Source organism: Chroicocephalus ridibundus, chromosome 4 (genome assembly GCF_963924245.1).
Source record: "Chroicocephalus ridibundus chromosome 4, bChrRid1.1, whole genome shotgun sequence".
Taxonomy (NCBI): Eukaryota; Metazoa; Chordata; class Aves; order Charadriiformes; family Laridae; genus Chroicocephalus; species Chroicocephalus ridibundus.
Window position 1 is genome coordinate 48,679,143 of NC_086287.1, and position 109,101 is coordinate 48,788,243.

At 40.8% G+C, this 109,101-nt stretch overlaps 2 protein-coding genes across 5 annotated transcripts; both read right to left on the reverse strand.

The window, feature by feature from the left end:
* Positions 1-9,005: 9,005 nt before the first annotated feature.
* On the reverse strand, positions 9,006-86,595 carry EXT2 (exostosin glycosyltransferase 2). Its single transcript, XM_063332818.1, has 14 exons — positions 86,458-86,595; positions 83,184-83,743; positions 82,934-83,023; positions 77,745-77,861; positions 73,810-74,005; positions 71,389-71,528; positions 70,414-70,507; positions 50,471-50,602; positions 39,801-39,990; positions 27,164-27,330; positions 19,903-20,046; positions 19,236-19,364; positions 17,956-18,038; positions 9,006-11,711 (listed from the first exon to the last, which is right to left on the reverse strand). Exons 2-14 carry the CDS (start codon positions 83,717-83,719, stop codon positions 11,573-11,575), a joined length of 2,157 nt encoding a protein of 718 aa, XP_063188888.1. The 5' UTR covers positions 83,720-83,743; positions 86,458-86,595; the 3' UTR covers positions 9,006-11,572.
* A 9,646-nt stretch (positions 86,596-96,241) lies between these two features.
* On the reverse strand, positions 96,242-107,980 carry LOC134514407 (1-aminocyclopropane-1-carboxylate synthase-like protein 1). 4 transcript variants are annotated; one of them, XM_063332216.1, is made up of 13 exons: positions 107,927-107,980; positions 105,164-105,234; positions 104,547-104,616; positions 103,328-103,394; positions 102,774-102,871; positions 102,112-102,189; positions 100,511-100,611; positions 99,717-99,806; positions 98,613-98,658; positions 98,322-98,463; positions 97,574-97,716; positions 97,052-97,205; positions 96,242-96,828 (listed from the first exon to the last, which is right to left on the reverse strand). In XM_063332216.1, exons 1-13 carry the CDS (start codon positions 107,936-107,938, stop codon positions 96,530-96,532), a joined length of 1,371 nt encoding a protein of 456 aa, XP_063188286.1. In that variant the 5' UTR covers positions 107,939-107,980; the 3' UTR covers positions 96,242-96,529. The 4 variants fall into 4 exon arrangements, with proteins under 4 accessions (XP_063188286.1, XP_063188287.1, XP_063188288.1 ...); XM_063332217.1 differs by lacking the exon at positions 107,927-107,980 and adding an exon at positions 107,067-107,879; XM_063332218.1 differs by lacking the exon at positions 107,927-107,980 and adding an exon at positions 106,406-107,015.
* Between the last annotated feature and the right edge of the window lie 1,121 nt (positions 107,981-109,101).

Genomic DNA, 109,101 nt, shown 5'->3' on the forward strand with positions numbered 1-109,101 from the left:
TTGCAAGGTTAAATCTTTTACAAGATTTTTCAATGACCTTGTAGTGCTAGGAATAATTTTGGAACACTCTTTTGCCCCACTGAATTATCACCGAGGAGAAGCTGATGGCCAGCTGAGCACTATCACCCCCACAGGGTGGCTACGCCGTTCAGCTTCCGCTGGGGCAGCCGTCTCCGAGATTCACCAAGGAACTACGGGATTTTACTCCCATAAAAAAATGTGCGTCACCCTGCCCTCCCTCCTCATGCTCAGTGTTAGGAGATCTTGTAGTTCGAGGTCCAGGAGTATTTAGTGGTATTGGAAAAGGCTCCAAATAAGCTACAACCAAATGTCAGGTTTCAGGTTAACAAGGTACGCAAGGACTTCTATAGTGCTTAGACTGCCATACACTACGTAAATGATAGGGCCTTGCTAGATCAAGTGTAATATATATTTATTGGAATAAGAAAAGACCAGCAGTACTGTCTCTCCTCAGAAATGCTGAGACATGCCTTGGTAAACCCAGGGAACCAGCACGCAGTTAACCACGCCGAGTGTACGACCAGGGCCTCTCCCCACACGAGCAGCCAGGATGTATGTCCCAGCTCAGCAATGGGGCACCAGGGCCTAGGTGCTAAAAGTGATGCCGATGACCGAACCTGACAGGATCACGCTGACCGGTCAGGGTTGTACCTGGACGCCTCTGAGAGTCCTGGGCCACCCAGGGACCGGTGGCAGGAGGCGATGTCTCCAGCAGATTTCAGGCAGGCAGCTGGGCTCAGTGCCGAGAGCATTTTCCAAGGTGCAGCGGGGAGCGTGATGCTCGCCCCAGTCAGCAGGCAGTCCTGCGAAGGGCCGCTGCCCAAACAGCCCATTAACATCACTGACGAGGCAAATTATCAGCAGGCAGAGCGGGGGAGCGGGCGCTGGGGCGGGTGGGCACACAGGGACAGGTCCCACCAGGCTTGCAGGTACCGAAGGCGGCTCCAACGGAGGGCCACAGCCATTCAAGAGGTTAGCTGCATTCCCTACTGAAGTTAAAGGGTAGCTCTTCCTCATGGACTTCCACGGGGCCAGGATTTCACCCGAGCTGTTTAAGAGCCCAGAGGATTAAGCGCCGTATCCCTTGTCTTGTTAGAGAGAGAGGAGAGTCTCCTGGCAGCAGACTTGGCATTTATAGAGGCTTGGCCCCCGCTTTCTCTCACCTTAAAATCCATGTGCAAAGCACATGTTGGACTCCATCAATCTATTTTAAATGACACCACACGTGCCCAGCCCTGAGCCTGCCCGAAAGCATCACGAGGCCAGGGCAGGGATGCTGTTCCCAGGAGCCCCTCTGCCACAGGGCATCCTTCCCGCTTGCTGGGCTCTGCCTCGCCTCTCCGGGTGCTGCCCCCGCACCGGCACGGCCCCTCGTGCCCACATCGGTGGGTTGCGCTGGAAGGCGGTCCCCCCAGAAGCCTCCGAATGCAGCTATTCAGGCAGTTTTTAAGCTATGTGCATCTGTATTTACAAACACTTTTTTTTAATTAATTTAAAAGTTTTTTTAAAACTAGCTGTTAAATTAACAAGAAAAACTGTATAAATATATATATATACTTTTATATATACATATGTATCTTAATCTAGCCAACCTGCGGCTACCGCATTTCTTAAGGGTCACAGGGTCAGTGCTGTTCTTGCAATCTCAAGTTACCACGATGATGCCTTTTAAAATAATTATTATTATTATTACTATTTTAATACCTTTAAACTCTATTTATGACTTTCTTCTCTATTTATTTCTTATTTAGCATTTTACTCCTGCCCATACATTGAGTTGCGACTCCCTGTCCTGGGCTTGCCTTTGAAGCTGCAAGCTTTGTCCCTGGCCACCAGCAGAATGTCTCCCAAGCCCCAGCCACCCCGACACCCGCCGTGGCCGCGGTGGCTTCCTCTGTGGGTGCAGCACCCGGCTAGCTGGGCTCGCTCAGCTGCCCTCTCCGGCCTCACAGAGGTATCAAAATGTTTCTCCTGAGCAGTCCTGGCCGCGGCTGCGCAGCAGGTACCCTGCAAGGTGGCTGCCCTCCGTTGCCCACAGTTAGAAACACCGGAAACCTCACACAGCTTTGAGATTAGGAGGACGTAAATAGTGAGAGCAGCACAGGTCCCTAGCACCTGCTTAAAAGCGGCTGGGTACCACTCACTGCCGAGTACTTGGAGGCACTTCTAGTGCTTTGGTAGCAACTGCAAACCAGTGCAGAACCAGGCTTGGGGCTTGCTGGGCCCCTTGGGGTCCAAACTCCAAGGGCTGCTGTGCCTGAACAAGCTCAAGGAGAGGAGCGAGATGGGGGCTAAGTCAGCCCCCCAGCGCATCGCCCACCGCCCGCCCGCACTCCCAGCGGCCTCTCCAGCCAGCGGCCAGGCTCCTGCTGCCTGACGTGCCGCACAGGTCAGCTCCCACCACCTGGGGAGAGCCCACGGGGAAGAGGACCGAGACAGCCAGGGGAAGGAGAACCAGCCTCCCTCTCCTCTAGAGCCCACGGCAGCATGTGAGGGAGCGCGCATCCCTCCAGCCGGAGCACACCTGGCGCGAGCCGTGAGCGCAGGCAGGGCGTTAGGGGAAGGCCACGCGTGGTGACAGCGCGTCACAGGTGAGGTCGCAGAGCTGCGGCACGCGTGGCTTTCCCTGCCCCGCCAGCCCTGGGGACGCGGGGCCAAGCCGGGCCGGGTGTACCCGGTGGGCTGCCCGAGCAGGGCTGCCGGCTGGGTTTCTCCGTCAGCAGAGGTGTTTCGGGAAGGGGAGGCGCGTTTCCCTGTTTCCCAGAGCACACCCAGACCGGGCAGCACGTTGTAAAACACTCTCCAAACAAACAAAGGCAAAAAGGTAGTTTCCTGGAAAAGGTTTGAAAAATAATCAAGCAGAGGCAGAGCCCCGCGTTTATTTTGCTGCTCTGACTGACATGGCAAAAAGCAAACAGACCGAAGGAGAAATTAAACCCAAATGGGAAAGGGGGACGGAATCGGATGGAAAGTCATTCAGCCCTTTGCAGCTTCCCAAGGGGAGCTGGGAGGAGGTGACGGAGCAGCCTTGCACCCCCTTAACTCTTTGCTGGTAACACGGTTCCCCACGCCCCCACATAGCTAGGTAGGTAGGTAGAGCTAGGACTTTTATACTACTGATTTTGAAGGACAGTTTTCAATGTATAATAATATATCAGTTTAGGTGTGCAGTGTTTGAAAGAGAGACTGGGAGAAAGAAAGAAAGAAAGAAAACAAACCTCAATCAATATTATTGTTTTTCTTGTTGTAAAATATTGTAACCTTGTATAAACGCAACTTTTTTTTTTTTCTTTAGCTTAAGGGCCTGGGGTAGAACATACTAAAAAAAAAAAAAAGTTTTAAAAAAGTTCAGGAAAAAAAAGAATAAAAAAAAAATCATTAAAAATGTTGCCATGTGAGGTTTGTGCCATGCAATGTTATTGCCTATGCAGCCATGTATTACCAGTTCATTACAGTGGAATATTAAAAAAGAACAAATGGTCTTGCAGCTTGGTTCTTTTTAACTTGGTTTTTTTTTTTTTTTTGAAGTAAATTATTGCACTTGCAGCTTTTTTTTTTTGCCCCCCCCCCTTTTTTTTTTTTCTTTTTTTTGGGAGGTGGAGGGGCTGGAATTTCTGGGTGCCGCTTTTTATTTTTCCAGTTTTTGAAAGGGATGGCATCGCTGGGAAGGACCCCGCTTCCCAGGCGCCCTGGCCGAGGGGGCACAAACACTGTTGTTGTTGTTTTGGTTTGGTTTGCAATAAACTCCTTCTCTTCTCTCAACTGCAATCTGGCTGGTTTGTTCCTGACTCATGACAGATGAAATGTGATCAGAGGGGCCTCCAAAATCTCACGTTAATTGAAGTTGGCAAAAAATACTAACAGTGCCCTTTTGAACTGCTGACACAGTGCAGAACGGATTAGCCGGGGGTAGATTAACAACAGGTGGCAGCTCACGGGCCGCTGCCTCTCCCCGTACAAAGAGACGGTTAACAGCCAGCAGCCGGGCGCGGGAGCATCCTGCCAGCCAGCTCCCGGCTGAGGAGAGCCCTTCAGCATCACCACTAGCCAGCACAGAGGGTACCGTGGCCCCGGGGAAGAGGAGAGGATGGTCTCCCTTGCTTACCGCTCAGGAGCTGCTGCTTCTGGCAGAGCTTAAGCCAAAAACTGGTCTCCCAGCCCTTCCCCAGCAGTCCCTAAGGAGGCAGCAGGTAATCCATCACGGCTGACACATGGAGAAGTGAGTGACTTGGCAACAAGATGCCGCGGAGCCTCAGCCACCCGGCTCCCCGTGCTACAGCAACCACCTCTTTTACACCGCACAGTCACGCTCAGAGCACCACAGCACGAGGTCTCCTGACATCCAAAGAGAAGACACCTGGGGTTGGCAGTCTACAGCTCCCCCTAAAAAATCCCTCCTTTCTCCCCCATTCCCACAGGTCCTGTCACACTCCCTCCCCTCCCAGCTCCGCTTTGGCAGAAGCCTCCAAGCCTCACCCACCCTCTCCTCTGCCGCGGCTCTGCCGGGCTCCCCAGAGGTGCCTGCGCTGGGCTGTGGGGCAGACCAAGCTCTCTGGGCTTCGCTTCTCCCCACACCAAGGGGAGGGGGCTTGTCTCCATCCCACGGGTTCCCAGGGGGTCTTACCCCACCCCAACATGGGGAAAAATGGTTTCCGGGAGGGCACTTTCACTCCACGAATGAACTCAGCTGGGACGCCGTTTCCTTCAGACTCCACGGACCCACCAGCACAGGCACCAGTAGGAGCCCAAGCTCCAGATGCTGGGTGAACTGGAAAGTGCCCTTCACGCTCAGGCAGAGCTGAGAAGGTGCCCAGCAGCTGTCAACAACCCACCAAGACCCACAGAGCCCCTCTGGCCTTTCCATCAGTTGCCTGGGAGCGTCAGCTCGGTTCAGATGGAGCATGGCTGTTTTCCATCTCGCAAAGAAACGGATAACGCAGGTGCTGTTGCAAGCTTATCCGTTCCTCTCATTTGTAGGAGAAAAATTCCTTCCCTCCCTGAGCACTCAAAGCCAGATTTTCCAGATGTTGGCAGAGTTCAGACTGTTGAGAGCCTGAAGCCAGTTTCAGTAACATCCTGGTTGTATGGGTTTACATCACAAATCGCTCCTGGCCCGAATGTTGCCAAAGCGCTAAAAAGTCTCTTTAAACTCCAGATAGTGACAGGACCCAGATTAGAAATGAACATTCTTTTCTTGAAGTTGCACTTTCCTAACTGGCATTACAGGAGTTGCTTAAAGCACATGGAAAAATTCCTCTCCAGGAGATGTGGCTACAGCACCTAGGTTAACGCGTTCCTTCTCTGCTGGAGAATACGACTTTGAGGCAGGGCAAAGTTCGGGCAGTTTTAATGAAAAACAATTTTTTCTTCCTGTAAACTAAACAGATTTGCCTTTTTTCTTCCTCTTTTTAAAAGCCAGTTATTAACCTTTAAGCAGATGGATGTACGATAATCTTCTCGTTGGCAAGGAAGGTAACAGCCGTGCAAGGTGCACCTACTTACAGCCAGCTGGAGCCCACATGTAAAGGTGTTGCATTTAATCTGAGACAAACAAGTGTTTATTATTTGTGAAAGGATCTTCCACTTTCTCTTGCTTTTCAGTTCGTAACTTACTCACAGGGCAGAGACAGATGCTCCGAGTTAGCAATCTGCTCCTTTTGCTGTGGCCTTGCTGAATTCCTGGATCTCATTTTACGGTCCTTTCTGCTTCCAACCTTTTCCCTTGCCTGTTTGTATGAAGCGTGGCAAAGAGGATATTGTTTCCCTCGGTCCTCAGCTGAAGGCACCCAGCACTAACTGTGCCTAGACCTGGCCCCCCCTTTGGAAAGAAAGGTTTCACAAAAGAAGGACCTGTAAGTTTTCAAATGGAGAGACCAGCCGGTGAGAAGCAGGTTTTTTGTGAGTTTATGGCTATACGGACAGGGAGAAGGGAACGTAGAGCCTTTCGCCTGAAAACCTCAGGTGTCTTTCCAAGGGACTATGCGCTTATCTACTGGACGAGCATTAGATGTTCAGACGGGGCAGGTGGATACCCGTAAGTGGCACTTTTCAGTCAGTCCCAAGCTTTGGCTTTTAGTTTTACAGGTTCCCATTGCTGCACAGAATGGGGGTGAGGGGTAGAAGAGACAAGCTTCATCCTTAAAAGCACAGGGTGCAACAGCAACTACATCTCATAATCACACAGGAAAAACCTCCTAGCCCAAGTTCTTCACGCCTCTGTTGGTCAAATGGTCCAGCTTTCACCTTTTTCCAGTCTCTCGCCACCTAAAATTTAGGTTAAAAACCCAACAGATGCAACTAAATAATTAAACTGGTATTTTCTTTTTCTTATGACTCTGTAGAAATAGTCACAACATGGGTTATTTCTATTTATAGACACCTAGTTCTCCCCTTGCCCATCTTACCTGTTGTCTTCCCCCTGCATACGGTCTGGCACTGAGCACTGATTCAAGTTCATAGACCTAACGAAATCACGGCCAAGTCGCATTGATCTCAGTCCAGAGTCACTGCAGAGTTGTCACGCTTATCTGGAGCAGGAGCACTTCCTATTTATGCAAGTAAACTGGCATTTAGAATGAGTAAAGGAAATTTGAAGGAGAATTACTGGATCCTTTTCCAGACAAATGAAGACGGCAAACAGGCAAACCTTGCAGGGACAACCTTTGAGCCGCACTGTTTTCAGTCGGGAAACTCCCTGCGTGCTGCTAACTCCATGCCACTCCACTTAATTGCCTCAATTGTCGCTGTTATCCTGTAATGGGAAACATAACTCGCTTTCAAAGCAACCACAAGAAGCTGCAGACAGGGGAATCCTGAAGATCAGCAGAGGTGGGACTGCATTACAGCCATTTCCATCAGGCTGAAATTACACAGAGTGCACCAGGAATGTCTCTAAATGGCTTCAAGCCAGGCCAGGCTGACGCACGCTGACACTGAAAGTCAAGGCTAACGGCTCTCTACTTTGGTATTGAGCTACCCAAAACTACAAAAAAACCCAACGGTTCAGACAAAATGTGGCCGTTCTGCTAAAACACGGGCTTGGGATGCTGGTGTTCAATCTGGTTTTCCCCACACAACTCCTAAGGCTTCGGCTATATCGCAGCTTCTCTCCTTACTGCTTATCTGCAGGAACAGGTAAGAAGCTGATCTTACCCAAGCGGAAGGACCGCGAAGCTCAATTTATTGTGCTCAGATACAGCAGTGGCCAGCATCATAGAAAGAACTCACACAGCCCTACATGCTCTCCCAACAGCATGAGATACAACCGAAGGATTCACGGAGCAACAGTAAAGCTGAAGCGTTCTAGCCGATTTTTCTGCTAAGCAAACGCCATCTCTCTCTACAAACTGATGTTAGCAAGAGGTCTGAAGTGACTACTTCGTTACGGGACAACTTTCAGATCCTACAGAAAGATGGAAAGAATACTGTGTTCCGAGTTTTCTGGCAGTTTGAGAGAAATTATTTCTTTCAGCCTAAAAATAAGAAAAAAACCAAGACAATATACGTGGAACATTTGCCTAGTATTTGCTCTGCTCCTCCCAACTCTTTGGGACCAGATTGAAGTTAGCAACTGCACCCGCTCACTTTCTAGCACAATCTAACACGACTTTGCAGGATGTTTTGGGTTTTTTTCTTGGATTAAGTACTATCCACGATTGCAAGAAATACCTGCAGTTTCCACTTCAGCTTACAAAAGAACATGCTTTGCAGCAGTCCTAGTAAAATATTAAACATGCGAGTCTTTAAGAAGAATGATGAAAAAAAATAACCATACTCACTCCCTCTGGATCTCTGGCTAGGGCATTCAAATTCCATTTTCTCATCAGTACCACCAATTTTAGTTTTTCTTTCCTGTGTTGTGCTGTAGCCTGTTACGACAGCAGCTTCCTTGTGAAAGGTCAGGACAGATTTATGCAGTACTAACTAACCTGATTCTGAGACCTCTCCTGATCAAAAGGTGCTCTACCCGTGAGAAGTACCCAGGGTACCAGCCTTTCATTATGGAGGGCATTCATGGCAAATTTTGAAGGTGTTTTAACATTAAAATCGCCTACTTAAATTCATTTTCATGTCTTTCAATACAGCATTTTTCCAGAGTGCTCACCATTCACCGGTACAACCTAAAAGCAAAATGAGTCAGAAGCACTGAGCACCTCTGAAATCCCACCTTGCAATTATTTTGATATCTGCACCTCCAAGGCCCTTGAGTTTAAAAGGCCCTTGAATTGATAATTGGCAGGGATAAAATAAAGCATATTTGAACCGCACCAGTGGAAGCACAGTGGATGGCAGGAGGTTCAAGACCAGGAGCTGGAGATGGCAGGAGAGAGTAATTCAGAACATCAGGGCTTGATCTGGCACATCCTGTAATGAGACAGTGGAGCCGTGAGGAAGAAAAGAGTCAACACATTGTAGGGAGAGTTGATGATGCTAAAAATGTATCCTTAAGACTCGCTATGAGTGGCAAGGAAAGCACTGCGGTCTATCACACCCCTTGCCATACACAAGTAGCAAGGTGCGCCATGCTCTGCGGGGACCACGCTGCAGTGCTGCTGGAAACAGAGAGCTGCCACCACGCTGACGTCCACCATCCCAACGGCTCAGCCAAAGCTCTTTTCTCGAAAGCACGGTTCTTCAACATTTGCTGTCTCTCTTCACGGAGAAAGGATCTGTTCCCTGTTTCTCCAAGATTAAATGCTACTGTCAAATCTTGGCAGAAAATTAGAGTAACAACTACTCTCTCCAAAAAGGTGACTGGGATGAATTCGCGCAGAGCAAACTTCTACTTCAAAGACAACCATCCAACTCCAGTTTCGGGAAAGACAAAACACTGACAGATCTTTCTAGAGTACACTCTGGATACTTAACGTTTAACACAGATTTATGTAGCAAAATAACCTGTCACTGCAATTCTCCCTTCTAAATGCATCCAGGTTTTCCTTGTGCAGCTCCAGAAGTGAAATACAACATACGCTCCTTGGATTTACTTTTTTAATATACCAACATTAACCCTTTTTTGAGAACATACATATACAATGAAAAGTTAACAATGATCTTAATTTAAAGACTGACAATAAACCCATTCCAAATCAGACATACAGGTACATCTTACCTTTACAGATTTTGCATCAAGAATATCACAATTATAAATGTAGAGGGGAAGTAGGCCTCTTTTTTTTTTAATAGTCAGTTTCCCAATTTTCTCCGTGGCACAAACTAGAGACAAATTACCATCTAAGTAAGATGGCCCTATAAAAGCAACTGTAAGAGGACAAACCATGATTGATAGGGGTCAGTGGGCATTTTGTAGAAAGGGAACTCACTCAGATGCTTTGGGATGCAGGCACAAGGACCTGTTGCCTTTTTACTGACCTGAGACTATAGACCAGTTTCGGAGTGCTGCTTAGGCTGTCTCCACCTAAAAATATTCCACCAACTATTTCAAATCTTCCATGTCTTTTAAGACTCTGCAAAAAGTATATTTTTTACTGGCTTACTGAGAAAGAACTAAGAAATCACAGCAGCTTCACAACTCTGTGTAAGGAAGACGTTGAAGTCAGGTAAACTGCTAAGGCCTGCCAAGCTGAGATCAGCCCCAAAGAACAGTCAAAACTGAAGTGACTACTGCTCTGTCACGGCTACCCTTTTAAAGCAAACTTCTCGAGGGAAATACGCTGGTATCTCCTGATGCTCAAGCACCAGGACATAAATCAACAAGAAGATTCAGAAAGAAAGTGCACGTGAATGAACTGAGAGGCTGCAAAGGAGAAATAGCGAGTGACAAACCTTCCTTTATCTTGCGATACCCACTGTGCAGACAGCAGTTGTCACTGCAACAGCTATCCTCCTATACCCCCTCCCACAGCAAGTCAGGAATGAAACAAAGACTGCAGCGAAAAACATTTACTAGTAATTAAACGTTCCCAGAGAATCGGACGATACAGTTTACAGGCACATCCCAGGGGAGTTATGAAGTGAAGCATCCCCTCAGAGCTATTGTTCCAATATGATTTTCATTCACAGCACATCCACTGCATTGGGCAATAAGATAAGTCTTAGTGGGGGTGAGACAAATAGGAGCAGATGTTTCCTGTTTCTAGCCTGACTTTCATTTGCTTTCTGTCATTGCTGCCTATCCAGCTTAGGAGAGGGGGTGAACCGTGATGCCTAACACTTGTCCTATTGTTTGGGGTTTGGCAAAATCTGAGGAATAACGTTGCTCACAATGTAACAGAAAAAGCAGCCCATCAAGTAGGATGTCTCGGTAACTGGCAGCAATGGAGGTTTCAAAAGACGCTGAAATCATCCTTACCTGGTAACAAACATTTTGTCAGTGGAGCTGGAACAGAGATTCCTTTCTCAGCCCGATTTGAGACCATCTTTAATATCAAAGGGCAAGAAGTAATAGTCCAGGCAATTTTATTTCTAATTTTGCTGCATTTAGTTTTCTATTCCAGGTTAATTTCAGTATTGAGAAACAATTCCAATGCTCTTAAGAAACGTAAAGCCTCTCCAAAAGCCTACCTAAGCTGTATGTTTCAGGGGCAACCTGCGGCAATAGGTTCCTTAGTTAAACTACAAGCAAAGATCCAGCAGATTTTTCCAACAATGGTAACTTACAGGAGTTTGCTTGCTGAAGAGGATTCATATGTGAAAACCTTACTTCATAGCTCTTGTCCTGTGTGTGCCTGCAATATAAAACTATAACCTGACCGCTGTTTTGATAATGAAAATAAAAATACAGCAAGACTGAAAGATACATCTTCTATGCGTAACACAAGCAGTTTTGACAGAGTCACTGTCTTTTGCATGGATGCGGCAGAAAACCTGAGATTTATGCAGAAGAGGTGTAGGAATTCGAGTTCTGTCCTGCAGCTCTCTGCTTTGAAGGAGACCATCCTCCCAGCTGCTGTGTGTCTCAATTTGCATCAAAATAATTTAAGTAACAAAATGTTTTGCCCTTTACACCACATGACAACACGCAGATTTTTGTTGCTGATGTTGTAGAAAAATAAACATTTGTCTCATTATGCAGAAAAAAAAATATATAATTTGTTACACAGTTACTTAGAGAAACATTAAGCTCAAACGACAGAGGCCCACCAACCGCACAGGCAATAAGCTCCTCCCAAAACAGAGCAGCTATACGTTGCAGACAGTTGCTTTGAATGGATGGATGCTTACAAATCAGAGAACTGAAGCACATTCGATAGAAGAGGTCAGTCATGCCAATCAGACCACAGGGAGCGAGATTCTGTTTTATTCTTTCAAGTGTATAGCCTCCTTTGGAGAAAAGTCTGTGTTTGACACTTCTGGGAGGACCCATGAACAGATTCAATCCTCCGTGAGCAACAGAGAAGCAGTTGTTCAGCTTTCCATTACATCTTTGCGCAATGTAAGGGGAAGATAACATACCAGAATAAAACATTAATTCCCATCTGCCTCAGATGTAACCCACTCTCCAGCGATTTTTTTTCTTCAGGGCCTCATATTCCTGATAGCACCTTTCTGGCCGTCTTTTTCATCACTCAGGTTTGTCTCACAGCTGCCTTTACAAGCTGCCGATATTGGGAAAGCTCTTCAGTTTCTCAGGAAAGTCATCTTTGTACAGGACAGGGTCAGCACGGTGCTCCACCACTTTCAGAGGCATGGTCCCAAAGACTGAGGCAAACTTATTGATGCATTCAGATCTGGTGAAAGGGAAAGCAGTGCAATTAAGAACCCCAACAACTGGGCTGGCTACCAGCTCCCACACCAACGTAACCGGTAGACACCTTCCCTCTTGCACTCGGAAGTATTTCAGCCACGCTAGTTACTAGTAAATAAAAAGAGAGCCTCACTGCAGAGAAAACTGAAAAGAAGCTGGTGTTCCTTGATTTATCCATTTAATCACAGAGATGAGCAAGGGGATGCTGGCAGCAGCACATGTGCACATGGAGGTCAAAGCTTCCCTTCTCCCTCCCCCTAGAATTCCAGTCATTCTTAAAGCAATGTACATGCTGTAAACCAGAACAGATTAACTGCCAACATGTCTCTTAAAGGGCCACTGTTGGGTCAATTTGGCTCATAACGAAGGTTTTGCAAAAACCAAGCCTTTGTGAAAATGGGAGTTCTAAAGAAAAAAAAAAAAAGTCTGGGTTTTTTCAGGCTTCTTCAGAAGCTCCATCTTTTCCCACAAAAATAAACATGCCTCCGTGTACAGACAGCACTGACTGTATTCTAACTTAAAAGTGAAGCTGAATAAAAACTATAAAATTAAACCAACTAGTTTATTTTCCTTGTCTACATACAGAGATATTGAGCTGTAAGGCATCACATCAGCACAAAAAAGATCGGAGCATTGACGACTTTCAGTTTTAATAATCTCAGGTGTCAGTAATGCTGTGGAAGGGACCAGCCGTGTGCTTCAAAAGCCAAGCAAACAGATGTTTAACCTTACATCGCTCCTTTAACTCTTTCACTGAAAGGCACAGTACCTGTGGAAGCAAGGCAGGGAAAACTTGTCTCATCTCACCTCTGCCAGCACTCAGCTAACATTAGCTGTGTACTTCGTAAAACAGCTTTTAAGAACTTTAGACACCAAGAATCATAACAACAGTCCCCAACGCACAACTTAACAGAGACAGCTACAAGAAAACGGGTCACATTTCTTTTGCCGTTCAAGAGGGAAAACAAAAAAGACGTGAGTGCTCTGACTCAGCTACAGAGGCTGACGTGCTGCAGGCGGTCCCAGAGCAGGTCTCTGACTTCCCAACAACTGCACCCTCTCCCGACCCCTTCGAAGGGTTAGGGGGTCACGACGGCTCCAGGATAATTTTCCTCAGCAGACCCGGTCAATCACACCAACCGAGTGTGACAGTTTTGTGATGGGGACTGCTCAACACTGCCCCGAACACTCTTTTGAAGTAGATGGGACAGCATGACTGGTTTTCAAAATTAATTCCTCAGTCTCTGAGCCATCCCATGGCTCCCTCCCTAACTAGAGTAAATGACTGCAAAACACAAAGCCTAGGCTGTTAAAGTGCTACATCTCTACATAGCTCTTTCAAGCTGTAACAGTCATATTTCAGGCCATTTTCTGTCCTGAGGAAAGTGTCAGAAAACTACTTCATAAAGGTGATACTCAAATAAAATATTCAATGCAGGTAAATGCAGATATTTCACTTTCTGCTACCTTCTTATCCTCTCATACTTCTTCCTGCCTCCAGATTCAAATCTTTGGACTAGAAAACAAATGAAAAGGAATTCAGAGTGTAAGAGGAAACTGTGTGCAGCGGGAAGCAACCTCTGGAGCTGGCACGAGTACCATTTGCTCCAGGGTGGCACAGATCTGAAACAGCATCAGCCAGGACTGAAGCAGAGAGACTCAAGTAGCTGTTCAATGTCTGTAATAACAAGGTGAACCATCCAGAGGGTGAGCTTTGGGCCCTGGGCACAGAAAGGCTACAGCAACAGGCAGAGCAGGAGCTGAGCGTTTTCTCCAGGAACACTAAGCAGCTTCTCTTGCCTCCAGGAGATGCCCAACATGAGACACCTTAAAGTCACGTGATTCTCAAATAATCTGTTACCCCTGAGAAACATGGCTAACTATAATCCAAGTTGCATGTACTGGAGAAGCCTTGTTGCAGGAAAAGCACAGACTTCACAGGCGAGGAGGTGGATGCACTGGGATACGCGCATGTGAAGTTTGCACAGCTGCTAGCCCTCACTGGTTTCTGGAATACAAGAATACTTCTAGTCTACTGGTTCAAATGACTGAAAGACATTGTAATGTAACAGCTGCTTGGTGGCCGGTGTGAAATGAATTAGTTATCTCAGGCTGCTGCCTGGTAGGCAGGTGTCTACATCAGATCAGCAATTGTCACAACCAGAACTAAGCGGCACCCTCAGAGCACAAGACAAAACTAAACGGATAGTGGAGACAAAATTGACCTCTTCCCTCCAGGGGTCATACTGCCAAATCAAAGATGAGGCCTTATGAGAAAATACCAAGACGGAATCCTTCTACAGACAAACTTATTCTGGTGGCAAGACCATTCAAACATACTGGTACGGTATCTTCAAGCACCAAGAAACCACTTCATTGTTAAAGAAATGAAAAAACGAAAAATGGAATCATTCTGTCCGAATGACAAAAGTTAGTCCTCAGGAAATATCAAATTCAAGGATCAGAAACAGGCTTTTTGAGATGAAAGAAATGTCACACACAAGCCACAAAATGTGTTAGAAGGAAAGTTGCCTCTTTCCAAAAATTTCATCTCCTGCACTGAACTAAATCACTTGAATTCCAAGGCCTTTGCCACTTTGGGACAATATAAATCAGAAAGGATATCTAGAACATTAAACATTCAAAGCTATGTAGCCAAGAGAATGTAACATGTCATCTTAACATGGAGGGAAGTTGTTTTTCTTGGCTGTGTCTATAGTTTTGCAGATTTGTACTAACAGAGGCATGTTTGCGTTCAAGACCTATTCATTTTTTTCCTTGCTCTGCTGACAACATCAGTTGTGCTCAACAAGGAATTAAGATGGTATGAACTGGGAAACTGAGAGCCTCATTACCCCTGGCAGTCTGGGTGAACTTCATGTCTGTTAAGGTCTCTCTTAATCAGTTTCTTCTCCCTTGTAACCCAAATATTTTTCTGCAGGGGAACTCTGCACCTGCAGCCTTTGGCCAACTGTTACCTGGTCAATTTGCCTCTTAAGGGAATGGCTTCCTATTTTGACTCTAACAAATATTTACAGGTCCTAAATAAGATACTGCTGTTAATGTTGCTGCAGAAGCAGCTCAGCCCTTTGTTGTATTTACTGTACAGGCAGATGCCCCCCTAGGCTGCATTTTACAGAGTTCTCCATTTTTGAGAGCCAGATGCAGAGATGCTAAAGGCAGAAAACTTGTTGCTACTTAAACAGCACCTGTAAATGCAGGATTATGAGATCCTCCTACAGCTTCTTCTGTGACCCAACGTAAAGACTAACCTAGGGCAAGAAGGGGATTTCTTGGTTCAAAGCTTTCTTTAGTTAATGTATTTTAATGATGGAGCTTGATTACCCTGGGGACTAAAGTCTTTATTTATCTTGGAGAAATTACACAGCAGGAAGAATAGCCGTGTTGGCTTTCCCATGATTTGCTGTAAATATCCTTCAGTATTGATCAAAAAAAACCCCTTAATAAGAGACAGAGTTCAACTGTACCACCGTTCCTTTGTCTCTGCTGAGAGGGTCAAAAGGCCCAAGAGAACTGGTTAGTTACGTGTCTCTCCTGGACAGATCTCCACAACTGACTTCTCAAACCTTTTACACTTATAAAACAATCATCAGGCAGTTGCTGGGCATCTGTCTGCTATTTCTGAACCAGAAACCTAACACTAAATGTTGTGCATGCCCATGACAACCCTGATAAACTGTTTGTTTCACAAACAGTAGGTTGATCCCTGGATATCCAGGCAAGCAATTATCTCGGAATACCTGCTTGCTATTTCTGAATGCTGAAAAAACAAGGAGTCAGGCACTTTGGGAAGTTGCTAGTGAAGCTGATAATGGATTTTTGCCTTATAGCCCAGGTATTGTTCTCGGTACCCAACACTGTAAAGTTATCTGTACAAAGTTGTTATTTTTTAATACAACAAGGATTCCCTGATGAACACACTTTTTCCATTCAGCTTCTCTCCTGACCCTGAAAAATAGCTACTGTGTGTATACATATATATATATATATAAAAAAAAACATCATAGGAGCCATAAGAGCCTTAGTCATTGCTAAATTAGGAAAATTTGCTCTAGGAGTTGCTATCACTTATCATTCACTTAAAATGAACAGCTAGCTTAGAAGATTCAAAAAAAGAAACCCTTTCAGATTTTCAAATAACTCCCTTATATTGAAGGTAGATAATAAAAACGCAGGGCAAGAAGGTATTGGGTGCAGCACGCATGATCTTCAAAATGAAGCCTGAATACACCCAAACTGTATATCCCCCCCAGATTTTCTCCTGCACCCAGACCCTATGCCAGCGCATATTCCTTTGGCTGAGCAAATAAAAGTATGTGGATTTGCCGTCAAACATTTCCCACAACCCAGTTATCTCCACTGCTGGAAACTACAGAGAAGCAAAGCAACAGTTTAAAGATGTTCTCAATAAACTGTCAATGATACTTTACTCTGAGGATACAAGAATTGCTATAGACATAGAAGCATGACCTTTACCCTGCATCACAATGCACTTCGGAGCAAAAAGCACTTTTTCATCTTCTGTTTTTATAGTGTTTACCTTAATGAGAAGCTAGTTCATGACCAAAATTCCTATGTGCTGTTGTAATGCTACTAGTATGATCACAGGAAAGCTCAACCATCTTCAGGTAGTCCATCCTGTAAGCCCGTGCAAAATTTCTAGACGCAGGACAACCTCTCGTGCTTCTCCTTCAGCTAACATTTAAAATCTACACCCTTTCTTAAATCTAAACCCTTTCTTAAGAAGTTTTTTGCAGAGTAATTTTTACCATCTTCATGGGGATGTTTTACATCTGACTTGCATACTCCTTTTTTTAATCCAGCTGCGTTATACATCCAGTCTAAATACTTTGTCACTAACCTTGATGGTTATGCTCTTCAATGCCTAGTGTGATGCTTGGTTAATAATCAATCAGCCAAACTATGTATGTGTTTGTGTGTGTTGTGTAATGTGTGTTTACGCATCAGACACATGTTTGCACTCTTGTAAATAAGCCCCCAGCCTACTAGCCAGTTTTGGATTAGTTCACTGCACATATTATAATACATAGATATCCTTTACATTACTAAAGGCCAGTAAATGTATACAACACTTTAAATTTGCTGAGTACTGCAGAAAAGAGAAAAAACCTCATTGTTAAGACGATAACCATGGTAATTGGTAAGATAACCGTGATATGTCTCTCAGTGCACATCTGAAATGGCCTATTTTAAACGCAGGTCATATTTTTTTATTTTGTCACCTTTTCTGTTGGTGTCTTCCAGCACTATGGCTACCCCCGCTTACAACATCAGTTCTATGCTTGCAAATGATTTTTCCCAGAGTTTGCAGGAGAGATGCAATAGCCCAAGAAGCCTAAGGTGAAATGCCTTTGTCAGTCCTAGATTTCAGCTTAATTCTGCCTAATAACTAGTATGTACTTTATTGTCAGATATCCCTTTTCAAATATGGGTGTTGAACAGCTTTGTAAAATAGGGGAAAGTTTCTTTACTTTTACACATTCAGAAGCCAAGGCAGAGGGAAGTTTAGTGTCTTGTAAAACCCTGGGAAGCCACTTTACTGTAAAGCAGAGAATGCAACTCTTATGCTTAACAACTTTCAGTATCTCAGTCTAAACATTCACTGCCTTTCCAAATACATACTTAATTTCAAAATTAAATTCTCACAAAAATATAATAATGCTGCTACTGTTAAAAAATGTGACATGTGCATGATTAAAAAAATGTGCAGGCAAATGCCCTTCATTAGTGGAAGGAATGTGCTTCATGATCTGGAGGAAAGACAATCTTAGAAACATCAATTCAAATAACATAATTAATAATTTATATCCTTGTTGCTCCTTGATAAGCTAGCAACTGTCTGGTTTTAAAAAAAATAATATCTCATATTCATTACAGTTGGTGTTCCATAGTAAAACAGAAATGTGGTATTACTGAAAGTACTGCCAACAGCCTTCATATGTGTGTCCTATAGGCTTTACAGCAAAGCTGCTAAAAAACGTGCCCTTTCTTGTAGCGCTTTTCAGTGTCACATCATCCATTGTAGGAATGACTTATGTTGATCAAATCCATGCGACATTCTTTCAAAATTAGTAATTTACAGAAATACAATCAGTGAGCATTTTTGATCCTAATTTAATGAGACACAGGATAAAATTAGAGGGATCAGAACAAGGCAATGAGAAGAGTAAAGGGTGGTCACTCACCTTTCCACCATGTGTGTCTGGTCCAGTGATAACCCATCAATTGCCGTGCATTCTGGACATTTGAACTTCTTTCGTGGGGTCACCTGCAGAAAGGCATGCCAGATATCATGAAATATCAACAGAAGGGACATTAATCTCCTTGCACAGAGAGCAGCGCAATACCTCTGAACACGCCTGCAGTGTAAGCCGAGCTGTCTCAAAAAGGGGGGGGTTAAAAAAAAAAAAAAAAAAAAAAAGCCACTCCATTCCTCCATTCAGCTCCATCTGGCCCGGCTGACTGCAAAATTCACAGGGGCCCAATAAAAACGGCTTGGAGGGGTTTTTCCTTCTGTAACTGAAAAGAAGTGGCGATGACAAGCTCCTTAATTCCTGTTTAATGACTGTTTTCTCACTGCCAAGGTCCCTGTATAAACACCATTTGTTCTTGCAGCCATAACAGCGATGAAATATAGCTTCCCATACTTCACCGTAACGTTAATCCAACAGCCGCTCTTTTGCTCACTCCAGTTAATAGCTGACTGGCAAACTCTGCAAGACTCTCCGAATTGCAGAGAGGTGCCAAATTACTCTGCTGTGCCCTCATACAGCTCAAGAACTTTTTCAGCAAAAACACACACTTTATCTTCTAAAGACTTTTCTAGGAAACGCAGCCACCCGTCCCAGTAAATGATGATGGACAGATGGGAAAATGGACCCTGCTAATTGAAGTAACGCCTGGTGGCCTCTAAATCTCATTCCAAGTTGACACACTTTGAAATGAATGTACAGAGTGAATGTCCAGACCTGAAAACGTGTCGAAACATGTCAGGAAATTAATTCAGGGATAAAAAGTTCATTTAAAGCTGATCTTGCAATTAACATTCTTGCAATTAACATTCCTATAAATCAGCTGTTGCTAGGCCATGACAGAGTGAGCTGTGGACAGTTGGCAATTTCTTTCCTCTAGTGATCTCAAATAGTTAAAATATATGTATGTGGGCGTGTATATACACACACACATACATATAGCTATCATTTAAATTACCTTTTTCATACCTCATCTAGATAGCTAAAATAACCACCAGAAACAACCGGTAAAAAACAATTCTCTGTTCCCAGTTAGCAAAGAAGTTTTACTAAAAGAGCTTTTCTACCATGGAAGGAGAACAAGACACCATACCAGGGGTAAATGAGAGAAAAAGGAAGATGAAGTAATATATTGAAGACTACTAAATAAATTTATATAAGTACATACATCATGTTTTTAAGCTTTGTAAAGCTAAACTGCAGAAAAGTCCCACCTTAATGACTGATTTGCCAGTGACATTTGCCACTAGAAAATTCATGGCAATATCTTCACAGTTCATATGAGCATCCACCCAGTTCTTGATGTCTCCAGGCATTTTGTAGGTGTAAAGATAGTTGAAGTACTGCAGGATAGAGGGAAAGCAAGAGAATATAATTTTAAATACAGATGCAGTAACTATAATACTCTAAATATTTCAGTCACTGAACAGCAGGCAGCTAATGATGGATTATGGGCAAACTGTGATACCACCTTCAGCCAAGGACTACTTTAGCAGATAGAAAATAATTTTTGGTTGCTTAATTGCATAATTACTCCTTTCCTGACCAGCACAGAAACTTCTTTACAATCGGTTTTCTTTTCTTATCTGCTGGCTACAAAGCTACGTTCACTGTAAAATTTGCTGTGTAGTTACAAGTCCTGCGAACTGGCAAGAGTTCCTCTCTAACTTCACGATGATTTTACTTTACAGGCAGAGACAAATCGGTTGTTTCCGCAGCAACTGAAAAAGAAAGAGGCTTAGGGAAAGTCTGCAATCGGTTCTCTGCTTGTTGTAGAAAACACAGTCATCGCACCACAAAACACTCACAGAACAATGACAGAAATACATACAGCTCTTTAAAAAAGGTTCATGTTGTAGTATACTACACGTTGGATATTACCTTGTGATAAAACGCTGCCCCAGTGAGCACCATGGAGACTTCATTGGTCCATTCTGATTCATACTTCCATTTGTTCATTTCGTGGTCCCAAAGATGCAGGCGGCCTGGATATCCAACCAACCGATCAGGGAACTCACGCCAAACCTGAGGAGGAAACGACGTGACACCATGCTAACCAGGCCTGCACAGCAAGCGAACACAAATGTGCGGATGCAACACATCTGCTTTGGGAGGGTTGAGTTACAGTGGTGCAAAGACCACTTCAATTCTTCTACTAAGTGCCAATTCTAGAAAACAGAAACTGCCTGGAAACACAAAAAATCCCAAGCTTGCCTGGACCCTACAACTCAGGGGAGCCATACCCCAGAGCAAAAGGCCACCAAAGCAATACTGACTTCCTTGTTGTAGAGAAATACAACCGACCATTCAAAAAGATTTTAACACTAACTAAACCCAAATATGATTAAAATGGAACTTTTGATGTTAACTTTGGTAGATATGGCTACAACCTAACTACTTTCACAGCTGGCTTTGGATCTAACCAACCTGCTTCCTTTGATAGGAACAGGCTTAAAACAGGTTTATATTTTAATATTTCTGGTATTCTTTAGTGGGTGCTTGGATGGATCTACTGCTACATGGAAGGCCTCTTTGCCCTTGACTTGTTCCAGACAGCTGGATACAATCAAGATACCATCCTTGTCACTCCATCCATTATTTTGTAGCTGACTACAGGATCAAACACAGTAGACAAGAACAAGGAGAAGGGCATCATTAACGCAACCCCAGTTCTCCACACTGCTGGCCACGTTAAATAATGGACAACTTTTTGCATAGGAAAAAAGGGAGAAAGGATTATAATTATTTAGAAGAGTCTGAACGCTACTTGCTTGCAAAATGCACAGTACGTCTTCTTGCTGATCAATAATGAGGTTAGTGTTTATCTGCATTATTTGCAGACAAATTACTCAATATGTGTCCTTTAATCCAAATAACTGCTAGGTTTGTTGGAAGAATACCGAGTCTTGACTATCCAACACACAGTATTAGGTCACAAGTGTTTCTGTTTCAGGTTGGTAGTAAGAAAATAAACAAACACATACTAAATTTCATTGTGCATCCAAGATCAACAACAACAACAACAAAATATCTCATAAATCCCCAATAGTCACTTCACTAGCAAGCCTCCTTTCTCTGTACAAAAAGCAAGTTGAATTTCCAGTAAAGAAAGTGTTATCAGGAATCCCACCACGCTGCAAACCTCACCTCATCAGCAGTTAATTTTGGGTACTTTTTACGTGTCAGCATGTTTCAGTTGGGAGGCCTGGACTATAAGGACTCTATGCAAGTATTTTGTCAAAGTAAATATGATAAAACAATCAGCTTTAAGTTACTGCTTCTGCATCTATATTTCTGTGATTTTGCATTACTATATACCTTTTAATCTATACATCTCAACACATTTTATTGCTGTCAGTTAATATAGCTTCAGAATCCCATGATGAGAGCAGTTATTTCAAACATACAGATGAGGAAACCTGCCAAAAATCATACAGGAAACAAGAATGGGAACCAGATCTTCTGACTCTCCCCCTGACTTGCACTTTCTCCAGAAATCAATCTTTCTAGACAGTTCTAGGTCACAAGTACTGGGATAATATTTAGACAGGACAACACTCTAACACAGAAGGCTCCTGAAAGCAGAGATGATTTGGAACTCAAGGAAGAGAATTCACAGGACGTTGTTACAAGTTGGTGCCATCAGGTAATTAAAAAAATACATGTTTTTGGCAGGCAAGCCAGTGAGAGCTTGAGATATCTATTTTGACATGATGTCAAAAACATTAATAAAGAACAAAGCCCCAAAAGTATGGCCACTCCCTCTTCCAAAATTTTATTCCTCACTCTCTAGGACTCAACAAATCAGTGATTGAATTTTAATATTTTTTTAAACCTGACCATTAAAAGGCTCGTCTCCCAGCTATCGGAAGGCAGCACCACACAAGCTACTGAGGTTCAACAAAGGATTTGACAGAACACTACAGATCTGCACCGTATTGGGCTAAGAATTCTTGTAGAGGGAACGGCATGCATATTAAAGGCAACTGAAAAAAAGATTAAACTCAGCTACTGCTTCCCAAGGGACTTCAGTGCCTTCACAACACATAACCGTAGATTCACATCCGTTCTAGTTTTTGCCCTTGGTGTCATCTTCATCTTTTATGTCCAGATGACATAAAATAAAAGCCAACTATAATGCCTGTTACTCACACAGATTTCTTTGTATCACTGTAAAGCTCAATCCTACCCCAACTCTGGCCTCTGAAATTTGTCAGTTTGATGCATTGAAAAAATAACTTGGTTGAATTAAAAAACAGAGATTTCTTTTGAAAGTAATGCTATCAATGTCAGTGGAAAAGCTTGGCTTTTTCATAATGTTCATCACTAGCCCATTCAATGGTAATTCCTGGAAAGGCTCCAAATAGCTACATCCAGCTCATTGCCCAAATCCATACATATGTTCTGTGCCAAAATTAATATATAAAGCTACTGCTTATAAGGAAGCTTTCAGAATAAAATTAGTGGTAATGATTCTTATACTACACTCTATTTTGCACTACTGTCCATTTTCTTGTTCGATGGTTGCCTGTAATTTATTAGTCTGTTAGGAATACATTCCATTTTAGCCAGTGATCTTATTAGCTTTCTCAGACTAAAGAAAGATAGTCTGATTTAATACTGGTAAGGGACACATCCAAGGAAACATATATTGCCAAGTGAAGAGGAGGTATGCTTCTTTGCGGACAACACTATTCCAATGACTGTGCTAGACAACCCTGAAGATAAGTATTTTTGGACAAAGCATCTCCCAGATGAGAAGTCAAATAGAAGTTCTGACTTGGTAGTTTTACTAAAAGCTTTGTAAAAGACACGAAAAGAAAATTATAGTCATTTCGTTTCCAAGTTGAGTTCCCTTAGTGACACAAACAGCCTAGCTAGAACCCCTCCAGTCCCACCTCTCCACAGCTCTCTCTGCCTCTTCGCCGCAACTATTCTGTGCAGTCCCGTTGTACCATCAGAACAGCTGCCACAGCTCATTCTCCGTGGAGCCAGAGGGCAGAGAAGCATTTCCTTTTCCAGAACATACTCCAACATTTATGCATTAGATTTATTAGACTACATTAAGTCACACGCAACTTCAGGAACTGGCGAATTACAACTAGAATTTTTTAAAATTTAATAAACAGAAAAATAATCAGCATTTCCAAAGCTACCAACGTTGCAAGAATGAAATACTGACTGTTCTCCGCATATGAAAGAAAACCCAATCAATCAGTATTCCTTCTCTCCTCCCAGAGCCCCACTACTCTTAATTCTCCCCCAGTCCTCAAAGGGATGGCTTGTGATATTATTAGAAAGCAAAGCAAACTGTAAACACAAAGCCCATTAAAAGATAAGCGATGCTTCACATGCACACAATTTGCAAAATAACTTCAATTTGAAGAATAGCTTTGAATGTGGCCAGCAGTTACCCATAGATAAGTCTTTTGGTAAGCAGAGTTATATTATTCCTTATATAAAGGAATGCTGAAAAATACATTTTTAACAGGCAAAATGGGTATGGAAGAATTCTTCTAAAGAAGGCATTCAAACTTTATGAAGATTTTAGCCTAGTGAAATATGCAATTCATCAGCGTTGATTTTTTTTAAAGAATGCCAGAGACATGAAGCACTGAAAAACAGCTCTGAGACAGAATAAAATCATCTACTAGCAGAAGGCAAGAAGCTTCCAACAGAAAAAACCACCACACTTAGCAATACACCGAACAATATTTTCTATGAACAAAAATTCCAGACTCAGAGCAATAATCTCAATTTACATTATTTCTATTATTGCTGTAATAAAAATACTTTAGTCTTCGTAAGGACAAAGTGCTGCATAAGTGTGTAATAAGAAATCTTCATAAACTTCATGCTTGGAAACTGTTATCCCCAGTTTTCAGGGTGACAGAAATGCTAAGCCATCTGCCCCAAGGCCAGCTGAGACGCAGAGGTGGGAACACTACAACGCGTGCTTTCAGTCTCGCATTCAAACACCAAATACTTCAGCTAACGGTTCTGCTTTAATTTTTTAAGATTATGATAATCTAAACGCTCACTCCTTTTTTTGTGTCTCTCTGATACTCCCCCTCTGTGAACAACAAAGACGGGTAAGTGGGGGAAAAATTGTCTAGCCCTAATAGTTATTTTTCCAGTGCCCCAAGTCACACTCGTGATTTCGTCATGTAACTTAACAGAAATACTTTTTTCAAAGTCAGAATGTCATGAGTATTCTTCTGCTACCTTAATACAGCAGCACACAGGGACTATTTTTCTGCTTGCTCCAATAGATTTACGCAATGTCATAAATCACTGTACCATAACAGTTCACTTTTAACAAGTAAAAAATGTCTGACACTTTGAGTGTTACTATAATTTTTTATGGCTGAAAGTGTACAGAGATCAAAGTTTTCTGTTTTTTCTAGGCTTGCTCTATACATTCAGACAAGTCTGTGACAGAGGGGGTTTTGCCACATGTTTAAATGTAAAGTCTCAAGGATGTCAGGAGGAGAAAAGAAAATTACCGAACGTCACGTTTCCAGCCCTCCTTATTACCAAAGCAGAAGCAGACATACTTTTAAAAGAAAACTTTCTAGTAACATTATATGCTGCTACTGTTCCCTCCGGATTCCCCTGCAAATGAGTCAGGAGCTTGAGAGATACTTTTCTGGTAACGCACATAAACAGATAAATAAATTATCACAGGCTGAGGACAATTTAAACATCTGGGAGCCAGCTCATGCCTGTCAAGCAAGTCATAGACACTCAGGGACAGGAAAGATCAATCTTCAGCCCCTGATTTCTGTGCCAGAGAGTAGGAACTACATCACCCACCCTCTGCATGAGGAAAATTGTGTATTTATAAAATAATCCGCTGTGCTTCTGTATTCAAAGACATTTCTATTCATTTATTTTACAGGGGGAAATAAAAAGCAAGCTCAAAATATAAGGATTCAAACTACCCAGAGGTTTGTCTCAACTAGAAAGAAATAAGGCGTTTTAATTTTAAATAAGGCATTTTAATGCTCAATAAGGTATTTTAATTTTCCATCGATGTGGCTGTGTAGTAAGCCGAATTCCCAGAATCAAAAAGGAATAGGTTTTATAATAAAATGCAAAAAACTGCAAAAGCAATAGCTTTTAGTCTGTTTTAGTCTGCCAGACTAAACAATCTTGTGTCCAAACAGTTACATTCACACGCTGCATATGAGGACTGTTACTCAGATAGTCCCTGCAACCACTGCATATGGTCTACAGAAGGCCAATAAATTAGCCAGCACAATCCAACAGCCAGACCTGAGGATGAAGAGTTGTAAGTCCCAACTGCCACCTAATCACACTGACTTCAGGGGAATTCACATCAACTTTTCTTTGCCTCATTTTTTTTTTTTTTTCACGAGGATAACCCTTTCCTGCCTAAGCGGCCAGACTGAATATATGTGAAGTTACACATATCCTCCATTGAGGATGTTTAAATTAACGCTTGAGACACACGAGCACCAGAGTTCTACTTCTCACAACTTCTGGCTGACACAGCTGAATTTCAGCTGCAGATTGAATCTCTGCTTCGAAGCTCTCCAAGCCAGCTCTGCCAGTAGCAGAGATTCATTTGGAACTACTTACGGTTTCACTTAGGGTTTTGGAAAACTTATTTTTATTTACTTTTGAGACAGCTCGATGAAAATGAAGATCAAACTGCAAATGGAGCCAGGATTTATACAGCAGGCACGTTATGGATTTACAATCTTTCATCCCATCAGTTCACCCTCAAAACAAGTAGTCATAGCACCAACAGAGACAAAAGTAAGTCAGCTTGCAGAACTGCCAACACTTGATTGCTCTGCTGTTGCAGTGCTTAAAACATTCAGCGTAGACAACGAAGTATAGAAAAGGCACATGTGGCCAAAAAACCCCCTTCCTTCAGTTGTCTTCTCTTCATTCCATCTTTCACACTTCATGTACTAAACCGTTACTCTTAACCTGGCAAGGGAAGTATTTCCTTTCTGGAGACACACATGATAGATTAAACCTCTGTCTCCACTACTTAACATCTTTGTTATTACATCAGCATACCTCCACTACCACAAGTCACTTCTTGAGTCCAAAAGCTCGTTACTTGCTAACACTCTCTTTCACTTGAGAGGGAGTAAGAGCCATATTTTACCACATACATATTCACATCAAAGAAATACTCCCAACTTCTCTTAAAAAATACCTTCTCGTGTTAACAACTACACTTAAAATTGTTAAAAATGAGACAACTATCACATTTAGTTTGCTTTATACCCTTTAGAAAAGCAGTTTTCATCTTTCACTCAATTTGGGTAATAGTTTCATGTTCTAGCTCTCATTTATGAAGCCCAGTGTTGTTTTGCTCTTGATATTGCAGGTACAAGTGTGACTAAATGACTCAAACCTTTCCTAAAATATGGTATTACATTTTCTAATATTTCTGATTTGTTTACAAACATAGCACGTTTGTCCTACATACACACATATAACAGTAATGTCAGATTATTCACTGTGTCATATACTCAAATACAAACAGAAGACAAAAATTAACTCATTCAAACCAAAGTTTTGGAAGGAAGACAGTGTTGCTTTAAGTATACTTTTTAACAAACAACTCAAATTCTTTTTGTTGATACCCTCATTACAAGAGCAGCTGTTGAAGCTTTGCCATTTCAAGCATGTGATACATGCATCCCCTCCTTGACATTCTTCAGTTCCTCTTTTCATTTCACTCCACCTTACTTCAGCATGTCCTCAAGAGGCCTCCTCTGTTCTCAACACTTAATCTCTGAAACTTGTCTTGTCCATCAAGACACATTAACTTGGATAACACCTCTGATTTGGCTGAAAACTGTTTGAAACTGCTAAGAAGAATGCAATTCACAGTCTCCAGACTGCTTCCATTACACCAATTACACAACATTTTCTGGAGTCTCTTGGCTTTACTCTGCCAGTTACCGAAAATTTTCTGTTAGCTGGCAGTTTTTTCCATAAAGTAATGACTTATCTGTAAAAATATTTCAGTCAGTGTTGAACTATTACAGTAAAGAGAGAGGCAGCAATCTGAATCAGCAGATTGTGCACCGATTCCTCCACTTTATATATGTATGCAATGTTGAAGTGGACAGGAAAAAACCAATTCTCTTACCTCATAGCCAAACTGGAGTTCATCTGAGGTTAGCATAATGATATCATCATCAATAGCCAACACTGCTTCTGTTTCAATCTCATCATAGGGGAAGAAGCGGTTACTAAGTTTGTTTTCCGCAGTCCTAACGACTTTCAGGGGAACACGAATCTTTGGCCAGAGGGAATCTAGAGAGAAAAAGTAAAAGAAATGGAATTCAATATTATACTTCTCAACAAGCCTGCACATCTGTCTTAGCTTCTCTTCACGCTTGTTTCTTCACATCTTAAACAAAAGCTTCTTAATGGCCAATGGGCCCCTGACTTTCATTTAGGCAAACATGTAGGCATATGAAGGCAAGAGGCAGAAGTTCAGCTCCATTCCCCTCTTCTGCTCTCTAGAGAGAGCTTCACAGACAGCTATATATGGGGGGCAGCTTGCCCAGAAGAGCAGTCTGCAATAATCACGTAACAACAGTCAGCAATACTATGTATTGGTTTAGGCCATACAGCAAGAAATGATATTTTATTCAACTGCAACTATTCAAAAGAATTTGAAGCAGCAGCATACCATTAATGACTGCAAGTCTAGGGTCATAAAGAATTTGAAAAAGAATTTTAGATCTATCAAGTGCTGAAAAAACTAAATTTTATTATATCAATTAAAAATATAGATACTCTAAAACATTAATCGCTATTGACAGTTAAGGAGTAGATTCTGTGTATGAGTAATTTCTTTCATCCTCAAAATCCTAAGTGACAGTAATAAATCAAGCTACATAAATTCAAACGCATCTTAACTTGTGCCCTACAGCATCCTTACAAGTAGAATAGAGCACACAATCATGAAAATTCACAAGTTAAATGATACTTTAACTAGTAACAAAAGAAGGTGTAGATATAAAACAAGATCCAATTCACTCTACAATGAGATTAGATTTCCATTTCTTGCCATCTATTTAAAATGTAGCACCTTAAATGTCACATTAACAGTTTCTGCAGGCTTTTGCATATATTCAAAAATTTTCAAAATCCTACTCTATTCCTACAAAAGTATAACTGCAGGCATAGGGCACCAAGGTAAAAGAAACACAACTAAGGACTGAATACTAAACATTAATTCTAAATGCACATGTTTAAGCACATACATTTCCTAGCACAACGCTTAACAGTAGACATTATTACAGTACAACGTGTCCCAAAAGCATGAATTCATCAAAAAGCAGTTTAATTACCAGTGGAATTTGCAAGTGACACAAAGCCTGGAGACATGAAAAATACCGAGGACGATAAGGTTACTGAGAGCACTCTGGACTGCTTAGTAAACCAGGTGCATTTCAAGAAAAATCAGACTGACACAACTCAACGCACAGTTAAACACTAGGGCCAAGGCAACTTTCTCCCTAAAAACAGCTGCTGAAAAGGATTAAGGGGGCAGAGTGGACCTTAGTTCTCAGCATGCTGCTGGGGCAAAATGAATTAATGTCACTCTTGCGTTATGTGGATGGGTAAGTAGTAAGAAATGTGGTGCGGGGAGTGGAGGGCAATTCTCGCTGTATGCAGACAATCGGACAGATGCTAAAATACTGTTTGATTCTGGTGTTTGTATTTTTCAAAGCATGTTAAAACACTGGCAATCATGTAGGAAAGAACCACTTGAGTTATTTGAGGGCAGGAGAAAATGCCTTATGGTGGATCTTGGAGATCAATCTGTTTAGCTTGTTAAAAGAAGGAATGAAAAGTGGATTTGATAAACATGTCCAAGTATCTACACAGGAAGAAAAATGCCACGTATCTTCAACCAACTAAAGAAAGACATAACAAATAACAATGACTGGAATCTGAAGCCAGGCAAATTCAAAGTATAAATAAGGCAGACATTTTTAATAGTAACAGTGGTTAACCTCTGGAGGAAGTTAACAAGGACAGCAGCCAATTCTGTGCATCATGTCTTTGACCAAGACTGTGTATTATTGTAGAAGATGCCCTCAACTTCAATAGAAGTCACTGGATTGAAAAGAAAGGTGACATGGTGACTCATGACTTACAGGTCAACCCACAGGATCTTACCATCCCTCTGCCTCAACCACCATGAAAACTTGCTCCCAGGAACGAGTGTCCACATCCTCACTGCCACTACGCCTCTCAGATTTAACAACTCACACACCACTCCTAAATAAAACACAGAGGTGCACACTGCTTAAAGACACTGGAGTCCAAACACTACTTAAAGACACTAGGAGCGCAAACACTACTTCACTGGGAAAACAAAGCTGTCTTTCCAAACCACACCAAGAGTCTTCAAAAGTCAGTTTTTCTTGGAGCTGTATTTGAGAAAGAAGGATTGGCATGCGTGGGTGGCCAAAAGAAAGCAGAAGAAATAGCTGGTATTTACTGGCAACATTTGTATTTCGTTTCCTACCTCTAGGTTTTTACTGTGAGATTGAAAAAGTGACCGTAAAAATCTAACTTTATCTGTGTAGTCTTACAGACCATGGCCTATATTTGACATGTATGCTGGGTGTCTTGTCCAGTTTTACTCACCACTTCTCCTCTAGAAGGCAAGAGACATCACCCCAAACACCGATGCACACTTCAGTGGCTTATAATATTGATCAGTAGCCCATCTAAAGGATTCAACCATGCTACTGATGGGCTCCAATGAAGTCACAGTCAGGCAGCAGCTGGGGAGATACAGCAAGTGCCTTGGGGCCACAACAAAAATGTTCAAGAGCCATGGATTCCAATTCCGGTGCAATGAGCTCATTTTATTCTCAGCATTGTAAGGTCTTTGAAATCCCCTGCTTGAACCATAATCTGAAACAACGATTCCAGTAAGACACCACTGAAATTTCAAGATTTTCAACTTACTAGTCACCCTAACCTCAGAAGGCAGTAACACTGAATGACTGGAACCACTTATTGCACATCAGTACTTTCAAGTCAACTCACTGCTTTCTTACTGGTTTACCATACATCATGGAAGTATCCATATTTATAAGACAGCTACAGGTATCTCACAAAGACATATATCATGGCCTCATGAAGATTGTAGACTGTTTAACATTTGCAAGCTACTTAAATACCCTAGGCTAATTGCCTATAATTATCCAATTATAATCCCAATATCGGTATCAAATTATTTTAAGCAGCCTGCTAGATCCCCAAAAGACTCCACCATCACAAGTGTTCCAGTAGCAATCAGAATTGTCATAGGTATGTATGCATTTGTAAATTTGTATTTATAAGTACCAAAGTTTACATTTTATACATGTAAAGTTCTCTCTTATTCACACTTTTCTTCCTTTCATGTCTGCTACGCAAAAAAAAAAAAAAAAAAAAGATAACCAAATTGCAACAAAGATCTTATTTCAGTGCAGAAACACACTGAAACAAAAATTGAAACTGAAAAGTCACTAGGATTTAAAAATAATACTTCAGAAAAGTAAGCAAGCATGGACACTTTAAACTTCTAGCTCTTTAGAACATCAGCTGCTTGATGGCTTAATAACAGACATGCCACTTGCTTAAAAATATGGTAACAGAAGAAAAGTAATGAAAAGTGTATGAAAAATTAAGGTGTAATCTAATTATAATCAGCATGCATCTCAGATGTGAGTAAATCCTGTTAAATCCACATGATTTACTAAAGTGTTGGAAAGTCTCTCAAAATGACCAATTCTCAAAAAGAGATATGTTACTGTAAAAAATCTGTCCTTTGAGAAACATAATACATAGTTTCTGAATTTGGACTTAAATTAATGAACAGAAAAGATTACCATTTTGGAGAAACTTTGAATGAGACATTAGCGTACCAGTTACTCTGCAGCATGCAAAATGAAAGAAAGCATAAGACTGCCTGCTGCCTAGAGGCTGATCTGATCCTGAAGGTTGCTCATCTACAGCCTCAGATGGAAGCGCATGGGAGATGTCATGACACAGTGACACATGGGCAACCACTTTGGCAGCCTGGGCAAAAATGACTATCGCAAATGACAGCTCCACTCAGAGACCCAAGTATTCAAAACTAGCCCTACCGCAGGAACTCCAAAAGAAATAGACAGTCAATAAAAAAAAAAGACAACAGCTACTTCAGAAGTCAAAGTTTTTGAATCCATCAGGAAGGTTAAAACTGTCTATATTTATCTTAAAAGACCACAGAAAAAGAGTACTTGTACTTTTCTTTTTTATACATAGGAAGAATGTGGCTTAGAGGAGTCAGAGGCAGGGTCTGCCACTTCTGTAATACCATGCTCTGAATTTTCAGATGCTCTTTGGAAATTTATGAAAAACCTCAACACTAGCAAAACATACATGGGGGAAATTCTCAGTTTAGTAGACTTTATTACAACCAAGATAAAAGCACATGCTTTATTCTTACAGTAAGAGGGCACTGCATCATTTAACGGAGTATGACAAGGATAAAAGAAGCCCAAGACAAGAAGGCAGATGAAGTCCTACAAGACAGCATAAGAACTTTGATGTATACAAAAGTGAAAATGGGTGTTTGGCCTAGGAATTATTCTTACTTCTTTTAAAACCAGTGAGGACTTCTTGTGATGCAGCAGAAGACAGAGGTAAAATATGAAAATAAAGCGCTCTGGAGCCTACAGAAGGGAGCCTACAGAAGTCTATGTATATATGGAGTCTGAAGGGAATGACAGGAGCCTCCTACTGCACATCATACTGAAATAATTAGGAGAGAAGAGTGTTTGAATAACACTCACACTTGCTCTTTGGCAACAAGACTTAGGGCGTTCTTGGCACTTTGGGCTATTTAGGACTACTGATGCACTGATTGCAGGAGCTGCCCACAGAAAACAGCATGTGGTCTTCTAAACACAAAATCAGCACTTTCCCAATTTTTCCAAATGCAGCTTCCACTTCTAATGGGCTTGCAATCTCTCACAACCACATACACGGCTGTATTTCTGGTCAACCCACAATCACACCGTTAAGTCCTGAATGTCCCCATCTCACAGCAAATTTTTCAAGCATGATTTCAAGATTATTTCTGCAAATTGCAGGATCAAAAAAGTCCCAGAATTACATTGCCATTTAAAACATTCGTATGCAGAAGCGCAGCAAAAACTCCCATCCTCTCACATCCCATGTGTTTCTCAGCTACAGCTCCCAGTGAATTACATGAAAGACATAAAGAAGAGAAGGGAGGACAATCATGAGAGGCAACTTCATTATAACCTAAAGGAATACCCTCTCTCATCAAAATACCCTTTCTCTTTCACACCTCCTTAGGCTTGCCATCAGATGTTTGTAACAAAAATGTAAGTAACTTAAGCTTGCAAAATGCTTATGTATAAAAATGAATTCTCAGTCTGAAATCCAGCCCTGTTTCTCAGCTCTAAATGAACTGTTACATCATACATAAAAGAGGGATCACTGAAGAGAGTAATATTTCTGTGGAGTGTACAACCTCTTTTCAAAGAGAAATGGCACCGTCATGTTAAACAGCATCACTCTCTGTATCCTTGCTTCTCAGAAACTGGGAAGTTAACGGCATCTGAAGGAGTCATTTAGCAGCAGATGCGTTATTATCTATCTAGCCAGCAGACAGAAGCGTTTTATATAGGAAGTTATTTGCTCTAATTATTAATCATCCATTTCCAGTTTCTACATTCAACCTAGGGAAAGTGAGAGTCAATACAGCTGCTGTACAGAGCTAGCCAGTATTCTTGGGACACCCATTCTAAGTAGTATCAAGTTCAAAAATAGCAAGTGATACTTCAATGCAGATGGTTTGTTCCATTTGCAATTGGAAGCAGCAGGTGAGGATAATGAGGAGCTGGAACTACAGTGTACGCTTGATGGCAAAAACTGAATGCTTGCCAGTATTAAGAGCAATATGACAAATTAAAATAAGATTCACTTATTGGCTAAAATAATGTCATTTTGATGACTCAAAGACGCTCATGTAAACATGCTCTTCCTCATTTACTTCCTCAGTAACAACAGCTAGGAATATCTCATGACCCCACAACCTGGCATCAGACTATTAATTCATATTAAGCTCAGGCTTCCCACAACTTCCATGAAGCCCACTTGGAATTGTAAAAATGAAAAACCTGAAGTTGTGCAAGGTAGACTAAAATCAATAGCAACTGGCAGAAAACACCTCTAAACACTCTCCTCTGTACCTGCAGTTGCGCAGGATCCCATACACCACACTCAACTCTCATACCTGATCTTTTATAAAATCTTTTACTTGATGCTATTCTAATTGGTCTACAGTAGTCCATGAACACGGATGATGAAAGCCTAACAAGTACTTTTTCAGTCTCAAAGACCAAATGGCAGAACTTAGCTGGAATCTGAGATTTCACAAAACTGTCAGGAACAACAACATCAAATATGTTACATTTGTTTATTACCAGAATTCCTTCAATAATGGCTGAATGAAAAAGCCATTTCAACTGCTTCAACTTAGAACTATCTGTTCAAAACAGGTGCTTCTACTTACATTACGATTTTCATATTGGTCTACAGTAATGCACAGAATTCCTCTTATATATAACAAAATAGAATATTGGTTTCCAAGACATTATTCAGGGCCCAGTTTTGTGAAACTGAGTTTGTTACACTAAATTTCTAGACTTTCTTGGGAAATAACATTGCAAAATGTTCGTAAGATGATTTATGGAAGAATAAAACCATTATTAATTAGTTCTATAGCTAATCAAGGAAAATGGCACTAAGTCCATAGCCAAGAAGCCAAATTAATTCAAAACCTAAAGAGAAGTTTAAAAACCCCCACATTCCTACCAGTGCTGACTATTAAAAGCTATTATTTTTTTATTATTATAAATAGCTATTATAAAAGCTATTATTTTCTTAAAGTTAACACTTTCTTAAGATACAGTAATCCATTGGAAACGCAGATTCCTATCCCCAGTTTTTTATATGAATATGTCCATTAATGGTATCAAATTGAAATAGAAGGATGATTATTGCAGTAATACCCCTAAGCCTTACAGTTTGTATCTTATGCCAAGTTTATCAGCAGCTTAGCTCCAGGAACCGCTACTAATACAACTACACAGAGAGTACACATTCCTTAAAATATATTTTCCATTTTTATAAAATTGAACCTAAAAAGGAATCAAGCTACCACACACAATTTGTAGGTTGTTGTGTATTTACTACCAGTAATGCATTTATACACTTTTATACCATTTATGTGGTAGACAAAATGATTTCTTCCATTGTCTGAAACAAACGTGACGAAGCATCGGTGGAAATTTCAATCACAGACTATTTTCTTGAATTTCAGAACTAGCAATTTAGATAAATACAAATGAAAGGGCAAAAGTATTTGGCTGGTGGAGAAAATGAAAAAACATCCTGTCTACACAAATATTCTCAGCAGCAAACACTTGGACCACAATGTTTATTTTAACGGATGCAGAGTGAGTGAGAAAAAAAACAACTCATTTTCCTATAATACTTCAAAGCTTTTGATCTTTTTATTATTATAAATGCAGTCATGGGCCTGCTGACATCTCTGCTAGGTTTACAGGCTTCTTGTATACCCTGTATGGCTGAGAATATAGGCAAAACTCAGCCAAAGACACAGAGAAGAGATCACATCCTCTAAATCCAGAGAGCACTTAAGATCAGAAAAATAAAGCTTTAAGGTTCCAGATTAAAATTATGTGGTATTTTCTCCCTGCTGTTTCACATGTAAAATCCAACATTTTTACCATAAGCACTCTGAAACCTTCAAAACATTTGCAGAAGACATCCGTGTTGCTCATATATTCATCTGTTGCAGTTGTATTTTTTTCATAAGACACTGCTCATATTTTGAGTTCAAAAGCAAAAGAGTAGATCCTTGGTTTCTAGTCTCACCTAAAGCACAGCGTTCCTACTTTGGCCCACAGATTCAGCAATGACTTCAAAAAACACAGTGAAGCTTCCGTGCCTTTACACATACCTATGTCGATGATAGCTCTCAAATAGAAGGTATGGGAAGGCAGTGTGTTCAACTAAGTGAAATAAAGGCCAAAGCACGGGACCTTCTTGAGTCTCTTCCTTGCCCTGAAATTGAATTACTTAATGATGGTGAAGACTTCACAGAGGTGTACCCCAGTTTCTAAAGCTGTAAAATGGGAATAACCAGCTAACCTACTGGCTATATAGCCAGGATACATACATATTTGTATATGTTTTGAAGGTACTCAGATTAAATTAAACCTATAAAAAGCAGCTTCCTTTATTATTTATATTTTAATATATTCATATTTTACTTTGATTTCAAAGTAGACACTAACTTTCTCATTAGAAATCTCGACATCTACCTAATGATAATGCCATGAATAATGCTACTTAGGTAACAGTTTTAAACTCAAAGCATTTTATCTAAGACAATATTGTTGTATTCATTTTATAGGCATGGAAACTGAGTGACAGTAAGAGATGTGTTGCTCCCTTTCAGCAGGCAGAAGTTGTGTCTGGTCAGTGTCCCAGCTACAACAACTATTGGCCCAAGAAAAATAATTGAAACATTGGGGCTTTTAGTGCTCATTAATTTTTGTTTATTTCTCAAGAACCTTGTGAGACAGCCTACGTGTCCTTCACCATGTTCAGGTGCCAGTACGGCAAAACAAGTAGGAACTCAGAGCACACAGTTAAGTGACTAAAGATCACTCATTTAAGCTTGTACTAGTCACCTTGTGCTTCCTTCATACTCAGTGGAGGAAAAAAGGGTTACTTTGGAGGCATGATTTAGTTCACTCTAAAATAAATCCCTAATGCAGGCTGAATGGAGGTGCTTGTTTCTTTTCACTGATTCTAAAGGAAACACAGGGTGATGAGCCCAGACTTGCACACGTAGCTCTCAAACGCTTTAAGTTACAAGAGTGGTCCTTGCAAACTCATAGGACAAAGGGAAAAAACAGTTTTTAAACGGCTACTGATTTCTAGCCCATATACATGTAGCTACTTTTTCCTCCAACTTCATACTTTCGTATGTTATTTGGGTGAAAGCTTTCCAGTCAGGTGTTCAATTAACCAGCTGCCCTCCTAGCTGCTTACTTTATTTATTATCAGCCAAAGTGACAAAAAAATTTGTCAGTCATATCAGAGCTGCATCTGCCCCCAACAGGCCTAGATTTGCAAGGCGTTTGTTTTCCATGCGCTTTACACACCCCGCATACCTGTCACCATTCCACAGTGCAGCAGCCGAGATCAGCTACAGCCTCTTACCTGCACTGAGGGATGCTCAGCAGCACTGGTGGCAGAGTGACCACAATTCAGTCTTGTCAACTGTCTGACAAAAGTCACCATTAATTCATTTTCAGATCTTGCTGACAAATACATCTTTTCACTCAAGTTTTACTAAATGCTGAGAACAAACAGAAAAGGGTTTTTATCTTATGGAATGTCACATTTGTTGAGGGGTTCAGCATCTTAAATTTTGTACAATACTTAGAATAGAATATTTCCTTTTTATTCTGTTTTCCTCAAGTCCTGTGTTTCATTACATAAAGGCATTATTACAAGTACATAAGCATTCATTTAAAAGAAACCCAAAAACCAACATTAATTTTAGAATTTGCATGTAGTTCAAAACGTGCCATTCCTAGGAACAGATTTGCTCTATTTCTAATCCATATTGCTTCGATAACAATGTCATTTTCTATTATAATGCTTCCCCGGTGTTGACAGAGGAAAGAAAGAAAAGAGCAGCCACGTGTCATATTTGTGTGGCACTACGCCAGCTACATCTCAGGAGATCTAAATCCAATTCTCAATTTACCACACATAATCACTAAGGAAGACAATTCAGATGTCCTTCACCCAGCCCTCACACTTACACATGCAAAACAAAACAAACACAGAAAGGGTTGCAGCGAACAAAGCCAAGATTTGCTTCTGTACTGAAACGTGTCCCTTTCATGGGAAGGACCAGGGAATAGAGCACTTGATGCTCTAGGAGGTTAAGCACCTCAGCTTTACTATAACCAATTAAAAGCAAATAGCCATAAAAGTGCAGATACTACTGTAGGGTAATAAACCAGACTTTATCAGTGACAGTGGTGCACATTACAAACTTCAAACTCATTCCTTGCTCTAATCCATCAGAAACTTCCTGGCTTTAACAGGCTATAAACAGCAGAGGCTTTGAAGTCCAAGGATTAGGATCACTAATAGACAGACTGAACAAGAGACTGGCTGAAGAGCCAAGTGGAATGCCCTGCGTGGATCTGGAATAAAACAAGTTAATTTAATCAAACTGACCTCTCTCTAGCCATAGGCCAAGAGATTACAATGATTATAACAGTAATAAAGGGACATGGGACACTAGAAACAAATAGTTATTTGCTTCAGTGCAATGCTTAGGCTAATGTAAGGGCAAAACTGCCTTGCTTTCAACTGTGCTCTCAAATCCACAATTTTAAGCTCTACAGGCAAAGGATTTTTTGTTTTGTTTTGAAACTAGTTTATGGCTTACTGGTAATTGAAGCAGGAAAAAATTAAGCAGACTTTAATTTTCAAGAATTTCTGAATGCAAGATTATTAGAGTGATTTAGCAAAAAAGATCATTCTAATGATTTATTTGCTCTCAGACTCACTCAAGGGAAATAAGGAAACAATCCATTTGTGTCAAATCCACCCGCAATCGGTGCACCCATAACTGAATATAACACTAAGTATTTTTGCTTTTAGAAAAAAAACTTCTTACTGTAAAAATTCCAGTTATCATCAATTTATATGTAACACTTCTCACTCTAAAGGACTGCAAAATATTTAACAAACCACTAAACTTGAGGTGTTTAGCACAGCAGTATTACAAAACACTTTTTAAAGCAAACAATGAAGCTACTCTGCTTTAAGCTGGAGCAAGTTGCCAAAATGGCAAATGAGCCAAGTGAATGGTAGCAATAGCTTGGCTCTGAGAAGCTTTTAGAAGATGGTAAACCAAGACAAGTGGTCAAGGATCAATTTTTACATTGTCTCTCGCTGCTGTGCAGAATAGCTACCTTGGAAGAAGGGAAAAGAGCAGCGGCTGAAGCCTCTGCAAAGAGAATTGCAAAGCAAGGAGTCCTAACAACACGCATCATTTGCTGAAGAAGACAGAAGAATCCACAAGGTTCTGTATCACGAATTATAGCGGTTTTTTGAACATATATTCCAGAAGGCAACATTTTTTCTCCCACAAAATTACCACTTCTTCAGATAAGAATGACAGATTCATATGTACACAGCATATAGGAAACAAACTCATTTACAGCTACTATGTCTACAATATTTAATCAAGAATGAGAAGAGGAGGCTTTAATTGCCCAAAACAATGCTCAGGATTTTAGTATTAGTTTTTGGAACTTGGAAGCAGCTCATCCTAGGAAGCAATGAGCATGGAAACAAAATGAGCAGTGCTGGAGCCACTGTCTGGCACTGCAGAGGGTTACCACAGGCCAAGCCTAGCTACCTTCCTTTACGTGGGGCAATGCCATCACCATTTACTCCATGGTGATTCTGTAAAGGAATTCACCAATGCCAGGACCTATGATTCCAGCTGAGGACCTGGGAGAAGAGTAAGAGCAGCATGGTCTTGTGAGGCAGACAGCCCGGATCTAGGAAAAAAGGGAGCCAGTGGGAGACAGAGCAGCCACGGCACATGTAGTGGCGTTACATGGAAGGAGACAGAGAAACATGGGATTAGGATCTTGGGTTTGGAAACACAGGCAGTAAGCTGTGAGGACTGGGCAGCCTGAGACTGAGGTCCTAGCATGAGGGGATACTCTACAGCAGCATGCCAGGCCAGCAGATACCCATGCCAGCAAAGCACACCTCAGATACTCAAAATTAAACAAATTAATTCAGAGCTTTACAGCACTCAGTTTACGCTGGAGTTATTAATATACTTTTGAAACCAAATCGTCTTCCAAAAATCTACACGCTTAAATAATCTGGGAAAAGGTCTGTGAATGTGCCCTCATTTTACAATAACCATGAATTAAAAAAATTTAAAATATCATGTAGACTTCACCAGATTTATTCATAAAGACTAAAAAGGTGACACAGTATCATATGTGCTGGAAACAGAAACATTTAAACAAAGGCACGTATGTCTCATCTTCTTAGGATAGCTGTAGCATTTTCACAAGATATTCTGGTGGCGTGGGAACTGCCTTCAGACACCCAAAGTGTCCCAAGTTTTCCTTTCATAAATCTAACTATTAGCCTATTTTATACCTCCAAGCATTCAAACAATTTTGCTGCTTTGAACCGCATTTGCCCTAGAAAACAGCCTAGCAGAAGTAGTATTCACTATGATGTGACACTGTCTACAGAGAAATAAAACCAAGCATTGACAAATCAAAGGTGGGTGTCTCCTTACCACTCCCCGAAATAAAGTTAAGGACAGAAATGCTTCTATAACTATTGCATCTGTTACCTTTGATTCAGAAGATTCAAAAGCACAACCACTGGTATGCTTTTTTCTTTGGATCTACTTTGGCTTTTCTCATTTCACTCTCAAAAACATTGCCACAAAAAAAAAATATCCAAATTTATTATTTTGAAAGTAACCATGAAATAATTTTTGAAGACATATTAATGAAGTAGAAGAGAGGCCATTCAGTAACAGGTACAAGTAGGCACGCTACCCCCAGTTTTCACCTGCCACGGGGTCTTACCTTCTGGTGGATTCTTATTCTGGTTGTTCCAGACAACTAACAATTTAGATAGACTAGGCACTTTAGACACCTCCGTGATGACTCGGAACAGGCTCTCCACCCGGTCATAGGTCAGAACTATGGCTGTGAAACCTTGGGACTGAGGTGGGATCAGCGGAAGGAAGAGCGGGTTGCTCACACTGCTCCATTTCTGTGAAGGAAAACAAGAGAACAGGAAAACAATTTAATTAACATGAATTATCACAGTAGGGATTAATTATTACAGTAGGGAGTAATTCACGTAGGCAGGACCTAACCATCGGATTTGGAATTTGCTCAGATCAGGCAGGTTGACTTTCCAATTCTGGCAAAAGTGGACTTCAGCCATTTCTCGAAACTTTTATTCCAATCTCTTTCTTAATTCAGTTTTCATTTTTGCCTAGCTGTAACATTGCAAACAAGAGGGGTTTTACATCAAAAATAAAGTGGAAGAGGCAGATAGATTTGTAGAAAACAAAAACCACAGTGAATTTTGAAGCCAGCTAGCATGACTCGTGTCTTATTTACTAATCATTATTTCAAGACATTTATATTTATAGTCAGGACTCAATAAACAAAGATAAACCTAATCAGCACTACAATTTCAGAAGCGAGAGAGAGTTAACAACAACAAAACCAACGCAACAAAAACATAAAGCTGGCATAAAATGTGTACTCAAGCAAAAAAGGCAAAAGCAGGCACTAAGGAATAATGTACTAGCTTTCACAAAACTGTGTTTGTTCAATGGTGAAAAAACCCACCTATTGCATTTAAAAAAAAAAAAAGGCATGAGATGCAAAGATGAATTTCAGAGAGTTAATTACCCCTCGTGAATTTTAACTAGGGCATCCCTTTTAAGACTTTAAAGGTCTTACTTCAATACAAACTTCAATACAATGCCAGCATAAGGAAGTCAGCTCAGCTGGCAAAAGACGAGACAGACAACTAAATTCTCACTGAATGTGCCAACCTCCTTCGGAGCCGACAACGTGGGGGAGGAAGCAGTGAAGGGACCATTTGACAGGAATGAAAGCGCCGGCATTTCAGTCTCAACTTTTCCATTCCAGCTGACGTTCCAAGCAGGGGTTGGACAGAGAAGCAAAGGGAAAAACAAGACCTTTTGGGATGAGGTGAAAAGGGGAGTTGGGAAAGCAGAAACTGAGTGATGCTGTTTTGCAGGAAAGTCTTGAATCCTAGCCTGTAAAAACTATGAACACTCATAAGAGGTTAGTAACTGCCAGCAGTTTACAAAAATACTGTGAGAATCTCCAGCTAAACTCATACCATAAGCCTGCTTGTATCAGGAGGAAAGCAAGTTTGACAGACTCAAAGTTATCAGCTCATATTTGCAGGAAATAAAAGTTTGCAATTTTCTGTTTCCTTATTTAGTCTTTGGGTTACTTTATACATCCAACAATTACCATCCTCATGTTTAGTGGTTAGACACCTCTGGAATAACTTCAAGGATGAGAAGAATAGAGAGCCTATTTACTAAAAGAGATCATAACATTTTGGCCATTTTGGCAAAGAGGAAAAAAAATATGATCTGAATATGATTTCCTTCTCTGAACCCATCAACACTGAAGGGGGGATAAATATGTGAGGTGAAAAAGAGAAACTTAAAGTTAAGCCCAGCATTGGCACACAGTTTAATCCAGAATGGTCTAAGGGTATGTTCCAGGCAAGGATCTGTTAGCGGGACACCCTTTCGCAAACTTCCTAAAATAGCTGGCAAGAAGGACTAGTCTTCAGCTACACGTACTTTATCAAGTCTGGTACAAGTAGCATTCAGCATAAACTGTTTGTGAGGTTCCTAATGGAAAGCATGAAATTCTAGTTTTTACCCAAGAGGAGTAATAGGATAATGTAGAAATAACATCATAATGTGGAACTTCGGTTCATAAAAGGGACATGGCTACTTGTGACAGCAGAGGACTACACTCAGTAATTCAGAAAATATATATCCATTACAGATCTGTGCAGAAACAAATCTGCTTTCAGACTATTACCTTTTCTAAAATTAAAGCTTTTATACAAACTTTTGCTAATTTTACTAGAAGACTGGTGGCAGATGGGGACAGCCCTCTGATTTTCCCCCAGCTTCAATAATTCCTACAGCAAATCACAATCTAAATGTTACCAGAGCATAATCCATCTCATTAAAGCTTTACAGACTTGTTTCCACACAACCCCCACCCCGAGACTGCTATTACCTAAACGACCCTTGTAATGTTGAGCAGCTTCTTAAAACCACTTTCAGAAACCTCCTTTCATTAGTACTTGAACCAGAGGTTTAACACCATACTCAGCAGAGTGCCAAGAAAATCTTACGCTTCTGCCCTACAAGAAGAAATAACAGGTAATGTACGGACAATGCTGTATTTACTGCTTATGGGTGAGCATTGCCACCCAAAGCAATGGCTCCCACTTGAAGTTTATCTAGCAACTTTTTCTCTGTGGACACAGAGTTTCCGAACAAATTACTTGCTGTAATATCCTTGAAAAATGATTATTCCTTTTCTACCATCTAAGACTATTTTAAGTACTTACAGAAAAAAATATTAATGCACATGTGCAAGCACGTGCACACATGTCTGAGAAATTATGATGCTTTCTCTTAAAAACTTGAGGTTTAGGTACATTACTTAAATTCCAACTTTTACTACTTTCAGAAAGGCATGAAAATTCTCCCGTGCCGATTATAACATAGGAAAAATAAGGCAACTTTTGAGGTGTTTTTGCTCCTGCATCTACGAAAGGATGATGGAAGGAGGGAAAAGCCTGTAGACACACACTAATGGATGGGAGAACCAAGCCTCTCATTTGAGAAAAACATTTCAAAAAGGCAATTAAGCATCTCTCAAGTGCCATTAAGAGCCAACCCCCTGCTGCCTGCCTGAAGAGTGTGTCTACAGTCTGAGACCTATTGACCCCACTTTCTGCAGGAAATCAGGCAAATTCAAGCCTCCATGATTTGCTAAAGTCTTCCAGATTTCTGCTTGGGAAAAGCAAACCATGCAGGCAATTAATTCAACAGCAACCTAATTAAATCTCCATTATGGCAACAAAGCATGAAATGGATAATGACATAGGGATGGGTTCTCCCAGTCACTGCTCAAGAAACCGAGTGGTGAAGGAACATTTGCTCCAGTCCCATCTTTATTAACATTCTTGACAGAAATTCACAGGAACTTTCACTCTCAGAGAGAAGGGCAACAGCAACATCGGACTGATCATCCATCACCGTTCTTTGACAATGGGCTGACACTCACCTATGGATAAGACAACCCTTCACTCTTGCCCTCCCAGCTAATATCATTAGAGGAGCCAGGAGAATTGCTTTAAGATTAATAGGTTATTTGCTGTGAATCGTTTTTATGGGCAAAAAAAGTATCAAGTTCAAATGCCAGTTTTCTAAGAGTAATCTCATGTCACTTAAGTTTCACAGTCTCAGTTGTCCGACAACTCTTTGCAGTTCACATGAAAAGCCAAAGTAGTGGGGCCTGAATGGCAGTGAGAACTTAAGAATGGGCTGAAGCTGAGGAGAGAGGGGAATTCAGGAATGGGTACAGGGAAGGATTAAGACTGCAGCAGCTGTCCTGTGCATGCTTTCCACAAGTGGGCATGTGTAATAATGCATTAGAAATAAGGCACCTTCCTTTACTATAGATATATTAAATATTGCTCTCCCTCTTGGTCATTAAAAACAACCTGATTCTATTTTAGGAAAAGCTAATACATTAAGGACAAGGTATCAAGGGATTTCCATTCTCATTATGTGGGAAGCTCAAGGTTGGACTCAATGTGGAGTCTTCAAGTTCAAGTTAGCAGAGGAGTTTTAAACAGACTGTTCTTAGCAGGATACAGGAGTGAGATAGGTAGGAGCTTCAGGACATTAAAGAACACAACTGGACCGAGAACTGGCCAATCTTTATAAATGCTACAGAGCCTCAAATGTATTGGCAATATACCAGACATAACTAAGACAGGGTTCTACCCCAAAATTTCTTATTTGGGTGTACCACTGAGAGAGACTTGAAAAAAGACACAGCAGACACATCACAAACTGCATCACAGAACGGTCTCTAGGAAGACAAGGCTGTGTGAGATGTCCCATATTTTAGAGGAGAGTCGAGTACTTCCCAGCTATCATTTAGTGGGAAAACTCAGCAACAACACTTCAGAAGAATAAAATTTCACTGCTCCCATGAACAAGACAGTGGGTTTTCCTCCCTGTATATTTTAAACAACTGGACTCAGTGGTTGTTGTAACCAATATATTAGTGAAATGACACAGTTTGAACAACAACTCACTGTCTTTTAAAAGCACACAGGTAAGGACAACAGCATGTTGAACTTAAACAGTAGCTACGCAGTCCTATACATCTGAGCAAAGCAGGGATATATATCCCCTGCTTCTGCGGGTAAGGCTTTTTCAGCTGGGTTGTTCTGAATATCAATCTAACCCAATGTGGTTTCAATTATGAATTACCAGACCAAAAAAAGCCTTGATTTATTCTATTTTGCTCCAATTATTCATGATAAGTTTCTATCGAATACTTTGAGAAAGTATTTCATCATGTTTCCCATCCTCAAGTGGTCATAGGGCAAAGCCAAAGGAATTAACCCTCTCTGCTTCTCCAGAGCCAACCACAGCGCTTACACTCTGCAGAATCACAAGCCAAGCTGCAGTGGCCACCGTTTCATGTTTTGATGAAGATTATAAACCCCCCTCAAAAACATTTTAGCCACAAGACGCACAGGAGTTTCTACCTATTCCTTCTGGAGTGATGAAATCTGATACTGTCATGAATCATGAATTTTGATTGCCAAAATACATCATGTAACTATAACGCTAAGTTATTCAGCATGGGGTTTTTTGCTTACCTGCTTAAATCTAATCAGCTGCCTGAGCCCTTCTGACAGAATCTATTGGCTGAACACGTTCTTTGATATCAAAACTCAGCTTCAGCCTCTTGTCTTCAACTCCTTAATTTCAATAATGTGTCAAAGAAATATTTCCAGTGAGGAAAATTATCAAGAACTGAGTTCGTATTTACACTTGCCATAATACTTATCCTTTTTGGAATCCTTCCATCAATTTTATTGCCATTCTTTTGTAAGAATAAGAATATTATAGCGTTATAACCTTAATAAGAGTATTCAAACAATTTGAAAGAGAACCAGGAAAAGGATTTGTGTTTTTCTTTTTTTTCCCTGGTGTAAGTCAACGTAGCAGCTCCTGACGCCCAAAAAACGGGGTATGACATAATCTAAATTGGGAAAATGGAACTTAACATACCTTTCATGCTCCCAAAGTTAGAAAAGCCAGGGAGTACTGAAAAGATGACTTGTGCAATCCAAAGCAAAGTCCCTTTTTTTTTTTTTTTAACGTTAATGACTCTTATCGCATAAAATAAAGCTGCATAGTCATGAAGACCCAGGGGGCACCAGGCAGTGCAATAAACTAGGTAAGAACAACAACGAGACCCTCGCCTTTGGCCAGAAAAATCGTACAGTTTCTTTGGGTGTGTCTCAAAACCAGCTTTGCTAAAGTTAAAAACATGTCTCTCACTTGTATGTTTATGTGTCTACTTCTAAGCTAAAGACAAAGCAAAAAGCTCTTACAGAAAATAAAACCCGAGAGTATTAAATGGTTAGGTCTAGTTTTAAGAATTTAGAATGTCATTCAAGTGAAAGATATGATATCCAGTTTCCGATTCTGTCAACCAAATCCAAAAATTTGTTGTTCATGCCTCAAAGGATATAATTAAGAATGGAAACAAACCTACACACTAGATACTAGCCACACAACATAGGATAACTGTGAGGTTATCTATCACAGTGTAAGAAGAGAATCCTAATCTCTGGGCAGGTATGTTATATGTTAAATCATGTTTCACACACACAATACTATCAATATTTACCAATATACGTGGTATACTCAACTTGGCCATAACACCAACACTGCAAAAACATATAGATAAACTGAAATTTATTTAGTATAAGAAAGAATATCTATCTGCTAACATGGTAAATAAAGCAAAATTTCACCCCACTGATTCCAACAATCACACAAGGTAGCAGGAAATACAGCAGGAAGAGAAACTAATATTGTTCAATGGAAAAAATACCAGATGTGCATTGCCCAAAAAAGTGCTAGTTTGTTCTCATTTACAGGTAAATGAAAAAGCATATGTTAGTATTCGCTAAATGCTTTGAAGATAAGGAATGGTACTAGGATGGCAGTAGAGCTGTAACAGTGGCATCATCTGGAGACTGAGGGCTGTAAAATACTAGCCAAAGAACTTAGAAATAGTTTAATTATTTAAAAAGCGTCAAGTGCCTGGTAATTGGCAGAAGCCCACAAAGTATTCTGTAAATGAACATCCTACTTAGGCTTTGCTAAATTAATAGCACTTTTTGCACTACGTTAATTTGGCTATTTTAGTTTAAACCAAACTATGATGCTGTTTTCTGCCTCACTAGGGAAATGAAATCTGGTATGTTTATTGTTCAACATAGTGATATTCTCAAGTGATTATTAAACTATGGTCTGTATCATCCCAGGTCAAAGCTCAAAAGCAGCCCCTGAGAAAAAAAAAACTCTAATGTTTTATAGGTCTACGTTATAAAAATGCTTGAAAGAATTCCAACAAAAGCAACTAAAGAAATCTGGGAAAACCCTGTCTTACTCATTGTTCAGAAATCCATATATGTTAGCAAGGTATGAGGCAAAGTAAGAGGAGAATTTAAATAATCTACAAAGAAGCACAAGTGAGAAAATAATTTAGCTCTATTAGAGCATAACAAAATACTTAACTGAAGATAACGGATTACATCTCAAACCCAGGTCATTAGTTCTAGTCCAGCCCAAACCGGTAACCATCAGAATGCACACTGTAAGAAGTGGTCATTTTCTGGCTTACTTGAAGGTAACTGATTGTTCCTGCCTAATGCATAATGGCTGGGCCAAGAAATACAAAAGGCATTAAACTCCCATGCTTGCAGCAAAAGACTGAGACATAAAGGACTCGTGTGGCCCAGGAATGAATTTCAGGCCCCCAAAACACCATTTGCCCCTCTTCATTAAAAGGAGGAAATAGCTTGTAGTGCATTTTTATTGAAAGTACTACTCCATAACATATTAGCATGTTATATGCTACTAATCTTCCACTTCCTCAACAGGATAGTGGACAAGTAGGAAAATAATCCACTTTATAACCTATTTTTTTTCTTCAGAACAGGCCAACACTTGTCAGTCAACCCATACAAACACATAAAACTCTTGGATTGCTTCCTCAATGTAATGTACTAAGTATGGAATTAACTGTGTATGCATTTATTTTCTGTGTACGTTATACTCCCTCCTGCTGGAAAAACACCCTCCTGCCCTGCTGCCATATCCACACTGTGGTGAAGATACTCAGGCAACAGTCTCACTAATATTTTGAGCCAATATAAGCCAAACTAATGCCAAAAAAGCTGCCTTCCAGCCACCCAGTCCCTCCCTCACCCCCCACCCCTTTTCCCTTTTTTTTTTTTTTTCTTTTGCTGGCTGAGTTTTACATCATGAAAATTATTTCAGTTAAGTCACCACAAGTGAACGAGAAAATTCAAAAAGAAGGTAGCAAATAGAGAGAGAAATCGTTGTCCAGCTGTAGAAGGGTGAAGGACTGCCTCTTTTGGCAACAGTACCTGCTCGTAACGCTTTAAAGCGTTTGGGAAACTGCAGACTCAACACAAGGTGGGCTGGTGTTTTCTTTGTGTTGAGATGAGAAATATATGGGGAATGGGAATCAAGCTTATATATATATGCAGATCTAGCCACGAGCACGCCTCACTGATTTTAAATGCGTGCATATCACTTTCATGCTGACTGTCCAAGATAACAGCCATCCCCTCAGATACAGAAACGGAAGAGCACTGCATTTAGTCCTTACTGACCTCAACACCACATGGAACAACAAGCAGAGCTAGAGAAACTGGAAGCCAAGCCAGCCGAGTCTGAAGGCAGAATACACGTGGCAAGTTCTGGAAGCCAGTAATCACCCAGTTACTCATACATTTCACTGTGGTATTAATGTTATCTCGCAGGTGCTTCATTTTAACAGTTACCAATATCATGGCCCTGGGGCGAACCCAAAATATTTTTCTTTAAATGCTTAAGTCTTGGAGTTTATTTAGAGAAGAATATGGCAATTTTCTCGTAAACGAGGAAGACATTCAAGTCATCTTTAGTTATTTTGTCTTCTTATCAGAGTTAGGGTATACAGTTGCCATCTTCCGCTACCTCAAATGTACATATGTACCTGCTTTCCAACTATGTTGTTTCATCCAGGCTTACTAGAAGTAGAAATTGTAACAGTGCTATGAGTGGACATTAGGCATGAGCTTAGACGAGAAACAGCCTCAAGTGGATCATTAATCCCCTGACAAGCAGACACCAACTGTGGAATTATGACTAGCACAATTATTTTTTATAAAATTACAATAACTATTTTTAAATTTATTTACTTATTAAATTTACTAGCAGATACTGTATATATCATCACCTTCTAAGTTGTCTGAAGTTAGAAATTAGCTGACTCCTGAAAAATATGCTCCCCTATAGACCGCAACCGTAATATGCTCTCACCTCAAGAAGATAAAATATATTCAAGAAAAAAAAAAAAAAAAAAAGGTATCTCAAAGAAATTGGGGAAGGCTCCAGTTATTTGCTTTGAATGAAAGAACAAAGGTCAAAACCAAACAGTATTAGCTGGCTTGGGAAAAAAAAAAAAAAGGAAGAAAAAAAAGAGCCTTGTGGAGGGCAATGTTCATACATGCTCAGAGTAGCTATCAAAATTCCCAGTTAAAGATATCACAGGATTGTGTACTGCTGTTCTACAAATTTAACTGCTCTTGAACAATTCCTGATCTGAATTCTATTTTCTTTAACTGACCCTCTGAGAAAGGGTCACAAGCACTCTATGGAGCTTACACAGCCCATAAAGGAATTTTTAATGACATTGCTGTTTCATATTGAAGCAAGAAATGAATTCATGCACATATTAAGCGATTTTCATAGACTAGGATAAACATCTAATTCTTTCAACTGAGACATAAAACCACCAAGGAACTGACCATTCGTGGCATGAGAGCGGCACGATATGAGGTGTTAACTCCAACATCCTGGACAGATTCCAGCCTGTCTAATTGCAGTCAGCCTTCTAAATTTTCTTGGCAATTGCACATCGATACAATATTCCTGCCTACTCCTTGTATTGCCCTAGCACGGTGGTGGTGTTACTTGTTCCCCTCAGTTTCAGAGTTCTGTTCTGTATGTTGCCATGCCTGTGGTCATAAACCTACTGCTTAAGAACCTCTAGGTTGAAGGACTAATACAAATACTTCTTCCAAGTAGACATACATAGATGAAAAAAACCACAAGAAGAGCCTGCTTGTGCTGAGAGGAAGATTAGCTTCCCAGAAATGGATAGGTTTCCAGTATAGGTGAGAACCCAGGAGATGTTTTTGTGTCCTCTTTTGAATACTGAGTAATCCTAAAGCCATTTTCTTCATTTTACTAGGTGTTTCAAGTTGCTTGTTTTGCTAGCATAATCTAAAGGTGTTAAGATGTTCTGATCCCCTTCTTGCAGAGTATGTACTTACTTCTTGTGCAGCTTAATTTCTTCTTTAAATATTGACAAGTGCCATGTTTTCTCTCTAGGCAATGACAAGAGTAGATTACTAATGCCTTTTGCTAAGCAGTGGAAAAATCATTTTCAGCAACCCAGCAATGAGCTTTTAACTCTTTGTCAGCAACCGTTCCCACTCTATCAGCCTGAAGAGCTTGAAGTAAAACACACTGAAGTAAAACTCCTGAGTGCTCCTATGAAGAGAAACGCTCTCTAAACCTTCATAAAGTGAGACAGTTAACAAGTTTGGTTTTATTAGTAAAACAAAACTATTTTTTATATTTTGACACAGAGAAAATTAACTGATTATGGGTGAAAATCATCCGCAGGCTTTTATATAGTAAAAAAATCAGAACCAGCTGCTTGGTGCAGAAGGTTAATTAATACTCCAGTTTTCTTCTTAACAGAGGTGGGTTCAACCGGTGAAACTTTTTTTTTCTTAAAGAAAAAAATACCACAGCAAAACTTTGATCATCAGTTTCTGTATAAGAGAAATTATGTAGAAATAACATGGAGAAAATTGTAGGCATAGGAATAATTAGCTATTTCATCAGAATTACATGAAAGAGCCTTGCAGATTGTTTAAGATCTTCAGTATTTCCACCAACTATTTCCACTGCAGTTATTCATTTTTAAGAGCACTAAACTCATGCTAAATTAAACAGAAATAAAGAAGTATGTGTGAATGCATGCATGAAAAATAAATAAATATATAAACAAGCAAGCAATTTAGCGCATGCAATTCAAAAGTTAAAAGTTCGCATTTCACCGCCAGGAAATAAAATGAACTGCTAGTTATTTTGCCAGTTGTCATAAAAATATATTAGCTTCATCTGTGCAAGCTACCAACACAACACATACACACACATATACACAAAATTATTACCAAGTTTCATCGCACATACCTTTTATACAAGAAAAAAACCAAACCCACAATTTGTTTTCTGAATCAATCAAACGAATTTACTTACCACAGCTGGAGGATCATTCCATTCTTCATAAGAAATCGCAGCATATGGGTAAATTCTATCATTGATTATCTGAAGAGTAGCAAGAGCAATTGCTTTCATCGACCGAAAATATGCTTCCCAAAACCACCTTGCCTGTAAAGAGAATAAAGTTCATTTTCACATTGCATAGATCCAGTGCTTAATAATCAAGTGTGATTTTGCCATGCACAATCTGTTCCATGCAGCCTACAAGTCAGGTGGAAATTAAATTAGGAGGCATGTTTATTGTAGCTAGGAAATCTCCACAGAGCCTGAAGGCTTCAAACTCAACGCCACCCCCCCAAAAAAACAGGATTTACAGTCAATAAAAAGAAGCAGCAGCATTACTTTGCAAGTAATTAAAGATAATGAGAATACTAGAAGGAATCAGTTACTTTCACACGTTTATCATACGTTTTCCTCTTGAAAAAAGTCAAAAGCAGTTTGACTATAGAACAGAAGAAACTGCTCAGTTTTTCCAAGGCAGAAAAATCCATAGTGCAGCTAAATAGCCAAAGAAAAGCACACAGCCTAAAAGGTGGAACTTAAAAGTCACCTTTTAACATCAATATTAGAGACAGCTGATCAGCTAGAGAACTTCAGTCCTCATTAACCCTAGTCTTCCAAAAACTAAATACTGTTTACACAAGTAAATAATTAAGATTTTTACATAAAAGTACATGCACATGCCTGTTTGTTACAATCATTAACCTAGGCTAATTTACAACATGGGCAGTGTAAAACCGCTGAAATGAAGCACGTGATTTTCTTATACACAAACACACTGAATTTCACAGATGAGTTGTTTTCAATCTGAGGTGCTGTATGGCAAATTTTCATCTTGTCCCACTTTCTATGTAAGACAGTAATGCTGGAAGTAAAGCAGCGTTTTGGGAATGAAAATGCTGACTTATCTGATTCTCTGTTAGACACATAAACATACTTTTTACATGCCTAGAACCATCAAATGATCTGGCAGGACCCCATCCAACCCACAAGGAAACACGCTTTGCCAATAAATGTAGTTCAAGTGTTTTGGCCCAAGAGATGTGAATTTTTTCAACCTAATTTTTCTTCAGGAAACTCCAGCACCTTAAAGTGTCCAGAAGGTAATTTAATTTGCAGTCTCCCTGTACTTCAGTATCAACTATGTGAGCATGCGTTTGCATCTAGGTTGTAGAACAATTAAAACAAAAGACATTTTTTCAATAATTGGAAGCTTAAGGAGCTTTCAGAGCCAGAACACAACAACTGAAGACAACATATGAATTTGGGCAAGTGCTATTTTACTCTTGCTATAGGTTCCTTAAATAGCTCTACAGACGGGCTGGTTTTAATCACATGCTATGAGAATATTTAATAATATTATTTAGAATATTAAGCTACTGAAGGAATACCAAGCTTTTGGAGGTACAGACTTTAAGGTGAACCAAAAATAACTCTCATTTAGCTGTTGTTAAGTTGCCAGCGTGTCTCACTCTGCAGGTCATTACTTTTTTATAGAAGACAGAGAGCGATTCCTACATGTACGCTTTGTGCTGGAGCATTCCTAGGCTAAATGACAGCAAACAGCAAACACAGTTTACCAGTAGGGAAAATGCAAATCTACAAGCAAACTTGCACATATTCATGCATATACGACCCTGTACTTTACCATAAGTGTAAGCTACAGGATTCTGAACTAAAGACCTACTGCTGAAACACTGGCCCTAAAACTCTATTCTGTGGGTAGTTTGTAAAACAGGTTCTTCAGAATAGTTCTGTTAAATATTTAAGATGAAAAAAAATCCATGCTACAATTAAGAAAGTGAACTAGGAAACAGACAAGTGCTCTCTGGGGCACTACTTTTATTGTGAGAAAACATTAACAACCATAAGCCTTACTACTTCAGAGTATTTCAAAATTTTATTAAGGAGACTGATGAGTATGTCCAAAAATTACACTTCTCTGGAGCCTGTCGCCCAGAGAGTGCAAAGCAATTTCACTCTAGAACGGAATCACTTCCCTCTCTTTATTTCCCTCCCTGGTAGGACTTCACAGATGGGTAACAGGCTGATTACTAAGAACATAGAACAAAATGCATATGATGTCCAACTGAAAAAGCAGAAAAGTTACATAAACAGGTAAGAATAAATAACGTCTGCCTTCCTAAAATACCAAAAAGGCATTAAATAAAGCAAACGCCACATGCTAAGCAAAGACTTAAGTATTTCTTTCCCTCTGCCCCATTTCTTAAGAAAAACGTATTATCCAGAACTCAGCAGCAATTGGTTTAAAAAGAAAACCAGAAGTAGATTAAGAATTAAAATTGACCAGAACAATGAACCTCTCTACTAAAATATCCTAAATGAACAAAAGTAACAACACAGATTTCAAATTTCATTTTCACATCAGACAACAGCTTAGAACCACCACTATAAGCAGCACTAAGTAGAGAGAAATTATTGTATGTAGCCTTTTAACCTTATAAAGCAGTAAAGTAGCTATTAATTGTGTAAAATACACACAAGACTGTGTATTTCATTTTTATTAAGCTACAGCGTTCCTACTGTTCTAACTCTATGATTGTTTATTAATACTGTAATATCTATGACTATCTAGCTTTTTGACAATCAAAGCTGTTTTTCCTCCTTCGGCAAAACTAGGATGGATCTGATCTAGTTTCTCTTTGCTGAAAGAATGTTTGCAATGTCAGGCAAGACTACACCTTTACACCAAAAGCAAAACTGGAAAAGAGGGCAGAGGGAATGTACTTTTTACACACTAATATTTATGTAATTAATTTTTTGTAAAGCGCTAGAAAATGTTCCCACAGTTGGCTGTAATTTTTTGGAGTTGTATTTCTTTAAGGCAGAACTCAAAACCTTCTAAGGGGATTCGAAGTCTCCAAACAGATGTTTCAGGGTCTCATTACTTCCTCCCCACCTTGTTTGCTTTTATAAAGCAGAACTGATTAACATGGCTTGCCAGTGTCTGCTCTCAGCATGCTAAGTTACTGAACGTTTCGGGAAAGTTTTCTATTGGGAAGATGTATGTCAATCCCATTTGAAATATATTTTCTGCTCTACCTGCTGTGGTTGAAAAGCTTATGTTGGAATGTAACAAATACCTAGGGGGGATAAAAATCCCATGAACATGTTTTGGGATACAGGGGAGAAAAACAACAGCAACAACAAAACAAAAAAAAAAAAAAGAGAGAGAGAAATCTGTTCCTCACTCACTCCTACGCCAACTTTCCTATAATCTATAATCATAGATTTTGTCTTCCACATAGCATCAATTATACGTAGTCTACAACTATGATATGGTCAGGCTACCATTCTTTTCAACTTGAACCAAAATTAACTTCTAGTACTCTACGAGTCTGCTTGATGAGGTTTGAGAATTTTCTAAGGAAACACGCTATGTGGACCACAGACTTGTAAAGAAAGCTAACCTTGTATACACCTAAATATTGCTTAGGTCATGGGCAATCTAAATTGTAAATAGAGATCAAACGTGTACTTTGTGCAACTGCCAAAACAACACAGATGAACGCATGTTAACTTATGGGATCTTGTTTTGGAGGTATAGCTTACCAGGAATTGTAAACAGGTACTTAAGAAAAACAGCTTGTCTTGCCCTTCTAAATTTCTAGATAAATAGAAAATCTAGCGTAGATCCAAGAGGAAAGACAGAAAAGCATCACTTTCTATAATAGTTTTACCAAGGTGTGGAAGAGTGAAATTTAGAGTACTGAATGACTTGACTGAGAATGAGAAATACATTATATTATTGGGTTACCCAATGGGTTGGAAGTGACTAGAATCTTTTATAATACAATAGATTCCCCATGAAATTAATTCCCCTGAATTCAATTTCGGCAGAAAATTTTACAAAGCCAAGACAGCTTCACCATGGAAGCCAAAGACTGAAGGAATGAATTGGAATCCAAATTCTCCCCTCTCTCCAAGCGGTGGGCTCTGCAGACCAAGGTCACACACATGGGCATGTCAGTAAGTATTTATAAGTTGTTTCCCTTCCTTCCTCTCCACCCCACTTTCAACTGCTGCATCCTCATTGAATCGGCCATGAAAACCCACCACATTCTGTAAAGGCTAAAATTGCTTAATACAATGTAGAGATATTAATTTATCTCTACAAATACATATGCACACTTTGAGGAACACTAGCAATCAGCAATCTCTCTAAAACAGAAGAAAAAGTTTAGAAACTTTGTATAGTTTTATTCCTCAAAACTATAGATGGTATGGGAAATTTTGTGTTCCTTCAACCAAGTAAGCAAGCATCCAAACCAAAATTTCAATTCCACTTGTTTTCAGTTCCAGGATTTTGTTCAGGTGGACTATAAAAAAACTGAACTGATAATATTCAGCACATACTGGTACAGGCAAGAGCTTGGGACGGAAGCATTTGCAGTTATTTTTATAGGAGACAACAGGCAGCAGCATGCAGCAATAGGGTAGCCTACTCACAGAAAGTAACATTTATTTAGGTAAGGTGTTATTTTCCTTAGAAATAAACACACTTGGGGGCCTAGCATCTCTTTATAAGCTCTTTACAAGCCAGCATAGCATCAGGTTACAAAGTCCATTCATATAATGTTTATAAGTTCTAGTGTTTATGCCACTAATGGTGCTCCAGTGAAGACTGCAAGACAGATCAATGTAAATCTTTTGATTAGTTTGTGAAAAGAAAAACACTGGGCATGAGGCAAGGAAAGGAATATCTGTAACATTTAGATCAAGCAGAAAAACAGACCATGAAAGGAGCTTTCTAGCCTCCTGCCTTTTCACAGCCCATGGCTTGGTGGGAATTGGTAAAGTTAGCAAAAGGGGGAAAACCAAGATTCGCAAAAGAGCAGTAAAAGTTAACTGCCCATAAACCACCACTTCTCTCAGCTTTTAGGTCAGGCACCACGATGTTGTAAGATTTCAGCCCACTGCAGGAGTTCAGTGTTTGCAAAATGCCTTGAAAAGGTTTACAATGCCTTGCAATATAACTATTTTCACACTGGCTGGGGTGACTCAAATGCTTTCCCTTCTTGATGGCTCTTGGTGTTCCTGGTTTTTACTCCCTGACCAGCTGGGTTAGGGAAGTCTGGCCGAAGAAAAGAGCACGGCCTAGCTGCTGCAGCAGCACTGGCCTGGAAGCTTGGTCATCTTACTTTTAATGCTCATTCTGTTACTTATGTACGGACAAATGCTTGACATTCATTTGCTTTCTTGCTGCTACTTCACCTCGCAGTAGCATGTGTAACATTCACCTCGCAGAGATGTTGTGAGACTTAACCATTTCAGACCTTTCAAATTTTGGGGTGGATAGAAGAACAAAGAAAATATTTAACTTTATGCTCTCTAATTATTTGTAAAACGAAACCTTAAACTAATAAAACTAATATTTAGCTAACCAATGCTACTGAAGCAACTGACTGTGGTCAGTTTGCTAAAACGTGTACCTTCAGCAGAGATATAAAAGATATTACAAGAAATACCTACAGCTCTGCAGTGTATTTATATCTCTGGGCACGGAAGTTCATCCACTAAGACCTTCAGGCTCTTAAGTTACATGTGATACTGCAGTATAATGAAATGTTTTTTAAGTTAACTGAGACCTAACAAGTTATTGCCCATTAAGCATGGTACTATAATTGGTCACAGGCAACCCCCCCGCCATAACCTCTTTCCATTTTGCAGTAGGATTAGATAGGCTACTGAGGTTCAAGATAAACAAAATTCTTATATATTTGCCCCATACTAAAGATGCAAATGAGGAGAGCTGATGATATACAATAATCAGATAGCAAACGAGCTCTCAAGCTCCCTCTTCCCCCCACAAGGTAAAATGGGACTGAAGAGAGAGGAACAAGCATTTTGTAAAAAGTTTCCCAAGACAAATTTTGGGTTTAGACTGAGGACCCTACAACCCCAAATTCCTACATTTTTCTGCCTATGAATTGTAATCTTCCCCCTCTTTCTGGACTGCCTTACTGTTTCTACATCTGCTTCCTTATTCCAACAACTTCCTTGCTGATCACACGTTATCACTTTTAGTATGCAGTTCTTCAGCAAAGATAATACCAGCTGGGCCAGCTAAAACCAGTGCAACCTTTGCATCTTTACACAGGCTTAAGAGAAGCCCTCAGAAAACATTATACAATGGAGAATTAGACAGTAATTTGTTGTTGCTAGAAAGTGGTAAGAATTTGGGTTAAAAAAAGTGCTTATTTGGTTTAGGACTCTTAGCAATATCACACAATCAAGTTCAATGCACCTAAAGCTGGCTGGCTCAATCTTCTCTCTGTAATCGGTGGGGGAAAAAATAGAGTCATTCAGAGCAGGAGAGGACAGAGTTAGTGGCCAGCTGTGGGCCATAATCCTTCTTCACCTTAAAGTCGTATGTTCAAAAATGGTCTGAGGGCCCTCTCGTTTTCCCAGAGAGGTACAAAGATTTGAAATGAGAACAAACAAGAATGTAGGATATATTTTTAAGAAAGAATTCATATGTTTCAGGCTATGTAAAAACATAAGAGCCATGCTTTGAAAAGTTGTCTCACTTTTGGGGTGCCAGTACAATTACCTAAAAAGGGAGGTAACAGCAATTATAGACAGACATTTTGTGGTGCTGGTTTTTATTGCAATTCAGTCTCAAAAAATATCTCTTCAAAAGTAAAGCAGAAGGTGGATTTAATCACCTGGCTCAATATATTCTCCACTGTAGTAATTTCAGCCATGAAACAAGCATGTTTGCCTACTTCAGATACAATGGAGAGTGAAAACTAAATCTTTCCACTATACAATTTTTTTTTTTTTTTTTCCCTTTTTGAAGCTGCCGATTCATAAGGGGACAGAGGTCAGAGTTCAAAATGCTAGTCCCACTCTTCAGACACCAGCCGCTTGGGAGTAACTCACTTCTGCTGGCTCTCAGTTTTACTGCTGTATACTACTTGACAAATGCTGACTCATAAGAGGTAAGGATAAAGGAAAATGTTAGTGCAAGCTCAGATATTAATCTTAGGCTTCTTGCAGTGCCAGTCTTCCTCAGATTCTCCTCTTTTGGTGCTTTGAAAAGAATCAGTTATATCAATTATAGTAATCCATATGTACACCACCACATACTATGCATATATGAGAATGGTTTTTTGAAACATATTTGTTAAAGTTAACATTTTGAGTCTTGCTTCCGTACTTTCAGATAACTTGTGGGGGTTTTGGTTTTGTATTTGTTTGGGGTGGGGTTTTTGTTTTTGATTTTTGTTTTGTGGGTTTTTTGTTTGTTTTAAAGTTTTCACCTTCTGTTATGAACAAGACCTTGTTCTGCTTAAAATCTGGCTCAAATATATGACACAGAAGCAGCTATTTTTAACAGAATAGTTCTCATTCTCTCTCATTAAATGGTAACATTTTATATGGTTTTGAAATCCTGCAATATCTTGACCCCCTAAAATACAGATTTCCACTATTTCTTGTCCTAGTGATAGTAACGTAGTTCTAAAAATAACAACACAAGATGAATAGATAAAAATACCACTTTGCACTGGTGTTCTCTCCTCCCTCCATACACTTCTGCACCTCAAACTTGCCTCTTTGATTAATGAGTATGTCAGCTTCACAACTCTGTTGCGGAAGGCAACATTGCACCAGCCAGGAAACCTGACTTACTGCCCTGCCACCCTACAAATCCACTGCCAAAATACATTTCAGTTATGGAGCCAACAAGTAGATACCAGCACTATGCGCAGCACGGAACCATCACCCTGTTCTCAGCTGTGGCTGGGAATACTGTCACAAAGCACAGAGACAGAGACAGGAAAGAAAGTAAAAGCATGAAGGGAAAAAAAAAAGGCAAAAAAAAAAGCAAAGTTTCATGAAGCACTTAGAGTTTTAAAAATATGTAATCTAAAAATGATTAGCATTTACTGAATTCCCTTTGCTCCCTAATAGCTTTCAGTTGGTCTGTCTATTTACAGGCAAATGACATGTCTTGACACCACAGAAATAACAGAGCTGTAAGAGAGTAATATAGATCCTTCCAGTCATATCTACATAATCATAATTGATAATGGTGTAAAGACACAAAAAGTAGCCCACTCTCTTCCTTCCAGTTTCCAGGGCTCCCTAATTACTACAATTTCACCAGGCTATTACTGGGAAGGGGCAGGCACACCTAACCTGAGGAGTAGTCACAATTACTTGGATCTGTATTATCCTTTTTATGATAAATTTGTCCTTTGCACACTCTCTGTTAACATGAAACCAGACCTACAGCAAGCTAGACTTACGCTATCATTGATTCAACAGCAGTCTAGAAAATAACAGAAAACAAATATGTGTATGTAATTGCAGGGAACATTCAACTACTGTATGACCACAAGTTGGGGGGTGGAGGGGACGTTTTAGCCACATTTCTTGACAAATGACAGACAGCTCCTGAAACCAAAAGCAATAGGTTTCTAGTCCCAGGGGTATTGCCTTCAAATATGTCTATGTTCTCAGGGTAGATCGGTTTTCCCTGCTGCAGGCATCCCGCTGAGAGGTGAGGTCCCAAGCAAAACACTGGAATCTGACTGCAAGCCTTTGAGGTGGCAGGAGCCAAGGGAGGTTCAAAGACAAGGCTGGCTGGTGGGCAGCACCTCTGAGTACTGCAGAGGTTAGAGGTTAGTAAAGCAGGAGCCACTGGCCAATAAAACAGTGTTTGGAGAGCCCACTCTACAGATAAATTGGGGATCTGTTTACACCTTTCCCAGCTTTCTGAGTTACACAGACTGATGCTTCCCACTGTGATCTTGTCCTATGTCCACTAGCATCTCCCCGCCTCGGCAGCTGCCCTGCTCTCTGCTGGTTGGCTTTATAACATGGCTAAAGGATGCTTGGAAACTTTTAATCAGCATCCAGCATCAAAAATAAATAAATAAAAGCACAATTGCTTTTATTTGTGTCAACTGCTGCAACAAGATCTGTCTTGTTTGAGATTTCCCATGACTCCTGTACTAATGCTGGGAGAATAGAAGCTTAAATTCCCTTGATTAGAGAAGTTAAACACAAAGCAAGCCTAGTGCCAATCACACACATGAAAGGACAGCTTTTTGAAGCAAGAAAAAAAAAATCTAGGTAGGGTTACCACCATACTATAGCGGTCAAAAATCAGCACATACCTCAATTTCAGAACTTAAGCTCTATACCGGGAAAAACTTGGCCTTTTGATGAAGATATATTGTGCTCAATTTCCTGTACGCCATATAGTTCTATTTTATACAAGAACAAACTTAGACATACTCCCATACACACAGTTCTCAACACTGGACAACTTTAACCACAGACATTATTGCCAGCATTGCTTGAATACAGATATATCTTACTGACTTCTCTAAGGGTAAAAGCTGAAGGACTGGCAGTCACTGGGATTTTTTTTCCATATCTATGGGAAAAATTCAGTGTAGGACATGGTGCTGCTTTTTGCTTCTGCACCTTAAAAACAACTGATGTTAGCTCAAGCTATGTAGTACCTCATCCTTCATGACTCAAACCGTGCATGGCTGTATGGCTGTCTGATGAAATAGATAAACTGATTAATAATTGCTGGTTGTGATAATACTACGTGATGGTCACACTGCAAAGGAACAGGGCTGAAAATAATTTTACTTGGATACCATAATTGATAGACATCAACAAGAGTTACTTCTTTCTTCTTGGCAAACATCTGAAATAGCATGGTAAAGAGAAATATTCTTTACACACAAAGCCAAATTTTGTACAAAAGGAGAAGCAATCTCAAAGATAAACACTGAAGCTTATTACAGAAGTCCTTGCTACCCTGAAAAAAGATGGGAAGTACACCACTAACCAGGGTTTGCATATTTATTCTGTATTAAACCTTTGCTTCACCTCAACAATAAAAACCGTGAAGGAGTTGTTTTCCCTCTCCCCTCAATACATATATAACATATCCTCTGCAGTAGACGGAACTCACATCTCAGGAGATTCCCTGAAGCACCGGCTACTAAACACAGGTAGCAAAAGATTAGAAACAGAACAAGTGGTGAGAGGAAGACCACAGAGCCTGGGCTTGGTGCTGCTAAATGCTTGCTGAAGCATTTCAGACAAGTGGTTAATGGGTGTTGCATTCATGCTTGGACTTCACGTAATTACCAGATTCAAGATCAGGAAAGTTCTTCTCAGTGCTCAACAGGCACTATTGATATTTTTCGCTTTTGTTTGCTACAGTGTTGGGAAGCATTTTATACTAGACTGTGCCGTGCGGGCGATCCAAGATGAAGTATTCTGTGGATCCCCTGGAACCAGAATTCCACTACGACCTGAGTCCAGCTGCAGGAGACTGTCTGTCTTAAGCTTAACCATAATCTAAGAACTTCTATCCATGATTCCCTACTCCACTATTAGTATCCTGGAATATGCACACCCTCTATAATCCTCCCTCTCCAGAGCATCTGTACAGATTTAAGCCACCAGGATAGAATATGTATTCAAAGACAACTAATGCCAGGTGCCATTTTCATTTCTAAAGAGCATTCAAAATTGTCTGCTAATGCAAAAAGAAAAAAGATTAAAATAAATAAATAAATAAATAAGGAAATGAAGGAGCCAGCCCCCAGATACAAGTTACACCATTTTCAAGCCAAAGGGCATTACAGTATATTCCTAACACAGCCCACTTTTCCATTTGTAACAAAGATCCATAATTTTCCTATATACAGGCATCTAAGAAACTGTTAAGGTATCTTCACAATTTACAGACAAAGATTAAAGGAAAAGCCACCTAAAGATTATCTGCCAGCAGATTGTTGCTATAGAACACATAAAACCTTTATAACTTAAAAGCCAAATGTTCCTGTGTTGTAAAACACATTTGATTTAGTCATTAAAACAGGATCCAGGACTTCTAAATTCCATTACTAATATTATGATTTGAGCTTGTACAAGTTAGTTATGCCTCTATCCACTTATCAGTAAAATGAATACAAGACCAAGGTGTATTTACTACTACTATTTAATATACTCACATGCAAATTACTACAACAATGCAATGTATTTTTACTATATAGGTAAGTGCTAAAGTTGTAACAATTTCAATAATGAAAGGGTAAGTGGAGCAAGTGAACTTGATAAAGAAATGTGATATGGTACAGACTAAGCAGCAGCAGAGGGAGAGCACAGAGTAACAAAGAGTGAGTGAAACACTAAGAAAGATGCTTAATCACCCATTTGTCTGCAGCTAACTGCTTCACGTGCATGACAGAAAGTATTTTCAAATATTATTTCTAAAAGAAGTACATGCCTTTCCAATTTTTGGATCATCTGGGTTTATCTGTAGTCTACCCAACCTGTGTACAGCAATCTGCAAAGGATAAGTACCAAAAGTCCACTTTGCAACAACATACACACTCTTAAAATACAGACTCTTAAAATCTAATCTTAAAAAACAAAAAATAACATTGTCTTAAAATAGCATAATTTCCCTCTTACAGTTGAAGTTTAGCCTTGTGTTGTTTAGAGGCTGAAAACCTAGATAAAAAGGCAGTGCAACAGCATCCTATAAAAATTATTCATTGAGGTGCTGATTGCTCTCAAATTTCTGAGCTCTTTCTCAGAGACGCCATCAAGACCACTCTGTAATACAACAAGCATGAAAGCCGTTTTCTTCATTCTGGAAAGCAACAAGGCAGGACAGACAACAGGAAAAAAAAAACTAGGATAAGGATATTCTCTGCAGCAAATGAAGAGGGGAGGGGGAAGCAATGAAAGTCTCATATATAAATGCCAAGGATTCTACAACTCCCCTGGTGATCCTGGCAGTAAGCCAGGAAAAAGTTTTCTCTTTCCTTTGCTGTTTGCAGCAACAAATCTTTCCTCTGGGGGAGGGGTGAGAGGGCTGGAACTAACTTCACTGCATCTGATAAGATGGCAAATTGTCCAGGCCTGACATTTATGGGGCACCCGGAGCTCCACTGAAGCACTCTGGGAGGATCAAAGCAGGGTTAGCCTCTCCAATCCCACTCCTTAAAACGCTACAAATGGCAGACAGATGAAAGTTCGTTTAAATTTGATAATGATGGGTCCATAGAACTCCGAGACAGAAGCTGTCCCCTGTCAGGGAAAGAACTGAAGCTGGAAGTTGAATATTCTCATTAAAAGGACTTGTAAAAATCAAACTATGCTCAAAGAGCTTCCAGTGTCCAGATACTGAAATGAAATTCTGTTTAATTGGCTAACAAGAACTAAATCCCATCTCTTTTATGTGAGCTGCACCACCCACAGGAAAACTCCACCACCCATTTGCTTTAACTCTATCCAGGACCATTTCACTGTAAGAATGGGATATTTCACACGCCGGCAGTGATTGCCTGGAGCCAGCAGAAAGGCTCATATAGCTGTCAGCAAGCTGATAAGAGTAGAAATTACTCTACAGAGCCCTCTTTAAAGAAGAGCCAAAGAAGCACATTAAATGAAAGGGAGGAGGGGTCAGAAAAGCCAGCCACTCATGTTGTTTCAACGTGGCGGCACTAAAACAAGTCATTGATTTATGCATGTGTCTTCAGCTCTGTTTGACCTGGAGTCTGAACTTTTCTTCAGGTCAGGGCTGAGACACATGGGATGTGCACTAGAAAAACCACAATAGGTAGTCCAGGTATTCCGACTGTAGGAACATACACTGCAAACTCCATGTTTTCTATTCCAGATTTTTTAAACTGAATTTGCATTCCTTTTTAGCTGTTAATCATTCACACGGTCTGAAAAGACAAGAGGTTGTGATTATCCAAAACATTAATTAATAAAAATCAAGAATGTTGCATGGTCACTAGGTGAGTGAGTATTTTGTGGGGCTTCAGGAAAGTGAATTATTCATTCATACCAGAAGGAAATTATACATCACAGTCAATATTCTCTCACTGAACTTTTTGGCAGCCAGTGAAGTTAAAATGCATTTAAAAAAACACTGATGATCTGACAAGGTTATTCCACAAGGCATTATAATACCAAGGTCTCCTGCAAACCTGAGTCCTGAAGTTGCATCACTGCGACCGCACCGCATCTGACCAAATGGCATTCTGCTCCTGTATTCTGTCTCTGACAACGGTCTGCAGCAGGTACCTCCCCCAGACGGACACAGCAAACATAAGCCACCACTTCCTCACAACTCAGGAACTTCCTAAGCCAGAGGGTATACCTTTGCATTCATCTCTGACAGATTCTCCTTCTCTGGATTTCTTCATTCACCCTTTATGTCAATAAAAACCCTTCACCCACACAAGATGCTGAAGCAATGAGTCCCACAGACTACCTACTAGTTCTGGGAAAAGACCATCTTTTTTATTTTTTTTTACCAGATTCCAATAATACGAGTTCTAGGGAACACCAAATGAAGTTGTATCAAACAATGTACAACCATATCCATTCACTTTCTTCATGACCTTATTTTATAGTTCTGCATTATATTCTTGCTCCTCATCCCCAGTAATTCATCTTCAAGATGAATAGTTCATGTTTAATCACACTTCTCTTGAAACCTTTGATCACCCTTGTTCTATTCTATCCTTTTTAAGAGGGGAGAACCATAACTATGAACTGTATTCAGGGTGCAGACATACAACAGATTCATGCAGTGACATAGTACTTCCCATTTTGTTCTCTACCTCTTTTCTAAAAATTCTTTACGTTATTTTTTTTGACCACAACTGACCATGAATCTTCTATTTTCATATAACTCTTTATTACAGCTCTAAAAACTCTTCTCCAAGAGACTACAGCCAGCTGACAGGCCAACACTGCCTATGGAAGGCTGTTTTTCCTTTCACATAACCCCTTTCTTTAATCTATAGTGAATTTTGTTTGTCACTTTATCATTTGATCATGCTATACCTGAATTTCTTTGGCCTAAGATGTGCCAGTTCCAAACAAAACCTTTCCCAAAGCAGAATCATTCATAAGGGACAGTTGCAAGGGTTTTTTCTATTACTGTTAGCTTGATCTGCAAGTTTTTCCTTAAAGGCCGTGCTCTTCTGGAGTGCTCATCTTCTACACAGCTACCTAATTTTATGGAATTTCTTATCTCCAAGATCTCCACCTCTCGAAGTTTGGCTGAAACTAGACAATAACAGAAACCAAAGGAGAAAACAGCATGCACATTGTATGTGATCATAGCCTTGATTCCCTAGGAAACCGGGATGAAAAGAATTCCTGCTCTCAAGAACACTAGCTCTTCATTATTGTACCATTAGACCTCACAAAGTCACCCAGTCTTCCAGACTAGATATTAATTCCAAATTTTTATTTCTGGGAGGTGGGGCATGTTACAAAGTCAAAAAGGAACACACAAAGCCTTCTTTTGAAAATAAACTCCTTACCTAAAATCCGTTCAGTGAGAAAGACTGCCTAAATAAACAGAGGAATAACTCTTCTATTCCCTTTACAGAATACTTTCATATTCTGATCCTATGCCTTAAAAAGCCTGTGTTAAAAGACTTCCAAATTGTTGATATTTATTGAGGAAAAACATTTACAAAATGTCTGTAAAGTCAGATAGACAGATTCACCTCACAAAAAGAAAGGAAAAAGGGCACAGAGGCTCAAATGTAACTTGTGGAAAACTTTCATACAAGTTAAAGACATTTATGTATCAACTACAGTGGTGAAATATGTTTCTAGAGATTAACAGGCTTTCAACCAAAACACTAGAAAAACTCTCTTGGGAGGGAAACTATACAAGGCATGAGATAAGCAGATAGCAGCAAAATTTTGGTTTGCCTTTTTTCTTTAGCTATTTTATTCTTCTTCAGGAGCAAGGGAAAATTTCAAATTCCATTCTCTGTCATACGTGTCTATTACACTGACTTCTATTTCTTGTCCCTCCACTTCTACAACTTTGCTGTTACCTGGCTGCTGGTTTGTGGTGCGGAGAAAACGAAACCATAAAAACGCAGCATCAGGTCTGCTGGATCACTAGCTGTGCAGCGGAGCTGCTTATCGACTTGCCTCTGGGCACTTCTGCCAGGGTTTCAGACTCCATATGGAACTATTTCCATATGAGAGGGGGATGGTGCAAGGAAGCTTCAAAGAAAATGAGAATGACAACATTACTGTAGAAAACAGACAAGACAGCAACCCCAGAGATGCATGTTTCACCCAGACTGCTATTAATTTTAGCAGCTCAACTGGCAGAGGCTCTTTTTGATGGTCAATACGTTGGAGTTTATAAGAGCTATCAAATGCTAGTCTCCAGTTCTCATTGGCATGGGCGATACATAGAGTATTGAAAATACGTAACAATTTTTCACAACAGTGTAGGTTAGGCTATGAGCACAGAAACTATTCCCTTTTGTAAGGAAAGACAGGAAAACTGAACCAGGAATTGTTGAGGGCAAAAAGTTTTGCAAGTTTAAATAATAAAAGCGTAAGTTAATAGGGCTAATCTCCAGAGATCTCAGCACAAACAGGTATAATGCAGGACAGTAGAAATCAATTCTGATTTCCCACACTCCAGCTCTGCTCAAACCAATAAACCTCTTTCCTGGTTTATACCATGTACTGTCTGACAAAACAATTCAGCAAAACAAAGTTGTATTATAAGAAATCACAGCCCGGGTCATCCCAGCCGTAGGATCCTAACAAATGAAAACGCCAAAGCTAAAGCACCTGTATTTTATTCTTGTCATGACAGTATTGTGTGATGTTCATGATCAGTGTACAAACTGTAAGAAAATATTTTCAAATGTGGGTTTTTACGTATTTTAAATGTAATGACTTGTATTCAAGAGCCTTCCTCTCTTCTCCAGCAGATGTATGGCTAGAAGTACTTCCAGAAACAAAGCAAAAATTAAGCATAGAGAAAAGTTTATTCATTAAAAGCAGACAATCTATTTCAACTTGAAAAAAATTATATATACACATATAAGTGCATGTGTGCATATATATATATATATAAAAAAACCTTGATGCATGATTTCCAGAGAATCAACTGCAATAAAATACTGCAAAAAAAATACAAATCAACAAAGAAAACTGATAAGCTAACATTTACAATAAAATCTGCTTTAATTATGAGATTTTCGAGCTAAGGATAAGAATTATGTCGTAATCAAGACAATGAAACCAAAGTAGTCGGACAACGAGGCTCCAATCCTATAAAGGTTATCAGACCCAGAAAGTCCAATAGGTATGATGAATGCATGCTTCATCCTACTAAAAATCAGGAGAAAGTTAGATCAAGGATTTGCTCCGTTTGGCTGAAAAGGGGATGATCTCAACCATACTTATGTCAGAACACGTCAACTAGTTTCTTAATTTACTGAAAAAGTACGTTAATTGGCAGGTACTGGCAAAGCATGTTTCACAAGTCTTTATCAAAAACATATTGTCTCCCCTAGTGGAATTTTATGTCCCACAAAAACAGTTTTTGAAATAAAACCTAAACACATCCTAACTGCAAAGGAAACAGTGAGATGTTGTAAAACGACTTTCATACCAATTTTAATAAAAGCTCTTTGCAAAGATCACTTTTTTCTCATTTTAACATCAGTTGTGGACCAATCCTTTTGTAACCGTATATCAAACCCCAAGTGTTTGACAATGTAAAAACAGGAACGAACATGATCATTGTGATCAAACTATCTTTGTTTCCATCTCAATAAGAGCAATGCTCAGTGAAAACTAGAACGGAATGGAAAAAAACCAAATATACCACAAGACCAATTTCAGTCAGTCCTATTCCACTTGACAAAAAACAAGCATCAAAATATTGCATATCAAGTGTTATCAGCCCTTGAAGTTGAAGCAGCAAAAGAAAGTGGTTTAAATATTATTGAGAAATATGGGTTACTTGCAAACCAAATATTTTGAAGCTTTTGTTGCCCTTCCATGGCTAAGCAGAACAAACAACTGCTACAGATCACATCTGAAAACATGCATAAATCACTCCAGTTCATTTGCAGATTCATTCTATAAATGGATATTAGTTGAGTTTCATTTTAATAGCTCCTTGCCCAAGAAACAAAATAGAGCACTTATGACAAATTTACTTTGCTTCTGACTAATCTTAGCACTGGCCTTTTCAAAAGGTTCGTTTCAACTTCAAATTCTGCCTTCTATCATCACCTTTGCTTTATTTTGTGAATCTTTATTCATTAATTCCTGTACATTGTTAAAGTGAAGATGCTGAAAAAAACTGGGAAGACATTTTGGCTAGCCAAAAAGTCCTAAGATACTTTCCCAAGCCATTTAAATCAAAAGATGGTAAGCAAAGTGTGCAACTGCTCCCTACTGATGAAGGGGAAGGAAACAAAAATCTGTAGCACAGGTGGAATGTTACTGCATACTTATCGATGAGGCAAAAGCAGTCAGGTTACCGGTAGACCACACAATATCAGTCACCAACTATTTTTTCACCATATCAGATAGCTAGAACATAGAACCATGTATCAACAAGGGAATTTCACAGATGCTTATGTTGGGACTTCACCTTGTAAATAAGGCTGACAGGACACATGATGTATGGAGATAACATGTTTAAGTACACTCAATATGCAGACAGAAATAAATTCACAAAGACAAGAGAAAGACAGACCTTGTAATTTCATTCTGTTACTCCTACTACCAAAACGCACAACTATATCCTCAACAAAAGCATCAAGATGCGAGGAAGCTTTAGAAAAAACATACTTCCCACCTTCAGTCAGCAGAATCACAGTTTACATCACGTTCAGTGATACTTTGGACTCAATGACAATGACTACTGCAAACCATCTATAATCCAACAAAATTCATTCCAGACACAGACTAGAATTGCATTCTGGATATTAAAATATATTCTATTTTAACTTAATTTTACGGAGTTATAGATAACATAGATAACTTATAGATCATCTGAATTAAGGGGTTTTTCGTTGGTTTGTTTCATTGTGAACATTTGGGGGATTTTTTGTTTTTTTCCTGTTTGTTTGTTTTGGTTTGGTTTTTCGTCAACTGCATTCTCTGTAGCAAGAGAACACTATCCTGAAACAAATATTTAATGATATTAGTAAAATAGACAAGAAGAAAATCAATGCACACTTTAACAGAGTATTAATGTCAGTTTTAAAGCTTTATTAAGCAAAACTCCCTAGTGTTAACATATCTACGTTCATGTCAGAGAAAAAAGAAAATAAAGCAAAATCCTGTTCCTAGGAGCTGTAACAACAAAGCTAGTTTTCCACCTGCCATCCCTGGTGGCAACTTGGTGCTGTCAGTGACCCACAGCAAAATGGTTCTTTTGTGTAAAGAGAAAGGAGACCCCTGACGGCTGCCGTGATATTTGCAGACTCTCTGTACAGAGAATGAAGTGAAGCTGGCAACAGAATTCAGGTATGAAAAGATTTACTGCTAAATTTGAGAGTCTATTTTCTCCATACTTATCCAGTATTAATATACACTGTGCCACTTTTAGAACTGTCTAGGTAGAAATAACTAGAGTATTTTAGGCTACACCCAGAAAACCATGCCTTGGGTCACTTTTTACAAGGACCACACAAAAGACATAAGATTGTGTAAGGGAATTTCAGAAACATGTCTTCACAATTCTTGCAGAAATTCGACTACAGAAATCCTGTGTGTCTTTAAAAGTCACCTGAGATCAGAGAGTTTACTTTTTCCCTACATACCTAGCTCTTACTTTCTCTATGCCTCAGTTCCTCATCAGGAAAAGCAATGACAACAGTATCTCCCTACCTTGTAACAATATATGCTCAGGTACAATACGGTGACAAGTATGAAAGATCCTAGATACGAGCCCAAAAAAGTAATCTATATATTCCAACCACCAAAAGAACAATGTGGTTGAATCCCACCTCCTAATCTGAAAAGAAAATTCTTAACACTCTGTGACAGTCCTCGCACAGCTAACAATCCTTATCTGTTGAGCTCGCCCTTTACCTGAGAGCTCTAGAATTAAAGCAACTCACAGTGCTGTCTGCAACAGCAAAGCTAATAAACAGGAATCAGCATCAACTGGAGTGAACTAGAAGACATTACCTTTTGACTACATACCCAGCCCACAGAGACTTCATTCACAAGTTTGGACAGCTCATGATCTCAGCTCTTCCACTCACCAAGTTAAATTTCCCTCTCAGAGGAACTGTCAACTTAGTTAAAATATTTAAAACATTTTGCAATTAATGCGTCTCTCATTTTTTGAGTCATTAAAATTTATCTACAAACCAAAGCTTCTCTTGAGATAAAGACAGACTTCTGAACTTCTTTAATACGATTTAAATACCATGTAGGAAAAAGAAACAAATATACGCTGTGATTTCATCAGAACATGTAAGAGTAGGTAGTACACCTGGATTGAAGGAGAGCTTCCATCTGAAGGTGCATTAAGAAAGCAGAGGGGACACAAGAAATGTGAAATTAATGAAAGTGGTGTTTGACTACATCTTTACATGAAAAAGCAAATAGTCAAAATTTCAGTTTCACATTTCAGGAGATCTGCTGCAACCCAAGATGGGGAGGTTTTGATCACTGTGGATGCTGAAGATCCTATACTATATTTCACAACAGCACATACATTAACATAGCAGGTTGGAGAAAATCCACTCTGAGTAACTGAAGTCTGCCTACTGAAATGTTCTTCTGCAATTGCAATCATACGCAATATTCTTAATTTCCTGATGTTATGGGTTATGAAGTACAGATCAACAGCTGCTGTTCAATACATTTAGCTGCACCAGTGGTTGGTAGAGATACAACATTGAAAAGTAATGGTGAATGAGTGTGTTTAGCATACAGAAAGAAGAGGGATGAATAATCAAAACATTAACATGAGCGTAAAATGGCTGCTTCTGCATGCCAACAGATTTCACAGTAAGGCAGGTATATGAACCTACACTCCAACCATAAATAAAGGAAAATAATTTAAATACAGTACATTATTTTACCTGTCTTTGCATCTCTTCAATCTGTCGCTGGGGGACACTTTGCAGAATACCGTACATTTCAGGCATCTTTTCTTCAGGGATGACAACTGAGGCCCTATAAGCAAAAATCAGAGAACAAATGGTAAGAGGAGATGAAAGAAGTTCTACATTATGAGATGTCAACAGCTTTTCCAACCCCGAGTCTTGTCCAATTCTAGTAAGACATGTTCAGAAGATATTAGCAGAAAGAAAGAGTCTTCTCTCAGTGTAATTAATTATTCTGTAGTAATTCCTTCACAACACCAGCCAATCTGCCCACAAATAATGCCACAAAGTCTATGGACTGACCTGTAGAGACAATCTAATAAATATGGAAGAGACAGATACACATAAATCCTGAATTCTCCACTCTAGATTGCAACTAACTTGCTGTCAACTGAGATTTTTGAGTGACCGAACAGTAACAGCATATACAGTGCTATGTATACAAGCTAGTAATCTTTGTACGTATTATCCTAAGATCACGTAACTGGGCATAGTGCATGCATGGAAAAATAATCTACACTCTTAACACAGTGTACTTAGCTACAAAATAATTCTGTGTTTCAGGCTCAGATGAGCTTAGGAATCATGACAGAACATAGAGAATTTAGCATTTACATGATGCAATTTTTAGCATATACTTTTCTTAAAAGAGCCTGAATGCAGACCAGTCCTCACTAAATTCAAGCACAAGATAATAAAGCAAGTCTGTTTGAGAAAAAATATCATCAGCTACAGGATAATCAAATGCTCTGTCATCTCGGCCTCATTTGTTTTCCTCTTCTATTTTTGATGCATAATATATCAAGGGTAAAGACTGCACGTATCTTATTCTGTATTCTATTCCCTGTAACCCCCAATACACTTGACTCATCACACAGACTTTATTCACATTACTGAATGCAAAGAAGTCCCTTATGCAGCGGTTTGATGAACAATACTGAGGGTACAGACCTCTTCCAGTCCAGAACCTCAGAGAAAGGTAAAATGTAGGAGTCAGCAATGATGACTGGGACACATCCAGCTTGAAGAACGTCGCTTAGCACAGCCTGTCCCAGGCGGGCTCCACGTAGAACAACACAGAATGTAGACTCCTGTCAACAAATGGGTCAAACAGATGAGGAAAAAAGGAAATGTTTAATTTGTGGTGTGTGTGTATGTATGCATGCATTACGCTTTCCTGCCCTCCCCCTTGTTAAAAAGCAGGATGATTACTTACCTTGAAAGCATGATCTACACTGAAAGATTAACTACATCGATGCTACTTACTCTGAAGGGGTGAGGGCAGGAGGAAGATGGCTAAGGGGAGCTTCAAAGATATAAAAAGTTGCTGCAAAATGGGTAAGTATAGTCCACTTACTCATGTCAACAACACATAAGACAGAAAGACATGAGTTTAAACTGCAGCAGAGAGGACTTCTTGACTATGCTGCACTCACCCTGTAAATGGGGACTTTAGTTCTCACTGACACTGAGGAGTCTTGCTACAGGTTCAAGATCACAAAATAAATGCTTCTAGAGTTCAGCTACACAAACAAGGAAAAAACCCAAGTCAGTATTATGCCTAATTCTAAGAAAGAAAAATTATAAAGTTGATACAGGGCTCCCACAGCTAAGAAAACATCTTTCCAGCTTGCATTTTGTGGCCTGAGGAAAAGGAGCCAGGAGGCTCAGCAGGGCAGCAAAACATCAAAATGGAACTAGGAAATACAAGGGGATTTGCCGGCTCTTCATTTGTTTCGTAACGCAATTGTAAGACCTGTACTCATACCCACAGAGTACTAAAAGCCTTGAAAATCTCATTCAAGAGAAGACTGCAAACAGGAAGCATTAGCAACCCAGAAGTCCAAGAGCCTGTCTAGTAGGAAGTCTGTAAAGGCAGTGCTGGAAAGGATGAACTGTGATCGTAGTCCCCTTCCCCCACTCTCAGACAGGAAGGGAAGCAAAAGAAGGGTGCAGGGAATGAAAGGAGCAGAGAGAATGAACACACATTTTAACCATTGACTCACTAGATCACACAGCAGCAGGTGGAAGAGACTCTAGTAAGATCTGGGAGAGAAAAAAAAAGAAGCCCAGATGTGGACACACATGCTCATCTGCCCAGATAACCATTTTTCCTGTCTAGACAAAGGTTACTATAAATACATCTCCTCGCATCATCACTGTTATCAGCCAGACATTCCAAAGGGAGATGCAGGGCTCTGCAAAGGAAAGTATTTTAACGATCTCGGCATGTGCCAGCTCTCTTCTGAGTTACAAAATCATATATAGCAAAATATAGATATAGATTCCCTGACTTGTTATCCTTGAGCAATCCAGTCTGTTTTTAAAGAAATAAAGCAAACAAATAGGGTTTTTTTCCCCTTTGGCTGAAAGTTTAGGACTCAGGGTGACCCTTTCCTCCCTCTCCCCCTCCTCCACAAGGAATTTTAAACATATTTCCTACAAAACATAACAGGAGGGGTGGAAACTTTGCCTTTCCTCAGCTTGTTTGTTATTTTATCATCATTTGCTGAAGTTCAAAGACAGATTGCTGCTGGTGGCCACAGACAGAGCACAGTGGCCTATGGCATAACTCCACCACACTGCATGCCACAGCACCTCTCTGCTAGTGAATTGCCAAGAGACACAGGGGTCTGAGAACGCTATCTAGTTTTATCTTCACTGAGACATCAAAAAGCCTCTGGAACCTGGGCCAAGGCCATGAAACACATTTCACCTAGATGTTTTCATAGCTGCATGCTGACAAGTCTTCTAGCTCAGTCTGTCATATCTATACAGAGAGTTTTGTAGGGTTTAACTACTAGCTGTATACAAAAAATACAATCTGACCAACTCTCCTTAAACGTAGCGCTCTTTTTTGCCCCCAAATAAAACCACGCATAAGCTCTTTAAAGTTCATTTTAATCTTCCATCCAATTGACAAACCCATCCTCTTTTCCAAGCTTCATCTAGCAAGGCCTGGACTGTTACATGTGAGAAATCAATTCCAATTTTGTGCCTGCTGAAGGTCATTTTGCCAGTTATTCTGGAGGGTGTAGATTCCAATGTTCTTCCCCAATTTTGAAGTGAGCAATTTTGTCCAAAAGTTTCTCCTCCCATTGCTGCTAGTAGTATCTTTGTTATCATTTTTTAAGTTTACATGACGTCGTCATGTGTTACCAGAAGACCATCATGACCAATCTTATGAAGTTGTTATACACAAGCAGTGTTTTCAAATTGCAGCATAGTCTGCATATCAGTTTGAGTACACAGTTCTTGGCCCACTTAAAAGTAAGAATAAATTTTAGTACCCTACCAGTGCTAAACCAGAACAGCTCCACAGCTAAGACAGTCACCAAGGGGAAGAGAAGTTTCCAGGAGAGACAGCCTTACCTGAAGCACTTGAGGATAATCAAAGACTTGGTTCTTGTGACAGCGTTTGCGGACAGCGGGGACCCCATCTGACAGATTTGTACATTTGTCTAGGATCAACACTGATTCCCCATTCTCAGCTTGAAGAGCTTCCAACTCGGACCGGTATTCTGGGTGCAGAGCCATTTGAGATGACAGAATGAAATACCTGCGAGGACTGAAAAACCACAGCAAGGTTATCTGACAGCGTTGTGAGTTTACTTCCAAGATGCTCTAGAAAACATGGGGAAAAAAAAAAAAAGCAGAGCAAGATTAACTAAATGTGGACACACTGCCAAGACCATATTTTCAGACAAGGCTGGAAAGGGTAATGATGCAATATAATTAAATCTTGGATACTAAGTGTCTCAGCATTATTTACAACTTTGAATAAATTTTTACTTGGTAAGAGTGCTTATTACATTAGAATAGGCACTTGCATTATAACCTCTATTATAAACTGAAATAAACATTATTTAGCTACATACTAAAACAGCTTGCTACTGATGGCCAGGATTGTTTGTTCTTCTGTTTTGTGCACCATAACAAAGTGGATAGGACGCTGAATGTTGCTGCTAGTTTCTCCTCCCATGTATTTCCAATTTTAATTGAAAAAAAGATGCTTAACTGACAACTCAGCTGCCCTGTGTTCTTATTTAGTCTTGATATGGTGACAGCAACAACAGGACAAGCTCATCTCATTAGCTGTGATTCAGTTCTGTCCCTTTGGGCAACATACAGCAACATGTCCAGGACAAAGTTAGAGACCCATTATCCCATTCACTCTCAACTCCTACCACGTTCCAAAAACCATGTATATTTAAAATGTGCCTTAATACTAGGTATTAATTCATACTAGATATAAGGAAGACATTTTTTACAATGAGGGTGGTGAAACACTGGCCCAGATTGCCCAGAGAGGTTGTGGATGTCCCAACCCTGGAAACATTCACGGTCAGGTTGGACGGGGCTCTGAGCAACCCGATCTAGTTGAAGATGTCCCTGATCAATGCAGGGGGATTGGACTAGATGACCTTTAAAGGTGCCTTCCACTCCATGGTCCAGACTATTCGATGATTCTATGAATACTGAAGTGTTTCAAGACACTAATTAACATGGGAGGTAAAACACACAAGAATACAGTCTCAAATTAGATGCTCACAGCTTTAAAAAGTTATGTTAATGTTGGAAAACAGCATGTCATATAATTGTTATACTCTTCTCATCTACTTTGTTTTCCTTTTAAAATGGTTCAGCTAACTCAGACTGCTCCACCACTCCCCATTGAAAGGAACACACAGCGAGTGCCTGCCCTCATGCTGCCAAAAGAACTCAGGAAACACGAGGCCTGCACTTAGCATCAAATGGAGTAGAACTGGAATCCTATCTTTAATTTACAGCTCTGAAAACACATACAAACACACACTTTATAAAGTCAGACCTCTCCTGCTGCTCCTTTTAGCTCTTCTACTCATTTTCATGCTGGTCACTTTAGTTGCTCCAATTAACAGATGAGACTTGCATAGAAGTTTTTTTAAACATTCTTTTTTTCCCAAGACTCCAGCTGCTACCAACTTGCTACTAGCAGGTCTATAGAATATATATTTCTAGCCAAGGTGGATTTAAAATATTTTAAACTATCCAACTAAAAAGGAAAGTAAATCAAAACCTCTTACTTCGGCTCTGTAAGAGGAACAAAAATGGATTTGCATTTTAGAAAAGGAAATACCGCTGCAGATGAGTGATAATAAATGCCTATAACCAGCTAACAATTATGCAGATTTGTTTGTGTATATGTTTAAAATGAAATTTTGCCTTGAAACTGTCATCATCCTACAACACTCAAGATCTTGCTACAAAACAAAGCATATCCCAGCTCCCAGTAAATAACACCCTAGTATAGTGGAATGTAATAATTTATCCCAAGCAAGCCTGAATCCTGAGCATCGTGCCCTCATCTCACTCCTCCTGCATAAAGCCATCGAACCTGCAAATGCGTTTTAATTAGTAATACTAACTGGCCACTAGATGGTACTCTGGAGACTACAGTCTGTTCCTTACAAAAAAAAAAACAAAAACAACTTTGAGAACATGGAAACTCCAACACGTTCACTGAACACAGATTCACGCATTGCATGAGCACCCACATGACAGTTTCTCTTATCTTACCTAAAACCAGACATAGCATTTAGCTGACTACATGGGCATGAACAATATGACTGCATCTCTCTTTACAATTGGTTCTATACATGCTGAAGCCTATCATCACGTTCATGCTTTTCAGACAGAAATACAAAGCACACTTTCACTTTGTGTCAGACTGTAATAGTACTTGAGATCTATGGAGAATCAATTGGGATGCAGCCAGATGCTGTCCAGTGGCCTGGTCCAGGAGCATCACAAGCACGAACACACAAAGTGTGAGCAAAGCAAACCACTGCTGCACAAGTTTGTCCTGTAATTCACTGCTGTACCTTACTTGGAGCAGCTCAGAGCAAGAGCATTGCCCTTTACCGGGGAGAAGACAATTGAAGCCAAAGTACAATAACTTTTTCTATACGATAGTGGCAGCATCCTTTCAATCACAGTTTTCAACTTTAATAATTCATATTCTTTACAGGATACTGTCAGAAAAAAAAAAAAGGATCTAAACTTTCCGCATTTCTAAAGCTGATCTTCGCAACCAGTGGACATGTCGTTTACCACCACTGCCTCAGTCTGACCATCTTTTAAACCATGACAGAGGTAAGACCTTACTACAGTAAAACATTTTCAGCTGTGTAATTAAGAGGCTTATGAAATATTAAAAGAGCATTCTTCCAAAATCAATTAAAACATGTCTTCCAGACTTCTACCTACTCTTGTTCTGAAGACATGAATGGATTAGGGAAACCACTGCTTTCCAGGGTAGCTCATTTTAATGGCTAATTACATTCCCTGTTAAAATTAGTGCTTTATTTCACACTTGTCTTGCTTTACTTCTAACTACAAGGTTGTAAGGGTTGCTTGTGTTTATGTCTTACTCCATTACTTTAAAAAAGAAAAAAAATAAAATCAGTATTGTAAGCTCTAGGTGTTGCCACAATCAAATCAGCTTGCTTTCTTTTACATGAGCCAACTACACTATCCTCCTTAAGACTCATTCTCCAAGAACTTCTTCCGTTCAGAGCTGTATTTACAGACTTCTGTTCCAAACTCCCAACGTCATTTTGAAATGACTTCAGAACCACCCTGACATTTAAATTGATATACGAGGAATGTATCCGTAAGACATACCGAGGTAAAGATCACATTCTCGCTCCTATTCTCTGTTAGTCATTCAAAGTTTGCACTGGCTGATAGTACCTGAGGCACGCGTGTTGATCCCCATGATCCCTTCTACCTCTTTAAAGTCACAATGGTGGTATAGTACACTTTTTTTATCATTGCAATAGTGATCTTTTGCTATTACTTTGCTTTTAAGTATCCTAAAATAAGTTGTCTGAAACGATCATTTATTAGGCAATCTATTCTGCTTTGAATTACTGCCCTGCTTTACTTACAGTTTAAAGAAACCAAACCTATTAAAAACTGCTTTTATATATATCCAAAGTATCTTGTCAGCTCACTGGAAATATTGAATCTAATTCTACTAGAAACACTGTCATGCTCTCATATTTCACAGTTCAGTTTCTGGAGTGGGAAAAACAGAATCACTCCAAAAAAATTTTCAGTTCATAGCTAAGCCACACATTGGCAGATGAGCCAAGGCCATTAGCATTGGAACCATCATATATTGTAATAGCAAGCGCTATTAAAAGCAACTCCTACAAAATTGCCCAAGCCCCCCAAGTTAGTAGCTATATTTATATTTTATCAGCCTCAATATTAAATATGATATTGAATATACTTTGCTCAGTTCATGAGAATTGCTTTACCCCGGTCCTCTTTCTGGCAGATCCACTTCCCCCGACAATGAGCTGTAAACAGGAATACTGACATCATAGCCTTGCCGGTAAGTCCACGTGGAGAAGCCTCCACCAGCCAGCAGAGCTCTGAAAAAGACAAGAAAGCAATTTTAAACAGAATACGTATACCACCGAAACTCAAGAGCGCAATTTACTAATTGTCATTACCAGAACATGAGGAAGATGCATGCTCTGAGATAAGTTTTTCCCTCGACTTTTGTCAGTGGCATTTTTCATGCAGTTTTTCGGTCCACTTCAGCTTTCGTGAACTGGGCTTACTGCCAGATTGGATCTAGTCATCAATGGAATGCTCACGATTTTGTATGATCACTGAGGAATGGACCATTTTTGTATTAATACAGGGAAATTTATTCTATTGCAGTCATTATGATAATTTTGCATTTTTGGAAGCTTACATGTCCTAAGTTAATTTTAATTTAAAGAAACACATTCTTAATTATTTATACTAGTTAACATATTCCTCGATGCCTGCACTAAAATAGGGTATAGCACAGGTCTCAAAGTGTTAGAGACAACCTATACTTCAGATACAAGTCCAGATACAATAACATAGTATTTTGACAGCGTACAGCGACTCTGGACTTCTCAGGCTAGAAAACAAAATGGAGTTATTTGCAACTGTATTTTCAAAGTGATCATGCAAACTAGAGAAATTTATTTCGTTTTTATATTATACAAAAAATGCTATAAACAGAAAACATGATAACAGGAACAAGTATGTTCTGAAACTAACTTCCAACAGTAGAGGCTGTTTGGGACAGCTCTATGTGCTAGAGAGCATGGGAATCATCAAAGATTGACCAATTATGATGTAAATCAACCTCCCAACAGGATGACCCTGATTCTCGTGCCTTTTCCTAGATGAGGCAACCTTTTGCCACACAGAAGAGCTTTAAGAAACAGAAGAGAGCAACGTGTACAGAAGAAAGCAATGCATCATTCACAATGCCAGAAAAAAACAGCTTGTTTCTATCTCCTATCCCAAATCAGGCTTCTTTGAAATATGCTGGTAGAGGACATCACCTTTTCAGTTGCCATCTCATCTTCAGTGACCAGGTGACGCCATGAACGCATCATCCCGTTTCCAAAAGAAGCTCAGATACAGCTTCTTTAGTAAGACTTCTCAAACAGATGATCAAACTTGCAGTCCTTTGTCACCAAACAGGAGGGTGTGCTATACTTTACATTGCCCCAGGGATGATACTGTGTCTGCTTAACATACCATACAAAGTAGTTTGGAGAAAAATATTCCTCCAATTTCAGTTTCTCTCCTTCTCTGTGGAAAGAAGCAGAATACAAACACACCAGTACACTAGGCACTACAGAAAGGATCCTGAGGAGTTGTACCCATTGTAGCAGCTATGATTACAGCCAAAAGCCTTATTTATCACAAGCTTGCATACTGTGGCAGTTCAGATAGGAGCAGGCACATGTCTCATCAGTAATCAGAACAAACAGTCAAGGTGAGACTGGAAGAGACACTGAAAATCCATTAGCTGATATTCTTGTGGTCAGATATCACTGAATGAAGTCTTTAGTATAGTGGTTTGAGAAGTAGTTTTTCCACAGCTGTTATACAACAGATTACCGTTATACCTAATTATCATCCAAGACCTATAATTTTTCCCATCAGAATATGTCACCCTAGATAAACACCAGTATGTTCTGCCTGTTCTAACCTCCATCAGATGACCCATGGGTTACTTCACTTCCTGCTCTTACTTGCAGCACATTTCAGTGTTCAACACCACAACCGCACTTTGCCATAAATGTGACTTCACCCAAATAGTCAAGCAAGCAGTCTTGAGCGTCATTTAAGAAGCTCTTTGAAAATCCCAGGCTCTGGATTAGAGTATCTGGATTAGTGATGCATTTCGGCTTGATGACAATTACAAAGTCAAAGCAATTTGCCCTTTATTACTCTTCTCTCAGAACACAAACTATGGTAGGAGCAGAAATCAACTAGAGAACAGGACGATAAATCAACTATGTGCTGAGTGAGAATTTATGTTCCAAATCAAGTGATTATTTTGGATTCCTTTCCAATACCACCCCTTTGGTGACATGTACAATGCTGCTATGACTAGGTCTCACCCTTGAAGCTGCATGTTCCATGTCTTATCCGTATTAACTCAGTTACAAGCAGGGAGAAAAAATTGGCTTCGGTGTTGCTGTTCTTGCACTTCATATCCCCTCCTCACTTTTTAACCCTCCCTAACTGGGAAACTACAACCAGATTGTTTTAATTGGATCCGGTGAAAACATAACAGCACCTCATCAGCCTTGAGAAAGCAGGTGTGTGTCATGCAGACTTTTACCTAAATAAACCCACAGGGAACCAACACCAGTTAAATAACTCCACTCAGATTTTCACTCTACAGTGCAAGAAGGGAGTAAAGATATTAACTCCTAATGTACTCAAGACAAATAATCTTTAAATTGCACTGATCAGTGAGGAATAAGCCTGCTCCTGAGTAACTTTTAACCACTTTTCAGATATTGATCCTTCTTTCTTTCCAGGAAGTGCCCCAGCTGGTCTGTACTCCAAACGTTTCTGCCCAGCTACCACCATCGTCAGCTTTCTGCCAAATTTCACAAGTCACTGAAACCCAATTCATCAACTAAAGCAGAACAAAAAAGTATCTTAGTTCATATGTTCGATTGTACAGCTACAAAGGAGCTTTGCAAAAGAAATCCTTTCATCCTCATTATTGTACCAAATTCAATAGCACTTATTAACAAATAATAAAAACTTAAAAAATAAGTTTCCTAGCAGGAGATTATATACGTTATGGCAGCTAATACCAGCAACATAGTCTCCATGCCCACAAGGCAGACTCCCACCTTTGAAATTATGGAATAAAGCACTTTTACACTGTCTTTGGAAAGTGGATTTAAAGATTTTATAAACAAACAACCCCTTAGTGAGGTAACTTAGCTAAAGACGTTTCCAGACATAAAAATATCACATAACTGAATTCCCCTTTGTGTATAAGGTCTTACTTTACCTGGATTAATATTCTGCAGCAAATCAACAGAACACAACTCTATCAAACTCCATGATCCACTGATGTTCAACTACGCATGATCTGTGCTGAAAAGAGAAGGCAGGCCACATTCCCTCTGCAAACTTCACAAATGTATTTCAAACTTCACAAATATTTCACCAGCGATCGAGAAAATCTCACAAATCCAGTCTTTCTGGAATTGTACTGGTACAGGTCAGACCAGTCATTCCAAACCAGTTGAACTCTGCCAACATACCTTTATTTTTGCCTGCAACCCCTCACCCTGTGATGCTACAAATAACTGTCCTTCCCACTTTGTTAACTACCCATTCTGTAACACGTGTGGACATTCTCAAATTAAGAAAACACACCCAGGTCGCCTGTTCTGTTAAATATGAAGTAAGATCTCCAAAGGTCTCCAAAATCATATTGTAACCTCATACTGCACCACTCAGGCCCTTCCAGGACCAGGTCCACGCTACATTTTAACAGATCATTTGTGTTCACACCTTGACCTGTAGTACAGGTTCTATACCACACTGAATATAGTCTAACTCTTGGCTGCCTACAAAAAGGAGTTTCCACCTCTTCTCCGTCCCAAGAACTGTTATTGTCTCTCTTATGTATTACAGCTAGTGATTGTACAGCTGCAGAGTGAGTCAGTTTGGCAAGCTACAAGAACAGCTGTATGTCAAAAAAGATTTGATTTTTATATTCAAATTACTCGGCTTTCCATGTTAACATGACAAACGCTTAGAACAAACACCTACCAAAATAATACATTTCCTGCATATTAAGCCAAGACACATAAGACCAAATATAAATGGACATTTGACACAAAAATGAAAAAAAAAAAAAAAAAAGAAAAAAAGTTGTGCAGCGTACGAGATCTATTGCATTCCATTAATAAATCTACTTCTTCGACAGACACATGTATCCATAAACACGCAGTACCAGTGCAGCCCATTCCATTGAACAGAGCATTATCAAATGAAAATTCCCCTTAAGAAGTATAAATCTTAAAATAGCAAATGCAAGTATTTACTAACAGATTAACGGGTTTGGTTCATAAGAACGATGCTTGACTGCCCTCTGCAGGCTAACCCACACGCGTATTTCATACAGGGAAGTAAAAAATTAAAGCCTTACTTCACAGTCAGTGATGTAATTACAACAAGTAAACTTACCCTTTGAACATGTCCAGAAAAAACATGCTCTGTTTGGCACTGATAGATGTTCTAAATCATCTTTGGTGCAAAGAAATCAAGATATACTCCATACACAATCATCTTTGCTAAGATCCCATGTCTCAGGCAAGATTTTTGTTGACATTTGGCAGAAGAAAGTTAACCTTGACCTTCAAGAGAGGGCCTGGTTACATGGGACCTAACTCAGCAGAACACAGCACATATAGGCTAATCTAGTAGAAAAATATTCAGTAACAGTACCTAAGCTAAGTAAGTTTGCCTCAATTACTACAATTTTCTTTGCCTTACAGCCTCCTTTCCTCTTCCAAAAGTAAACTATTCGGCAAGTGAAAAGTAATCTCAGGATTCACGCCTTTTAAATTTCTGGCAAATATTTTCAAAACACACTTGTCAGAGAATAACTAAGAGCATTTGTCCAATTACTAATACAGTGTAATCGTTAAGATAACAAAAACTATTGAAATTTTCCATAGTTTTGTCAAGTAGAGCAGCTGCATTAAAATGCCCTTGAAGCATCTGACTTCTATCAGAAAGTTGCAGCTACAATCAATCTTGAACTTCTAATTTGCATCAAATGGGATATTCTGTAAAGTGCTCAAGTTCAGTAACACACAAAATACAGGTCTAACCTCAAGATTCTCCATCCCTACAGCAAGCCCAATAGTTAAGAGCAAACACTGCCAGACACATCCCTTACAAAATTAAGGACGGGGCTAAACTGTCAGATTTCAGGAGCAAACACTTGTCCTATACAAGACAGGGTCTTTTCTGCTTCCCTTTTTTGAGAAGGCATGAAGTCATATTCCAGCTTTGTAAGCGTTAAGGAGCACGTCCTTCGCTATCAGCCACACTTCTGAACTTCTTGCTTCTTCAATGTCATTTAAACACAGATCTGCGCATTCAAACACAGCAAAACACATACCTATCTCTAGGAACATCTAGGGCAGTGTTATAATCTGGTGGCCCTCCAGGCAGCATATTGAAGAGCAAGTGATTTGTGCCCCGATCCCACCTAAGATAAAAAGGAGAAACAGACAACAGTCAGAAAGGTGTTCTCTACATACAGTTGGTAAGCTCTGGCATTGACTCAGTGCATCTTCCCATCCAGCATTAACCTTAGTTTTTCCCACTTTGTGTTCTTTGAATTCACACACTGAAGTTTCAGTAAGTACCTGGATAACTGTGCCAAAGCCTGAGCTGTCTCCTTGATACGGAGTGCATTCTGATTGAGGACATCTATGGATGGCACAAAAAGGCAGGCCCGGTTGACATCATCAGTGTAGAATTCACTGTCAGAGATGGCAGTTAGCAGCTCATTGTACTCCCTGGAAATGGTGTTGCTCACCGATGTCCCGTATTCATCCACGTACTTTTTCAGCGAGTAGATGTATACCTTGATTTTGTTTTTGGGATTGAAGCCACATCGATAGACATCGAAGCAGGTGTGCATCCTGCAGCTGAGGTCTCCCCGCTCAGGAATGGGGCTATCAGCAGGAAGCTTGACCACAGGCACATCATGGACACTGCGTTTTTCAACAGTCCAGTCATTGGATGACTCTATGGAGTGAGGCCAGAACTGGAACATTCCTGTGGCAATTAGGCCAAGCAGAACTATGGAAAAGAGAGTGATGTAGTAGATGCGATGCTTGGTTTTCATCCTTGGGATGAGGGCTGGACCCCGGGTGTTATATTTGGCCGACGCACACATAATGGAATCAATTATCTCTTGTCTCTACAATAGAAAGAGAGAGGTTTTTAGGTCCAACTTTGGAAGAAATACATAGTTATCACAACACAGAGAAACATCCAGTTAACACTTTCAAGACAGGTTCTTTGTCTCAGCAGATTACAGTAAAATTTCTTCAGATGCTCACGTGTCCCACCAGAATATAAAATGCCATTGGGACTGCCACCTGGCAAGGACAACATGAGGATGACCTGGTGGTCCCGTCTGGAAGGGAATGGCATTGGCCAGTTAACAACCACAAATCAGAAAATTATATGGCTTGGGCAGCGAGGGGAAGGAGAAATCTCAAACGCTACAGAAGTAGTGAGTGCCGCTCCATCTACGTCTAAGTGTATTCATAGTGAATACTAATAAAAAAATATAACACACTCATCTACAAGTGAAGAGAAACAACCTGGATGCCCTGTTATAAGCCCTTTGCGGGGTATGACACAAAACTTAAGATCATGATACTGCTTCTAATGTAAAAGTGCTTTCAAACTGAATTTTACAGGAACCCCACCATATCCAATTAGAATGATGCTAAACTACTTCTGGCAAGAAAAAAGGAATTAATTTGTCATCTTTGTCAATATGCCTTTTGGGGCAAAAAAGCATTCCATGAGCTGCCACTGCAGCCACATAAGAAAAGCATTTTAATAATAGTTCACTCTCATCTGAATAACACTTGTAGTGAAAAACATGTTATAAAGTATCACAGAGTCACACAATTACTGTCGTCTCTGATAGTTCTTACAAGCTTTTACACCCAGAATTGTGGGTCCAGCAAGAGGCAATTTATATTAACTACAGATTGAAGAATCAGCTACTTCCTGCATGCAAAAAACTGTTTAGGTTTTCTACTAAAGCTCCATAATAAATAAATCCAACCTGAACTCTCCACAGTGGGAGCTTCTAAAGGTAGTAAGCATGTTTTTCGTGAAGAAGAATGTGGATGGTATAATGATGTGTTTTCCTTTTGGACATACGGGATGTTTTCTTGCTTTGAGAACAAGAAAGAAAGTCTGACAGTCAACTGTACAGCAGACAACAAATACAAATAAATTATCAGTAAGGCATTAAATGGTCTTTATAACAAATTGGGTTACGTTTATTTGGGAGTTCTTAACAAAAGACTGTTAGGATGGGGTGGCTAATGCATGAAGTGACTGCACTTAACACACAGCAGCACAAAAATAACCTCAGATGCTAACAAATATTCCATTTTTAACAGTTGCTCTCATCAATTTATGTTCACATTATGATTCTGGAGACAGCTTTTAAAGCCTACTGTACGAGACAATACATGTGTGATGCTGTTATTGGGACAGATGCCAGAATGCTACGTTACTGTCAGTTTTATAACTAAAAACTTTCCATAGGCCTCTGATGGCTAACCATATTATTCCTCCTTCCTAATACAGCATCAGAACTTCTTGCATTATGACAAAGATTACACATTTGCAGCAAGTGTTTGAGTCACTCAGCAAAGCTGTCTAGACCTATGCCTGGGGGGAAGAAAACTTCAAATGAAATGTAACTCTCCATCCATGGAACCGTTTAGTCACTTTTGCCCTGCACACAATCCACTTGGGCATCCTGCAGGCAGAAGACAAGGTGTACCAGCATTTGGAACATTAGAAGTAACAGGAATAAGACAAAGAAGTGGCAAAAAAGTTATGGGATCAAAGAATCATAGAATCCTCTAGGCTGGAAGGGACCTTTAAGATCATCAAGTCCAACCACCAACCTAACACTGACAAAACCACCACTAAACCATGTCCCTCACCACCACGTCTACCCGTCTTTTAAATACCTCCAGGGATGGTGAATCAAACACTTCCCTGGGCAGACTGTTCCAATGCTTGATAACACTTTCAGTGAAGAAATTTTTCGTAACATCCAGCCTAAACCTCCCCTGTGCAACTTGAGGCCATTTCCTCTTGTCCTATCACTTGTTACTTGGGAGAAGAGACAAACCCCCACCTCTCTACAGCCTCCTTTCAGGTAGTTGCAGAGAGCGACAAGGTCTGCCCTCAGCCTCCTTCTCTCCAGGCTAAACAACCCCAGCTCCCTCAGCCGCTCCTCATAAGACTTGTGCTCCAGATCCCTCACCAGCTTCATTGCCCTTCTCTGGACCTGCTCCAGAATCTCGCTGTCTTTCTTGTAGTGAGGGGCCCAAAACTGGACACAGTACTTGAGGTGGGGCCTCACCAGTGCCGAGTACAGGGGGGACAATCACTTCCCTAGTCCTGCTAGCCACACTATTCCTGATACAGGCCAGGATGCTGTTGGCCGCCTTGGCACACTGCTGGCTCACATTCAGCCGGCTGTTGACGAGCACCCCCGGGTCCTTTTCAGCCAGGGAGCTTTCCAGCCGCTCTTCCCCAGGCCTGTAGCGCTGCATGGGGTGTAAGAGCCGCGGTAACAGCCGCCTTTCGAGGGCCGCCAGAGGCTCGGGAGGGCCCAGGCTGAGCCGGCGGCCGCGCTGCCCGGAACACCACCGCCAGGAGCCAGGGCCAGGCCCTCCGGCCCGCCCCGGCTCCCCCACCTCCTGCTCTCCTTGCCCACCCGCCGCAGCTCAGCGGACGGAACCGCCGCGGGCAAGGGGCGGGAGACCCGGCCCGCCGGAGCAGGGGCACGGCCTGGGCTGCCGGAACGCCAGGACCGGCCTTCCCTCAAGGCGCCAGGCCAGGGCGAGCCGCGCCCCCCAGACTCACCTCCGCCCGCAGTCGCTCGGGCCCCAGCGCCCGCGCCGCCAGCTCGCTGCCGGACCCACGGAGCGGGGCTCCCCCGGCAGCCGCCACCCGGCCCGGCAGGGACGGCCTACACACGCCCACGGCCCGCCACCGCCCCGCCGCGGCCCAAGAGCGTCAGCGCCCGGCAGCGGCAGGGGGAAGGGCGCCCCCCCGCGGCGGGAGGAACGAGCTGCAGGGGGAGGCGGCGGGACGGGTGCGGGGGGGCAGCCGCCCTCTGGGTTTACCTGTGACTATAGCCCCATGTTAGGGAGGAAAGCCAGTCTGTTCAAACTGCGAACGTAAAAAACCGGTCCGGGTGTCCGGGCCCACAGGGTGGTAGTGAACGGGGTTAGACCCCGTTGGTGGCCGGTCACGAGTGGTGTCCCCCAGGGCTCAATACTGCGGCCGGTTCTCTTTAATGTCTTTATCAATGATCTGGACGAGGGGATCAAGTGCACCCTTAGTAAGTTTGCGGATGGCACCAACTTGGGCGGGAATGTTGATCTGCTCGAGGGCAGGAAGGCTCCACAGAGGGATCTGGTCAGGCTGGATCGATGGGCCAAGGTCAATGGCATGAGATTCAACAAGGCCAAGTGCCAGGTCCTGCACTTGGGTCACAACAACCCCATGCAGTGCTACAAGCTTGGGGAAGAGTGGCTGGAGAGCTGCCTGGCAGAAAAGGACCTGGGGGTGTTGGTCAACAGCCGGCTGAATGTGAGCCAGCAGTGTGCCCAGGTGGCCAAGGCGGCCAACAGCATCCTGGCCTGTATCAGGAATAGTGTGGCCAGCAGCACTAGGGAAGTGATTGTCTCCCCTGTACTCGGCACTGGTGAGGCCCCACCTCAAGTACTGTGTCCAGTTTTGGGCCCCTCACTACAAGAAAGACAGCGAGATTCTGGAGCGGGTCCAGAGAAGGGCAATGAAGCTGGTGAGGGGTTTGGAGGACAAGTCTTATGAGGAGCAGCTGAGGGAGCTGGGGTTGTTTAGCCTGGAGAGAAGGAGGCTGAGGGCAGACCTTATTGCTCTCTACAGCTACCTGAAAGGAGGCTGTAGAGAGGTGGGGGTTTGTCTCTTCTCCCAAGTAACAAGAGATAGGACAAGAAGAAATGGCCTCAAGTTGCACAGGGGAGGTTTAGGCTGGATGTTAGGAAAAATTTCTTCACTGAAAGTGTTGTCAAGCATTGGAACAGTCTGCCCAGGGAAGTGTTTGATTCACCATCCCTGGAGGTATTTAAAAGACGGGTAGACGTGGTGGTGAGGGACATGGTTTAGTGGTGGTTTTGTCAGTGTTAGGTTGGTGGTTGGACTTGATGATCTTAAAGGTCCCTTCCAGCCTAGAGGATTCTATGATTCTTTGATTTCCAGGCAAAGGCCGTGCCTGCTCCTCCTCCCTCCCTCCCTCACCTTCCTGCCTTGACAGCCGTGGCCGTGGCCGCTACACCCGGGCACAACCCTGCCACACTGCATGGGCCCCTTGCCCTGGGTCCCCTCCAAAGCCTGCTGTACATTTGGGGCAGTTTTCTCAACTGTTGGTGACTTTCCTTCCAACACTGTGACTGAACACTTCCCCCCAGTCACTGAAGCCCAGCTGCAAGATTCAGGAAGGCCTCTCACCACTGAAGAACGCTTCCCCAGTCAGAAGGGGTACAGGCACAATAAAAATGTTAGTGTTTATCTGGGTGTACAAAATTTGTACCACCACAGCCCTGGTTTTCCATACATTTGCATTCCTGTCTCACTTTCTTCCAGTTCTGTGCACCTTTCCAAAACTATTTTGGTCTTTCTCATTGACTAAGGACTCTTTGTCACTTTCGAACCTGCTGGATCATGCTACTTAAGTGAGAAAAAAAAAAAACAGACCCAAACCCTTCTCAGCCGTAACTTGAACCAACCCCTCTCTTGACAGAAGACAGAGCAGGACAAATTTGTTGCACAAAATTCCAGCTGTGCCAGAATCACAGACATTGGTTTCATTCCTAGGAATAGGAACTGACAGTCTGTAGGCAAACTCACCCTTTGCAAAAAAAAAAAAAAAAGTAGGTAAGATGCTGCAGCTGAGCCACACACACCGCAACCACGCAGCGGAGGTATTTCAGCAGTAGCAGCGTAGTGTCCCTGCATGTGGCACCCACGATCTTTACCTTTCCCTGCTCTCTGGGCTGATGTCAGCAGACCTTGATTATGTTCAGTGCCACTGAGGTGGAAACAAGGATGACTTTGCATCTCCCACCTGTAAACAGTTCTCACCTGTTTACTGGCTCTCCTCTCATGCCAATCTGAGGACAGATACGAGCTGTTTGAGCAAGTTCCTCTGTTTTGTAAAGCTGCATGTCTACAGGGAACATTGCAACAGCCATGGAGCTGCCAGAGCTTAGAGAACTCCTGCCACGCTAACGTCTCCTGTAGCCCCTTCAGCTGCCTGACTTCTGGGCCAGAAGCATCTCCAGTCTGCTACCTGCTCTCTGCTGCCAGGGGTACAAGGCATGCAGGATGGGGAGATGGGCCAGCTCTTGTCCTAACCTGTATTCCTTGGTTTTTTAAAATACTCTTACCACGTGTATCTCACAGTGTCAGCTTTCACTGGGCTGAAATGTATTATTCCCCACTTCAATTTGTCTTGTATCCATTTTTATATATTTGTGTCTTATGTACAATGGTGTACTATCCTGCGATGTGTGTCTGTGAGAGGATGAGGGGTTTGTATCTGTCCCTGCTCTAAACATCTAAACTGATTCTCTCTCTCACACACGCTCACAGAGTACGGTGTCCTCAAGGAGCCTTGACTGTCAGCAATGGGTTAGTTCTCTTCCACTTCACCCGCCCTTGGGAAAAAACGCTTTCTGCAAAGCCGTCCACATGCACGCACAGAGTCAGCACGGTACTCCCACAAGAAAGGAGAAATGCTGTCGCTGCAGTGCTTTCTCTTCTTTCTCCCAACCTCTTCTCACACACATTGCAGAGCAGGTGATGTAGCATTCTCCTCAGATGCACTGCTACCTTCTTCATCCAGTCCGTGACATTCAAAGCCGGCAACAGAAAGGACTCAGATCTTAAAGTGTCTCTTCTGAGCTGGTACTGGCTTTTTCCTCCTCCCTAGTGCAAGTTACTACGGTTTGTTAGAGCATATAATGTTTCCGGTTTTAACCCATCGGCTTGAAATTGCTGCGAGCTGCCCCCTTCATAAACCAGAGGCAAGAATTCTCCTTCTGGAGGGTGAATGGACCGTGTCCGATTTTGTGAATTGGAAAGGGCACCATTCATGTGCTGGGGCTGCTGGGATGAGTGTGGGGACCTCTGCAGCAATGAAAATCAACAGCGTGAGCCTGGATGTTACTGAGCCGGGGAGGGGGATCCGCAGCCCTGTCGCGTGACAGGGACACTGTCTGGTCCACGTGTGGCCAGGAGGGGCCAGGGACCACTGAACGCAGCCTGCGCCAGCCCATGCGATGCCCAGGGGCGCTTCCTCTGCCTCCCTGCTCTGCCAGGGAGAAGAAAGTGCATTGAATCAATTGCAGCTGAAATATTCATGGAGGATTGATGAGCTTTTCATCCCTGTAGGATAATTTGGACAGCAATGCAATTTTATTAAAAGCTGGAATTAAACAAATGCAAGCAGCATCAGCTATTTTATTTCAAAATAGCAAGAAAAATGGAGGATGTAGACTGTTTTGATAGAGATTTCCCTGAAACCACATCAGGGAGCCTTTTTATATTCTAGTGATGTAGCTAAGCCAGACAAGTCTGCCGCACAGCGTCTATTTTTAGACTCCAGGTTGCCATTTATAGCTTGTAAAAATATTCATCAGCATCTGGATAACGGGCTATCAATTTTTATAAATGCACAGGAGAAATCAGCTATTTTATCTCTCTTTGCTTTGCCCTTTTATGTCCTGCCTTATATGACTCTTCGGGGGTCGTCTGGGAATTTGTTTTTAAGGGCTTTACCGTCATGCCATACATTTGCCTGCTGTCGCATACAGCATCCTGTATTTTCTGCTGGGATGATGAGCATACAGGAGAGAAAGAAATGCCCAGAGACCCTTCTGCTACTGTGTCTCCACGCACATAAAGCAGCTGCATGTGAGACTATGGTGCACCTTATGCAGGCAGTGCTGGAAGCAGCACATTCTGAAAACACCTTTATAATAAAAGGAGATAATTTTTAAAGGCAAACAGGAAGGGGAAAACTAATGTTTTGGGGACATCTTTCCCACCTTATTTTCAACCTATGGCGTAGCATAACTAAAAAATCATAGCTCGTTTTTTTTCTTCTGAAAAAATTGTTAATGGCTACTACAAATATCACAGAATCACAGAATGGTTTGGGTTGGAAGGGACCTTAAAGATCATCTGGTAAGGCACTGGACTAAATGAAAAGGTACTGGACTAAACTGTGTCCAGTTCTGGGCTCCCCGGTTCAAGAAGGACAGGGAACTGCTGGAGAGGGTGCAGCAAAGGGCTACCAAGACGATTAGGGAACCGGAACACCTCCCTTGTGAAGAAAGGCTGAGGGATTTGGGTCTCTTCAGTCTGGAAAAAAGACAGCTGAGGGGGGACCTTATCAACACTTATAAATGCTTAAAGGGTGGGTGTCAGGAGGATGGGGCCAGGCTCTTTTCAGTGGTGCCCAGCGACAGGACAAGAGGTAATGGGCACAAACTTGAGCGCAGGAAGTTCCACCTAAACACGAGGAGGAACTTCTTTACCCTGAGGGTGGCAGAGCACTGGAACAGGCTGCCCAGAGAGGTGGTGGAGTCTCCGTCTCTGGAGACATTCAAAACCCGCCTGGACGCGTTCCTGTGCAACCTGCTCTGGGTGACCCTGCTCTGGCGGGGGGGTTGGACTAGATGATCTCCAGAGGTCCCTTCCAACTCTATGGTTCTATGATTCTATGAAAGAGTTTCATTCAGTCTAAGTGAAAGAGAAACAGTATATTGTAACAGCCAGGTCATTGTCTTTGTTCACTATTTTGGCTTAAGTCTTACAACCAAATGATGCCCTCATTTATATCACTTGAGTTTGTAATTAGTCTCATCAATAAACTGTATCTAGCAGCCAGTTGCACAGTTCTGTCTCTGGAGCCAGTCCATCGCACACCTCCAGTGCTGCTGGTTTGTGAGAGATGGCACTGGTCAATACAATGATCTGCATGATGTCTGTAACTCTATGTCCTCTACTGCTTTCCTGAACTGAAAATAAAAAGAAATGTAAATATACTTTGGAGGTCTGCTGCTATAGCTGCTCCCACTGAAGGATGCGAGACATGAGGATATTCAGTTAGGCAAGTGTTCCCTGCAAAGAAACTATAATACGGCAGAAACATGCTCTGTCAGTGTATGTTCCCCCCTCCCTAAAGCTTTCAGCTGTCACGGTTTGCAGATGCATTAATCTTTAATCAATTGAATGCTTTCTGCAGTGAGGTATTCAGGGAAAGAACAGGTCATGACAAGCGTTCGCCTAGAATAACTAAGCACTCGTGCATGAGCTGTGCCATCAGACCTTGCTGGATAGCAGCAGGGAATAGACAGAGAGCTAAAAATAGCCTTTCCTTGCAGTGTTTTTCCAGACTATTTTTGATTCTTCGTTTTGATAAGGTCGACTGGCTATTTGCTAAAAATAACCAATCCCGGCAAACTGAGGACAAAAAGTAGAGTATTTATAACCATCTCAGACTCTTCAGTACATTTGTCAGCTGCAGATAATCTAGGATCTTGTCAATGGTCAGTTGCCAGTGTTTTATGCAAGTCGGCAATAAATAAAGCATTAATTGGAATGAAGAATGAGTGTTATCTTCCCACTCTGATTTTCTCAGATGGAATACACGTCTCTCTTGTATATGTATATCCTTGTAGGTTACCTTGCCCTGTTCTTCATGATGTGGTCTGAATTGCTTCAAACCAATCCCCTGTTAGGTCAGCCAAACTTACAAGAAAAGCTGCACATGCAATTGTAAGTGCAAAAGCAGCTTTACCCTTTTGCACACCCGATACTTTTCATGCAGAAATTTTCAGGGGGTGATTCATGTAGCTTCCTCCATGAGAAGTTTTTTTTTTATCCAGCCCTTGTGTGCCACCATCTCTCTGATGAAATGAAATCACCGCTCCTCCGGCAGCACGAGAGCAACAGAGGGATTCTGTAACCAAGTAACTGGAGGAGGACTGCAGAGAAATTGTCAATATAAATGATAATTTGACCCCAAGGTAGGTTTTAAGAAACTGGGTGGTTTTGAGGATTGGGGAAGCACACAGCAGGCAGCCCAGCTGTACGCTCTGTGGGATGCACTCGAGTAGAGAAAGACAACAATTAGCATTTATTTAGAAAAAAATCTATCATACAGTGTATTTGAGCAGCTGCCCTTCTTCAGTTAAGATCGAGAACTACTAAGTTTTTCGTGACTATTTTCCTTTACAGATATTTGCTTGGGATCTATTCAAGTTCTGTAAGGGAAAACTCATCTGCACAGATTTGTTCCTTAAGCATGCACGATCCTTCATAAATATTTATCTAGAATGGGCCCCACCTATGCCGTTCGCTTAACTACGATGTAACGCAGGTTAATAACTTGGAGATTCATAGGTTCTTCCCTCCCACAAACGTGGATGCATCAAGGGTAGACCTGAAATGTATGTCAGAGAAGTCTCTATGAGGGAGAGCTGTGCTGCATGGGGAACTGCCGCCTCTAGCCTGAAAATGCTGAACATTTCTCTGCAGTAGAGAAAGGGAAGGGGGGGGTGGGGAGGGAAGAGAAGAGAACTGGAACGTGGCTGAAACCATTTAGGATCCTCTCTGTGCTCAAATGAATGATAACCTGAACACAAAAATTGTATGCAAAGTGGATTTTATCATCTTGTTTAATTACATTGGACACAAGCAATGAAGGCACAGTGTTATACTCATCTTGATGGCATTTCTTATTTTAGATGAAATGCAGCAATTTCTAAAAATATAGATCTGACTGGCTTCATCATTTCAGGTACTGCTCTGTTTGTGTATTGCTTGGCAAACTGGTAAAAGAAAGAAATGCAGGAGGGGGACAGTCCTTAATCATTTCTCTTTTTTTTTTTTTTTTTCCCCTGTAGAGATTTGGCACACAGAAAAAAAAAAAGAAAAAAGGCCATTAATAATAATGATGAGAAATAGTGGGCAGAGAGAACATCTAACATGGAGGCAGCAGAAGGAACAAACCATTTGTACCGTCAGAGACTGTTTTTTTTCTGTCAGGGTATTCTTACAGCAAATAAGAGTCGATTTAACTTCTATATAGATATACACAGGTCTTTCTAAATGTTTACCATTTCTTTTCAGCCAGGAAAGGCCATTTTCAAAATTTGTGGGGTTTGTACAGTCAAAACAAATGTTGCTTATTCCAACAGCAGCCTCCTACCATCATATTTCTCTCCAGCCATTCCCAGTTCTATTCTGAGTTTCTGTGGCCAAGCTAACATCCTTCAGGGGAGAGCTCCTCAGGCAGGTGTTAAACCTGAAAAAAAAACCCATGGAAAAATATTCCATGCAACAAAGCGTGTGTCTGTCCCGTTATTTTGAGTTACAGCAAGCTCAGGTGGAAGTGACTGTGGGCTGTATTATATTAGCTGTGAGGATTTCAAAAGTGTATTACACCCTCTTTCCTACGAGAGATGCGCTCTACTAGCTGCGTCCACACAGAGCAATAAACCTGCTTCCCGAGCAGTAAACATCTACGTGTGAAAAACACGTTATATTAATTGTTACTATTGCATATTAACATAGTCCAACCATAGGAGTGTCGGGAACAGCAAAAGAAAATAAAATTAGGAGTAATTAATGCATTGAGTTTGTTACAGGAATCCCCTGAAATACCACTTCAGCTAACGCCTATACAGTCTTACCTGGCTCTTCATTTCAAAGAGCTTTCTCCCTGAATTTTTGTTGCCGAGATCCTCTTTGGGATACATAAATAAGAGGGGGCAAACCAGTAAATCCGTTTGTGTTTTGGCTGTACATCTCACCTCCCATCCCATTAAGGAGATCTGTCTTATGCTATAGCTTTCTTTGTGGACACCCAAGAGCAAACGGAAAATAAATTATCATAGTCAAAGAATGTACTTAAAAATACTGTACATGGACAAATGCCAAACTAATAAGCAAATATGATGCTTATAACTGTCCCTCATACTCATGTTAACAATCACCTCACCAGCCTCTCGTCATCACTGGCATCTGAGAGAGGGACTGATTACTTTTAACAGCCGCCACATGCAGCACCATCTTCTCCTCAGCCACTGGTCAGACTCTCTTTTTCACTGTCCGGCAATTCTCCACCGTCACCCCACCGAAGTGCAGTCACATCAATTATTTGCTCCCTACGCCTTGGTAATATGGTTTACAATACAGACATATGCTTTTGTCACTCATTATGACATGCCCATCTGCCCAAGAACAAAAGCAGCAGAGCCACAATGGTACCCCTGTGAGCCATCAGTCACTGACATCCTACCTCACAAAGTAACTGTACGATGAAAGCTGTTTTACTTGAAGATTGAACAAAAGAATAATCTGAATTTCCTGTTAATTCTCAATACTTCCCTTCTCCTAAATGATCTACAGAGAAGAAATCTAAGCAAGATGCATGCATTTCATGGGACAACGTATTTTTTTACTGCCTTTCCAATTTCATATTAAGGCTTGTTCAGAAGACTAGAAAACGGTTCTTCACTTGTGATCAGCAAATTCCAACTATTTGACAGCACAGAATTTAGCCTAAATTTTACCTTTCACTTCTCTAACTCATTATATAAACAGATTCCATAATGCCACCAGGATGAAACTTAGTTACTCCTAGAACAAATAACACCAGGAGAAGGGCACACTTCCATTCAGTTTTCATGGGCAATTTCCTTGAACTCTGGATTAATATGTTTGTGAAAAACCCATCTTAAATTCCTTTAAGATACGTAAAATTTCACAGTACCAGAAATTAAAGAGCTTTGTGTGTGTGAAAGCAGCTTTCCAACTGAAATACTTCATCACCATCATACAGGAAACAGTGTCTTTTAAAATGGAAAAGGGAGGAAAGAGGGGAGACTGAAGAATACTGTTTAGTCAAAAAAATACCCTGCAATTTGACAAACATAGATAAAAAATGGCCTTAATCACCCTGATAATGGTGGAGGCGCCACCCTGGAAGCCTGTGGGCTTAAAGTAGGTACACGTAGCACGGTGGCAGAAGCATTCTCTGCATGGCCCTGCCAGTATACCTCACTGCTAACCAGAAGGGATGAACTTCCAGGAACGGGAAGGCTGCAGGAAGAACCTTCAATTGGCTCTCTGTTCTTAGCTGTTTTGTGGACACCATGCCAAGAGGCCAACGGATGCCGTTTATTTATATGAATATAAAAAGGAAGGACAGAAACAAAAACGGGCATTTCACCAACTGAGGGTGTTAGATACTGTCTGAACTGAGGTTAGACTGGAAACCAACTCAAAATGAAAAGCTTTAACAGAACAGACTAGATGACCATGGTCCTAAGAGCCTCACCCAAGCAGATGAATGCATACACGTGCTTATTTACGCTTAGCTGAGGCTAAGTTAGGGCTGACACTGGGTTCTATCTCACAAAACCACCTCTTTGCGAAACCAGGCATCTTCTGGCCCCAAAATAGTTAGTTACATCTGATCATCATTCAGGAAAAAGGAAACTTTACACATTTTAACAATCTCAAGTCTCTGTCTTCCTGGAAAGCACGAAATAAGAAGCATAAAAAATGACACCACAGGACCTTATAAGAGAGTTAAGAGCATATTCATTAGAAATGAAATACAAAATACAGCGACGCTGCAGGATAGGGGGCAGCAGGCGAACAAGACCCCCACCATTCCCTACCCTCACCCCAATCCAAGGAATGCACCTATATAATACAAATCAGAGATCTCAAACAGGGGGGAGAGGAGGGGTTTTACAAAGTGATTTTCTTGCTATACAGAAAATATATTATTTGCTGGAAGTCACTGCTGAGCTGCTAGGGGCCCAGGGTCAGTCACTGCTCAGGAAGCCCCCTGAAGGCACACTGACCCCTACTGCTTCCCCACCAGTTTGGTGAATACGTCATAGATCTCTGGCTTTTCCTGTGCAAACTGCTCGGCTGTATTTTTCTGTAGCCAGTCGGACGAACGCATCTGTTGCTGCAGGAGGCCAATGAGGTCACCAAGGTTGGAGCTACCAGCAGAGGCAGGCTCCTGGTGGCGGGACACAAAAATGACTTCATCTGTGCTATCTGCTTTGCCATCCTGATCTGACTGACAAGGCTGCTCCTTCTCCTCAGCCAGTATCTCCTGCTCCCTCTCTTCCAAAACCTTGCGGATCCGTTGCATACCTGCAGTGGTACAAGGAGGATAAACACTAGTGAATTAGTTTAGCCACAAGCGTCCCCAGATTGGTCAGATCCAGAAAAAAATGGAGGATGGAAGGAAAGGGAGGAAGAACGGAGAAGACAAGAGGATAATAATAGTCATAGGATAAGTTTAGGATTAAGGAGAGGAGGAAACAGTACTGCAGAATTTCTGGTGGGAAGAAAAAGAGAAGAAAACATTACTCACCTAACTGTAGCCGGTGGGTCTTGTCAGCAAAGATGATGCGAAACCACCCAGGTTCACTGCATTCAAAGGCTTTACCGCAGGACAGGAGGACCTTGTTATCCAGAAAACGTCTCCAGAGCAGCAACTCCTCCTCAAATGTGCCTGTCTTAAGGTACTAGGAGAGTCATCAGAATGGGCAGAGGTTAGTAACATACAGGCTAACTCACTGAGATCCTCATGAATTTGTGATTCCCATGAGGTCTGCAAAGGCCAGGGGAGACACCTTTTACCTCTGAAGTACAGCAGTTGTGATATAAAGGAAGAAATGGGGAGGAAAGTGGCTTGAGAGCAGTAAGATTCCTGCAAGGACGGAAATGCACAGACAGACGAAAGGAAAAGAACGGACAGAAATACCAGGCAGCCCTTCCCTCTGCTCATCAGAGAACAGATTTGTTAAAACAAAATGTTTATCACAATATTCAACTTTCCTCTAGATACAGTCGCACCATGCGCCTACCCTCAACCCCTCCTAGGACCACCAACCTTTCGGAAATCAATCCAGACAAAGAAGCCTGCATTGCGGTTGAGAAAAGGAACCCCAAGCGTCTTCAGCTCGTCTGTCACATACGTATGGGCAGCTTTTAGGCGGGCATGGTTGGCCCTCAAGTATACCTGGTTGATCCAGTCTGACCAGAAAGAGAAGATAAAGAAAAAAATCACAAACTGAGAAAGAATTCAGATCTGTTCAAGTTTCTAAAACACTCACAGTGCCTTTTTCCATTTCATCCTTCACCTCCTTTTTTTGTTTTCTATTTCCTCAAATAGCAAACAGAGGGGCAAGAACTATTTAGCAGTTTCATGTCTGTGCGCAATAATATCTTCCTTACCGTCCTGAGGAAGTTTCCCTACATTCATAGCTCCTAGTTGTTGCGGACTGTCAGTACTCCATCCAGGGCAAAGCTAGAAATCCAGTTCCATTTTCCCTCGTCCCACAAGCCTGTATTCTTTGTTTCTGTTCAGCTGCTTCTACACAACACTGGCTATTTTTATACAAATAGCTATCACACTTCTTCAAAGACGCTCCTCTAATTCTGCTGATCAGGAGCTCTGCAGAAATGATCCTTCTCTTTAGAACCGTCAGCTTCATGTTACATGGGCAGCTTCAGGATTACAGAAGACTGTCAATTAAGCTGTACAAACAGGAGACCACTTGGGAAAGTAAGGGGAGGGGATCCCCTGGGTTCCAAGACACACAGAACAGCAGAGGACCATACATGGAGCTACTGCTCACCTCTGTCTCTAAGCAGCTGTGCAACCTTGTGCTGGACAGGTCCACAAACCCCGTGGAAATAACACAAAGAAGCCACTGCATTAGCAACATCTTGGTTCTCTGTATATAAAGTACCAAAACGAATCCCAGAGACAGCAAAATCCTGCAGAAGACACAGAGAGACTACTTTATTACACAGGAAGACCGGGACCTTGTTACTTCTACCTTGTTCTTTCCAGCATGAGGAACCTGAGGACACCAGGCCAACCCTACCAGCCAGGAAGCCACGCCACGATGGCAACCAGCACTCACCTTGCTTATTCCCCACATCACATGAGTCCGCTGTGGATCAGGCAATCTGTATGTAGAAGGATGCAGATGGGCAATTAGTGTCATAGGTGCTGAAGCTTTTGGATCACCAGTGCAGCATTGCAGAAACAGAGAGGCAGCATTACACAGTGACAAACAGTGCAGGACGGAACATCAGTCAAGCAGGGAAAATTCATATCTGACCTAACTTCAGAAGCTAGGAGCTCCCTGGAACTAGTTTTAGATGCAATTTTTAAATATTTCAGATATACAGATACTTGCAACTGCCATATTTCATGCGCAGATTTCCTGCACATATCAAGCTTATACGTATAATGCTAGAAATCAGGCCCGTGCCAATGTATTTTCCAAGAATTAGAAGTAATTTTCTTTCTTTCAAACCCTAATACTTTGCAGAAGGAGATAAAGTTCTTCTTTTGCAATGTTGTACATCCAGGCCCAGCAACACTGAGCTAACACTTAACCAAGTGTATTTTATTTCCTTGCAACTGAGCACAAAAAGAAAGATAGCACCACTGGTGAAAACTAGAAATTTTAAACAAAACAAAACAAAACAAAACAACACAACACATCATATTTTTAAAAGGTGAGATTTGAAAATTTTTTCATCTCATTAAATCGATATCTAATAAAACCCATTCTCCAGTCTGTAATAACACTGTGATTCGTGACTACTGTATGAAAAAAAAAAAAAGAAAGTAAACAGCAACAGAAAGTCTTTACAGGCATCAACAGAAATGTGGGAAAGAGGTAACAATGTTTAGGTAGGAAGAAAAGTCTCACTTCAACAAATGAAACATCTGTTTCCAGTTTTGGGGACTGTCACAAGCAAATACCAAAGCACACATTGAAAAGTGTACCATGACAGAAAACTAACTACCATTTTCACTTGCTAGATTGCACTTGACCAAATGCATTTGCCACTCAGAAATTACAAAAAAAAAAAAAAATTAAAAAAAGGAAATCAGTGTAAGGCAGATTCAGAATTTGCTAGCTCATGACTTAACTTCCAGTCACAAGTTCTCAGCAAGGCATCATGTTGAACTGTCACTGGAAGATGGCCAGGGAAGTAGGAGCTGATTTTACCTGTCCATGCCTAGGACACTGTGAAACGTGGCTGATTCATCAAAAACTGACAGCATGTAGATCTCATCTACTATCACATGCAATTCATGTCTGCAAAAGGACAAAATGGAGATTACAAAAGACGGCTGCTCCTGGTTTAGAAGCAGAAGTAAGTTCAGGCCTGCAAAGACTTGCTTTATACAAAGAAGAGGGACATCAAATTTTGCAGAAGTAAAACATTTTTTTCACAACTCAGAAGGTCTATTATATGTACGTTGAAGCGATTTGAGATGTATCCACCTGTCATCCACTGCAACCTTATAATGAGATAAAAATTCAGTAATTTCCAATGCACTGGTGAAGATTAACTACTACCTGTCTGGAATAAGCTGTATCATCTTTCACTCAGAATCTCACAGATTCTGAATCTCAGAGAGCATCCATGATCCATGATGAAGCTGGGAACCCGTATTCATATACTTCTTTGTCTTTGCGGATACAGAGAAACTGAGAGGAAAGGAACTCTGCTTCCTACCAGAGAAGCACAGCACCATAGCGTTTGCTAGGACTATCAACAAATAAAACTTGCATTCCTTGATGCAAGTTGTTTTGCCACTCCAGATGACTGCATGGTCCATGTTCCCTTGTCCCCAGCATGCACCTCTCCTCTCCTAAGCCCACCACTGTGTTTGAAGAATAGACTGTCTGCCTGACTTAAAAGATATTCACAGATAAATTCAGGGACAGCGAGTAGTCCACCAGATTATGGAAGCTGTATCCAACTCAGGATGCCTCGGCCTTCCAAACTGACATACCTTTTAGCAAATTCCAGGTAATCCCGTAGCTCTGACAAGGAGTAGATGTCCCCAAGGGGATTTTGGGGATTCAGTAGAATTAAGGCCCTTACAGTGACACCCTGCAGAACACAAATAATGCAGTATTAAGAGACCGCCCACCATGGGATGAATTTTCAGTCCCTCTATTTGAACAGTGAGTGTGACACAAGATTCCCCTTAATCTTCCAGCATAATTTTTCACCTCAAAGGTTCAAATCATAGAATCATAGAATTGTCTAGGTTGGAGGGACCTTTAAGATCATTGAGTCCAACCACCAACCTAACACTGACAAAACCACCACTAAACCATGTCCCTCACCACCACGTCTACCCATCTTTTAGATACCTCCAGGGATGGTGAATCAAACACTTCCCTGGGCAGACTGTTCCAATGTTTAATAACCCTTTCAGTGAAGAAATTTTTCCTAATATCCAATCTATACCTCTACCGGCGCAACTTGAGGCCATTTCCTCTTGTCCTATCACTTGTTACTTGGGAGAAGAGACAAACCCACACCTCTCTACAACCTCCTGTTCAGCAATAAGGTCTGCCCTCAGCATCCTTTTCTCCAAGCTAAACAACCCCAGCTCCCTCAGCTGCTCCTCATAAGACTTGTGCTCCAAACCCCTCATCAGCTTCCTTGCCCTTCTCTGGACCCACTCCAGCACCTCAGTGTCTTTCTTGTAGTCAGGGGCCCAAAACTGTATGAGAAAACTTTTAGCCACAAATTAAGATTATTTTTTTACAATTATATCACTTGCAAAGTGAACTGAGGAAAAGATTACAGACTGAATCTGCGATATTGAAAAGAGGGATTCTGCAACAACCATTGCCATCTGATCCACCAATGAATGGGAACAATGCTCTCACACATTCTTAGCACGGAAGAGAACTTTCTCTGAGCTGTATCAGCAATTGGGATTTAACAAATTACTGAAGATTTCCCACGAATGAGGCAAGAAAGATAGGGATTTGAGCTATGTGTATGCAAACTGTTCTCATTTAGACCACACTTGGCTGGACATGTCAGAGCTGGTAATGATCTAAAGATGCAGCTAAACACACATAGGGCTTAGGACAATGTCAAAACTTACAGACTAACTCTTCAGAAAGCTGATGCTCACCTGCATTTATCCTCTAGATTTGCACCTCTCTCTCTCCTGCAAAAATTCTCGGTGGTCTTAGTGGGTTACCATGTAGAGCAGTCAGTTTTGAGGTAACTCAGCTGGCCATCCTGAAGGACAAACCCTGAGTAGTTCTTGCTTTTTAGTGCGTGCCCAAGTACTTTTTTTTTTTTTTTTTTGGTGATATGAATGGGTCCCAGTGCTTTGTGAATGGTCTTGTACTCCTGGTTTATCCTTTCTGCTGTGACCAAAACTGGACAAACACAACACCAGGAGATTCCCCCTAAGACTGCCCTTGAGTTTGCAAGCAGTCTAATCTCAGGGGGTCTACAAGGACAACCAGAAAGCCAGGTGATAGGTTTTGAAAATGTTTTGATCTTTAGGCCCCTTCTGGGACCTGTTGTCTCAAATATATTGTAGACTTAACTGGTAATATGAAGCTCAGCTACACTCACCTCTGCCCGGGCATCCTGCAAGGCCTTCTCCAGTTTTTCCACTGTAAGTTGAAAAGGCCGAGTGCTTGTTCCAGTAATCTGAAAGACATCACAAAAACAAAAAAGGCCAAGTTATTTCAATAGAGTCCGCCTTGAGCTAATCCCCTGAAGAATGTTCCCCAAAAGAAAATAAAAACCCAACAATAATGACCTAGCATCCATCTTCTTATCCTTTTATACTACAGAGAGAATAAATAAATAAATAAAATCAAATAAATATTCATCATAGACTGGCCACACACAGAGAATTCTCTGGTTATCCTTGAATAACTAAAACAATGCAAGATCTCCATCTGCTCTTCCACCCCTGGGACCATCTTTAGTAGGACAGTACATACTTCTGTCTCCAAGGCTCAAAATGGCCATTTTTTTTTCCTCTCAAGAGCCATTATTGGGAGTAAGATACCAGAAAAGGACAAGACTGGAATCCAGATTTATGGTCTCAAACAACATTCTTGCAAATTATGTGCTCAGTTTCCCAGCCAAAAATTGGGAAAATGTCCACAGGCTGCAGCCTACCCTTGTTCTGAAGACTGCTTTCAGAGGTTTCCAAAGCTCGGCACTTTCCAGTATCAATTATTTTTTAACTACAGAGGTTGGTATTCCCTTCCCTCAGATCTTACCTTACTGTCTAAATAGGCATACACCAGCTTGACGTTACCATAGAGGAAGACACTCTGGGTGATACCACCATAAAAGGGAGTAGCAATCAGAACGGCCTCTGGAACCAAAGAAAACAAAATTCGTTACCCACAGATCACAGTCCTTCTCTTCTAATGTACTTCAGCCAAACATGAAAGCTTTTTTACAGCTGTGCCCTCTGGAAACACTGTAATGTTGCTGCCTTTTCCTCCACTTTATTTCTACATTAATTTCTTTAATCTTCTGCAAGAACCCAGTTAAGCATGAGTATAGCCCACATTTATTCTAACGAACTAAAACAGGGCACCACGGAACAGTGGAGGCAGACAGCGCAAGACACCAAGTGTGAGTGCATGACATCTGCAGACCATGGAGATGATGAATTTCACAGGAAAATCTTGGAGGAAACAAGAACTTTGCAGTAGGCCAATGCCAATTCCACTACTTCCCTCCCACCAAACAGTATTTAAACAGAGTAACACATTATTTTCCAGCAAAAAGAAACATTAAAAACATCTTCCAACCATTCACTTACCCCCTGGATCACAAAGGACTGTAGCTAACGCAGAAAATAGCGAGCCACAGCCATTTAAAACAATCACCTACAGAAGGAAGAGAGAGGCTAGTCATAAAACCATCTACAGAAAGACAACATTATAAAATAATAATTTCTGACCATATCACTGAAATATATTTTCTCCCCAATTCCCCAGATTTTTCCTGCTGAAATACCACTTCTACCATTTTAGTCCTGTTCTTTGTTTCAGAGACACTTTGTCGTTCAGAGACACTTCACGGTGCCGTTCTTGACTCTAATAAGCAATTTAGAAAAAGAGTAAGCTTGAAGTAGAGAAAAAATGGGGGAGCAGTTCTAAACTGCTAGAAAAGCAAACTGCTTTTCATCACCTAATATGTGTTATCATCTCTTTGTGGTAACAGCAGCTCCGACCTCCTGCCCAGTTTGGACAAAAGTGGAAAACACTGTCTCGTACAGGAGCAGGTTTGACTCCTTGTAGAAGACAGATGCTCACAGGTCCAATGAGTTTCCATCCAAGTATCAGGCAGAATCTGCTGCCTCGGAGAAGCAGAGATCAGCAAACTGATCGGTGGCAACCTCACTTCACGTGAAATATGGGCTTCTGCTGAATTAGTGCAGACAGAAAAGCAATGGCTGCACCAGCTCCTGCTGCCTTCAGCACTCAGCAGAGGCAGGAGTCCCTGACCCCCGCAAGCGCCTGCGCCCAGCCTGCATCTCTCACAAGCCAGCAAGTCCTGCGGAGACTCAGGTCTGGATGCCTTCCTTACAACACTGCCACAAAGTTTGTAAAGGTCTGTTTTTACAGGCTAAAATGACTCTTGGCTCAGTTACAGATTTTTGTCCTGAGGTGTAACAGCAGAATGGGATGAAATTAAACTGGACTGAAACAATGGACACTCTTTGTCAAGGCTGAGGGATACAGGCACAGTAGGTCCCAGAGCGGAATGAGGAGGTGAAAACATAAAGCCCCACTGAGAGCACTAGCATGAGGAGTTGGCACACAAAGGTAAAGCATCGTGCAAATATACAGTAGACCCGAAGTGTTTTGGCTGAAATGTGCATCAAAAGCTACTGAAATGGCTATGAATCAATCTCAGTTACATGATAAAAGGCTGTCATCTTACCCAATCATTTGTTTTTAAAAAAAAAGATTAAACTGTTTGACAACAAACGGCAATACATTAGAACAGACACCAATGGAAAGTGGGTTACCCACATTTTCTGCCTTAAGAGGTGCAGGGGCCTTGCAGTAATAGGTCAAAAATCGAGCCACTTCCTCCCGTAAACTGAGAAAGACACAAAAGCAAATATCGATTCAGCTTATTCTCCAAGAGGCTGGGCTTCCCCAGGTCCACATCTCAGGAAAATAAAGCCAGGGCATAGTAAAGTCTGGTGAAAATAGCTAGAAAACAGGATAGCTCAGGCCCATGCCACAGACATGACTTTTACACATGGCAAAAGTGTCATGGATAGTGTCTACAATGGTGCATACATTTCTGATGAGCTTTAAGCAAGGCACAGAAGAGAAGGATTAAAGTCCCCAAGTGTTCACTGTGTTTCAAGAACTGTTTGGAGTTACCTAATTTGTTAATGTATACAGTGCTTTTAAAACTTTGTTTGCTTTAGAAAATTTGCATCTTCTCTCCCATTAAAGGATTTTTAACTGGATGAGTTGGTAGGGCAGCTAATTTACAGTTTTGCAAAGAAAAAGATGATTAAATGACCTAGAAAAGTTTTAACTAGTGAGCGTAGCAGAAGCGGTTTATATTCATCCATTCCGCTCATCAGAGAAGTAGTCAAAAAGAGAAGCGTTACAGAAAAGGGAAGACTTACAACATATGTCCCTTCCAGTCAGGATACTGAAGCAGTGGAGGCTCCATCAGATTCATATCAGTCTGTGTCAGCTGGGAGCAACGAGAAGAACCATTAAAAGCACAATCACTGATATCGGAAACATGGAGATAGACTGGATCCACGTACAGGCACATACCTGCATAGACACACACACACATGCGACTTCAACAGTTGTAAAACTGGATTGAGAAAGCCACTGACCATCAAAATTAATGCAGCTTGGAGTAGCAAGGACCAGCAAACTGATCAGCGATAACTTCAGGTTATGTGAGTATGGGCTTCTGCTAAGTTATTGCAGCCAAAACTTCGCTGCACAGAGATCTACAAAAAGGACGCAGAACAGGCAACACACACAATGCTCATGACCGAGACGCCTGCAGAAGACTTCTCAGCAAATGAAGCAACTCAGAGAGTCCCAGAAAGTGCTTTGCCTAAGCTCTGACGACAACAGCTTTCAACTGGGAAGTAAGTCCCAATTGTGAAAGCTCAGGTCTAGATTGTCAGGAGGACATAGAAAGGATTTTGAATCACAGTCACTATTTTTTAAAAAAAAACTTTCCATATATTATTTTTTAAATTAATTTTAGCTTTCATTTATGCCTCAGTTCCAAGTTGCTGCAGCTCCTGCAGATCTGTAATTCTGATAAATTTTGATACGTGTTAAAGCATAACGGGAGCTTTCAAAAGACAGAAGAAAAATGAAATTATCTTCTTGATAATACTTCCCTGGGGCAGGCACTTTGTTCCTTATTAGGAGTTAATTCTGATCTCAAAGAGAGATTCACCTGAACTGTTGAGCCCTTTTTAATGTTTATATTTAGATAAAGTAATCACACTGCTTTCATCTAAATATTTTCAAGGTTGTCAATAGCAGGGTTTCACATAATCCAGTTCTATGAAGTTGCAAGGGAAAGCACAGCGGAGATACAGGCAGAGAGAAGAGCATTTTACATAAACAAAAAGGGAACAAACAAATATTATGTACAATGTACCTTCCAAATATTTAATGGCAACCAAGTCTAAGAGTTAATATTAAAAAAAGGTGAGGGTGGGGAGACACAACAAGTAGGTAATAGTGCGAGGAAGGAGGGAAATTCAACATGCAGTGTGAAAGTTTCTCACATAATAACAAAACCACAACATTCTGTATTGGTGTTTTAATAACTGGTGCCAAGCTCTGGAGTTTAAAGACACTGTCCTTATCCCATGCAGAATTACAACCTGATATTAAAGGATTAAAGTTCCTTTATTCATCTGTAGATGTTCTGGAAGCCTATGTAGCACAGAAGTGTGCCTCCTTAGATCTGTCTCCTAAACTTATCTAGAGAACGCAACATAAAACATATCAGCAGACTTGGCCAAAAATGACTATGCAATAATAAAGAGGATAACCCTTAAAGGTAATGCATTAAGGGCTAAGGAAACCAGATGGGCCAAATGAAAGGCAGACCATCCGAGATCTCACGCCACAAAATGTTCTCTAATTTAGGGGTCAAAAGTTGAAGACAGAAATATGTTACTTTAGAAACACTAAGTATTTATTGTCCCAAATAGCAACAAATTATTTGCCTACAATCCCAGCTGGTGCTGCATTCAGTGCATCCATAGTGTAACTCCAGGCAGCAAGGGCTGAGAAACTGGCAACAATATCTTAGTTCAGCTCATTGCCACAAGTGAGATGAGCCATCTCAGTACAGCTGACAAAGTCTTAACTCATTTTCATAATAAGGCTAATTAAGATGCAGCTGACTACCATCTCCCTCTGCACTACTTACTGCAGCCTTGGTGTTAGTTTTAAGGGGAAAGGACAGTGAAGGAAGGAAGGTACCACCTATGCAGCCTAGAAGGCCCCTTGTTCGTGCAGGCAGCAGCTCTGCCTTACCTGTTCTTTTAGCTGGAAGGCGGAGTGGTGGGGTAGCGTCCCCCCGAGTCAGTGGAGTGGCAGGCAGAAATAAAACAAGGAACATTTTGAGGGTGGGAACTGGTGGAATGGGAGCAACCATGAACTTCAAACCGCAGAGGCCGACTGTCCGACCCTGAGCCACCTTCCCTCCCCACAGACAACTTCAGGCAGGAGAAACTGCCACCTGCCCGCCTCGCAGGCTGCACTTGGGCAGTGATTTTAACGGAAATCAAGAAACATTCCTCTACAGCACGGTTCTCTTGTTTTCTTTTGACTTTTCCTCATGTTTGAGTGGAACAGTTGTGTTTCATGCCTCTCCCTGTTGCAACTGAACAAAGTGAGCAAGTAGCAGCTGACCCACTCTGATTTTGAGAGATTTCAAGAGCTGCCACCATCTACTGCTGCCACTCTCACGCATTTCAGGGAAGTTCAGAAGCAGTGTCCAAACTGTGTGACTTTATACTGGACAGATGTGAGGATCCTTGAAATTAAGTAGAGTTCAAAACTAATTTCAAAACCTCTGTATAAAATCAACTAATGTCAGCAAGAGAAAATAAAATGCATCTTATTTTCATTTAGTTTTCTGAGTCAACTACATCCCCAAAGGGAAACAAACCCATCATGAAGAGAAACAGAAAATCACCCTTGTTCCTATCCTCCTGGAAAAAGAACATCCATAAATGTGCAAATAGCTGGATTCAAAAGTTACTTCCAACAAATAAAAAAATTCACAACGAAAACCAGAGAAACCTGAGCAACAGCAATAACTCTAGGAAAGTGCAAGCACTAAGAAGGAACTACACAGCAAATTCAGTATTTCTTTTTGGAATAGGACTTACCCGCTTAGACATCAGGTCAAAGCAGAGTTTATTCTCACTGGTGCCAAAGTTTATTATACCCTAGAAAAAAAAATAATTTATTGTTTATAGACACAAAAAACATGTGCGTACATCCCCTTAGCTACCACGTCACTAAATTGCCTCCTAAAAGCTTACCAACGAAACGTCAAAACACAGTTCACATAAACTTCACTATATATAACTCGAGACACATATCTACATGTGTGTGTTTACATATATATCCCAGGCACTCAGCTTCTTAGTCAATAAACTGTCCATAAATGCATACGTACTAACGGTTTATACTTCTTTACAGGGTATGTTTAACTTAATCTTGAATTCACTCACTGGTATATACCTAACTACAAAAGAAATTCTAAACCAATTCTGAGAAAACCAAGGTTTACCCTTCTGCAGCAGTTTTAAACAAGGTTTTGGATACACTTCTCTACCTAAAAGCATTTGTTTATCAGTCATTACCATTCCACTCCACTGATTTGCTCAGAAACCACATAAACATGTAGTCATGAAAAGCGATTAAAACACTAAATTTTTCCCCTGTAGAGAGATGACCCTACAGTTCCAAGTTTAGGATTTGGCGCTGCTTATTTAGCACTACATTAGATCTTGAAGAGTTCAAATCTACTAGCACACTTTCATCATTGGAAGAGGTTTGGTAAATACATTTTTAAAAATGCAAAAGGAAAGCTAAGCAACCGTATGTTTATGATGTTACTAAAGCAGAAGTCCACTTTTAGGCATTTGTTTACAAAACTACCTCCTACATAGACAACAGTTGGTACAAGAGGCAGTTTGCGCCTCATAATCCACCTTGTATCAAAACTTGACTTTTTCTGTCTTAAAAATGTAAATTTCACCTCCCAGCACCTCCTGACTAAAGTCAGGGATAATAATAAAACATTTTTAAAGTTTCAAGTAGGTCAGTATCTGAATGCGGGATCTATTTAAAAGTCATCCACATATAAATCATTAATTATATTTACTATACTTGTCACTCAGTAATCATTTGCCATGAAGTATTAGCACTCAGCCTTTGTGCCACAAGGGGGGTATGATGAGCTACTTACAACGGGGCGGCCAAGCGTAAACAGGCAAAAAAAGTGCTGAGTGTTAGTCAGAAGTCATTTTTTAAAAAAAAAAAAAAAAGTCTACCA

Coding starts and splice junctions, on each gene's coding strand:
- EXT2 (XM_063332818.1), bottom strand. CDS start 83,719: ATGTGTGCGTCGGCCAAATATAACACCCGGGGTCCAGCCCTCATCCCA. Junction 77,862..82,933: donor CTAGATGTTCCTAGAGATAG/GTATGTGTTTTG, acceptor TGTCTTTTTCAG/AGCTCTGCTGGCTGGTGGAG. Junction 18,039..19,235: donor CTGGCAAATCAGTCATTAAG/GTGGGACTTTTC, acceptor GCCTTTCTGCAG/GTGACCCCACGAAAGAAGTT.
- LOC134514407 (XM_063332216.1), bottom strand. Junction 104,617..105,163: donor GACTGGAAGGGACATATGTT/GTAAGTCTTCCC, acceptor TGTCTTTCTCAG/TTTACGGGAGGAAGTGGCTC. Junction 102,190..102,773: donor ATGCCTATTTAGACAGTAAG/GTAAGATCTGAG, acceptor GATGTCTTTCAG/ATTACTGGAACAAGCACTCG.